This window comes from Bufo gargarizans, chromosome 1, assembly GCF_014858855.1.
Source record: "Bufo gargarizans isolate SCDJY-AF-19 chromosome 1, ASM1485885v1, whole genome shotgun sequence".
NCBI lineage: Eukaryota > Metazoa > Chordata > Amphibia > Anura > Bufonidae > Bufo > Bufo gargarizans.
In genome coordinates, this window is record NC_058080.1 from 710,126,244 (window position 1) to 710,270,422 (window position 144,179).

Consider the following 144,179-nt stretch of genomic DNA (forward strand, 5'->3'; position numbering starts at 1 on the left):
AATACACAGTAGCGGGTGTGTGTGAAGTTATTCTGAATGACCCAATGTGCACCTTGAATATTATATACCCTTTTAGGGATAGATTTCAAATAGCTCTGATATAGCAGAAACCACTAAATTATGAAATTGCTAAATTGGGAATTGTATTTCAACCCAGAACAAAAAATGTGCTTTGACGGACACTAAATAACTTTCCCAGCCACAACAGGACAGCGTTAACGAGAGATTTAGCAGGATATAAATTTGAGGCCTAGTATTTAGGCGCTGGGTGACAGGTATGGGTTTAGTGACAGAATTAGACTTAGAAATACACAGTAGCGGGTGTGTGTGAAGTTATTCTGAATGACCCAATGTGCACCTTGAATATTATATACCCTTTTAGGGATAGATTTCAAATAGCTCTGATATAGCAGAAACCACTAAATTATGAAATTGCTAAATTGGGAATTGTATTTAAACCCAGAACAAAAAATGTGCTTTGACGGACACTAAATAACTTTCCCAGCCACAACAGGACAGCGTTAACGAGAGATTTAGCAGGATATAAATTTGAGGCCTAGTATTTAGGCGCTGGGTGACAGGTATGGGTTTAGTGACAGAATTAGACTTGGAAATACACAGTAGCGGGTGTGTGTGAAGTTATTCTGAATGACCCAATGTGCACCTTGAATATTATATACCCTTTTAGGGATAGATTTCAAATAGCTCTGATATAGCAGAAACCACTAAATTATGAAATTGCTAAATTGGGAATTGTATTTCAACCCAGAACAAAAAATGTGCTTTGACGGACACTAAATAACTTTCCCAGCCACAACAGGACAGCGTTAACGAGAGATTTAGCAGGATATAAATTTGAGGCCTAGTATTTAGGCGCTGGGTGACAGGTATGGGCTTAGTGACAGAATTAGACTTGGAAATACACAGTAGCGGGTGTGTGTGAAGTTATTCTGAATGACCCAATGTGCACCTTGAATATTATATACCCTTTTAGGGATAGATTTCAAATAGCTCTGATATAGCAGAAACCACTAAATTATGAAATTGCTAAATTGGGAATTGTATTTCAACCCAGAACAAGAAATGTGCTTGAACGGACACTAAATAACTCGCCCAGCTACAGCACTAAGGACAGATTTAGCGGGATATAAATTTGAGGCCTAGTATTTAGGCGCTGGGTGACAGGTATGGGTTTAGTGACAGAATTAGACTTGGAAATGCACAGTAGCGGGTGTGTGAAGTTATTCTGAATGTCCCTATGTGCACCTTCAATATGATCTACCCTTTTAGGGATAGATTTCAAATAGCTCTGATATAGCAGAAACCACTAAATTATGAAATTGCTAAATTGGGAATTGTATTTCAACCCAGAACAAGAAATGTGCTTGAACGGACACTAAATAACTCGCCCAGCTACAGCACTAAGGACAGATTTAGCTGGATATAAATTTGAGGCCTAGTATTTAGGCGCTGGGTGACAGGTATGGGTTTAGTGACAGAATTAGACTTGGAAATACACAGTAGCGGGTGTGTGTGAAGTTATTCTGAATGACCCAATGTGCACCTTGAATATTATATACCCTTTTAGGGATAGATTTCAAATAGCTCTGATATAGCAGAAACCACTAAATTATGAAATTGCTAAATTGGGAATTGTATTTCAACCCAGAACAAGAAATGTGCTTGAATGGACACTAAATAACTCGCCCAGCTACAGCACTAAGGACAGATTTAGCTGGATATAAATTTGAGGCCTAGTATTTAGGCGCTGGGTGACAGGTATGGGTTTAGTGACAGAATTAGACTTGGAAATGCACAGTAGCGGGTGTGTGAAGTTATTCTGAATGTCCCTATGTGCACCTTCAATATGATCTACCCTTTTAGGGATAGATTTCAAATAGCTCTGATATAGCAGAAACCACTAAATTATGAAATTGCTAAATTGGGAATTGTATTTCAACCCAGAACAAGAAATGTGCTTGAACGGACACTAAATAACTCGCCCAGCTACAGCACTAACGACAGATTTAGCTGGATATGAATTTGAGGCCTAGTATTTAGGCGCTGGGTGACAGGTATGGGTTTAGTGACAGAATTAGACTTGGAAATGCACAGTAGCGGGTGTGTGAAGTTATTCTGAATGACCCTATGTGCACCTTGAATATTATATACCCTTTTAGGGATAGATTTCAAATAGCTCTGATACAGAAGAAACCACTAAATTTTTAAATTGCTAAATTGGGAATTGTATTTCAACCCAGAACAAAAAATGTGCTTTGACGGACACTAAATAACTTTCCCAGCCACAACAGGACAGCGGTAACGAGAGATTTAGCGGGATATAAATTTGAGGCCTAGTATTTAGGCGCTGGGTGACCGGTATGGATTTAGTGACAGAATTAGACTGGGATATGGCCAAAAAATAACCACACTATTGCTGGTTAAATGCACTTGGTGATGGGCGCAGCTTGCCCCTGATGTAGTATATGGCCAAAAAATGAACAGACTATTGCTGGTTAAATGCACTTGGTGTCACAGCTTGACCAACCACACTACTGAGGGTTAAATGCACTTGGTGACGGGCGCAGCTTGCCCCTGATGTAGTATATGGCCAAAAAATGAACAGACTATTGCTGGTTAAATGCACTTGGTGACGGGCGCAGCTTGCCCCTGATTTAGTATATGGCCAAAAAATGAACAGACTATTGCTGGTTAAATGCACTTGGTGTGATAGCTTGACCAACCACACTACTGAGGGTTAAATGCACTTGGTGACGGGCGCAGCTTGCCCCTGATGTAGTATATGGCCAAAAAATAAACAGACTATTGCTGGTTAAATGCACTTGGTGTGACAGCTTCACCCTGATGTAGGCTTTAGCCAAAAAACAAACGCACCATTGAGGGTTAAATGCACTTGGTGACAGGCGCAGCTTGCCCCTGATGTAGTATATGGCCAAAAAATAAACAGACTATTGCTGGTTAAATGCACTTGGTGTGACAGCTTCACCCTGATGTAGGCTTTAGCCAAAAAACAACCACACCATTGAGGGTTAAATGCACTTGGTCGCAGCTTGTGCTGGCGCACCACAAGACACAAAATGGCCGCCGATCACCCCAGAAAAATGTGACTGACAAACGGTCTGGGCAGCCTAAAAACAGTGAGCAATTGAGGATCAGCAGCTCAATGATCCACAGCTGCAGATCGATCAGTTAATCAAGTCCTTTGGAGGAGTTAATCTGCCTAATCTCGCCCTACTGTCGCAGCCGCAACCTCTCCCTACGCTAATCAGAGCAGAGTGACGGGCGGGACTATGTGACTCCAGCTTAAATAGAGGCTGGGTCACATGGTGCTCTGGCCAATCACAGCCATGCCAATAGTAGGCATGGCTGTGATGGCCTCTTGGGGCAAGTAGTATGACGCTTGTTGATTGGCTGCTTTGCAGCCTTTCAAAAAGCGCCAAGAAAGCGTCACAAAAGCGCGAAGAAAGCGACGAACACCGAACCCGAACCCGGACTTTTACGAAAATGTCCGGGTTCGGGTCCGTGTCACGGACACCCTAAAATTCGGTACGAACCCGAACTATACAGTTCGAGTTCGCTCATCCCTAACAGTGACCCAATCTGAGTGTGTACCGTTAATAACCACCCTCTGTTTTCTATCATTGAGCCAGTTACTTACCCACATACAGATGTTTTCTCCCAGTCCGAGCATTCTCATTTTATATACTAACCTTTTATGTGGTACAGTGTCAAATGCTTTGGAGAAGTCCAGATATACGACATCCATTGATTCGCCGCTGTCAAGTCTAGAACTTACCTCCTCATAGAAACTGATTAAATTAGTTTGACATGACCGATCCCTCATGAAGCCATGCTGATATGGCGTTATTTGCTTATTTCCATTGTAATGGGTGTGTGGCTTCACAGTCCTGGGCGTGGCTTGTCCATTTCGGACCGTGGCCGAGAGGTCTGGCATTCTGGGGTGAAAGCAAGAAAAAATACATATAACCATAACCACCGAAAAAGGTGTCCGGAGCCACGCACCCCTATATATAGCAGTAGCTGAAAAAGGCTATTATATTCTACATGGAACTCACTGGTAGTGGATAAAATGATCATACAGATATAGATGGAGAAATAAATAGGCAAAAGGCACAGGATACGCACCAACACCCTAAGTGGAGGGCCTTATAATGATTCCTCCGTAGAATTGCTTTGGGTAGCAGTAAAATTTGTAATTTAGGTAGCGGAACTTACTTCACCAGGGAGGAATCCAATAGGATTTCTGGTTCCTGTATGGACCGGAAGTGACAATGCGTTTCACAGTGGAACGCATTGTCACTTCCGGTCCATATAGGAACCGAAGAGATGTTTCTCTTCAAGCGTGGATTTGTTTGTTATGTCTCCCCCTATATATATAGAAAGCAATTGTAATATTGTATATACTACTGCTCCTGAGGAAGGGGTGTTTAGAAGACCCCGAAACGTGTTGAGCCCCCAATACTGCCTGTATTTTGAATAAAGGAAGTTTCAAGAAGACTCCAGTGTGGACCTGCTGCTTCATCCTGCGATTCTACGTGTGATCCAGGCGAGGGGGGTAAATCCAATGGGTGTCTTGAGTTTTATCCTATTGGATTCCTCCCTGGTGAAGTAAGTTCCGCTACCTAAATTACTAATTTTACTGCTACCCAAGCAATTCTACGGAGGAATCATTATAAGTCCCTCCACTTAGGGTGTTGGTGCGTATCCTGCGCCTTTTGCCTATTTATTTCTCCATCTATATCTGTATGGTCATTGTATCCACTACCAGTGAGTTCCATGTAGAATATAATAGCCTTTTTCAGCTACTGCTATATATAGGGGTGCGTGGCTCCGGACACCTTTTTCGGTGGTTATGGTTATATGTATTTTTTCTTGCTTTTAATCCTACCATTAATTGTGATAGTGTCTATACTTCACACCAACCAACACTGGCAGCCTGCTACATTCCTCTTTCCTAAATCCTTCCGTTTGACCTCTCTTAGTAAAAAAATATAAATTTTCTCCAATCTCAGTCCGACCTTTGGTGCCCTTCTGTGCCCTTCACTCATGATCCCCTTATAGGTGAACTTCCAGAAGGGGTAATCTGTCTGATTGACACACTCTGCTTTTTCTTTTTTCCTCTCATCTGTACTACATTCTGGGGGGAAGCCAGTGGGAGGCATCATCTACACTGTAGGGAGAGATCAGTGACCAATAGGGGAGTGTACAGCCTGGGTAATAGGAACAATCTTTTTAAACCTTGCAGCACTAATTGGGGTATCTAAAAGTGATCTATTCCTACAGATTTTAGTTTGTTTGCATTCTTTGGTACATCAGTAATTCCAGTAATCCTTGATTCTGTAATGTTTTTACACCTTATTTTTTAGATAAGTAATTCAACTAGGATGCATTTTTTGGGTTTGTTCTTATGACGGATGAGAAGAAGGGCAAAATAATCAGTGACGTCAACACAAACTTACTGCTGACACCCTCTCCACTCTGTCGGGGGGCTCTACTTGTATAAGCGTTTAATAGAACAGGTTCTGTAGACATCTATGTGGAATCAGCTGACGACGGTGTAAAAGGAGTGCGCTCTTTCACGCTATGGTAGGATCTTAAGCCTCTGCACGGTTCTTTATACCTGACGCTAACATTGACCTGTAAGGCTGAGTTCACACTTGAGTTATTTGGTCAGTTTTGGCCCCCGTGACTGCCCAAATAAGTGAAGTGTGCAGTGATTCTAAGAGCGACGCCTGGGCTAAAGTACATCTGGTAGCACAGCTTCACCTACTGTATAGCTGCTTCCTTGGCTGCTACACTTCAGAAAGTACTGCAATCCCCTAATCAGTAAATGTCTCAGGGTCGGCCATCAGTTGTTGTTTTTTATCTTATGAGTGAGTATTACTCACTCTCTCTGATCCAAAGTTGCCAACCAAAAATTTTTTTTTTTCTGGACAACATATGCCAAAATCACGGACAGCCAATATTTACTAAAGACAAATTGGAAAACCATAATTTATGATAAAGATTATAAGTAATACATGTCTATAGCTCAATATACTGTGAGCTGTAAAATGATGATAATTGCCACCCAAAAATCTAGTCAAGAACCACCAGCTGCAAAAATCTATTTTTTATTATTATGCACACATAAAAAAAAAGTTGCCTATTTTTACGGACTGTCCAGAAAGTCCGGACAGTTGCCAACTCTGCCCTGATCCCACTGCCACCGTTCCAGTCCCTGCTGCTCTTTACTTCCTGAACCCAGCTGAACACACAGGAAATGGCTGGATAGGCCAGCTCAGCCAATCACTGGCCACACCAGGCATTGATTGGTTGAGCAGGCATTTCCTGTCTGTTGAATCGGAAACAGGAAGTGGAGAGTCACAGGGACCAGAGCAGCATTATTAAGGCAGCGGAAAAGAAAAAAGTAGCAGCACTTACGAATCTATAGCAAAAAGTCTCTATGGTGGTGGTGCCCGCAGTTTTGGATACCAAATCATCCAGAATAAATTTTAAAAAAAAAACTGCAGCACTCACCGCTCTTCAATTCATGCTGGTTTATTCAACAATTTTTGGTGAATAAACCAGCATGAATTGAAGACCAGCGAGTGCTGCAGTTTTATTTTTGATTTATTCTAGAGAATAGGCAAGGAGAATAATGCTTCTTTTTTATTTTTAACCCCTTCCGTCCTTCTTTAAAACAAATGTAAAACCCCTTTAATGTGATACTATCCCTTCCCTCCCCAGTCACCTGCAGAAAGCCATTGGCGATGTCATTCCGAGCGAACCCATTGTGTGATTGCTCTCAGCCCATTCGGCTCTGCCCATTCCAGGTAAATAAGAGACATTTTATGCAAGATCGTGCATTCTAAGATGCAGTATTAACAATTTTATTAACATGAACACAGATTGCCTTCCATTAGCTTATTGCATCCTAATAAAAATGATGGCGCCTTTCAGGAGTACAATTTGATATAAACTGAAGTGATTAAACCCTGCTTAGATATCTACGCTGTGACTATTCAATTTCAACAATAAGCCTGTAATTTTATGCATTGCTGGTTTCAAATGGCATAAATTGTTATAATACTGAAAATTATCAAGGAGAACTGGCTGGTGGAAAATTAGAAATAGCTTAGAATCAAATAATTAGAATTTCTGTGCATGTGAAGGGAATGTGCTCCGTACGTTCCATTTTCTATTTCATTAAAAAAATATGCGTGGGAATTAACATTAAATGCTCTGCTCGGTAACTTATACACATCAGCGATCTGTTTATTACACGGTCAGTGGGGGTGGGGCAGTTTAAACGGGGGATTCTGAGACCAATATCACCTTCCTAACACTTTCCAATACCCTTTATGAGAGGCAAATGGACCCCCCCCCCCCAAAAAAAAAAAAAGAAGGAAATCATAGCTTATTATTTATTTACGGATGCAGCAGTGTTTGCCATCTAAGGATTAAAGGGGTTGGTTTGTCTCAGACATCGATGGACTATCGCCAGTGGCGGATTAACATAGGGGCATTCGGGCCCCGCATCGCTGGGGAGCGAGGTAAGGAAACGCATAGTTCCCTTCCCCGCCGCCAATAGCAAATTTAGGCTTCAGGCCTAGTAAGCCTGAGGCCTATGTGGTAGTATAATTCCGGCGCAGGCGTGCGTGTTGACATCATGGTGCACCTGCAACGGGACGCAGGACAATGAAGATTGTGCGACTGTGGCTTGCCTCACCATCAGGTAAGTACTAGTTTTTTGTGTGGTTTTTTTTCTGTGTGTGCCAACTTTGGGGGGCAGAGGAGATGTGGGCAGTGTGGGGGGAAATCACTCCAGGGGGGCAGTGTGGAGGCAGATTATTACATGGGGCAAATCACTTTATTGGGGGCAGATTATTACATGGGGCAAATCACTTCATGGGAGGCAGTGTGGGGGCAGATAAATTCATGGGGGGCAATGTGGGGGCAAATTAATTCATGGGGGCAATGTGGGGCAAATTAATTCATGGGGGCAGTGTGGAGTAAATTACTTCATTGGGGCAGTGTGGGGGCATATAACTTTATGGGGGGCAGTGTAGGGGCAAATTACTTCATGGGAAACAGTTTGGGGGCAAATTACTTCATTGGGCAAATTACTTTATGGGGGCAATGTGGGGTCAAATTACTTCATGGGGGAAGTGTGGGGGCAAATTACTTCATGAGGCAGTGTGGGGACGAATTACTTCATGGGGCAGTGTGGGGGGCACATTATTTCATGGGGCAGTGTGGGGGCAAATTAATCAGGGGGCAGTGTGGGGGGAATTACTATATGGGGCAGTGTGGGGTAAACTACTATATGGGGCAGTGTGGAGGAAGTTATATGGAGCAGTGTGGGGAAAATTACTATATGGGGGCAGTGTGGGGGAAATAATTATGTGGGGGCAGTGTGGGGGAAATTACTATATGGGGGCAGTTTGTGTGTTGCTATTAGGGGACATTATTTTTGGGGACACTATACAGGCATTATTACCTGAAGCACAATATAGGGTGTTATTATTACTGGGGGCACTCTAGGGGACATTATAACTGCTATAGACACTATAGGGACCTTTGGGGTAATTTATCAAACTGATGTAAAGAAGAACTGGCTTAGTAGGCCATAGCAACAGATTCCACCTTTCATTTTTGACAGCTGCTTTGAAAAATGGGCAACTAGGCCAGTTGTACTTTACACCAGTTTGATAAATTACCCCAATTATGAGAAATCTAACGTGTCTGTGTAACAAACTCTGTAGAGATGAGATGCAGCTGAAGGAATTTGTCATGACGGCCTGGGTCAAAGGGAGGAGAAAGGGAAAGAGAAGATCTACATGACAGGAGATGTCACTGGAAGAGGTATGTGGTGCTGTATTCCCCTATATATAGAGCTGGCTCATTACTGTGATCTGAGTCTCATCTTCTCCAAGTCTTTTTTTATCATAATCATATGTATTTTAAATTTGGCAACTAAAATTTCAATTTGTCACCTGCAGTCCTATGTAACAGCCCAGATAACAGTGATAACTTTCTGTGAGCAGATAATGTAGTAGATGTTCCATGCAGTCCTATGTAACACCCCACATTACACAATAGTTCACTATGTTATGTGGGGTGTTACATAGGACTGCAGGTTACATCTATAACATCTGTACTCAGAGAGTTATGAGATGGTGGGGGTCAGACTCCTGGCACCCCCGCCTATCAGCTGTTTGAGGAGACAGTGATGTTCCAGTGAGAGCTGCCTCTTTGCTCGTTACTGTCCATTTGATAGCACTGTGCTTGGTATTTCAACTTAGCCCCAATCACTCAGATGGGACTGAAATGCACCTAGACCATGTGAACGATGAATGTGATGTCATGTGGCCTAGGAAGAGACTGTGGCGCTCAAGAAGCGCCGCAGCCTCTTCATACAGAATTTTTTTTAACTAAAATGGAGGGAGTTGGGTATCATGCACTTAATCCGCCCCTGACTATTGCTAAGATATGCCATTAAAATCAGATAGGTGCGTATTCCCGAGGGACCTGCTCATATCTGCAGAATGGGTCTCCGGAACTGAAGGGAGAGCAGCCACGCATGCACAGCCACCCTCTATTCACTGCTATGGGAGTTCCAAAAATAGTGCAGTGCTAGCTATCTCCAGCAGTCTCATAGCTGTCAATGGAGCGGTGGCTGCTCAATGATCTCTCCATTCACCACTGTGGGACTTCTGAAAACAATTCCCCTAGAGATGATTGGAGAGCACGTTGCGCATTCGCTGTGTTCTTTCCTTCACTTCAGAGATAGCAGAGGGTCCCAGAAACCTGAGCCTAGCTGACATTGGTGACATATCCTAGTGATATGCCATCAATGTCTGAGATTGGTCTAGTCGGTATAACATTATTCCCACACCACTAGTCACCAAGGTGTTCTCACGGTAAGAATGTGACATGGGACACCTCCCATTTGTGGCAGCCAATGGTTGGCCATAGAAGTTGAATGCTTCTTATTTTGGTGAGTGCTGCAATCCCCATATGTGGCCTTCACACCGTATGGTATATAATGATGACACCGTCACATGGCATGGACAACAATTATATTAGGAAGCAGTAAAGGAACTGAGCTAAGTTTAAAAGGAGATCGACACTGGAAGAAACTTCAACCTCTGCCAGTCCTCTGAAAACTTATGTACTAAAGGGGAGATCAGTGGAGGTCATCAACATTAAATCCTACTCTGGAATTGAAATGTCTGATGTGTCCTCTTCAAAAAGAACCTGTCATCAGGAGGTAGGCTCCCAAACTGCCACCAGTCTGGAGGGTGGCATCTCCGCAATGATGTCCTTATATCTTCCTAGAGGTTTGGCATTAGTCAGAAAATACTATACAGTTTAATTCCACTATTGTAATCCATTTCAGGAGCCATGGGGGAGGAGCTACTCCTTTGAAGTCACAATGACCTGTCCCCCTCTTGGCCTGATTGATGTCCCACAGCCCAGGTACATTATCATAATCTACTTCGAGCAGCATCTGGCATATGTTCATGGAAGCAAAGCACAACGCCTCTGGCGTCAAATGGGCACATACTCTGTCACAAGATATCTATGTCATATAAGTCCATGTGCCGCCACCCAGTGGTTGTGATATGCATTGCAGCTTGTCAAGGGTTTATCTAGGAAGTCATGATATTGTATTGATCTGGTTTTATTTGAAATTGGAATCTTAACCAGATTGAAGCTAAGGTAAGGGTGGATATATAGATAGATGAATAGTGGTGGTGGATTGCTATGACAACCTGGCACATGCTAGTGACATCACACCTCTAGTATTTATTAACCTGGCTCTAGCAGCAGCAGACACTGCCTGATTATTAAGGAAATGTCATCAACATTCATGCCTGCTTTTTCCCTGCCCTGATACATCCAGTCCTGCTACATCATCTGAGATCTTCTACTTGGCTCTTCAACACCCTGCCAACTGCATAAAGTTCAACGGGTGATCCCATGCCGAATGTAAAAAATGAAAATCAGATATCATATAGTACATGATAACCAGCCCTGTGCCTCACATGGATCCAGAGATCTCCACATTTATTGCTCTGCTAGATTTATATCAAGGTGACAGCTCAAGGGGAGTGACTTTTCTGTTGTAGCTAAGGGGGCGTGTCCATGCTCTCCCTATCACAGCTAAGGAGGCTGTTGAAGGACGAAACTGAGCATGTGCGGCCTTCTCAGTGAGCAGGACAAAGAAATAAGAAAAACAAACAGCAGGTGGCGCCATACAGATACACTTTATTGATTAACTCAGTGGCTATGTAAAATTTTTAATTACATGAAATTATAAAAGTATTCAGATCCAGGTGCTGGTTTGAAAACTGTAGAATATTTTTCATGGGACAAACCCTTTAAGCTCCACTCAGAATTGACTGGGCCCCACAACAAATTTTTGAACGGGGCATCTCCCTGGTTCTCCTATAGCTACGCCCCTGACTCCACTACTCCAACCCTGCTATATCAGTTCATTTCCTCTATTCCAGTTCTGCTTCATCAGTTCAAGCCCACTATTCAGTGCAGTTCCACTACTCCAGCTCTGCTGCAAGAATTTGCTTTTCTACTCCAGCTGTGCTACTTTGGCTCTACTGCATCAACTCTGCTATATATCTACATTTACTCTGTTGCAACTCTAATACACCACAGCATCAACTCTACCTCATCTCTGCATCAACCCTGCTACATCACTGCATCAAATCGGCTACACCACAACCTCAACTCTGCTACTCCTACTCAGGTCTTCTGGACCAGGCCTATGTTCTGCTGCACATGTTCTCCAGCTATGCTACTTCTGCCTTCATCATTCTACACCATCTATTTAGGACAAGCGGCTTACAGCTTCCACTTTACCAGACGAGACATACAGTGACACTGTGTTCATTCACGTGCCGTGTTTGTGATTGCAGCTCATCCCTATTTGAGTAATTAGTTCTAAGCTGCAGACTTTAGTAATTAGTTCTAAGCTACCAGACAGAACCTATGAACAAGAGAGGCGTTGTTTCTGAACTCTCTAATTTCTAATCTCTAAGCTTGGACAACCTCAAATAATAACATTGTCTTTTTCCTAGATTGGGAATCCACCTACTTTGAAGTTTCTTTCTCCTCTTCCAAGTTTTCTCATATATCGGAGATAAGCGGTAAGTATTTTCATCATTATGAAGGGTTCAGGTTCAATTGCTTTAAACATTAACATCATAAAATGAGTGAACCGAAATGTCAAGTTATAATTTCCATTTGTGCAAATGGAAATTCTTATTTTATTTTCCAATACGCGGCTACATTCCAGCTAAAGACGCTTAGAGTGTGGAGTATTTGCCCAGCTCTGGACCACTCGAATATCACAGAGTTATTTAGTTAATGAAGCCTAATGGAGCCGCGCTCGCTGCACCCAGGTTTATGGCGAAAGGCAAATACAGTGAATCTTGATTTTCAGAATGACCTTTTGGGGTTTTATGATCTTCACACATGACGGTGTTACCTCCTGCATATTCTCCTATTGCTGAGAATGAATCTCTGCCGAGTGATGTTCAGTATCAATCATTCTGATTACCGGCGAGCAGAAAACATGTTTGCGGAAATGTTAACGTCATACCTGAAATATTTTAATAGTATGTGCACTGAAGCCTAAGTAAATCTCACTGACCATAAAACACCCATCACACGACACTTTGACAAAAGCTTGTGTTTATATGCAGTGCCTTACATCTGAGAAGAAGCCGGAATTTTAGCCTTTTTTAGGTCAGTGAAAAGGCAAAAGAAAAATATATAAAAAATGCATAAAAACAATAATAATCAAAGTATAATAATTACTATTTTATTAATTATGGGTGTCATTTACTAACAGATATACACCACTTTTTGGCAAATATCTGTTGCCGATTGCGGAGCAATAGATATTTGCGCTGAAATCTGCGACTTTTTCCCCTTTTCTGCTGCTCATATCAGGTCTAAAAAAGGTGGTGTCACGTGGGTGGGGAAAAGGGAGGTCCAGAAGGCCTGTCTCATTTTTCTTTTTTTACACCTAGAATAGGCATAGAAAATTGTCTAAATCTAGGAAACTGCTTGGTTCCATAGTACTAACCCTGATGCTAAAGCAAAAGGTGTCTCGATAGCGTTGAACAAAAATTTACCCTGTTCTGTTTTGGATTCTAGATCTTGCAGTACTGGACGATACGTCTTTGTCAAGCTGGTCATACAGGGGAGAGTGTACACAGTAGGTAATATATATCTCCCGAATTCGGGTCAAGGTAAGGCATTTGCCGCTATTATGTCAAAAATGGAACCTTTCTTGGATGGTATTGTACTGCTGGGAGGGGACTTTAACTTACCTCTTGATCCGTTGATGGACACCTCTCTAGGTAGATCACTAATTCCGCACTCGACCCTTACTAGGGTCCGCTCTGTTTTGCGATCCAATAGGTTGGTGGATGTCTGGAGGGTGCTAAACCCGACGAGCCGCGATTACACATACTACTCTCCAGCTCATGACTCCTATAGTAGGATTGATCTGTTCGTTATCTCCCATCACGCTTTGTCCTATCAGCCTAAGGTGGATGTTGGATCGATATTGTGGTCAGATCATGCCCCAGTTTTTCTTACCCTGGCTCTACCTGATTTAGTAGCTAAAGAGTGGACTTGGCGGCTCAACGCACATTTATTGAAGGATATGGTTTGTAGACAAGCCATAGAGAAATCCATTTCAGATTTCATGGTCACTCACACCAATGACTCCACAGCTCCTCCTCTGCAGTGGGAAGCACTTAAGTGTGTTTTGAGGAGGGTTTTCATCCAACACGGTTCGAGACTGAAAAAAGAAAGGGAGGCACGCATTAGGAGCTTATCGGACGAGTTACTTCGCCTTGAGTCCCTTCATAAGGGCTCTCGTACTCCAGATCTGTTGTCAGAATTGTCCTCAGTGAGAGATAAATTGAGGGAGGAGATCAGCAGGAGACATGCGCACGCTAGGGAAAGATATCAGGGCTTTTTGTTTGAGAACGCCGATAAATGTGGTTCGGCCCTTGCCAAACTTCTCCATCCTAAATCATTGCAATCCTATATCCCTGAGATTAAGGATTCGCGAGGTGAGACATTGCATCATCCTCTTCATATTGCTGAAGCTTTCAGAGAATACTATGCATCTTTGTATAATATCAGAGGCCAGTTTGCGGACATGAGGCCCTCTGATCTGGACGGTCGTATATCTTCCTATCTAGCTGAGACGGCCCTGCCCGCGATTACGCCTGAACAGCAAGCTGATCTAGATCTACCCTTCTCTGAGACTGAGGTAAAACTGGTGATTAAATCTCTTAAGGGTCATAAGAGCCCGGGGCCGGATGGATTTACTGGCGCTTTCTATAAAAGATTCCTTGATCTACTTAGTCCCCTAATGGCAAAAGCGTTCAATTGCATCTCTCCTGCTTGTCCCTGTCAGGAACAGACAACAGAAACTGGCGTTGTATGCGGACGATTTGCTCCTATACGTGTCATCCCCTCATATCTCAATCCCATATTTGCTCAGGGAGTTCGACAGATTTGGCCACTTGAGCAATTTTAAGGTGAATCTCTCTAAGACGGAGCTACTTAACATTTCTCTGTCTGATGTGGATGTGAGCGCCCTTAGAACTAACTTTTCTTTCAAATGGAAAGAGCAGAGTTTGGTGTATCTGGGTGTCCAGATCCCTGCGCAGCTACATTTGCTTTTTTCTCTCAACTACTTGCCTCTGCAGAAGAGAACGCTGGGGGACATGCAGAAAAACTCCCTCAAAAAGATGTCTTGGTTTGGTCGCATGTCCGCCTTCAAGATGTATATCCTACCGAGGTTTCTTTACCTCTTTCAAACTGTCCCGATATATGTACCACGGTCGTACTTCCAGGAGTTGCAGAAAGGCTTGAATAAGTTCATCTGGCAAGCTAGCAAGCCTAGGTTGGGGAGGCAAGTCCTGACTAAACAGAAATCCCTGGGCGGGTTTGGCCTTCCAGACATGCTAATCTATCATAGCGCCTCTGTGCTAGCCAGACTCAAGGACTGGCTACATAAGGATTCCCAGAAGTTGTGGATAGGTTTGGAGCAGTCTTTGTCTCCCCTCCCTCTTCAAGCGCTGCCTTGGCTTGAACTGGATAAACGTCCGCCCCCTGAGGAATGGCCATACCTGGTGAGACACGCTCTATCCATCTGGGATAAATGGATCTCCATGTCACAGGTGTCAGCTAGACCGGGCCCCATGACCCCATTGCATGGCAATCCTGCATTTTTACCGGGTCTCCGACCATCTGCCTTTCTCATTAAGACCGTAGGGGAAGGGATCCTGAGAGTTAGAGACTTAGTCACCTCGGGGCTCTTATCCTCCATGGATGGCCTTAGACAGAATGTGGCTTTTGCACATGTTTCATGGTTGGGGTACGCTCAGGTTAGGTCTTATATGGCTCAGACGTTCCAAGGTGGAGCAGTAGGTCAGTTGACTGATTTCGACAAACTTTACCTGGCCTCCATCGACGGTCGCGGTACAATATCATCCATGTATCAGGTCCTGCTTCAATCCCAAAATGGGGACAGAGCCCCCTGCTTCGCAAAATGGGAAAGGGATTTGCAGGTTACCTTCTCGGCGGAGGAGGTGGAGAAGATATGTACACTCTCCCATGGGATGTCCATGGCATCTCAAATTAAAGAGAAGAATTACAAAATTGTCTCTAGGTGGTACTACTGCCCTACTACTCTGCACCAGATGTTCCCGTCGGTTCCCGATCACTGCTGGCGGTGTGAAAGGGAGCGAGGTTCCATGCTGCATATCTGGTGGGACTGCCAGCTGATAAAACCGTTCTGGGAGAAAGTTTTGAGCATCTATACCAGCTTTTCGAACCAGTCCGTAGCTAATACACCCCAGATTACATTGCTGTCTTTACTTCCTGGCTCTATCTCGCAAGTTAAGAAAGGCGCTCTACGTCTCTTCTTGGCAGCGGCGCGCATGGTGATTCCAAGACACTGGAAAACCACTGCCCCGCCCACTTTGTCTGAATGGGCCAAGGAATTAAAGCATATTCTTAGGATGGAAGAGTTGATAGCAGACAGCCAGGAGAGAGGTGGGATTTACCAGAAAAGATACAATCCTGTGATTCTCTTTTTAGACTCTCAGAGATTTGGTGATTTGGTGTGTCCCTGAATTGTTCCCTCGTAGGGTTTTTGTCAGACGTATCCTCCTTAAGTGCCCTTCCCTCTTCCCATTCCCTTTCCTCTTCCCTTTTGTGTCTTTTATGTCTATTGTGTTGTTGGGTCCCCCGTTCAGGTTTACTTTCTTTGGGTGATCACTTGTTCTTTCCTGGGTTAGAACGTGGATGATTCATCTGCATAGTGTTAGCCCTCCCTGATTGGGGTTCTTTGTTTGGTAGGGACAACAGTGTCCCGCTATTGGCCATTACCTTTGTGATACTTCAACTGTTTTTGTGAGGGTCCTGCGTGTCCCTGTGTTGGACTGTGTCCACATTACTTGTTTCATTGCTTGTGATGTACTGAGTCATTTGCTTATGAAAAACAAAAATGAATAAAATAAGATTACACATAAATCTAGGAAACTGGCATAGATTAAGGGCTCTTTCACACTTGCGTTCTTTTCTTCCGGCATAGAGTTCCGTCGTCGGGAACTAATGATCAGTTTTATCCTAATGCATTCTGAATGGAGAGAAATCCGTTCAGGATGCATCAGAATGTCTTCAGTTCCGGACCGGAAAGTTTTTTGGCCGGAGAAAATAGCGCAGCATACTGCGCTTTTTGCTCCGGCCCAAAATCCTGAAGACTTGCCGCAAGGCCGGATCCGGAATTAATGCCCATTGAAAGGCATTGATCCGTATCCGGCCTTAAGCTAAACGTCGTTTCGGCGCATTGCCGGATCCGACGTTTAGCTAAAGTCCTGGCAGCCATGGTAAAGTGTAGTGGGGAGAGGGGGAGCAGCATACTTACCGTCCGTGCGGCTCCCGGGGCGCTCCAGAGTGACGTCAGGGCGCCCCAAGTGCATGGATCACGTGATCGCATGGCACGTCATCCATGCGCATGGGGCGCTCTGACGTCACTGTGGAGCGCCCCGGGAGCCGCACGGACTGTAAGTATACCGCTCCCCCGCTCCCCCGCTCCCCGCTCCTACTATGGCAACCAGGACTTTAATAGCGTCCTGGATGCCATAGTAACACTGAAAGCATTTTGAAGACGGATCCGTCTTCAAATGCTTTTAGTTCACTTGCGTTTTTCCGGATCCGGCGTGTAATTCCGGCAAGTGGAGTACACGCCGTATCCGGACAACGCAAGTGTGAAAGAGACCTTAGACAAGTATAAAGTCAGCCCAAATTATGTAGCAGCCAGCACCTCTACAAAACTTAGGCAAATAAACCGCCACCGGGGATGAAGGAGGGACAAAGGCATCATGTTCCCCTATGTTCTTATTTACTTTGCCCAAAAAATAGAATTTTACCAATTTGCTTTTGACAGTAACAATAATAATAATAATGAGAAGAAGAAGAAGAAAAAAATTATAATAACAATACTAATAATTGTTCATTTTGGATTTTTATTCTCTAAGGTTGTGCTCTTAGAGGGTAGGAATTACGTTACATGAGTTGCACTGATGTTGTAAGTCATATTGATATAAAAAAGGGGAGAAGAGATGAGAAAATGGGGGGGAAAAGATTGGTAATTGGGTTGTCTGGTCAATAACCAGTTCAAGACCGAACCATTTGCCCTTCTTACAGACCAGGTACATTTTCTGTTTTTCAATTACATGCATCTTCCCCACATAAGGTCTATTTTTTTTTTTTTTGCTGGTATCATTTGTAACTGGGCTGACATATTATCCCCGGTTGCAGAAGGAATACTTTAAAATGCTCACTGCAGAGCTGATCTGGGTCTTTTGTGCAGTTTGTGAAGTTACCTGGACCCTGATGAGTGGTTCAGAGCAGGAATCCGCACACAGCAATACAGAAGATGGGAACTGTAAAAAAAGACATCCCTGACTTCTCCTTGAGGAAACCTGCTGTCACTGACAGTGGGCTACCCTTTCCCGCAGCGGCACACTCTCTGCGCAGCTGCTAACTTTGCAAGAGCGTTCATGATGTACAGCACAGAGTCAACAGACAGTCCGGAAGTAGTAAACAAACAAGTCAAACGAAAAAAAGCAAAACAAACCTGAAACTGCCCATTACTACTGTTCTGACACTCCCCGCAAGTTTCTACTTCCAGGACCTTCTCAACATACAGGAAATGACTGCTCACCGCTGTGGCCAGTGATTGGCTGCATGGTCATTTTCTTTGTGTCGAGAGGGTCCAGGAAGTACTTGGGAAGTGTTGTAACATGAGCAATGAGGGATGAGTGAGGTGTTTTTTTTCACTTTTACATTCTGACCCTTTTAAAAACATGCTTTAAGGATATGATCGACTAGAGCTTTCAATTTAGACAAAAACTTTTTTTCACTTTTTTTTCAATTTGTCAATCAAAAGAACAACTTATCCTCACAAGACTTTGCTCGGTGTAGAAGATAATCATCAGCACTTATTGAGTATCTTCAGCCTCAGAGAAATTGGTACTTAAGATGCTGACTGGTGCTTCAGATGTATAGGGACCATGTAGATTCCTTCACAGTCTGAACATAGTGGAACAGATTTATTACCGGTTCACTTCACATTTTTTATTTAGTGTGGCCAAACTCCAATGTACACACTAAATGCATCTATAGGCGTCCTTTTGTCCTCTGCCTGGCTGGTAATCAACCCTAGTAGACAACACTATTCTATACAATAAAATCCAGTACCTGACAGTATATGTAATATTTTTCTAACATTGGAGCCTATAAAATCCATCATCACTCTATTTAATGCATGTTTGTGGAATTCCAGAGCTGAAATTTGCACTCTGGTATCCTATATTTGTCCTGGTTAAGTATCTCAAGAAATGTCAGCATTTCCCTTGATGTCTAGTGAGAACAAGCAGCCTATTATGGGATCACCCCTGGGGAGGGGCGATAAAATCAGCACGAGGTGGGTCACAGTAGCTGGACACTGGAAATTGACCGAATATATGGACCAGTGCCTGTCACCGCCAGACATCTGAGAAGCTCTGACAGACGTTCTTCAGAACCTCCTGCCTGAGGTTCTTTTGTTTTGCTTTTGTTTTGTCATCTCGTTTTCCTCTCTCAGCTGTCATCTAGTTGCACTGATTGCATTCCTTTAAATCCCATCCCATACTGCATCACTTTGCGGTTTATACAACTTCCTGGAGTGTGCTGATGCTAGAAGCTGTTACTGCTGCATCCACAAGATAAGTCTGTTTTCTTTATTTCTGTTTGCCTCTGGGCTTGATCTTAGGTGACCCTGACTCCCTCCGTATTAAGTGTAGGGAGCCGGTGGTCGTGTCCCCTCACTATTATAGGGTGTTCAGGTGTCATACAGTCAAGGAACAAGGGTATGCAATTTTCTACCATTGAGATTTTTGTATAGGGTGAGCAGTAAGGGAGAGAGCTAGGGCTCTTACAGGGCTTACCCTATTGTTACTTAGTTTTGGATCAAGTCTTTCAGATCTTCATTTGTGTCTTCTAGTTTTCTGGAACACCATCCGTGACATTATAAACCGCCAAAACCGTCTCAAGCATGGATCCGGTTTCACTTTTGACTGAACGCATGCAGGGTCTTTCATTGGAGGTAGCAGATCTCCGTAAAACTGTATATCAGTTTCAGGTGACCGGTTCAGCTTGCGTTCATGAAGTTTGTTCTGAGCCTAAGATCTCTCTCCCGGATACGTTCTCTGGGGGTAGTGAGAATTTTGTTCGTTTTATAGAGGCTTGCAAACTCCATTTTCGCCTACTTCCCCATTCCTCTGGTGATGAGGAGCAGAGGATGGGGATAATCATCTCGCTGCTCAGGGATAACGCTCAGTCTTGGGCCTTTTCGCTGCAGGTGGGGGCACGTCCCCTCCATTCAGTGGATGAATTTTTTTTAGCCCTGGGTCAGATATATGATGATCGTATTACTCTGGCTGAGTCTAGACTACATTTTTTATGCCAGGGTAAACAGTCCGCAGAGATATACTGTTCAGAATTTCGGAGATGGGCAGCTGATACTGGTTGGAATGATGCTGCACTCCGAAGTCAATTTTGCCATGGTCTTTCAGAGGGATTGAAAGATGCATTTGCCTTTCATAAGAGACCTATCTCTTTAGAGTCTGCCATGTCTCGGGCCGTTCGTATTGACAGGCGTCTTAGAGAGAGAGGTGAGATAACACTTTCCTGTCATACTCAGTCCAAGGACAGTGCCGCGGTCTCATTCAGTGCGCAGGGGTCTCAGTCTCTCTCAATCCCCTCTGAGCAGGAGCCTATGCAGCTGGGTTTGCTTGCCTCTGACAATAGAAGATTCAGCTCTCAGAGGAGGGTTTGTTGTGGAGGTATAAATCATTTGGCAAATGTTTGTCCCTCTAGGAGATTTAGGCAGTTTTTTGAGAGTAATAAAAAAAAAAAGAACAAAATCCTCTAAAAACGTTCCATCTGTTACTATTGGCAAGGTTGATGCAGAAATTGAAGGTTTTCCGTTTGTAGTTCCCGTTTTGTCCTACCTGCCAGGGTGGCGCTAGAGAGCAAGAACATTTTTTGTGAGATTTTTGTAGATTGTGGAGCAGCTGTCAATCTCATTGATAATCAATTTGCTATAACACGTGGTTTCCAGGTTTGCACTTTGGGAAAGGATATACCTGTTTTTGCTATTGATTCCGCTCCACTTTCTCAGAAATCGTTGAAGGGCATAGTTCACAATATCCGTTTGATTGTGAGTGATACTCATGTTGAGGATGTGTCATGTTTCGTCCTAAGCGGGTTGCCTACTCCTCTAGTGTTGGGGCTACCCTGGCTCACTAAACATAACCCCACCATTGATTGGCAAGCGAAGCAAATAAATGGTTGGAGTGACTTTTGCAGAGAGAATTGCCTCACGACATCTGTTTCAGAGGTTTCTACTAAGACTGTACCATCTTTTTTCTCAGAATTTTCGGATATGTTTAACCAGATTGTTGGGGCTAAAGTTTTTTCCAAGTTGGACTTGAGAGGGGCATACAACCTGGTCAGGGTCAGAGAAGGAGACGAATGGAAGACGGCCTTCAATACCCCTGAGGGCCATTTTGAGAATTTGGTTTGATGAATGCTCCAGCCGTCTTTCAGCATTTTGTGAACAGCATTTTTTATCATTTAATGGGCAAATTTGTACTAGTGCATCTAGATGACATTTTGATTTTTTATCCTGATTTCAAAACTCATAAGGACCACCTACGTCAGGTCTTGCTCATCCTGCGGGAGAATAAATTGTACGCTAAACTGGAAAAATGTGTGTTTGCGGTTCCAGAAATTCTATTTCTGGGGTTTCTTCTCTCCGCTTCTGGTTTTCGCATGGACCCCGAGAAGGTCCGTGCTGTGCTTGAGTGGGAGCTTCCTGAGAATCAGAAGGCGCTGATGCATTTTTTGGGTTTTGCCAATTATTACAGGAAGTTTATTTTGAATTATTCCTCTGTTGTTAAACCACTCACTGATATGACTAGAAAGGCGGTAGATTTTTCCTCCTGGTCGGTAGAGGCGCGTAAGACCTTTTTTGGTATCAAGGAGAGTTTTGCTTCCGCTCCCATCTTGGTACAACCTGATATCTCTCTGCCCTTCATAGTTGAGGTGGACGCTTCTGAGGTGGGTGTGGGTACGGTCTTGTCTCAGGGTCCCTCTCCTGCCAAATGGCGACCGTGTGCCTTTTTCTCGAAGAAACTCTCCTCCGCAGAGAGAAATTACGATGTAGGAGATAGGGAGTTGTTGTCCATCAAGTTGGCTTTTGAGGAATGGCGCCATTGGCTAGAGGGAGCCAGACACCCTATTACCGTGTTTACCGACCATAAGAATCTGGCCTACTTGGAGTCAGCCAAGCGTCTGAACCTGAGACAGGCCAGATGGTCTTTGTTCTTTTCAAGGTTTAATTTTGTTGTCACGTTCCGCCCTGGGGTTAAGAATGTGAAGGCGGATGCCCTGTCACGTTGTTTTCCGGGAGGGGGGAACTCTGAAGACCCGGGTCCCATTTTGGCTGAAGGGGTGGTTGTGTCTGCTCTTTATCCTGAATTGGAGGCAGAGGTTCAGGCAGCCCAGGCAGAGGCTCCTGATCTTTGTCCTCCTGGGAGGTTGTTTGTGCCTCTCACTTTACGACACAAGGTTTTTAAGGAGCACCACGATACTGTCCTTGCTGGGCACCTGGGGGGTAGAGCCACAGTGGATCTCATTGCTCGGAGATTCTGGTGACCGGCTCTTCATAAGTTGGTTGAGGGTTTTGTGGCAGCCTCCGAGACATGCGCTCGTGCCAAAGTCCCTCATTCACGGCCATCGTGTCCTCTCCTTCCGTTACCCATTCCTTCCCATCCTTGGACACATCTGTCAATGGATTTCATTACAGACCTGCCTCGCTCCTCGGGGAAGACGGTGATTCTGGTGGTGGTGGACCGTTTTAGCAAAATGGCGCATTTTGTTCCTTTTCCTGGCTTGCCCAATGCTAAAACGCTGGCGCAGGCATTTATTGATCACATTGTCAAACTGCATGGTATCCCTTCAGACATAGTCTCTGATAGGGGCACACAGTTTGTTTCCAGATTCTGGAAGGCCTTCTGTTCTCGCTTGGGGGTTCGGTTGTCATTCTCTTCTGCTTTCCACCCGCAGTCGAATGGCCAGACAGAGCGCGTCAATCAGAATCTGGAGACATATCTGCGCTGTTTTGTGGCGGAGAATCAGGAGGATTGGTGTTCTTTTCTCTCCCTTGCTGAGTTTGCTTTAAATACTCGTCGTCAGGAGTCCTCTGATAGGTCGCCATTTTTTGTGCATATGGGTTTCATCCGCAGTTTGGGACATTCTCTGGAGAGGGGGCTTCTGGTTTACCTGATGAGGAGATATTCTCCTCATCTTTGTCATCTATTTGGCAAAAGATTCAGGATAATCTAAAGAGCATGAGTGAGAGATATAAGCGTGTGGCGGATAAGAGACGTGTGCCTTGTCCGGACCTGGGTGTTGGTGATCTGGTATGGTTGTCTACTAAGAATATCAAATTTGAATGTTCCCGCCTGGAAGTTGGGTCCTAAGTTCATTTGGCCTTACTAAATCTTGTCCGTCATCAATCCTGTTGCCTACCGTCTGGATCTTCCTCAGACTTGGAAGATCCATAATGTTTTTCACAAGTCCCTATTAAAACCTTATGTCCAACCCATTGTACCCTCCTCTTTGCCTCCTCCTCTGATTGTGGTTGATGGTAATCTTGAATTTCAGGTCTCTAGGATTGTGGATTCCCGTATTGTCCGCGGTTCTCTCCAGTACCTCATTCATTGGGAGGGTTATGGTCCTGAGGAGAGGATGTAGGTCCCAGTGACGGACATTAGGGCACTCGTCTCATCAGGGCTTTCCATAGGTCCCATCCTGAGAAGGTGGGCTCTGAGTGTCCGGAGTCCACTCGTAGAAGGAGGGGTACTGTCACTGCCAGACATCTGAGAAGCTCTGACAGACGTTCCTCAGAACCTCCTGCCTGAGGTTCTTTTGTTTTGCTTTTGTTTTGTCATCTCATTTCCCTCTCTCAGCTTTCATCTAGTAGCACTGATTGCATCCCTTTAAATTCCCTCCCATACTGCATCACTTTGCGGTTTATACAACTTCCTGGAGTGTGCTGATGCTAGAAGCTGTTACTGCTGCATCCACAAGATAAGTCTGTTTTCTTTATTTCTGTTTGCCTGTGGGCTTGATCCTAGGTGACCCTGACTCCCTCCGTATTAAGTGTAGAGAGCCGGTGGTCGTGTCCCCTCACTATTATAGGGTGTTAAGGTGTCATACAGTCGAGGAACGAGAGTATGCAATTTTATACCATTGAGATTTTTGCATAGGCTGAGCAGTAAGGGAGAGAGCTAGGGCTCTTACAGGGCTTACCCTATTGTTCCTTAGTTTTGGATGAAGTCAGTCGGATCTTCATTTGTGTCTTCTAGTTTTCTGTAACACCATCCGTGACAGTGCCATAGGCATGGTGCCCCTGGTCTTTTGGAGCTTCCATGGGCAAGAGATAATAAGAGTCTAAAAGAATATTAGCCAACTCTCATGGAAAGTCTAGGAGGCTCGCAAAAAACGGACAGGTCTTCTAGGCTCCCAAAAGAGCTTGAAAATCTCCTAGGACCAGAATGTTTTCTCCCAGAAAGTATCCTACAATTTACAGTGCTTTCAATGTATACAGCGCCAGGATGCTGCGTCACTGGACGAAGCCCTAGCGTATAAACATGTATGGGGGGGGGGCCATAATAAAGGGATGAGATTTCATAAGAAAATACATAGGGCTCATAAAAAGATGGTGCATTTTAAAAAGGGCAAGATAATGTCCATTAAAATTTGGGTGCCATGCTTTTCAAAAGATGGCAAGTATGCCTAAAAGGTGCCTCTGTATGTATGGCCCTTGACCAGGGAAGCTGGAAATTCTTCTCTACATGCATTCTGGTATCAGTATAGAGTCCTCCTGGCATATACCTTTAACATAGGCTGCCACAGTATGTTGATATGGTTAATGGTGCTTCTCCCTACCATGCCTTTTGGTACCAGTATAGAGTCTTCCCGGCATATACTTATGACATAGACTGCCCTAGAATGTTTATATGGTGTTATGAGTCTGTGTGGTTGTGGTAGGGTCAGCCATGACAGACTCATAGATTTCGGGGTTAAAGTTCAAACAACATTATTTTCAGGCATCCAAGGTCATTAGACACTTTTAGGCATCCACATGGAGGTGTCATAAACAAAATAAATCATGAATGTCTGGGTGCTAACTATCTATCAGGTTACCTCACCTAGGTACTTCAGATCCAACACAGGGAGATCAAGCTTTGCACAGTCACCAAGCCATGCGGCCAGTGGAGTACATAGAGAAGTAAGCCATTTTACCCACTGCTCCGTTTGCTAAAAGTTGTTTCTTTTAGAGGGTAGAGTCCTGACCAAGTTTTCACCCCCAGTTGAAGAGAAGATGATCCCAACTGGGCCACCTCTTGCCCTGGGCCCCATAGCAGTCTGCCGCTATGGTAGTTACATGCGGCTTCCAGGCACTGATACTGACAGAGCATTTCAGCCCTGTATTTATCCACACAGCAGTGAGCCTAGCAGCTACACTGGAGTTTACTTTAGACTAGTGTAAAATGTTGTACTGCATTAGAGAGGGAATGGTAGGTCCCTATACCAAACCTACCAACCATTCCATAAAAATCCAGGGCCATAAAACCTTGTAAAGAAAAGTACCTCAGGAAACTACACTTTGCTAAAACCACCCAGCTTTCCTGAATTATTTTATCTCAACCATCTGAGCATTCTATGTGAGATATACAATCCCTCCAGTACATTACCAGCCACGATGTTACGATGGTCGCTGATGCTTTTTTTCAACGTGCCATCTGGTACCAGTATATAGTCCTCCCGGCACATAGTTATATGGTTTGTTTATATGGTTGCTGGCACTTCTCCCCACCATGCCTTCGGGTACCAGGATAGAGTCCTCCTGGCATATACTGTACCTCTGACATAGACTGCCCCAGTTGGATTTCATGGGTGCTGTTTAATGATGAGCTAAGTTCTCAAAAATTAGATTTTGCTACTTCGCCGAATTTCTGTCACGAGGGTGTCAAGAGCCACGTCTGACTCCGTTATACCCGGGGTCAGGAAGTCGCAGCGGGTGGCTGCGCACTCTATGTCTAAAGATCACGTTGTTTCTTAGTGATTGTTTTCTGTGTTTGCCTTGCAATCCTTTTTGTCTCACTCAGGGATCCGTAGCTTCTCCTCCTCAGCTGTTTCTTGTCTGCCACTCCCAACCTCCTTATATTCTCCTCTCACACTTCTCTAGTTGCCAGTTATAGAGCTTCCTGCCTGGACATCTATACTGACCCACTGGAGCTGTGAATCCTGGTTGTTGTTCCAGAGTGCTTCCCTCCGGATCCATGTTGGGCTTTTTTGTTGTCTCCTGTTGTCGCCCACCTGGGATTATATGTTTAGTCTGTATTGTCTGTCCTCCCCTTGGTGTTTTCCTTTAGAGCTAGTGGTGCGGACTAGTGTTCCCACCGCCCTGTTCACTATCTAGGGCTCATCTTAGGGAAAGCCAGGGTTTTAGGCACGTGATCGGCGTACGGGTGAGGAACCCGTCTAGGGACGTCAGGGCAGCCAGGTGCCAGCCGCAAGGTGAGTCAGGGGTCACCACCTTCCCTCTCACTTGGGCAGGGCCTTCCTCTTTCCCTCCCTCTGTGTCACGTATGTGATAGTCACGCCGATCGTGATATTATAACTGGCCCTTATTTTTTGAGAGAAAAAAATAAAAAATATAAAAAAAATTCTCTCTACTTACAATCCAATATGGATCCTATTGCTGCTTTGGCAAAACAGCTTCAAGGCCTGTCTTTGGAGGTGGCAGGATTGAAGGCGTCTGTCCTCCAACAACAGCAGCAAATGCTGCAGACCGCAAGCCCAGCGGTTGCTATGGGTAACCAGGTTGTTACAGAACCCAAGGTTGTTCTTCCTGACAGATTTTCTGGGGGAAGGGACAAATTTGTGACGTTCCGTGAGGCCTGCAAATGATATTTTAAGCTGCGCCCTTACTCCTCAGGTAATGAAGAACAGCGGGTGGGGATTGTTATTTCCCTGCTTCAGGGTGACCCGCAATCCTGGGCGTTCTCGTTACCCCCTGGTTCCCAGGCTCTCCGGTCAGTGGAGGGATTTTTTGGGGCTTTGGGTCTCATATATGATGACCCTGACCGAGTCGCCCTGGCTGAGTCGAAGTTACGGAGACTCCTACAGGGAGATCGGCCAGCAGAGGAATATTGCTCAGAGTTCCGTAGGTGGGCTACGGATACTCAGTGGAACGACCCGGCTCTCAGGAGTCAGTTCTGCTCTGGGTTATCTGAAAGGGTTAAGGATGCGCTGGCGCTGTATGAGACCCCCCTTTCCCTTGATGCTGTTATGTCCCTCTCTATCAGAATAGATAGACGTCTTAGGGAGAGATCGAAAATTCCTTAGCAATCGGTAACCTCTCCCAAGCAGCAGTTAGTCTGTACTGACTTAGATGAGCCTATGCAGCTAGGAGGAACTTCTCGTCAGGTCCGTCCTCCTGAGGTTCGCCGTAGGTGGGGGGCTTGTTTTTTCTGTGGGGGGAGGAGTCATTTCATTAATGTCTGTCCCTCCTTTCTCAAAAACAAAAGACCGTCGGAAAACTACTAACCCCAGGCTGTGCGGAGGATGTCAGCCGGGGGGTATACGTTTCCTCCATACGAACATCTCAATTTGTGTTGCCAGCGGTTATTGTTTTTGGTGTTAAGACGGAGTCTATTTCTTTTTTTCTAGACAGTGGAGCAGGGGTAAATTTGATAGATGCCCATTTTGCCCGCACTATGGGTTTGTCTCTCTGTACGCTGCAGAGACCTATTCCCATATTCGCTATTGATTCTGCTCCTCTGTCTCAGAGAAACCTCACTCACATTGTCCATAACTTACACCTTCGGGTAGGGGACCACCATAATGAGTATCTTTCATGTTACATTCTGGAGGGCCTTCCCTCTCCTGTGGTATTGGGTCTTCCCTGGTTGGTAGCGCACAATCCAGTGGTGGATTGGCAGGCCAGGGAGATATTGGAGTGGAGTGAGCATTGCAGAGAGAATTGCTTAAATAACAATTGCTTAATCGCCTCCATAGCTTCCCTACCTACATTTATTTCGGACTTTGAGGACGTTTTTTCTGAAAAGGGTTGTCAGAAGCTACCACCTCATCGTCCTTATGATTGCCCGGTTAACCTGATTCCCGGTGCAAAATTACCCAAGTCCAGGTTGTATAATCTTTCGGGTCCCGAGAGACAAGCCATGAAAGATTATATCTCCGAGAGTCTGGCTAAGGGACACATCAGACCCTCTTCTTCACCCGTGGCTGCAGGGTTTTTCTTTGTTAAAAAGAAAGATGGGGGCCTGCGTCCTTGCCTAGATTTCCGTGAGCTAAACCGGATAACCATCCGAGACCCATACCCTCTTCCTCTCATTCCTGACCTTTTTAATCAGATTGCAGGTGCTAGGTGGTTCTCCAAACTTGATCCTAGAGGGGCCTACAATCTGATTCGTATCAAGGAAGGGGATGAGTGGAAGACAGCTTTTAACACCCCTGAGGGGCATTATGAAAATTTTGTCATGCCTTTCAGTCTGACCAATGCCCCTGCTGTCTTCCAACATTTCGTTAATGATATTTTTAGTCATCTCATCGGCAGGTTTGTAGTCATATACCTAGATGATATCTTAATTTATTCGGCTGATCTGAAAACACATGAAGTACATGTCAGGCAAGTACTGCAGGTCCTACGGACGAATAAATTATATGCGAAAATTGAAAAATGTGTCTTCGCCGTTCAGGAAATACAGTTCCTGGGATATCTATTATCCGCTTCAGGTTTCCGTATGGATCCTAGGAAGGTCCAGGCAATTTTAGATTGGGATCTTCCTGAGAACCTTAAAGCTCTACAACGGCTTTTGGGTTTCGCAAATTTCTATAGAAAGTTCATTAATAATTATTCAGTGATCGTTAAACCCTTTACTGACATGACTAGGAAGGGGACAGATTTTTCTAAATGGTCTGACGCCGCTAAAATTGGATTTTCCTCTCTAAAAGAGAGATTTACCTCGGCACCTGTTCTAATTCAACCTGATGTCTCCCAGCCTTTTATTGTTGAAGTAGATGCGTCAGAGGTGGGAGTGGGGGCTGTATTGTCTCAGGGTCCGTCTCCTTGCAAATGGCGTCCTTGCGCTTTCTTTTCCAAAAAGTTATCTACAGCAGAAAAGAACTATGATATTGGAAATAGGGAACTGTTGGCGATTAAACTGGCTTTTGAAGAGTGGCGTCACTTCTTAGAGGGAGCAATCCACCCCGTCACAGTGATTACGGATCACAAAAACCTTCTGTACCTAGAATCGGCTAAGCGTCTCACCCCTAGACAAGCTAGGTGGTCGCTATTCTTTACCAGATTTAACTTTGTAATCACCTATCGTCCTGGGGCAAAAAATACCAAGGCAGACGCATTATCTCGTAGTTTCCCTGGAGGGGGTAATGTTAGTGATCCGGTACCTATTTTACAAAGAGGAGTGGTTGTCTCTGCTGTACACTCTGTTCTAGAGGGAAAGGTGTTAGAGGCCCAGGGGGACGCCCCGGCCTCTTGCCCCTCAGAGAAATTGTTTGTACCGTTAAACCTGCGTCTTGAACTATTAAAAGAACATCATAATTCGGCACTTGCTGGGCACCCGGGTAGTAAAGCAACCTTGGAGCTATTGTCTCGTCGTTTTTGGTGGCCAATGTTGCGTCAGGATGTAATGGATTTCGTGTCTACTTGTTCTACTTGTGCACGCGCGAAAGTCTCTCATACACGTCCAGCAGGGTCTTTATTGCCACTTTTCATCCCCAATAGGCCATGGACACATCTATCAATGGATTTCATCACTGACTTACCTTTGTCTGCGGGTAAAACAGTTATCTTGGTAGTAGTAGACAGGTTTAGCAAAATGGTACACTTTATTGCACTACCCGCACTTCCTAATGCTAAGACTCTTGCTCAGGTGTTTATCAGTGAAATCGTGAAGCTTCACGGGGTCCCTTCCGATGTGGTTTCGGATCGGGGAACCCAGTTTATTTCTAAGTTTTGGAAAGCTTTTTGTTCCCGTTTGGGGGTACACTTGTCCTTTTCCTCAGCTTTCCATCCTCAGTCGAATGGACAGACTGAGCGTACCAACCAAAACCTAGAAACATATTTAAGGTGTTTTGTGTCTGAAAACCAAGAGGTGTGGTCATCATATTTACCGTTAGCCGAGTTTGCCATAAATAATCGCTGTCAGGAATCCACTGGCAAGTCACCATTTCTTGGTGCATACGGTTTTTATCCCCAATTTTGTACTTTCAAAGAGGGGGGGTCTTCTGGGGTTCCCGAAGAGGAACGGTTTTCTTCATCTCTTTCATCGGTATGGCAGAAGGTGCAAGCTAACTTGAAAAATATGAGTGGTAAATATAAATGCATGGCCGATAAGAAGCGGTCGCCAGGTCCGGACCTAGGAGTGAATGACTATGTGTGGTTGTCTACTAGGAATATTAAGTTGAAGGTTCCCTCTTGGAAACTGGGTCCTAGGTTCATTGGTCCTTATAAAATAGTAGCCGTCATTAACCCTGTGGCTTTTCGCCTGGAGCTACCTCAGACTTTTAAGATCCATAACGTCTTCCATAAGTCGTTACTCAAGAAGTATGTTCCACCTCTAGAACCATCACCGCTGCCACCTCCTCCTGTTATTGTGGATGGTAATCTGGAGTTTCAAATATCCAGAATTGTTGATTCTCGTCGGGTCCGCCGCTCTCTTCAGTATCTGGTGCATTGGAGGGGTTACGGTCCCGAGGAAAGAATGTGGGTTCCAGCGTCAGAGGTAAACGCTAACAGGTTAATTCAGGCTTTCCATGCCTCTCATCCTGAGAGACCTGGTCCTGAGTGTCCGGAGGCCCCTCGTGAAAGGGGAGGTACTGTCACGAGGGTGTCAAGAGCCACGTCTGACTCCGTTATACCCGGGGTCAGGAAGTCGCAGCGGGTGGCTGCGCGCTCTATGTCTAAAGATCACGTTGTTTCTTAGTGATTGTTTTCTGTGTTTGCCTTGCAATCCTTTTTGTCTCACTCAGGGATCCGTAGCTTCTCCTCCTCAGCTGTTTCTTGTCTGCCACTCCCAACCTCCTTATATTCTCCTCTCACACTTCTCTAGTTGCCAGTTATAGAGCTTCCTGCCTGGACATCTATACTGACCCACTGGAGCTGTGAATCCTGGTTGTTGTTCCAGAGTGCTTCCCTCCGGATCCATGTTGGGCTTTTTTGTTGTCTCCTGTTGTCGCCCACCTGGGATTATATGTTTAGTCTGTATTGTCTGTCCTCCCCTTGGTGTTTTCCTTTAGAGCTAGTGGTGCGGACTAGTGTTCCCACCGCCCTGTTCACTATCTAGGGCTCATCTTAGGGAAAGCCAGGGTTTTAGGCACGTGATCGGCGTACGGGTGAGGAACCCGTCTAGGGACGTCAGGGCAGCCAGGTGCCAGCCGCAAGGTGAGTCAGGGGTCACCACCTTCCCTCTCACTTGGGCAGGGCCTTCCTCTTTCCCTCCCTCTGTGTCACGTATGTGATAGTCACGCCAATCGTGATAATTTCACAAAGAAATTTGCTTTGTGACGCATTACTTCATCACAATTTTTTTGGCATTTCTTTCTGAGGAGAGGGCGAAATAACGAGGAACGGCAATAGCGTCGCCCCCTGCGTCATCGAACCCCTCAGATGCCGCATTCTTCACTGATCGCTGTATCTGAGATGACCATTGAGGGCTTTCAGGGGTATTCTGTAAAAAAAAAAAAAAATTTATACTCACCTTATCTATTTGATTGTGAATGGATGAGGTGTGTAGGATTGTTTTTTTTACCACCATTTTAGGGAAAATTGATTGATTACCATGAACACAAGGAAATTCGGCTTAGAATTTGAACACTTTTGCTGTGGTCAGCAGACATTGAAATATCTGTAAATCAAGAAAGACCTGACCATTTGTCATAGGGTCAGTATGATATTCAGTGATATACAATTTACTGCCATATACTATAAAGTTACAGTGTAATCAGTTACTGCTATTTTTACATTTAGATCCTTTTTGAGCTACACAGCAGTATCATTCGTCTGCTCTGCACCTCCCTGACTCTCTGTTCTTATACAGAACTTCTTGGAAAACCTCTTCGCCTGAGTTTAATACATTTTCTGTTCTGTAAAGGTCACGGCTGGCAATGATGTATATAGAAATCATTAAGCAGACACATTTTGAAAAATTCTTTTTAAGCTGCAGCAGTATTAACAGGGTCTTTCTTGGGCTGCAGTGCAGAGCACTCTGCACAGAATTGTACATTGTGACCTCACACAGCATACGCCGCTCTTACAATAGTCATTAGTTCCAACTCCATGGCTACAGGAGAATGAGACTGCTTCAGAGTTGTGGCCAAAATGTCACGAGAGGTCGTGCAAGATACGGAAAATCCTGCAGAAAATACAAGATCTAAACCTCAGCTTTCAACCGACAGTTTTGCTTTCAACCTCAACTTTGACTTACATGTGCCCAATGGTCTGTCTCATGTCCTACTGCTGACCTGAGTAGACCTTGCTTCTTACAGTAGCTGTGAGAAGTTATATGTTTCATTGGCACCATTTTGAGACTGCCCCGATCTTGATATCCCCTGCACTGCTGGAGGATCCCCTGCTCAGACCTCATCATAAATCAGCAGCATCCTTTAGAAGTCCATGTGCCTAAACAGAAATATACAGCATCTCTGAGCTGCCGTAGATTCTGGCTTAATTTTTGCCTGAAAACTGGAGTAAGTGAAGATAACTTTGTTGCGGCTGCTGGCCGTCCCCGTTCCTGGACGGCTGTGGGTGTATTTTTTCTGGATTTTGCAAAGGCTTTTGATACTGTCCCTAATATACATTTATTGGTAAAGTAGGGTCTATAGGCTTGGAAAGTATAGTTTGTAATTGGATTAAAAACTGGCTGAAGGACCGTGTCCAGAGAGTTGTGGTCAATGATTCCTATTCAGAATGGTCCCAGGTTATAAGTGGTGTACCCCAAGGTTCAGTGCTGGTCCCTTTATTATTTAATTTATTTATTAATGATATCGAGGACAGGATTAATAGCACCATTTCTATTTTTGCAGACGACACTAAGCTGTGTAGTATCGTGTAGTCTATGGAAGATGTCCATAAACTACAACCTGACATGAACACTCTGAGTGATTGGGCATCAACTTGGCAAATGAGGTTCAATGTGCATAAATGTAAAGTTATGCATCTTGGTAGTAATAATCTCTGTGCTTCATATGTCCTAGGTAATGTAGCACTGGGGGAGTCACTTGTAGAGAAGGATTTGGGTGTCCTTGTAGATGGTAGATTAAAAAACAGCATACAATGTCAATCAGCTGCTTCTAAGGCCACCAGGATATTGTCATGCATTAAACGAGGCATGGACTCGAGGGGCAGGGATGTAATATTACCACTTTACAAAGCGTTGGTGCGGCCTCATCTGTAATACGCAGTCTATTTTCTGGGCACCAGTCCATAGAAAGGACGCTCTGCAGCTGGAAAAAAGTACAGAGGAGAATGACTAAACTGATAAGGGGCCTGGAGGGTCTTAGTTATGAAGAAATATTAAAATAATTACATTTATTTAGTCTTGAGAAGAGACGTCTAAGGGGGGACATGATTAACCTATACAAATATATAAATGGACCATACAAAAAATACGGTGAAAAGCTGTTCCATGAAAAATGCCCTCAAAAGACAAGGGGGTACTGCCTCCCACTGGAGAAGAAAAAGTTCAGTCTCCAGAAGCGTCAAAGCTTCTTTACAGTAAGAACTGTGAATCTGTGGAATAGACTTCCTCAGGACGTGGTCACAGCAGGAACAGTGGGTGGTTTTAAAAAGGGTTTAGATGAATTCTTAAAAGTAAACAACATTAATGTTTATGAAAACGTGTAGAAATCCTTCTGGGATTCGCGTCCCCACCTATCCCTTAGTTGAACTTGATGGACTTATGTCTTTTTTCAACCTTTTCAACTATGTAACTTTGTTGCGGCTGCTGGCCGTCTCCGTTCCTGCCCTTGCCCTTGTCTGAAAAGTAGCGAGGGCCGCATCGCAGTGAAGAAGTCGCAGACGCATAGTTTGCCACTTTTGTACACCACTTTTCAGGCACATGGGAGATGATACCTCTCCCCCATATAATGTATTATCTTTGAAGGGATGCTAAAAAAAATCCATAAAAAACAGGTATTTCTTTGTGGTATTTTTTCATTATTCCCATGCAGAAAGAAAGGAACATTTTAACGTTATTCTATAGTTTGGTAAAAATGCTGTGATACCAGTTTGCCATCACTCCCTATAAAAGGCTTAGAATCTAAATTCTAAAGTAAATGGTCTCCTGGTTGAAGGCTACATCCATCACTCACAGCAGGGGGCAGGGAATGTGGAGCTGCTCATGCATTAAAAGTGAAGCGGTGCAACCTGAGGGCTCGCCCCTGGTGCACATCCAATGCACTTGCGGGAGCGGCACCCTGGCCATTCACAGTTTATTTTTATAGCACTCCATGAATTAAAATCTAGGTGTAAGATCCTCACCTGTCTCGCACTCCGGTGTGACCAAAAAGGGTCCTCGTGGAGCTGCGGGACAGGTTACGCGTGTCCCCATTGATACACCAGCTCCGACCCCTTTGCGAACCGACGGGGGGATGTGTTCGCATGTGCGCCGGAGGGGAAGACCGCATTGGCTTTCGGGGACAGCTTGGCCGGGCTAGTGGCAGTACGCTGCGGCCAAACTTGCCTCCGGTGCCTATTGTTGAATCCATTCTGGCGTCCATGTCGACGCGCTCGCGCACTCTCGCAGAGCCTGTCGTGCATCCGCATTTACGTTCGAAAACAGGTTTGCAAGGGGATACGCGGTCGCGCGTACGTGCTTCTTATGCGCTTTGCCGACCAGCGAAGGGAATAGCACCTGGCCGCAAGTTAAAAGCAGATTAGGGGGCCGGCATTGGTCTAATTGACTAATGACCGACCAAAGCCTTGTTCACAGGTGTAGGGCAGGATCATGACCTATGGGGAGTGGACACTTGGCGCCCTGGGATTTGTTAGCAGGCACATAAAAGGTTTGGACTTCATGGCAGGGAAGCCTCCAGTTATTACCTCCTAGTGTAGTCCCAGCTGATCCAAGATGGTTAGAGACTCCGGTACAAAGTATTGAGGGATCAGGCATAGTTTGTGGTCAGTAACAGGCCAAGTTCACGGCAGGCTGAGTTTGTGCAAATCCGAGAAAAAGTCAGGCAGCTCTGGGTCAGTATGATGAACAGGCATGGGCCAGGTCAGGCAGCGGAGGGTCAGTACTCAGTACAGTGAACATGCACTGGTCAGGTCAGGCATCATAGGGTCAGAAACCAGAAATAAGGCAGAGGTGCTAAAGAGCCTATTACTCTATGTGAAGGGTGCCTTAAGTACTCAACCTCCACCGGGGGCACAAGACTCCAACTGCCCGCCCCGGTTGAAGGGCAGAGGTGGTGCAGTGGGGGTTGGCTGCCAGGCAGGGGCTAGGTGAGTGATGAGGCACCTATTCCTGCCTCGGAAAGCAGGACAGCAGTGGGCACAGAGCACCGCCATGACACTCACAGTACAAATTTGATACAATATTGTCACATGCTCTCAAGATCTTTAACAATCAGGAGAAGAAAGCGCTGCCGGCACTGCTACACCTGACCAGTATGCAGGATTGCTAGGAAGACACAGGTAGTGCGATTCAGTGAATGGATACGGTGGTGCTCTGCTGAAGCAGACACAGTGGTATATTTGAAGGAGAGATGAGAAGAAACAGCGGCACTCACCAATTCCAAAGTAAAACGTCCAGTTTATTAAACTTGTTAAAATCGGGTACAAGATCACACCACAACCACTGGGTGGCACCCATAGACACATAAGGTGTAAACAACTCCTGACAGATTATCGCAAAACAATGTTTTATCTTCAGAGCTGGTAATCTTGTGCCATCTCAGGATATGTCATTCCGACAGGAAAGGTAATGGAGGACACGTCTGTACTAGTCCAGTAATGCTACTACATCTTGGCCTGATGTTCCTCTGCTTTTGATTCTAACCCATATTCAACTTCTCTAAATGTTGTTGTTAGAGGTAGGTTGCTATGAACATACAAATTTGCTCCTGTGGTTGTATAATTAGGTCTGGTGAACATGTTCTACTGTACCTTTTGCATCTTATTGATAAATGTATAGAGTAAGGCTACTTTCACATCTGCGTTTTTGCTGGATCTGTCATGGATCAGCAAAAAACGCTTCCGTTAGAATAATACAACCGGCTCCATCCGTTATGAACGGATCCAGTTGTATTATCTCTAAAATAACCAAGACGGATCTGGCACTAAAACATATGTTAGAAAACAGATCTGACACCATTAACTTACATTGTCTCTCATTTCGGATCTGTCTTTCTCTGTATCCTATGATGCACTCAAAAACGTTGCTTACAGAGCTTTTGTGTGCGTCATGGGAATTCCACGAAACAGACTGGAACGCATTCTGGTGCACTCCGTTGTTTTAAGTACGGTTTTGTCCCCATTGACAATGAATAGAGACAAAACTGAAGCGTTTTTTTCCGGTATTGAGACCCTATGACGAATCTCAATACCGGAATGGAAAATGCAGATGTGAAAGTAGCCTAAGTCTTTTTCATTTTATCCTTATTTTCATTTAGATGTTCTCAATAGAGATGGTCTTGCGGTTCGACCGGCGGTCGGTTTGCCGCAAACTTTGCTCGTTTGCGATTCGCCGAATATGCGAACATATGGCAATATTCGCGCCCGCCATATTCTTCTACATTGTGAAGAACTTTGACCTATGACACATCTATCAGGTGGTATAGGACAGCCAATTGAAAAGTTTCAGCACATGGACATACCCCCTACCTTATAAATAGACCCGATCTGGCCGCCATTTTACATTCAGTCTTTTGTCAGTGTAGGGAAAGATTGCTGTGTGGAGCAGGGACAGACTGTTAGGGACAAAAACGCTATCAAATATGTCCACAAAAGTCCATTTAAGGGTCCATTCACAGATCCGCAAAACACGGACACCTACAATGTGCGATCCGCAATTTGCGGACCGCACATCACAGACACTATAATAGAAAATGCCTTTTCTGGTCCGCAATTGCGGACAAAAATAAGACAAGTTCTACTTTTTTCAGGAACGGAAATGCGGATCCCAAAAAAACGGATCCCGAAAAAACATTCCAGCCCCATTGAAATTAAATGTTTCCGCAAATTGCGGAACGAATGCCGACCCAAATTACGGACGTGTGAATGGACCCTAAGGACTGGTATAGGTGTACTATTGATAGGTGTGCAGTACAGAGGGGTGTAATACACTTATAATATACTTTCTAACATAGAAAGCATATTATAGTGGATTTGTATTGTGCAGCAGTGGTGAGCGGTTCTGCAGCGATACTGCAGCTATACAAATGCAATTAGAAAAAATAATTATAACTGGTGTCATATACCAGTCGCCCCCCCCCCCCCCCCCAAAAAAAAAAGAAACTGATAGAAGCAGGGTGTTATATACCAATAATATACTTTCTATATAGTGCATTTGGGTACAGCAGCATTTGTTTGCGGTTTTGCTGCGTTACTGCAGCTACACTCAGTGACAAACGGTAAAAATGGAAAAAATAATTATAACTGGTGTGCGCATGTGTAACATCCCGGAGTATGTTACCAAACTCTTTCTCCCCACTACAACATGTTAGGTGTATGTAAATGGTCATCTTGTGCAATTATTCTGTTATTAACATCATTTTATGTATTTCTAGGACTGGTTCATATATTATGCTGTAATTTCCCTGTACACCAGAAGGTGGCAGCAATGTGTTTAGAGACAGTTTAGTATTGCTAGACTGGAATAGTTCATTCCAGTTAGCTCCCCCCTCTTTGAGGAGGTGTGGAATGTTCCCACGTCCTGCCTCATGGGGAGGAAAGGAAGTTATAGTTAGTGTTCCAGCTACCCCCGCTTGGGGTAGACTGTGTTAGTAGGAGCTCCCAGAAACAGGGATCCCAAGACAGGATTGAGCCTCGGCTGAGGCCAAGATCACTCTTCCCAGCCTGAGCCATCAGCCTGAGCCATCAGCCTCAGCTGGTTGACAAGAAAAGCAGCCATCCTCCAGCCTCCAGGAAGAAGCATTCCCTGTGAGCCAAGCTGTGAATACATATCCAGAGTCCAGGAGAAGCTAAATTCCTCCTCAGCTAGTCAGGCCCATACCAAGCAGAAGACAGACAGAGCAGAATACTAATACCTGCCAGATTCTCCGGGCACATAGTATAGAAGCCGAGAGATATTGAACCCTGCCATACATTGCCTATACCTGCTGGGACCCAAGACTATTGCTGTAACTTGTATGGATTTAAAGCTGCCATTCAGTAAAGACAAGTTGGATTATATTTCAAGTCTGGATCTCATTTACTGCTAACAAAGTTCCTCAGTTACTCCTATTAACAACACTCATTTTATTGCAAGTGAGCCAGGATCCAGAAGTCCAGCCGTACCAAGGTAGGAGACACCGTTGACACTACCATATCTGCTATACAGAGACATTATCCCCCTCTGGCATTCCTCACCTGGTACGTGAGCTATAACATCTTAAAGGGCCCCGCTACAGTACCTGCGCAAGCTGCAATTGGCGTCACGAACAAACCATAAACTTATATACACATATCCTGACCCACTGCATCATCTGCACCATACTGCGGTTCTGCTCATTGCACATGCACGTACGCAAAAATTATATTGCCGATATTTTGCATTGAAAAAAATAATGAATGGGGATCGCAAATTCGAATAATACATCTGGTATGTCACTGTCCATGTTGTGGGACTATTTGTGCACTTCTAGTAATTATTTCTTGGCTGCAAATATGAGCTGAAGGTTTTTCAGGTTCGCGTGCCATTAAAATGAATGGGACCCGCCGCGAACTTGCGGTTCACGAACATTTGTTTGCGTTTGCGCGATCACGTTCGCAAAACCGTCCCGGCAGATGTTCATCCATCACTAGTTCTCAATTATCAATAGGACAAAGAAAAATGGTGGCGTACCTCTCTACTGATTTATTCCTACATGGGCACCATTTTCCATACATTTCGCACAGCTGCACCAATTAAGGCTACTTTCACACTAGCGTTTCTATTTTTCCAGTATTGAGATCCGTCATAGGGTCTCAATACCGGAAAAAAAACGCTTCAAGTTTTGTCCCCATTCTTTGTCAATAGTGACAAAGCGTAACTGGTAACTGAACAGAACGGAATTCTCCAAAATGCATTTGTTCCATTTGGTTGTGTTCCCATACCGGAGAGCAAACTGCAGGATGCTGGGTTTTTTATTTCCGTCATGAGATGGGGAGCAAGACCGATCCGTCATGACCCACAATGCAAGTCAATGGGGACGGATTAGTCTGACACATTAGAAAATTGATCCGTCCCCAATTGACTTTCAATAGAGTTCATGACAGATCCGTCTTGGGTATGTTAAAGATAATACAACCGGATCCGTTCATAACGCTTGCAGATGGATTGTATTATCAGTAACTGAAGCATTTTTGTTAAGCTCTGCCGGATGTAGCATTAAAATTGTTGACTGAATATATTTTTCAGTTTTACATCTCAAAATAAATGTGAAAAGCACATGTTAACAATAACAATAATATGACCATGTCCATATCTATTATTGTTTCTATGCAAATTCTCAGAGCCGGGCACTTACTTGTTATCTGCTGTTTTTATACACTTGGTAAAATAAGACATTTCTGCTTAAACATGAATCTAAAAAGTCGATTTTCAATATTAAGGAACTTTAAAATCCCATCATAAAACATTTCAGAGATATTATACAGTGCATTAACTTAAAGAATAATAAATCTCGGAGATATATGGATACAATTTAACAGCATCTTCCTTTTCCTTTGTGTGACCTTCAGGAGATAAGTGTAATTTGATGGTTTGTGAATATTATTCAGAGCTAGGTGCATTGTACAATGTATGCTAAATTAACATGCTGATTGCAATTGTCATTTTCCTTCCATCACCAGTTCCACTCCCGATGCTAAACAAAGGTTGGGAATGATTTTTTGCTAACTGCCAATTTGTCACAGGAGCTTTAAAGGTGTCTCATTAAAGGTCCCAGCCAAATAAAGTTAGGTCCATATATATTCGGACACTGACACAAATTTTGCTTTACTACCTGTTTACTAAAACATATTTAAGTTATAGTTATATAATGGACATAAAGTCCAGACTTTTAGCTTTCATTTGAGGGTATCCACATTAAAATTGTATGAAGGGTTTAGGAGTTTTAGCTCCTTTACACGAAGCACCCTGTTTTTTAAAGGGGGCCAAAAGTAATTGGACATTTGACTGAAAGGCTGTTTCATGGGCAGGTGTAGGCAATTTCTTTATTATTTGATTCTCAATTAAGCACATAAAAGGCCTGGAGTTGATTTGAGGTGTGGTGCTTGCATTTTGAACATTAGAGATGGGAAGTTCGAATCTTTTACATGAATTGGTTCATTTGAATCAGTTCATTGAAAAGAACCGATTCATGAATCGAATCTTCGTGTCACGGAAGGTGTACAGGAAACAAGACAACACAAAATGAATATACGACTCACTGGATCCAAAACTAAGGAACAAAAAGGGAGACCCCTGCATCAGACCTGGCACTCTCCCTGACTGCTCAGCCTATGCGAAAATCCCAATGGTAGATGATCGCATATCCTCGTACCTCGACTGTATAACACCTGAACACCCTATAATAGTGAGGGGACACGACCACCGACTCCCTACACTAGATACGGAGGGAGTCAGGGTCACCTGGGATCCAGCAAACAGAAAAACACAAATTAATGCACAACCCTTATCTTGTAGAAGACTGGGAAGTAGGATCAGCATGCACACACACTCCAGGAAGTAATATAAACCGCAAACTGATGCACTATGGGGAGGGATTTAAAGGTATGCAATCAGTACAACTACATGACAGCTGAGAGAGGCTAACGAGATGAGGAAATGAAAGCAAAACAAAGGAAGCTCAAGGAGGAGGTTCTGAAAGGCATCTGTCAGAGCTTCTCAGATGTCTGGTGGTGACAGTACCCCTCCTTCTACGAGTGGACTCCGGACACTCAGAGCCCACCTTCTCAGGATGGGACCTATGGAAAGCCCTGATGAGACGAGTGGCCTTAATGTCCGTCACTGGGACCCACATCCTCTCCTCAGGACCATAACCCTCCCAATGAACGAGGTACTGGAGAGAACCGCGGACAACACGAGAATCCACAATTCTAGAGACCTGAAATTCAAGATTACCATCAACCATAATCGGAGGAGGAGGCAAAAAGGAGGGTACAATGGGTTGGACATAAGGTTTTAATAAGGACTTATGAAAAACATTATGGATCTTCCAAGTCTGAGGAAGATCAAGACGGTAGGCAACAGGATTGATGACAGACAAGATTTTGTAAGGCCCAATAAACTTAGGACCGAACTTCCAGGAGGGAACCTTCAATTTGATATTCTTAGTAGACAACCACACCAGATCACCAACATTCAGGTCCGGACCAGGCACACGTCTCTTATCCGCCACACGCTTATATCTCTCACTCATGCTCTTTAGATTATCCTGAATCTTTTGCCAAATAGATGACAAAGACGAGGAGAATCTGTCCTCATCAGGTAAACCAGAAGACCCCTCTCTCGAGAATGTACCAAACTGCGGATGAAACCCATATGCACCAAAAAATGGTGACTTATCAGAGGACTCCTGACGACGGTTATTTAAAGCAAACTCAGCAAGGGACAAAAAAGAACACCAATCCTCCTGATTCTCCGCCACAAAACAGTGCAGATATGTCTCCAGATTCTGATTGACGCGCTCTGTCTGGCCATTCGACTGCGGGTGGAAAGCAGAAGAGAATGACAACCGAACCCCCAAGCGAGAACAGAAAGCCTTCCAGAATCTGGAAACAAACTGCGTGCCCCTATCAGAGACTATGTCTGAAGGAATACTATGCAATTTGACAATGTGATCAATAAATGCCTGCGCCAGCGTCTTAGCATTGGGCAAGCCAGGAAAAGGGATGAAATGCACCATTTTGCTAAAACGGTCCACCACCACCAGAATCACAGTCTTCCCCGAGGAACGAGGCAGGTCCGTAATGAAGTCCATGGACAGATGTGTCCAAGGACGGGAAGGAATGGGTAAGGGAAGGAGAGGACCTGATGGCCGTGAATGAGGGACTTTGGCACGAGCGCAGGTCTCGCAGGCTGCCACAAAACCCTCAACCGACTTACGAAGCGCCGGCCACCAGAATCTCCGAGCGATGAGATCCACTGTGGCTCTTGCCCCCGGGTGCCCAGCAAGGACCGTATCGTGGTGTTCCTTAAAAATCTTGTGTCTTAAAGCGAGAGGCACAAACAACCTCCCAGGAGGACAAAGATCAGGAGCCTCTGACTGGGCTACCTGCACCTCTGCCTCCAATTCAGGAAAAAGAGCAGAGACCACCACACCTTCAGCCAAAATGGGACCCGGGTCTTCAAAAGTGGTGACACTTCGATTCACTTGCTGAGTCGGCTGACTCGGCTGAAAAGCAAGTGAACCAAAGCTCAGGTGGTGCGCAATGCGTATGTGCGGTTGATCGAATCTTCGATTCAATTGCTGAATCGGCTCTCGGCTGACTCAGGTTGACAAGCAAGTGAACCGAAGCTCAGGAGCTGGATAGGTAATAAGTGTTACATCAGTGGTGACCTGACTGATGGCTAGAACAGGAAGGGGGAGCTGGGGGCACTGATTTAGGCATTATACTGAGTAGGGGGCACTCCTGGAGGTGTTCTATTACATGGAGGGGTGCTTAGGGACATTATACTGAGTGGAGGGCACTTCTGGAGGCGTTATATTGTATAGAGGGCACTTAAGGGCATTAAACTGCTGCAACCTGGTCATTAGACTCAGTGTACTGTTCTGGTGACACACGAATTTTTAAACTTAAAGAATTCAATGAGTCTACTAAGTAGAATCATTCAATTCTTTTAACTAGTAGACTCTCATTAGATTCTTAGACTCAGTGTAGGACTCAGTGCTTGTGCTTCACCAATCTGATTGGTTGCAGGGAGGGGAGGAGCTGGCAGAAGCCTGGCTTTCCCTCTAGGATCATATTACAGAAGACCTGCTGCTAGAGTCTCTGCTATGTACTGAGTCTGACTGAGCTGTTTTAAACAGATCAGCTCAGTCAGATGAATCTACTCCTCCACTTCAGTGAAGGAATCGATTCAAAAGAACGATTCATTCATGAACCGGACATCACTGGTAAACATGCGGTCAAAGGAGCTCTCCATGCAGGTGAAACAAGCCATCCTTCATCTGCAAGAACGTAAAAAACCCATCCAAGAAATTGCTACACTATTAGGAGTGGCAAAATTTACAGTTTGGTAGATCCGGAGAAAGAAAGAAAGCAGTGGTGACCTCAACAGTGCAAAAAGACCTGGACACCCACAGAAGACAACAGTGGTGGATGATCGCAGAATAATTATCATGGTTAAGAGAAAACCAACAGCCAACCAAGTGAACAACACTCTCCAGGATATAGACCAAGATCAACCTCTACCAGAATGATGGAAAGAAAAAAGTATGGTGAAGGCATGGTACTGCTCATGATCCAAAGCACACCACATCATCTGTAAAACACAACAGTGTGATGGCTTGGGCATGCATGGCTGCCAGAGGCATTGGGTCCCTAGTGTTTATTGATGATGTGACACAGGACAGAAGCAGGCGGATGAATTCTGGGGTTTTCAGAGACATACTGTGTGCTCAAATCCAGACAAATGCAACCAGGCTGGTAGGTTGGCATTTCATAATACAGAGGGACAATGACCCAAAACATAAAGCCAAAGCAACCCAGGAGTTTATAAAAGCAAAGGAGTGAAATATTCCTGAATGGCCAAGTCAGTCACCTGATCTGAACCCAATAGAGCATGCATTTCACTTGTTAAAGACTAAACTTAAGACAGAAAGGCCAACAAGCAAACAGCAACTGAAAACCGCTGCAGTAAAGGCCTGGCCGAGCATTCAGGCAGTCATTGCCAAAGGGTTTTCAAACAAGTATTAGAAATTAAAGTTTTATTTACAATTATTTAATTTGTCCAATTACGTTTGAGCTTCTGAAATGAAGGGATTGAGTTTAAAAAATGCTTTAGTTCCTCAAATTGTTATGCAATCATTTTGTTCAACCCACTGAATTAAAGCTGAAAGTCTTGATTTCAACTGCACCTGAATTGTTTTGTTCAAAATCCATTGTGGTAATGTACAGAAAAGTGTTGGTCGAGCATAAAAGTGCTCGGGTGCTCGAGTAGAACACCTCGGGATGCTCCGGTGCTCTAACGAGCACCCGAGCACAATGGAACTCAATAGGAGAACCTGAGCATTAACATGCACCCCCTGCTATGAAGAGAAGAGGGTGTCTGGTTCACAGTAAAAGGACAGAAATTGATGGAAACACCACTGAAATGGTTCGGGAACAGCATGGGGAGGATGTCTGGGTGCATCTTGGACTCCCAGGTCGCTGCTGAGAGTGATGTTGTCCGAGTAGTACGTCACTTTTACAGACTGATAATAATACTCACAAAACCGAAAATAAAATCGATTTTAGATGGAGGAAAAATTGTTAGGAAACATTGTTTCCTATATATTTACTTGTATATAAAGTGCAAGTGCTGCCAAAAATGACAAGGAAGAGGCACTCTGATACAACCTGTATATCACATAAAGGAGGGCCTCATTCACATTGTGGTACAATAGTTCAGGTAGTGGGACTCCTACACTTATAAAGCCTATGCACTAAGTGAAAGGGTTCCAAAAATTACAAGGAACCAGCACTCCAATACACCCTTTATTAAACATAAAGGAGGGCATCATACACACCCTTGAAAAATTATGATTGCTGGCCTGCTGGTGACCCTCAAAAACATTAGGAGCAAGGGCCTGCTGGTGACCATCTAAAACATTAGGGGCGAGGGCCTGCTGCTGATCTGACCATCTAAAACATTAGGGGTGAGGGCCTGCTGCCGAGCTGACCATCTAAAAAAAATTGTGGGCGAGAGCCTGCTGCTGAGCTGACTATCTAAAAATGTTGTGGGCAAGGGCCTGCTGCCGAGCTGACCATCTATAAAAATTTGTGGGCGAGGGCCTGCTGCCGAGCTGACCATCTAAAACATTTTGTGGGCGAGGGCCTGCTGCTGAGCTGACCATCTAAAACACTATGAGCGAGAGCCTGCTGCTGAGCTGACCATCTAAAAAAAATTGTGGGCGAGGGCCTGCTGACGAGCTGACCATCTAAAACACTATGAGTGAGGGCCTGCTGCTGAGCTGACCATCTAAAAAGAATTGTGGGTGAGAGCCTGCTGCTGAGCTGACTATCTAAAAAATGTTGTGGGCAAGGGCCTGCTGCCGAGCTGACCATCTATAAAAATTTGTGGGAGAGGGTCTGCTACCGAGCTGACCATCTAAAACACTATGAGCGAGAGCCTGCTGCTGAGCTGACCATCTAAAAAAAATTGTGGGCGAGGGCCTGCTGCCGAGCTGACCATCTAAAACACTATGAGTGAGGGCCTGCTGTCGAGCTGACCATCTAAAAAATTTTGTGGGCAAATGCCCACTGCCGAGCTGACCATCTAAAAAATGTGGGCGAGGGCTTGCTGCCGAGCTGACCATCTAAAAAAAATTGTGGGCGAGGGCCTGTTGCCAGGCTGACCATCTAAAACATTTTATGGGCGAGGGCCTGCTGCCGAGCTGACCATCTAAAAATTTAGAGGTGAGGGTCTGCTGCCGAGCTGACCCTCTAAAACATTATGGTTGAGGGCCTGCTGGTGACCCTCAAAAACATTATGGGTAAGGGCCAGCTGGTGACCCTCAAAAACATTATGGGTGAGGGCCTGCTGGTGACCCTCAAAAACATTATGTCACAACCAGACAGCTGAGAAGCTCTGACAGAGGCCTTTCAGAACTTCCTCCTTGACTTTCTTTGTTGTGGTATTCAGTTCCTCATCTCGTTAGCCTCTCTCAGCTGTCATGTGTTGGACTAATTGCTTCCCTTTAAATTCCTCCCCAGAATGCTTTTCTGGGCGGCTCATACTTCTTCCTGGAGTGTGTGTGCATGCTGGTCTTGTTCTCCTGTCTGCTACAAAGTTAAGTGTTGAACATTTATCTGTTATTTTCTGTTTGCTGGATCCCAGGCGACCCTGACTCCCTCCGTTTCTTGTGTAGGGAGCCGGTGGTCGTGTCCCCTCACTATTGTAGGGTGCTCAGGGGTTATATAGTCAAGGTACGTGGATATGCAAACTTCCACCATTCAGATCTTTGCATAGGCTGAGCAGCCAGGGATAGTCTCAGGTCTTCTGCAGGGGTCTCCCTTTTGTTCCTTAGCTTTTGGATCCAGCGAGTCATTTATGCTTGTTGCTTTGACTTGTTTCCTGTACACCGTCCGTGACATTATAAGCCGCCAAAACCGTCTCAAGCATGGATCCGGTTTCACTTTTGGCTGAACGCTTCCAGGGTCTTTCATTGGAGGTAGCTGATCTCCGTAAGACTTTTTCTCAGCTTCAAGTGACCGGTTCAGCTTGCGTTCATGGAGTTTGTTCTGAGCCTAAGATCTCGCTCCCGGATACGTTCTCTGGGGGTAGTGAGAATTTTGTGCGTTTTAGAGAGGCTTGCAAACTCCATTTTCGCCTTCTTCCCCATTCCTCTGGTGATGAGGAACGGAGGGTGGGGATCATTATATCGCTGCTCAGAGGTAACGCTCAGTCCTGGGCCTTTTCGCTGCCGGAGGGGGCACGGCCTCTCCGTTCAGTGGATGAATTCTTTTTAGCCCTGGGTCAGATATATGATGATCCGGATCGTATTGCTCTGGCTGAGTCTAGACTACGTCTATTATGCCAGGGTAAACAATCCGCAGAAATATACTGCTCAGAATTTCGGAGATGGGCAATTGATACTGGTTGGAATGATGCTGCACTCCGAAGTCAATTTTGCCATGGTCTTTCAGAGGGATTGAAAGATGCATTTGCCTTTCATGAGAGGCCTATTTCTTTGGACTCTGCTATGTCTCAGGCCATTCGTATTGACAGGCGTCTTAGAGAGAGAGGAGAGATCTCTCCTTCCTGTCATACTCAGTCCCAGGACAGTGCAGCGGTCCCATTCTGTGCGCAGAGGTCTCAGTCGCCGTCAGCCCCTTCTAAGCAGGAGCCCATGCAGCAGGGGTTGATTGCTTCTGACAATAGAAGATTCAGCTCGCATGGGAGGGTTTGTTTTTGTTGTGGAGGTATAAATCATCTGGCAAATATTTGTCCCTCTAGGAGATTCAGGCAGTTTTCTGGGAGTAATAAAGAAACAAACAGGAAAAAATCTTTTAAAAATGTTCCGTCTGTTACTATTGGCAGGGTTGAGGCGGAAATTGAAGGTTTTCCGTTTGCTTGTAGTTCCCGTTTTGTCCTGCCAGCTAGGGTGGCGCTAGAGAGCAAGAACATTTTTTGTGAGATTTTTGTGGATAGTGGAGCAGCGGTCAATCTCATGGTTTCCAGGTGCGCACTTTGGGAAAGGATATTCCTGTTTTTGCTATCGATTCCGCTCCACTTTCTCAGAAATCATTAAAGGGCATAGTTCACAATATCCGTTTAATTGTGAGCGATGCTCATGTTGAGGATGTGTCATGTTTCGTCCTTAGCGGTTTGCCTACCCCTCTGGTGTTGGGGCTGCCCTGGCTCACTAAGCATAACCCCACCATTGATTGGCAAGCGAGGCAAATAAATGGTTGGAGTGACTTTTGCTGAGAGAATTGCCTCATGACATCTGTTTCTGAGGTTGCTACTAAGACTGTACCATCTTTTCTCTCTGAATTTTCGGATGTCTTCTCTGAGAGTGGAGTTCAGGATTTTCCCCCGCACAGGGAGTACGATTGCCCTATTAATCTCATCCCAGACGCCAAGCTGCCTAAATCTCGTTTATACAATCTTTCCCAACCTGAGAGGATCGCTATGCGTGCTTATATCTCTGAGAGTCTGAGAAAAGGACACATACGACCCTCGAAGTCACCTGTTGCCGCTGGTTTTTTCTTTGTTAAGAAAAAAGATGGTTCTTTAAGACCTTGTCTGGATTTCAGGGAGCTGAACAGTATCACAATTCGTGACCCTTATCCGCTTCCTCTAATCCCGGACCTGTTTAACCAGGTTGTTGGGGCTAAAGTCTTTTCCAAATTAGATCTAAGAGGGGCATGCAACCTGGTCAGGGTCAGAGAAGGGGACGAATGGAAGACGGCCTTCAATACCCCTGAGGGCCATTTTGAAAATTTGGTTATGCCTTTTGGTTTGATGAATGCCCCAGCCGTTTTTCAGCATTTTGTGAACAGCATTTTTTATCATTTGATGGGAAAATTTGTATTGGTGTATTTGGATGACATTTTGATTTTTTCTCCCGATTTCAAAACTCATAAGGAACATTTACGTCAGGTCTTGCTCATCCTGCGGTAGAATAAATTATATGCGAAACTGGAAAAATGTGTGCTTGCGGTTCCAGAAATTCAATTTCTGGGGTTTCTTCTCTCCGCTTCTGGTTTTCGCATGGACCCCGAGAAGGTCCGCGCTGTGCTTGAGTGGGAGCTTCCTGAGAATCAGAAGGCGCTGATGCGTTTTTTGGGCTTTGCCAATTATTACAGGAAGTTCATTGTGAATTATTCTTCTATTGTTAAACCACTCACTGATATGACCAGAAAGGGGGTAGATTTTTCTTCTTGGTCAGTAGAGGCGCGTAAGGCTTTTTCTGATATCAAGGAGAGTTTTGCTTCCGCTCCCATCTTGGTGCAACCTGATGTTTCTTTACCCTTCATAGTTGAGGTTGATGCGTCTGAGGTGGGTGTGGGGGCGGTCTTGTCTTAGGGTTCCTCTCCTGCCAATTGGCGACCGTGTGCCTTTTTCTCAAGAAAACTCTCCTCCGCAGAGAGAAATTACGATGTGGGAGATAGGGAATTGTTGGCCATCAAGTTGGCTTTTGAGGAATGGCGCCATTGGCTAGAGGGAGCCAGACACCCTATTACCGTATTTACTGACCATAAAAATCTGGCCTACTTGGAGTCAGCCAAGCGTCTGAACCCGAGACAGGCCAGATGGTCTTTGTTCTTTTCTAGGTTTAATTTTGTTGTCACGTTCCGCCCTGGAGTTAAGAATGTGAAGGCAGATGCCCTGTCACGTTGTTTTCCGGGAGGCGGGAATTTTGAAGACCCGAGTCCCATTTTGGCTGAAGGTGTGGTGGTCTCTGCTCTTTTTCCTGAATTGGAGGCAGAGGTGCAGGCAGCCCAGTCAGAGGCTCCTGATCTTTGTCCTCCTGGGAGGTTGTTTGTGCCTCTCGCTTTAAGACACAAGATTTTTAAAGAACACCACGATACGGTCCTTGCTGGGCACCCGGGGGTAAGAGCCACACTGGATCTCATCGCTAGGAGATTCTGGTGGCCTGCGCTTCGTAAGTCGGTTGAGGGTTTTGTGGCAGCCTTAGAGACTTGCGCTCGTGCCAAAGTCCCTCATTCACGGCCATCAGGTCCTCTCCTCCCCTTACCCATTCCTTCCCGTCCTTGGACACATCTGTCCATGGACTTCATAACGGACCTGCCTCGTTCCTCGGGGAGGACTGTGATTCTGGTGGTGGTGGACCGTTTTAGCAAAATGGTGCATTTCATCCCTTTTCCTGGTTTGGCCAATGCTAAGACGCTGGCGCAGGCATTTATTGATCACATTGTCAAATTGCACGGTATTCCTTCAGACATAGTCTCTGATAGGGGCATGCAGTTTGTTTCCAGTTTCTGGAAGGCTTTCTGTTCTCGCTTAGGGGTTCGGTTGTCATTCTCTTCTGCTTTCCACCCGCAGTCGAATGGCCAGACAGAGCGCGTCAATCAGAATCTGGAGACATATCTGCGCTGTTTTGTGGCGGAGAATCAAGAGGATTGGTGTTCTTTTTTTGTCCCTTGCTGAGTTTGCTTTAAATAACCGTCGTCAGGAGTCCTCTGATAAGTCACCATTTTTTGGTGTATATGGGTTTCATCCGCAGTTTGGGACTTTCTCGGGAGAGGGGTCTTCTGGTTTACCTGATGAGGACAGATTCTCCTCGTCTTTGTCATCTATTTGGCAAAAGATTCAGGATAATCTAAAGAGCATGAGTGAGAAATATAAGCGTGTGGCAGATAAGAGACGTGTGCTTGGTCCCGACCTGAATGTTGGTGATCTGGTGTGGTTGTCTACCAAGAATATCAAATTGAAGGTTCCCTCCTGGAAGTTGGGTCCTAGGTTTATTGGGCCTTACAAAATCCTGTCTGTCATCAATCCTGTTGCCTACCGTCTTGATCTTCCTCAGACTTGGAAGATCCATAATGTTTTTCATAAGTCCTTATTGAAACCTTATGTTCAACCCATTGTACCCTCGCCTTTGCCTCCTCCTCCGATTATGGTTGATGGGAATCTTGAATTTCAGGTCTCTAGGATTGTGGATTCTCATCTTGTCCGCGGTTCTCTTCAGTACCTTGTTCATTGGGAGGGGTATGGTCCTGAGGAGAGGATGTGGGTCCCAGTGACGGACATTAAGGCCTCTCGTCTATCAGGGCTTTCCATAGGTCCCATCCTGAGAAGGTGGGTTCTGAGTGTCCGGAGTCCACTCGTAGAGGGAGGGGTACTTGTCACAACCAGACAGCTGAGAAGCTCTGACAGAGGCCTTTCAGAACTTCCTCCTTGACTTTCTTTGTTGTGGTATTCAGTTCCTCATCTCGTTAGCCTCTCTCAGCTGTCATGTGTTGGACTAATTGCTTCCCTTTAAATTCCTCCCCAGAATGCTTTTCTGGGCGGCTTATACTTCTTCCTGGAGTGTGTGTGCATGCTGGTCTTGTTCTCCTGTCTGCTACAAAGTTAAGTGTTGAACATTTATCTGTTATTTTCTGTTTGCTGGATCCCAGGCGACCCTGACTCCCTCCGTTTCTTGTGTAGGGAGCCGGTGGTCGTGTCCCCTCACTATTGTAGGGTGCTCAGGGGTTATATATTCAAGGTACGTGGATATGCAAACTTCCACCATTCGGATCTTTGCATAGGCTGAGCAGCCAGGGATAGTCTCAGGTCTTCTGCAGGGGTCTCCCTTTTGTTCCTTAGCTTTTGGATCCAGCGAGTCATTTATGCTTGTTGCTTTGCCTTGTTTCCTGTACACCGTCCGTGACACATTATGGGTGAGGGCCTGCTGGTGACCCTCTAAAACATTAGGAGCGAGGGCAGCCTAATAAGCATGTTGATATGATGGAGGAGGAGGACGAGAAAAGGAAGATTGAACCATATACCCGTTTTAGTGGTGGAAGTGGTGCATGGGAATACAGTGTATTCAATACAGCATAAAAGCCACATTTAGAGTGCCTTTATGTTTAGCCACATTCCTCTGGTGGAGTGGAGAAGTCACGGGCAATCCAGGCCTTGTTCATTTTTATAAGAGTCAACCTGTCAGCATTTTCAGTTGACAGGCGGATGCGCTTATCAGTTATTATCACCCCAGAAGCACTAAATACACGCACAGACAAAACGCTGGCAGCGGGGCAGGCCAGCACCTCCAAGGCGTAGAGCGCCAGTTCGTGCCACGTGTCCAGCTTGGACACCCAATAGTTGTAAGGCACACAGGGATCACTGAGGACGCTGACACGGTCTGCTACGTACTCCTTCACCATCTTCCAAATTTTCCCTCCTTGTGACAATAGGCCGCGCATAAACGTTGAGGGTGCTGGCTGGGTGTCATAAAACTGTCCCAGGCCTTGGAGAGTGTTGTCCTGCCTCTGTTGGAACTGCTGTGTATTCCCCCTCGTCTCCCCTCCTTGGTTGGCCAAGGAACTACGTACTCTGCAGCCAGCGTTGTCAGCTGGAAATTTTTGGAGCAATTTTTCCACAAGGACCTTCTGGTATTGCACCATTTTGGTCGTCCTCTCCACCACAGGAATTAGAGATGAGAAGTTCTCTTTGTAGCAGGGGTCGAGAAGGGTGAACAACCAGTAATCGGTGATGCGTAGAACGCAAGGGTCACGGGAAAGGCAGTCTATCACAAAGTCAGCCATGTGTGCCAGAGTCCCAACAGACAAGACTTCGCTGTCCTCATCAGGAGGATGACTCTCAATCTCCTCCTCCTCTACCTAGTCTTCCACCCATCCATGCTGAACAGATGGAAAAAAACTTCCATGGGTACTATTACCATCTGTAGCGGAGGCAACCGTCCCCTGCTCCTCCTCCTCCTCATCAAATTCCTGCTGAGAAGACGGACTGAGGGTGGTCTGGCTATCACCCTGTGTACTTTCTTCCCCCATTTCCACCTCTTCCACATGCAAAACGCCCGCTTTAATTGTGAGAAGCGAGCGTTGCGTTAAACCTCACAGAGGTCAGAAATTAATACCCACTTGTCGCTTGTGAAGAGCGGAAGCTGACTGGAAAGGTGACGACCATGTTGCAGCTGGTATTTCGCTACTGCCCTCTGCTGCTCACAAAACCTTGCCAACATGTGGAACATGGAGTTCGAGCACATGCTCACGTCGCACAACAGTCGGTGAGCTGGCAATTGCAAGCGCTGCTGCAGCGTTGCCAGACCGGCGGAAGCTGTCGATGACTTGTGGAAATAGGCACACATGCGTAGTAGCTCAGGCAAATTGGGGTAGCTTTTGAGAAACCGCTGAACCACTAGGTTGAACACGTCGGCTAGGCATGGTATGCGTGAGAGCTTGCTGAGCTCCAAAGCCGCCACCAAGTTACGGCCATTATCAGACACAACCATGCCTAGTTGTAGGTTGAGTGGCAAGAGCCACAGCTCAGTCTGGTCCCTTATACCCTGCCACAGCTCTAGCGGCAGTGTGCTGTTTATCACCTAAGCAGAACAGTTTAAGCACGACCTGTTGCCACTTTCCCACTGCAGTGCTACACTGCTTCCAGCTACTGACTGATATCTAACTGGTGCTGCAAGATGATAATTCAGAGGTGGAAGTGGAGGAGGAAGCAGAGGAGGAGAAGAAGGGGTTGCAGCCACTAACGTAGAAAAGCCTGATGGAAGTAGGGCCCACAATCCTTGGCGTCGGTAGCACCTGTGCCATCCCAGTGTATGACTCGCTCCCAGCCTCCACAACGTTCACCCAGTGTGCCGTCAGAGAAATGTAGCGTCCCTGGCCAAAAGCACTTGTCCATGTGTCAGTCGTTAAGTGGACTTTCCCAATAACTGCGTTGGTCAGGGCACGGGTGATGTTACGGGACACATGCTGATGTAAGGTTGGGACTGCACACCGTGAAAAATATTGGCGGCTGGGGACAGAGTACCATGGTACAGCCTCCGCCATCAGGCTGCGGAAAGCCTCAGTGTCCACAAGCCTAAATGGCAACATTTCCAGGGCCAGAAAACTGGAAAGGTGTGCATTTTGTGCTACAGTCTGTGGGTGGGTGGCTGGGTATTTGTGCTTTCGTTTAAAAGCCTGGGGTATAGACATCTGTATGCTACGCTGGGACACAGAAGTGGATCTGCTAGCTGATGGTGCTTGTGAAGGTCCAGGTGTATGGTGGGAGGCATCCAGGCCTGCGTCTTGGCCAGCACGTAACACAGGGGAAGAGGAGGCAGTGGTGTGACCTGCAGACATTGGTTGTGGACCCAGGCGTTCCTCCCACCTATTAGAGTGCTTTGATGCCATGTGGCGGATCATGCTGGTGGTGGTGAAGTTGCTAGTGTTCACGCCCCTGCTCATTTTGGTACGGCACAGGTTGCAAATGACAATTCTTTTATCGTATAAACCTAAAAATGTTGCTAGAAAAACAACCATAGAATGCCCAATAAAAATATAAATACTTTATAGTGTCATCAATTGATCAAAAAATTCGTAAGACATTTTCACAGAATTACTATGGAGAATAATCAGCAAAACAACCTGGATGCAGTAGTCCCCCCCGTCGGTGCCTCAAAATCCCGCCAAACAGATGGAATACATGTCTGTGCAATATGCAGTGAGGTAATTCACAAGTAGAAAGTATCAGGTAAATACCCGCTACAAGTGACTGTGATGTTCAACTCACTGCACAGCCCAGTGGAGAGTTAGTGTGTAATAATAAAGCCCTAAATAATAATACTCTAGAGCACATAATCACATAACATCCATCTAATATATCCAGATGAATATGCCCCTATACAACAGATCATGAATAGCAGGCTGCAAAATATCAAACTCTCACACAAAAGTACCCACTGGGAACGTGAACATACCCACAGACATGATGAAGGGCTGAGACACCGAACACAAGGCAGGCTAGAACCCCGACGCGCGTTTCGCCTCAGCTTCGTCAGGAGGTTAATTCTTTTATCGTCCGCACTTTCCCCAAGAAGGGGTAGGTGCGGAACACCTACCCCTTGGCAAGGGAGATTGCCGCAAGGGGGTGCTCCGGGGAACAGTTGCAGGCCTGTTTGGTGTGGCCCGCATTCTCCTTTTTGCCACCCCACTGCCTGTTCCAGCCTGTTGCAGTGCTGCGGATACCTCCCCCTCTGTACTGCTGTCCTCGCTCAGCTTGCAACCTTCCCAGGTTAGGTCAGTGACTTCATCGTCCAGCACCTCCTCTTCCACTTCTTCACTCTGGTCATCCTCCTGACTTGTTGACATAACAACAACCTCAGTTATTGACAACTGTGTCTCATCCTTATCATGAACCTCTTGAGACACTAATTCCGGTTGACTTATTGGCAACTGTGTCTTATCATCATCATGCACCTTGTGAAACACCTAATTGCCGTTCCCCACCGTCATCTTCTTCTGACTGTGGATGCTCCAGGGTTTGGGAATCAGGGCACAAGATCTCCTCATGTCCCTCTTAAAGCGGGCTTGGCGAGAGGCCCAAATTAAGGAATGGCGATGAAAACAGCTACTCAGAATATCCGAGTGTGGGATCACTTGTTTGCCAAGACTCTCCATGGTGGGTGGAAGGAGTATCAGGGTGAGGATTATGTTGACCAGACTCTTGGTTACTGAGACTGGACTTTGTGGAAGACAGGGTAGTGCTTATCCGACTGGAAGCATTATCTGCTACAATCCAACTGACCAGCTGGTCGCACTGGTCTGACTTTGAGAGTGGTGTCCTCTGCCGTCTTGCAAACTGGGACAAGAAGCTAGGTATTGTGGATGAGTGTGTTTCTTGTGCTCTGGCAGCAGGCACAGTTTCACCGCGCCCAGGGCCACAGCCTCTGTGTGCAACATCAGCAGCACGGCCACTTCCCCGTCCCTTACTGTTCGCCTTGCGCATATTAAATGGTATATATGCTTGCAAGTATGTCACATGTACAGAAGTGCAGGTTTTGTAAGTGTATGCGCAAATAAAGTACACAGAATGTCACAGATATTTTTAGGATACGTACACGTTAAACAGGAGGTATAGCGCAAGTAATGTCGCTGTCACATTAGGGTTTGCTTTGGCTCCACATGTCATGTGCCCCTTCCCCAGATGCAACCTGGATGACAGCACACGTATCTTCAACTATCGGCTGAGTAGAGCCCGTCAGTATATTGAGTGTGCGTTTGGAATACTTACACACAAGTGGAGAGTATTACTGTCATCCTTACAGATGGCACCGGAGAATGCCACCCTGGTTATTCAAGTATGTGTGATCCTGCATAACTTCGTCAGGATTTATGATGCTCCCTCAGAACTTGATTTATTAGAACCTGGTACATACTCTTCATCTGGAGGATTGGACCAGACTATTCATGGATAACCTGGAACTGCAGGGCTTGCAGTTCAGGACCTCTATGAAGAATATTATTCAAGCCTTGAGGCTGCATTGCCGTGGCAGATGGACGTAATTCATGGCAGACTATGAAGTGATCTGGACTCTGGTCATCATAGTTTTAGTTGTTTTCTAGTGAGTTTTTTTATTTTGGTGGGGGGGTTATATATAGATAATGTAGGGACAAAGAGGACCGTTGACGTGGGCTTGTGGGCTGGGGTTAACTGTAGGCAAAACCTAAAACATCTGTGTTAACTCATGTTTATTTTTGAAATGTGCATGAGTTTGTAATTTTTTGCCTACAAAAACCCTCTAATACCTCTTTAATTATATCTTTAGGACCTATTTAATGTTTGATCACGTGCCCACCTGTTTGGATAGGTTTTAACAACATTTTTCGTTTCTTTAGACATGCAGAACACTTCAAGACGCTGTCCAAGGTCCCTGCTTTGGAGGCTATCCCAGCACTTAGAACATTTGGAAAATCATTTGGCATATGTATGGTTGTCATAAAGTATACACACATGCCTAGTTCTAATTAATAAAATAAAGTAATCTAAACTATGTGTATTATTTTTTTAATGTTTGCATCTCAATAAAAAAATGAATGGTGTTATTGTTTGAATGTTATCACGTATTTAATAGAAGGCCAGACAAACAACATTGGCTTATCATTCAGCCACTATAAAAAAAAATAAAAAAAAACTTAGAAGTCCATAAGATCCCTGATGAAAGGTCCCAGCCCACTTGCAGGAGGGGCAGCCACATTACTTGGGTGATGGTATGGCATTCTGGGGCCTTGAAAATGCGACAAGGAGCCCTATTCATGCTCCTGGGAGTACAGGGGTTGCGAATATGAGCTGGGCCTAGCATTTTGTGACAACATGCTGGGCACAGATTGTGGTTCTGCTGACAACAATAAAGCCTGCTGCTTCATGTTATCGACAGTCCGCACCAGCTCCATAGGATCCATAAGTGAATCCATTATTGTGGCCACGGAAGCCATAATGGACACATTTTTATTTTTTCAAGCGAAAAAAATTTTTACATTTTTTTTTATTGTTATATTTTTTTCTTTCCCATTTCCCTAAAGTTGTTCTTACCTGTCCTTTGGATTCCTGGCTTCCTGGCTGCTCCAGTCAGTGCCCGTTGCTGCTTCTGCCGACTTCCGTGCTCATTGAGCGTCCCCATCGGCATGGGAACGTCTCCATACTATAATGTACTGTCGGATTTGAGAATTACGTTGAAATCGCAATTCGATTAATTAAGTTTTAATAATCGAATTGCGATTTCAACTTGGACCTGGTTTACTATGGTTAGCTTGGTAGAATTAGCGAATATGACGAATGTATTCGTCATATTCCTCAAAACGAAGATAACGAAGTATTCTCCATCTTCGTTTTAGCTACCTATTCGTCAACTTCGCTAATTCTAGCAATCAAATAGGAAAGTTGACTATAGAGACAGCTAAGTTTAATTCGCTATGCGATAATATTACTTTGCTTTTTTTTAATATAAATAGAATAATTATAATACTTGATAATTATTATAATTATTCTATTTATAAAAAAAAGCAAAGTAATATTATCGCATAGCGAATTAAACTTAGCTGTCTCTATAGTCAACTTTCCTATTTGATTGCTAGAATTAGCGAAGTTGACGAAAAGGTAGCTAAAACTAAAATGGAGAATACTTTGTTATCTTCGTTTTGAGGAATATGACGAATACATTTGTCATATTCGTCATCTTCGCTAATTCTAGATATCAAACCAATAGGAAAGTAGCCTTAAGTTACAATCGCAATACGCCATTATTTAAATCGCATATTAATCGAATATTTGATTTTGATTTCGACGAATATGAAACGAATATTCTAGCGAATATTCGCAAATTTCGTCGAAATCGAATATGGCACCTCCCGCTCATCACTACTAGGGATGTTGCTATGCTCAGACAAAGACATTGTAGCCTTCTCATTGGCCCACAAGCAAGAAGAAGGGAGGGATCATGGGTTCAGATGAAAAAAAATCTAGAATATTCGTAAATACAAATATATAGCACTATATTCTAAATCTTCGCAAATTCTCGAAGTTGTGACATTCGCGACTAATATTCGCAATTCAAATATTCACGCACAACATTATTCAGTACTGGCAGTGATGTACTGTCCTTGTCCACACTATGCTAGACACTGACCTCCGCATAGCAATGTTGATGAGCTATTGACGGGACCTGCACAGATGGATGTGCCTTATTGCTCTCCTCACCTGTTTCAGATGTCACCCATTTGTGCAGGTCATGTCAGGAGAAACAATGCTAGATGGAAGTCTTCTTCTAGCATGGTCTGGACAAGGGCAGTATATTACCGACTGCGAACAAATTGTACCAGGTATGTTCAATCCAGGCCAATGGAGAGCATTGCATCAAAAATTACTTCTATGCTGTTATCATTCATTCATACAAAATAAAAGCCAAAATCAAGCTTTTATTTGCATGTATAAAATTATAATAAACAAATAAAAAAATGGCATGGTGTTACACAGACAGGAAGTGCTTAAACCCGTATAAAGTTGTGCATGTATATACAGGGGAGCATATCCTGCACTTGTGGCCCATTGCTAATGGCGATCCCCAGAAAAAATGCATACAGTGTACAGGATGCCCGCAGCGGACCACAAGTACCACAATAAACATCCTACACAAGATAGCCATTATGTGGCTGTGATAACCAATATAGCAAAATAATAATATTAGCAAAGACAGGTGCACTCTGCGGTCTTCCTAAACCCTCAAACTGATGTTAAAAATGAGAGATTAGCTAACATGTCCTACTGTGTCTTTGCTAAAATTATTATTTTGATAAAATTATAACAACCACTAAATACATTTGGTACAAAAACTACAGGGTGCAAAAACATCAGGTCGCAAAAACTACAGATGTTTAGTATAGAGATAGGGCTTTTTTCTAAGCCCCACATCTCCACTGTGTCCCTATGACATGACCAGTTCCCACCGAAACTGGTCTCGGCATGATTGCCAGGGGGTCTTCACTCGTTGCACTGTAGAAATATAACATAACCATTCTAAATGGATATGTACACACACACACACACACACACACACACACGTATAAATGCACATGTGTACAAATGGTTAAACAAAATGAATACATGAAAAAAACATTTTTTTATGTTAATACCATATACAGTAACGTGTACTGTTCTAAAATTGTGCTATAAACCAGTTTTTTACTAATTAGTTGGGGCATATATATTCTCAATGGCCCTCTAAACAAACATTTCAGTCTATTTGATTCTAAAGGGGTTGGGTCACCTCAGCAGATAGCCTTTATAATACAATAAATTAGACCTGATGCTTTTATTGACCTGTAATACTGATGCACAGTAATTCCACAGCTAACAGAAGGGATTAGCTATGAATCTTGGTGCACTGCACAGTTATGTACACTGAGATAAATTACACCTGTAATACTGATGGTACAGTACCTGCAGAACAGATTAACTATGTATGTGGGTGTACTAGAACGTAATGAACATGGCGATACCCTCTCCCTGCACTGGCCCTGCAGTTTAAGTTCCAAGTCTTCACATTGAGATTGGGCCACCAAGTGGGATGCATATGATTAGTGGGTATACATGGGTATGCCTGATTTATTATGATTTAGGACAAATTAATTTGGAAAGAATCACATTTCTTGAAGAAATTCAGCGAAGAACTTGAAGAACTTTGCTCATTTCTAGTGATAACTAATGTGGCATTTTTATATTTTAGACTTTCTTATTGTTGTGTGTTTTTAACATGACAAAAAGGGTAAATTTTTTATATATTTTTTTTTTATATATTTTTTAAAAAGTTATTCAGATGATTTTTACTTTTATTTTAGTCCTCTTGTTAAATTGCTTGTACTTTCACTGCAATACAGTACTTCTATTTTGCTGTGAATATAAATTTAAACTGTCGCAGGAAGGGTATAATAGAAGCCATAACATGACAGGTTTGGGGTTCTTCAAAAGGTCCCAACTGCCATAACAACCAATCAGCAGCCTGCAATTGCACCTCAGGGGTGTTATCAGCGGACAGAGTGAGCATGCTCCCTCTGTCTAACAGTTATGATAGCACGGTCACTATTGACGATGGCATCTGAAAGATTAAATGGCCAGGATCATTATTATCTCCCTTAATGGCCACGGTAAATAGGTGTCAGCTGTAGAACACAGCTGACACTGGCCATGTATGAAGTAGGTTCAGCTTATGAGTCTGCTCCTTACATTCCTTTGCAACCAATGATGTATATGTATGCTTATTGGTTGCTAAGAAGTTAATATGCAGATCTTTAAGATGTTGACTGCTTTTAACCCCTAAAATATGGAGCCGTATGTGGGCTATATACATTTTTGCACTGATGTATTTCTGGGGTGTAATAATATTACAGCTTATAGTTTCTAGAGATGGGTTGTTGATCAAGGGAGTTATTCTGATTGCCTGATTGGAGTCGGGAAGACATTTTTTTCCCCTAAAGTGAGAAAAATTGGCTTTTACCTCACAGTTTTTTTTTTTTGCCTTCCTCTGGATCAACTTGCAGGATAACAGGCCAAACTGGATGGACAGATGTCTTTTTTCAGCTTTATAAATTATGTTACTATGATATATTTTTCGATTGGTCATTTGTTTTATGAATGCTAAATGTAGCAAATTTCTAAATAATCTCAATTTAAATTTCCTACAATTTTGCTCTTCCCATCCCTTTTCTCAGTGTTAGAGATAGCAGCAAGACCTTGCACATGGCAGATATGTATAGAGAGGGGGAAAGGTTCAAAGGAGGACAGTTCAAACAGGCTACAGATATGGGGGAGACCGCAGCAAGCCAGAGTAAAATGCATAGCTATCTCTGTCAGTTCCATAGACTTTGAATATAATGGCAGCTCCCTTGTGTGACCAACGTTCTGTTCAAGGACGCTGCCATTCCATTCAAAGTCTATGGAATGGCATGGAAGTGCCGTTGTGTGACCAATGTTCTGTTCAAGAGGTGGACACGATACATACCAAGTGAAACCTCTTCAACACACAAAGCAAATATGTAGTAAGAAACGGTCATCTAGAGGGGTTGGTCTCTATAAGAAGAAAGCCAATATACATAGGATGAAAGGAAATACATGATCCACAGAAAAATCACATGACAGAAAACATCTGGATAAAAGTAGAGCAGGTCATTTTAAAGAAGCTCATGGGCCTTAATGCAAGACCTGTAAGAGGGTGCCCCACCTACCATGTGCCATAAATAAGTACTGGTGACTTATGTGGCAGTGGGGCTTTGGGCTGCCTCAGGCACCAAGGCATCAGTATGACAGCTGTTAACCTGTTTATAACTAATAAACAAATATATAAAGAACATTTGCTTCAAGAAAAATATTCTACATTTTTCAAACCAGCCCCCGGATCTCAATATTTTTGTAACTGTAAGTAATTAAAAATGTAGTATAGCCGATAAGTTATTCAATAAAATGTATCTGTATAGCGCCACCTGCTGTTTGTTCTTTTCTTTATTTTTCTGTCCACCTTAGAAACATCGCTGAGGTGGATGCATATGCTCAGTTTCACCCTTCAACTGCCATCAGCTGTATCTACTGTTAGAAGCTTGAACACTTACAGGGAGAGAACTGCTTCAGAAAAGACACACACCCTTCAAAAAGTACATATCCCCTGAAAAGGACACACACCCCGAGATGCAAGCTTGAAATAAAAATCTAGCAGAGCCATTGGAGCAATGAATGGGGAGATCTCTAAATCCATTTGAGGTAGAAGGCTGGTTCAAGCTTTTTTAGAAAGATATCTGAGTTTCATATTTTCTTTACTAATGGGATAACCCCTTTAAAATTTATTACAGAATAATCTGGACTAAATCAAGAGTGGTCTTCTCAAAAGGCAGTTTAACAGAGAATTCACTGTACAGCTAGATGGATGCTTAACAAATAATTTCCCAAACTTTTGGACTAATGAATACAGATGAGCGAATTTCTTAAAAATTTGCTTCGATCCGAACATATTTACGAAGAATCGCAATAAAAAACGGCTATTTCCGGGCTGCATAGAGCCTTTATATGGGTGTAGAACACTGTGCCTTGCAGTAACATGCATAGGGAGTGTGCTGGCATAGTGAAATCATGCAGATGACAGGTGTCGCTATTAAAATCATTGCACACTTCACTTATTTGGGCAGTCACGGGGCCAAAACTGACCAAATAACTCAAGTATGAACTCAGCCTTACAGGTCAATGTTAGCGTCAAGAAGAAGCGTAGTCCTTTTACACCCTCGTCAGCTGATTCCACATAGATGTTTACAGAACCGGTTCTATTAAACGCTTATACAAGTAGAGCCCCCCCTGACATAGTGGAGAGGGTGTCAGCAGTCAGTTTTGTGTTCAAGTCACTGATTATTTTGCCCTTCCTCTGATCCGTCAGAACAATAACGCACAAAAAAACGGATCCTGTCTGGGAAGCATATGCCTTCACTCGGTCAGCATTTGCTCAGTAATCCATGCGTATTGGTAATGCCCAAAAAAACAGGAGTGGATCTAAAACAGAGATGACACGTTAAGGTAATATTTGCATGTCTTCTATGTTTTATACCCACTCCTGCTTTTGGCTACCAAATCATAAGCCAATTCTGATGGGACCATACAGGCCTTACAGCTGCTACACAGACAGGATCCATTGTGAGTCTCGTTTTTCCTTCCTTCTGACCGATCAGAAGAAAGATCAAATAAATGGTGATTTCAAGAAGACCAAACAAGGACAATAGCGACCCCGTCATAGAGTGCGGAGGGTGGTAACAGCATGAGAAGTCTACATAGTGGTCCTATGACATAGTGGTGAGGTGAAAGCAGCATGAGGAGACCACAAAGTGGCACAATGACAGGGTCTGGAGATGGCGGCAGCATCAAGAGGCCACAGAGTGGCACAATGACAAAGTGTGGAGGTGACATCAGCAGTATGATTAGGCCACAGAGTGGCACGGTGACATAGTGTGGAGATGGCTGCATCAGGAGGCCACAGAGTGGCAAGGTGACATAGTGTGCAGACGGCAGCAGCAGCATGATACCACAGAGTGGCAAGATAACATAGTGTGGACATGGCAGCATCAGGAGGCCACAAAGTGGCATGGTGACATAGTGTAGAGATGGCAGCAACAGCAGCAGCATGTTACCACAGAGTGGCAAGGTGACATAGTGTGGACATGGCAGCATCAGGAGGCCACAAAGTGGCACGGTAACATAGTGTGGAGATGGCAGCATCAGGAGGTCACAGAGTTGCATGGTGACATAGTGTGGAGATGGATGATCTAATCTGATGTTTCAGGCATTGGTGGGTGGAAATCCTGGCTGATCCACGCCTGATTCATCTTGACAAAGGTCAGTCTCTACACATTTTGGGTGGACAGGCGAGTTCTTCTTAGGGTAACTATGGCCTCCACCGCACTAAACACCCGCTCTGATGCCACACTACTGGCCGGGCAGGACAGCTTTTCCAGGGCAAACTCCCACTTTATGAATGAAGCAGGCGGAGCAGGCGCGTGACGTAGTGAGTGACGTTACGCTGCCGCCCTGCCTGCCTGCTACTGGAGTTTCGAGTGAGTACTACGTGGATTGCGATGCTGCTTCAGAGGATTTCTATAGTTTAACAAAGCTTCCATGCCTACAGGTTACATATGAATACTACAGTGAGCGGGGCCTGGTGTAATAGAATACAGTGACTGCACCAGGCCCCGCTGCCATTCTAATATCAGTTGCCAGCCACCAGACCCTCCTCCCTCCCTGCTGATACATCCCCAGCCGTGCTGTGCAGCATTGCGGCCGGCGATGTATCAGTGTTAAATGGCAGCATTCGCCCCATATGTTTGCGTCTCCCATAAGGTCATACAAGACCTCTGGGGGACATTTACTTCACTTTTTTTTTTTTTCACTGTTGATTTCTCCTGTAACTGGGGCTGACATAGTAGCCCCAGTTACAGAAGAAATGCACCCCCCAGAGAGGCTGTACAGCGCAATACAGCGCTGTACAGCCTCAGTGCAGGACTGATCGAGGTCCAGGCGATCACATGACCTGTGTATACAGCGATCTAGAAGGCAGGGACACCTGGGCACTGTCCCTGCCTTCTCTAAGGGTTGCCCTGCTGTCACTGACAGCGGGCAACACGTTCAGCAGCTGCACGATTAGCGTGCAGCTGCGATCTCTGAAAGGACGTTTTAAAACGTCCATTAGGAGATAGACAACCACCTCCCGGACGTTTATATTCAATGGGCGAACAGGAGGTGGTTAAAGGGCTGTGACATCACCGTGCTGGCTGGCTGCTGATTGGCTGCTTGCATGGCATTATGGGTCATCCCGCCTTCCCAGAGTTCCTTGCCCCATGTCCCAACACGTATAGCCGCCATTTTAGCCGCCATTGTAGCCGGATAGCCGCCATGTTAGAGAAAATTAAGATTCGTTACCACGAAGAGCAAGAAAATTTGCATTTGTTCAGAATCAAATTTTTCCTGAAATTCAGAACTAATTCGATTTCGTCAGCTTCAATTCGCTCATCTCTACTAATGAAGATTGGGTGAAATCAGTGGCGTTGCCAGGGGGGGCCAGAGGGGGCCACGGCCCCCCCTACATCATGCTGTGCCCCCCCATGTGCCCCCCCAACTATAATGCCCCCCAAGTGAGCCGCCGCAGCCGGGCACAGGGAGATGAGCGCTTCCATTGCGCTCATCTCCATAGTAATCTGCCTGTGCTGCGGCAGTGCAGGGGAGGGAGAGGCGTGACACAGGCCGGAAGAGGCCGGAAGAGGCCTGCATCGCATCGCTGACATGGAGGTAAGTAGAAGTCTTTTTTTTTTTTTTTTTTTTACAATGGTTTTACAGACACAATAAGGGGGGCTCTTGTTACTGGCACATTGGGGGGCTTATTAGTGGCACATTGGGGGGCTTATTAGTGGCACATTGGGGGGCTTATTACTGCCACATGGGGGGCTTATTACTGGCACATGGGGGGCTTATGACTGGCACATATGGGGGGGTTTATTACTGGCACATATGGGGGGCTTATTACTGGCACATATGGGGGGGCTTATTACTGGCACATATGGGGGGGTTATTACTGGCACATATGGGGGGCTTATTACTGGCACATGATGGGGGGCTTATTACTGGCACATGATGGGGGGGCTAATTACTGGCATATGATGGGGGGGCTAATTCCTGGCACATGATGGGGGGGCTTATTACTGGCACATGATGGGGGGCTTATTACTGGCACATGATGGGGGGCTTATTACTGGCACATGATGGGGGGGCTAATTACTGGCACATGATGGGGGGGCTTATTACTGGCACATGATGGGGGGCTTATTACTGGCACATGATAGGGGGCTTATTACTGGCACATGATGGGGGCCTATTACTGGCACATGATGGGGGGGCTTATTACTGGCACATATGGGGGGCTTATTACTGGCACATGATGGGGGGCTTATTACTGGCACATGATGGGGGGATTATTACTGGCACATGATGGGGGGCTTTTTACTGGCACATGATGGGGGGCTTATTACTGGCACATGATGGGGGGCTTATACTGGCACATGATGGGAGGCTTATTACTGGCACATGATGGGGGGCTTATTACTGGCACGTTATTGGGGGCTCTTGTTACTGGCACGTTATTTGGGGGCTCTTGTAACTGGCACGTTATTGGGGGCTCTTGTTACTGGCACGTTATTGGGGGCTCTTGTTACTGGCACGTTATTGGGGGCTCTTGCTACTGGCACGTTATTGGGGGCTCTTGCTACTGGCACGTTATTGGGGGCTCTTGCTACTGGCACGTTATTGGGGGCTCTTGCTACAGGCACGTTATTGGGGGCTCTTGTTACTGGCACGTTATTGGGGGCTCTTGTTACTGGCATGTTATTGGGGGCTCTTGTTACTGGCACGTTTTTGGGGCACTTATTACTGGCACGTTATTGGGGGCACTACTGAGGCCACAAAGAAGGGATATTTTATATGGGGGGCTCTGTACAGTAGCATTTTATACTGGGACACATGGTGGGTACTATGGGGAAGGGGGGAGAGGAGTACTATGGAGTCATCTACGGGGGGGCACTAAGAAGGGGTATTTTATACTTGCAAATTATGGGGGACACTGAGGGCATCTACTGGGGCACTATATATGGGGCATTTTATACTGGTACATTATGGGGGGCACTAGGAGGAAGGGGGGAGAGGAGCACTATGGGGACATTTACTGGGGGCACTATATAGGGGTATTTTATACTGGCACATTATGGGGGACATTAGCTCAACTGGGGGCATTACAAGGGGGTATTTTTTGCATTGTCACATTATAAGGAGAATTATTTCTACTGGGGGGAGGCATTATGGTGGGCTTTATTACTCCCCCATGGTATGACCCCCTAGTAGTAGCACCAGTCTCTCCCTGCTCTGCTATTCCTCTGCCCCTTCTCCAAATCCTTATTATGAAATCTTTCTCATTAGGATAAAACACATCAGCTCCGCCGAGCCCCCGGCCAAGTGTTGAAGTGGCGTCCGAGATCCCCAAGGGCCAAGCCAAGTAATTGTAAGTTTTCATGTGAAATATGTTTATGTTATACACATATAGCATACACTGTGCCACACAATGTACAGTATACCTCTACATTGTGCCACACAATGTACAGTATACCTATACACTGTGCCACACAAACTGTAATCCGTATCCTCTGATCTGCAGAAATCAGCACTCGCTCGGTAACAACTAACAGGCAGTGCCTGTAGGCTGTAGCCTTGCCCTGTTACCGAAGTTAGCCGAGTGGTGTAACGTTAAGGTACTAGTAGAGATGAGCGGCCGCTGAATCCGGATTTAAAGTTAAAGTTACTGCAGGATATGGATTACAGTTTAGAAATGTCAAATGTGCACTCCTGTGAGAGGCAGGGAGGGAGATCTGTGGATGACACTGTTATGGAGGGGGAAATGGGGATGACACATATAGCATAAGATGCTATATACGGTATGTGTCATCCACAGATCCCCCCCCCCCCATAGCAGTGTCATCCACAGATCCCCCTCCCTATAAAAGTGTCATCCACAGGCAGCTAGGACAGCTAGGACATGTTGAAAGCCGAGTGATTATTTTATTTTTTAAACCACAGACAGCAGGACTTTTCTTCCCTGTTGCGCTTTTTGGTATTGGGTAAAGTATCGCAGCATTTCTAAGCGTACTTGTGTAAATGTATCGTTGTTATAGCTGCCCACCCTACTTTTGTCCTGGCCCGCAGTGTGCACCCCCAAAATTTGAAAGCTAGAGACGCCACTGGGGGAAATCTATGAATTCTAGTATGCTGGTTTTATGGTGTTAAAATGTGGCTGGACCACGTGATTTTTTGCACAACATTTTGTGACCAAGTACATCATTTATAAAGGGGTTCTCTCATCAGAACCTCTTTAAAAGTGCCTGTGGCATCCCAGGACAAGCTCCCGTAGGACTTCAGGGCCAGACTTGAGTATTTCTTTACGGCCTGGCCCTATCAGTCAATGGTGGGGGCGCGGCATGAAGGGCAGTGATCGTAGATTCTGGGAGCAACAAGATGCAACAGCACCATCATGATTGCTCCTAGGCGCTCATTTGCATATTATAAAACATCAATTTTATCAAGAATTCTAGCTCCCAGGGATGGACTGGCCATAAACACTTTGGGGAAATTTCCTGGTGGGCCAATGCCCAGCGGGCCACATAAGCCCTCCTCTTGGCCAAAAGCCTGGTACATAAAGATCTGATGCTCTCTGCATTTATTAATTTAGGCAGTAGTTTGTGATGCACTGTGGTATCTGGTTCTACTGAGGTAGTATTTTGTACTGCACTGTGGTGCCTGGGGCCACTTTAAGTTCCCAGTCTGCCCCTGAGAGCACCTAAGAAGATGGGACCAAAACTGTAGTGTTCAACTGTCAAGCAAACTTGTCTCAGGTGAAACACTGTTATTGTGATGTGTCTGATGACAATACCCCATTGTCTCATTTATTTTCTGCAACATTCACAAATTCACACAAATACTGCAACTCCAAGCCACAGCCATACTTTAAATGACATAGGTGTAAACCCCATCACACGTGCGCCAAATACATTAGTATTGTGCGTCATTTCATAAATTAGGCGCAACGGCACAAACCACAGACAGGCTTAAAAATGACACAAAAAAACACTCCAAATGACAACTTCCCCCAATAGTGTGCTTAGTGCCTACATCTAATATGTCTGAGAATGCAAACATACAGCTATGACTTCCTGTGAAATATCCCTTAACACCCTGGTTATCGGCTTGACGGCGCTCGGAATACTTTAATAATGTGCTCTCTCACATAGTTCATAGATAATTCGCTGAGAATCTCATACTGTGTGCGGGTCAAATGTAAATGTGAACAACACGAATTGGCTGATTTTTAATTAAAACTCTGATGAGGTTACCCACGATCTCATTAAAAAGATTAACACTTGTCACTGTTTTAATTCATTTTTGATATATCTAATTTATCAGCGAATTCATAAAGATTGTAATTATTCGATTTACCTGCAGTCATTTTTTCGTGATTGTTTTCTTGTTTCAAGTTCCAGAGAAAATTGCAATTTGACAAACTTTTTTTCTTTTGCTGTAATGGATCAATCCAATATTTCTTGCGGTCAGTGCAAACTTCTAACTAATTACAATTATAATTGCTTCTTTAAGGCATCCAAACCATCTGATTTGCAAACTTTTCTACATTTGCAGCACAATTTACCTCCTATTTTCGACATAGGGAGCAGACTAATTATATTTCCTTATTTTCTCTTTAATCCCTTATTCTTCCAGCGATAAGAACTTTTTTTTTACTTTTCATTGTTTTGTTTACTTTGCTGTCTTGAGTATTAGTTGTTTAGATAATGTTTACAGCATATACTCTACATTACAAATTGCATAAAAAAGAAAAAATAAAAATACTATATCTGCATTTTTTTTATTCTGGTCACAAAAAAAAAGCCTTAACATATACATTTTTTGTGCTATTTTTGTGCAGTTTAGTGGTTTTATTTGTATTTTTAGCACTTTTAGCTTTTAGTGTACATTTTGCAGTAAAAACTCAAGCTGAAGATATTAGTTGAATTTCTATGGGAAATATAAGCACAAGACACACAAGCTTTTTTGCTACTACTATTTTTATTAACTAGATGACATTTTTGGGTTGAAAAACACAGAATGTAAAAGCTCAGTTTTTTTTTTTTTGGGTGAAAAAATGCAAAAAGAAAGTTTATTTCATACAGTTGCTTAGGAAAAAAAGGCCATAAAAACTGCCTGTGGCATACAAAAAATGTGAGCAGTTTCTATAGCTTTTTTAAGTGAGCAAAAAATGCCAGAGCTAAATCATGTGTGTTGGCCCCGCTAAAGGGGTTAACCTGGATTTTAAAAACATGTCAACTTTTTTCAGAAAACAGTGACACACATGTCCACTGGTTGTGTGTGGTGTGTGCAATGCTATAGCACAGGGATGCTCAACCTGCGGCCCTTCAGCTGTTGTAAAACTACAACTCCCCCTATGCCCTGCTGTAGGCTGATAGCTGTAGGCTGTCCAGGAATGATGGAATTTGTAGTTTTGCAACAGCTGGAGGGCCGCAGGTTGAGTATGCCTGCTATAGCATATCACACATACTATATGTGTATATTGGGTTGCGACCCTGATCCTGCACCCTGCATGGCCAGAAATGTCAACATGCAGGAAAAAACATTTTAAATTTCAATTTTTTATTTTATTAAGTACTCATAAGTAATTTTTGTTACTGTCATTGTAAGGCCCACTTCACATATAACAGTTGTGTCTGGCTAGCTATTTTAGGCTGGAAGCCAGACACAACTGATATATGTACACAGCACTTCAGTGCCCAAATCTGGTATCCACTGATAGAGCCAGACAGAAGAACTGAGAATGCAGCGTTTTTCTGTGCAGCATTATTGATGCGCGTATGTATGAGAATGATCCCTTAGAAAACTATGGGATGGGTTCTAGCTTCAGTTCCCCTCAGGCGTTTTCTTCTTCACGCCAGAGGGGTACTCAACACGATGTCTGGACGCATGTGAAGAGAGCATTTTTTATAAAATATAAATATAAAATACTATATTTATATTCTATAAAAATATAGATACTGCCACTATATTTATATTCTATAAAAATATAGATACTGCCATGGAAAATTTAAAATAACTGCCAATTGTACAATCATAACTGTGTAGGAAAGGGTCTTTTTGGGCTACACTAATGCATTTTCAGCATAATTATCCCTCATATTCAGCTGCACAGCTAGATGCATTTCTCTCACAAGCAGGGGGCATCCCACTTCTGTGGAATATGCCAGCATTGTAATTCACTGACATCCTTTCCGTTACTTCCCACTATGTTTGTTTTCAGCTCCGGAGCTCACAGAACAGATAAGGAGGGGGAATATCTCACTTACAGAAAGGCAAGAAGTCCCTGTAATTTTCAGAAGTAATTTTATTTTATTTTATTTATTTTTAAGGCTCAGGCTCTCAGCTAGTTCTGACACACACCCCCGCCCCCACTTCTTCTCTGCTATCTTCTGTGTCTCTGTTTCCAGGGACAGATCTTGTCTGACAATAGGCATTGGACTGCAAATTAGGAGGAAATAAGACCCCTAGTGGCCATCACTTAACAGCTTTTTCTGGTGGATACAGGGATATTTTTTAATTGAAAAAATTTAGAAATTTGCTATTTATACCATTCTCTATTAAACAAAGTTAAATTATCTGAAAGTACAGCGACTTTTTAACATAAAATCGTGATTTGAACAATAGGTCATTTTCTGGAGACATGTTCTCTTTAAATCAGTCTCCCAGACTCCGACCTGTGGCCAACTTCTGCTCACGCCCCTCTGACTATTTGCTAAAATAGGTAGGTAGTTGGATAAGGTTAATATTTGTGTTTTTTTTAAATATAAATTTGCATGTTAATTCAAGAGAATACAGCAGTTATACTCTATTGCACATAATCCATTATCTTTTAAATATATATATATATATATATATATATATATATTTCAATATTAACATAACATTTCTATGAATATAGACTTTGATAAAAAAATTAAAAAATTGTAGAACAAACCAAAAAAAACATTGAAATCCACACAATACGAAACTTTATTATTATTATTATTATTATTATTATTATTATTAATCAGTAAAAGAAAATGAGAAGAAAGAAAAATACTTTATCGTTTTCATTTGTATCTTCACAACATTTTCACCTCCAAATGATGAAACAAGACAGATCGTCTCCGGCTTTGAATTACCAAATGAAAGATTGACAAACTAATAATCTCTTATTAGAGGTATGAAAATGACACGGCGATGAATAAACCTGAAACAGAGGAAAATGATGCAAGAAAAGGCTTCGCTGCTGATTGTTCTGTGTATATGGAAGAGATTTAAATATAATTCTTTGTTCAATAGGTAATCAGGGAAGATTAATGAGCAATTCACAGACTGGGGAGAACCAGAGTTTATTTAAAACGAGACTTGCTGGAGGATTAATGATCAATTGAGCAAAGGGAAGATATTTTTAGGCAAAGCGAGAAAGGGAGGATGTCAATGCTTTAATCAATTTTATAAGGGCCCGGGGAGGGAATCAGAAACCTTTGGCGCGTCATTGCTCAATTAATGTGCAACTGATGATGATACAGTCCAACACCAACAATAATTATAATATTAAAAACATTCACAACGAGAGTGGAATGGAGCTAATTATGGAGATTACAGAAAGAATAGGCTACAAAATGTAAGGTTTGAGTGTAATCAGAATGGAGATACAGCTTCAGCTGTTGTCCAAAGGACCACATTATGGGTGTTGTCAGATGTAATGGCCGCCTGTATTACAGCTGAGCTATGGCAGCAATGTGGCAAGGAGGCACAGGTCCACCTAGCTTACTGATGAAATAAGTACTTAGTCTTTACTCTTTCATAATGGCCATTCAGTTTGCCTAAAAAACATGCTACCATCAAAGAGGTTGTCCAGAACTTTAATATTGATGGTCTATCTTCAGGATAGGCCATCAAAATCTGATTAGCAGGGATCTGACAGCCCACACCCACGCCAATCAGCAGTTCTTCAGTAGCTGCAGTAGCTCCAGTGCTGAAAGTCAGCATCGGAACTACACAGCTTCATCTGTTTCTGTAATGGAATGAGCTGGTAAATGCAGCACTGCTCCCATGAATGGGAACAGTGCTGCAGTTAACAGCTTAGTCCACTACAGAAATAGACAGAGCTGTTTACTTCCAGTTTCCGACTTCTGCCTCCAAAGCTACTGCAGCTACTGAAGAACTGCTGATCAGTGGGGTGTCTGATATTGCAGATATTGATGGTCTATACTGAGGATAAACCATCAATATTAAAACAACGGAAAACACTTTAATAAAGAGCAAGTAGTAAACACTTGCTACTGCATACCGCCTTGCATGCAACTTAGTGTACTACTGTGTACTGCAGCTGTCACGTAATAGTTGACATCAATCTTGGGCCACCAGACATATAATACACCTATTAAAGAAATAGGAAATTTGGAGTGAGAGAATGCGCCCTCCATAGGGGGCATCTCTCCTCAGGTTTTTCTTCTTGCCTTTTTCCCTTATTTTCTTTTCCTTTTTTTCTTTCTCTCTTTCTTTTTATCTTTTTCTTATTTACCAACATTACTCCCTGGGTTGAGATATAGATATTTCTCCCCAATTATTATTTTTTGATTCATAGATGTTTGGTAAAGACGATGACTATGACTCTAAAATGAAGTCTTTCATTATGGAAACTGTGATATGATATATGTCTTTATTTCCTTTTGTGAGATGTAAACATGAATAAAATATACAGAATAAAAAAATGGAGGGTACTACTACTAACAGGGGCACTCTCGCGGAGCATTACCTCTGTAAGTGGACTCTTACTAATAAGGGCACTCTGGGAGACAGTTATTACTATTGGTGGGACTTTTGACATCACTTTGAGAACTATCTGTATTGCACTGTTATTTCGTAATATTTCGTATAGCATTTGGGGGCACTGGGCAACACAGCAGGCACAGTACAGGTAGCAGCAGGATAGAACTATTGAGGCACCAAGAGGAGGAGGAAGATGATAGAAAAATAAGGAACCTAAGATGTCTGTGTGGAAAATTCTGCAGAGACAAGACATGGCTGACAGAAGTCATCATGGTTGTGTGGGTCGAATGAAGAAGATGAGGGAAGAGCATGTCTACCTCAGAGGTATGCAGTTCTGTATTCTCCTGTTTACCTGATAGTGAGGAATGTCCATTCAAATATGCAATTAGTACTGGGGCTGGGTGCTTGGATTGAGAATTTGATGCATATGCATTGGGGCTTGGGCCCTGAATCTTTTGAGACCCTAGTAACAACCGTTTGTAGTTACCGAACAAACATCTTATAGTTACATGTAGTTATGCTGTTTTTAATTCTGCTTCATGGTTGGTGTAATATAACATTCTTAATACAATTTCCCTGCCTTATACACTACAACATTCAAAACTGTTTTGTTAGTTTATCTAGGCTACTTCAAAATCACAATTTTAACAAACAGGAAGGATAAATATCATTGTACTTTCTCACACATGTCACTTGTTCACAATTTGCAAAATGCAAATGTTTAAGCCTAAAGTAGTTAAGCCCAAAAATTACATATGTTCATACACCTGCACTCAAATCAGATTTCCTAATAATCTATATTATAATTTGGGTCAAAATAGGGCTGGACTGGGACTAAACAGCAGCCCTGGCACACAAACCCCACCAGCCTGCATGAAATAACATGAAAAAATAGTAATGTGCAATGCACGCTTCTACAAATGTTGCTCTACTTGGTCACTTACTGCTCACTTAACCCATTCACAACATGCCGGTTCTTTAAAGATAGAGCCCACTCAGCAGCTGGTGGCAGAGTCTATAATTGGCGATAATGCCAATCATGGAATTTTAACCCATCAGATGTCGTGGTCAGTTGCACCACTTCACCTGAGCAGTTATTTTCCAGGGGTACTGCACCTCTGGTTACCAAATTGCTCTCCATGCCGTGATCAAGGGATCCGTTAGGTTGATATGGCAGCCTTGGGCCATCTGAAGGCTCCAAGTTCTGCCACAGCAAACATACTGATTCTAACATAGACTGCAATGGTAAGGCACTGCAGTCTATGGCATAAGAGATCAGACAACTTCATGTTAAAGTCCCCTAGGGGAACTTAAAGTAAGTGTAAAGAAAAGTGAAAAAAATGTAAACAAATTTAATTAATTAATTAATAAAATTATATATATATATATATATATATATATATATATATTCAAATAATTTCCATTTCCCCATTTTTTTATTTAATATCTTTATTAAGGTAAAACAATTACAATTCAGGTTTTAATACAATATCAGAATTCAATATTATTATATTTTTCTTTCCCCCTAAACTACCACCTCCCAACCTCCCCCCCCCAGCCCTGTGATGTGTCTCACATCTCACTATCTCACTATCACTATCACTCAAAGAAACAGAAAAGAAGCAAAAGGCCTCCCATATCTTGATCAACTTCTCTTGAGCATTTCTTTGCTTATATAGGATATTATATCATAATTTGTTACCTTGTTGACCAAATTTATCCAGTTTTTCACATCTGGGGTATATCGTGAAAACCATATCTGAGTAGCCAAGAGTCTGGCCAAGAATAGTATTCTACCTAGAAAAATCTTTTGATATTTATGACTACTTAACTTAGAGAGATCACTCAATATAAAATATTCTACCTTAAAACGAATCTGTACTTTCAGTTTATGGATAAGAAAGTTATTAATACCATTCCAATATTCTTTTATTTCTGGACAGGACCAAAACATGTATAGATGATCCGCACCTGGATAATCACACCGCGGGCACCTAGAGCTGTTCCTTAGCCCACATTTACTAAGCCATAGGGGCTTGACATATAATCTATGAAAAATATTAAATTGTACCAAAATGGGATTAAAATTATGAGATAATAAACCTAAATTCAAAAATATATTCCCCCATCCCTCTGATTGAATACTTGTACAATCCACCTCCCAGCCCTTTGTCCTGGTGATTGTGTTTTAGTAAATCAGGCCTTAAGAAACAATTTATAAATATTTGCAATCTTCAGTCTCTGTTCTAAATTCCCTATCAACCCATTTAAGAACGTGCCGATCACAGCTGAAAGTACCTAAACCATTTTGCCATTTTAAAAATAAAAATTAAACAATATAAATATAGTAAAGACCATTATTATTGCCGCATATTAAAAAGTCTGTACTATTAAAATATAAAAATTATTTATCCCATATAGTGAAAGCCATAACGGAAAAAAAAAAATTAAAATGGCAGATTCACAGTTTTTTTATCGCTTCCCCTCCTGAAAAGAAATGGAATAAAACAGGATCAAAAAGTCATACATATCCCAAAATGATAACAGTAAAAACTACAGATAGCTTCACAAATAGCCCCACAAAAACTGAGCACTCACACAGCTCCTCAGATGTAACTATAAATAAGTTATGGAGGTCAGAATATAGCGATGCAAATTAATTTGTTGAAAACTTTTTTTTTAAGTATTAAAAAACAAGGAAAATTATATAAATGCAGTATCGCTGTAATCGTACTGACCCAGGGAATAACATTAACAGGTCAATTTTACTGTATAAAGAAAGCCGTAAAAACTAAACTCATAAAACTATGCCAGAATTGCATTTTTTTTTTAATTCCCCTCCACGTCGATTTTTTTTTCCACTTCCTACTACTTTGTATGCAATACAAAATGGTGTAGTTGGAAAGTACAACTTGTCCTGCAAAAAACAAGCCATTATACGTCTATGTGAACGGAAAATATGGCTTTGTTAACCCGCACCAGCAACATAGGAAAGAATATAAAAGTGAGACACCTAGTCACACAGAGACACCTAATCACAGGGTTAAAGACAGGGGTACACTCTCTTCAAAACCTTTTACTATCCTACTAAATACATAGGTTTACTATAGTGCCAGTAGTGGTGAAACCAAGCTTACTGCATAGATATGCTACCAGAACCACATATACTGCATATATACAGCACAAGAACCAAGCTTACTGTATAGATCCAGTACCAGAACAACATTTACTGCATGGATTCATAACTAGAACCAAGCTTACTGCATAGATACAGTACTAAAACCAAGCTTACTGCTTAGATCCAGAACCACATTTACTGCATACAGTGAGGAACAGAAGTATTTAAACACCCTACGATTTTTCAAGTTCTTCCACTTAGAAATCATGGAGGGGTCTGAAATTCACATTGTAGGTGCATTCCCACTCTGAGAGACAGAATAAAAAATAAAAAAAATCTGGAAATCCCATTGTATGATTTTTAAAGAATGTATTTGACTTGCACTGCTGAACATAAGCATTTGAACACCTGAGAAAATCAGTGTTAATATTTGGTACAGAAGCCTTTGTTTGCAATTACAGAGGTCAAACGTTTCCTGTAGTTCTTGACCAGGTTTGCACACACTGCAACAGGGATTTTGGCCCACTCCTCCACACAGATCTCCTCTAGATCTGTCAGGTTTCGGGGCTGTTGCTGAGCAACATGGAGTTTTAGCTCCCTCCAAATATGTTCTCTTGGATTTAGGTCTGGAGACTGGCTAGGCCACTCCAGAACCTTGATATGCTTCTTATGGAGCCACTCCTTTGTTATCCTGGCTGTGTGCTTCGGGTCATTGTCATTTTTGAAGACCCATCCTCTCCTTAATACAGTGCAGTCATCCTGTCCCCTTCACAGAAAAGCACCCCCAAAGCAGGATGTTACCACCCCCATGCTTCACAGTAGGGATGGTGTTCTTGGGATGCAACTCATCCTTCTTTTTCCTCCAAAAAACGACAACTGAAGTTTAGACCAAAAAGTTCTACTTTGGTCTCATCTGACCACATGATTTTCTCCCATGCCTCCTCTCGATCATCCAGATGGTCATTGGCAAACTTCAGAGGGGCCTGAACATGTGATGACTTGAGCAGGGGAACCTTTCGTGCAATGCATGATTTCAAACCATAACGGCGTAGTGTTCTACCGACAGTGAACTTTGAAACTGTGGTCCCAGCTCTCTTCATGTCATTGACCAGCTCCTCCCTTGTAGTTCTGGGCTGATTCCTCACCTTTCTTATCATCAGTGATACCCCACGAGGTGAGATCTTGCATGGAGCCCCAGTCCAAGGGAGACTGACAGTCATCTTTAGCCTCTTCCATTTTCTAACAATTGCTCCAACAGTTGATCTATTTTCACCAAGCTGCTTGGCAATTGCCCCGTAGCCCTTTCCAGACTTTTGGAGGTCCACAATTTTGTCTCTGGTGTCTTTTGACAGCTCTTTGGTCTTGCCCATGGTAGTAGTTGGCATCTGACTGACTGTGGGGTGGACAGGTGCTACTAAGTTAGATTAATGAGTGGAGTAGAGGTGGACCTTTTAAAGACACAGTAACAGGTCTTTGAGAGCCAGAATTCTTGCTGTTTCTCAGGTGTTCAAATACTTATGTTCAGCAGACAAATAAATTATTTAAAAAACATACAATGTGATTTCCTGATTTATTTATTTTTTATTCTGTCTCTCAGAGCGGGAATGCACCTACAATGTGAATTTCAGACCCCTCCATGATTTCTAAGTGGGAGAACTTGCAAAATCGCAGTGTGTTTAAATACTTATTTTCCTCACTGTATGTAGCTACAGTACCAAAATCTCATTCACTGCAAAGATATAGTAACAGAACCTAGCTTACTGTATAGATACAGCACCAGAACCAACTCGAGCACCACAACAATGGTCCCTGCTGGGATGGTGGTGCTTATGTCGCATTCATTGTTCACACCAATCACTGGTCATGTCTGCATGAACAACACATGATCATTGAGGCGAGGTACTGGCTGCAGCATTACATGGGTCATGCACAGCATGTGACCACGGCAGGATCAGCGGGAGCCACAGGACATTTTAAAGGTGAGTAAAGTTGTTATTTTTTTATTATTTTTATTTTTACATGGCCCCTTACTCCGTGACAAATTTTAAGAAATCTTGGATAATTCCTTCAATGCTGCAACTTGAGATGACCATCAAGAAAGATATTTCCACTGCATAAGCATGGTTTCTCTTAATAGCAAAGTCCAGTTACTGGTCTCATATGTCTCTGCATATGTAACATGCAGTACAGCAGGGGGGGTAGCATTACATGACGTAATGTCACCCAGCTTTCCTTATGTCTTACCTGCCACATGTGCAGAGGCATAAGAACAATCTGAGAAAGCTGAGCAACACCCATCTATGTTCTCATGCCTCTGCGGTTGTGCCATGCAGGACATCAGGCTGGTTGGCAATACGTCATGTAATGTCATCCGGCTTTCCTGCTGTACTGCCTGTCACATGTGTAGAGGCATGAGAACAGTCTGGGAATAGTCTACTTCCCATGTTCTCAGGCCTCTGCACTTTTCTCAGCCATTGGCACTCAATACTTGTCACTTACATGACAAACTAGGCGGAGCGGGTCCACCTGCTTGAAGGAACAAATCAGTTGAGGTCCAGCACACATGCTGTCCCGTGTCCACTACAAAATTAAGCTTGAAAAACCGCCCATGGGGGATCAGGATGGAGTAAGTGTGGGTAAGAAGAACCAGGGACAGGGCTATATTTGCTCCATCCACGCAGAACATCAAGACTGAAGGGAGAGGAGGAGGAGGAGGAAGGTCACTGATGTCAGCTCTGAGACTGACAGAGTGATATTATGTGTGACCTGAGCTGCGGTGGTGAATTACAGTTATTTTAGATTACAGGGGGTAGGGTGGCAATGTGGAGCATCTGCTAGACTTGTTTGGAATATTTGAGCAAGAGTAGGAAGCAGATGCTCATACCGGGCCTGGGTCAAAACACAAAAATCATACCTTGTAGCTAAATGTTTCATACCAGCAGGGTAAAACAATTACAAAACCCACTAAATATAAAAGAACAGCGTGTGCTTACGCATTTTGTATTTTAATCCAAAAGTTTCCTGCAAGTAAAAGTAGATTATATACTTTGTTTATAAATTATAAAATGCATATAAAAAATGTAATAGATAAAAATGCATAAATTATAAAACATAAATGTGTGTTCTGCACAGCCGAGTTTGAGAATCATTACAGATCACGTCTGCCTCAGTTTTGGTATTTCTGTAGTGATTAGTGTGGTTATAGCACCATCTAGCGGTGTTAAGTTGTATTACACTTTGTTTTTCCTGTTACAAAGACTGCTGCATTGTGGGTGGTGCAAAGCATTGTGGGAGTGCAAAGCATCCTGGGAAACAGAAGTCTCCAGTCACCAGGACACATCAGCAGAGCTGTGTCATGGGTGAAGTTGCAGATAGCTGGAACTTATAAATAAACGACTGACTGGCTTGATCCCAAACTAAGGAGCATATAAGTGAGCCCTTTAAAACCCTAAGAGTTCTCCCTGACTGCTATGCACATGCAAGGGTCTCAATGGTAGACGATTGCATGCCCACGTACTTAAGACTGTGTAACACCTGAAAACCCTATAATAGTGAGGGGACACGACCACCGGCTCCCTGCACTTAATACGGACGGAGTCAGGGTCACCTATAATCAAGCCAGCAAGGAAACACAATAAAGGAAAAGACTTATCTGAGCAAACAGCAGCAGCAGCCTCCAGTAGTGAACACTTCATCCAGGAACTAGTAAAAACCGCAAAGTGAGGCAGTATGGGAGGGAATATAAAGGAAGACGATTAGTCTAAATAAGTGACACCTGGCAGAAGGAAAGGAGATGACAAAGTTAAACTAAAACAAAGAACGTCATACAAGAGGTAGAGAAGAACGTCTGTCAGACCTTCTCACAGAACTGGCAATGACAAGCTGTCCTTCTGCATATATCCTTCTCAAACTCCACAATCCTTGTAAAAGCATATCTGGTGAGAGATCTACCTTTGTTTTAGGGATATTATGTTATGTAGAACTGTTCAGTCCGTTGTAATTGTTACCCTGAGAGTTGTTACTACTGTTAGTTAGACATGTAGTCCTATGTTAAGCAGCCATTTTATCATCTGCTTCAGTGTTATGCAACTGTAACACTACATCGCACAGAGAGTACAACCTGTTGACCAATAAACAAGTTAGACTACAAAGAACAGTCCTCTTATTTGGAAGACAGGAATGGTTTATGCTGAATGTCAGACTGCACACTGTGTGAATGTGTGAGGCTACTTTCACACTCACGTTTTGGGCGGATCCGTCATGGATCTGCAAAAACAGATACGTTACAATAATACAACTGCATGCATCCGTCATTAACTCCATTGAAAGTCAATGGGAGACGGATCTGTTTTCTATTGCGCCAGATTGTGTCAGAGAAAACGGATCCGTCCCCATTGACTTACATTGTGTGCCAGCACATATCCGTTTGGCTCAGTTTCGTCAAGCGGACAGCAAAATGCTGCAGGCAAACTGATGTATTCTGAGCGGATCCTTTTCCATTCAGAATGCATTAGGGCAAAACTGATCTGTTTTGGACCTCTTGTGGTCCAAAACATCCATAGCGGATCTCACAAACTGAAAGCCAAAACGCGAGTGTGAAAGTAGCCTTAGAAGACAGAACAACGCGTATCAACCAATCATGCCACAAACCTATAACTTTAGGACAATAAAATGTTTGTGACTTTGTTGTGAGAAAAGTGATATCTAGTGGAGAACTGAAGGAAGGTTAGTGGTGAACACAGTCAAGAATAAAGCGTTTTTCTGAAAATTTAAAGGGGTTGTCTCACTTCAGAAAATGGCATTTATCATGTAGAGAAAGTAACTACAAGGCACTTACTAATGTATTGTGATCGTTCATATTGCCTCCTTTGCTGGCTGGATTCATTTTTCCATCACATTATACACTGCTTGTTTCCAGGAGTGGCCCTGTAATCCATCAGCGGTGGTCGTGCTTGCACACTATAAGAAAAGGCGCCAAACTATGCGTGCTTCTGAGATCCCAGCCACCAGAGAGGCTGGTGCTTTTTCCTATAATGTTCAAGCATGGCCACCGATGCTGTACCTTTAAGAAGAATGGAATGAGGAGGACATCCAGAGGACTATAGTGTCAGCTATTTTTGGGACAAACATTTGCAATTAACATCTTGCAGCATCTCATACTTATAATAATTGCACGCTGCGTTGGAGTTGTCTTTTATCCTTCTCCATAAGCTGCATGAGGGCCCTATTCCTCACAGTGACGAGATCTAATAAATTCATGATGACTGGGGTCACCACCCTTAGATCGTCTCCTGATGTCTCAGCCTCGGATATGTCAGTAGGCAATTTCTGTGCATCATAAGTGCGCGTTGAAGAGTTAATCTGTGCAACTTTTGTATTTTTCTTTTAGGTTAAACAACTCATTTCAATCCGCTAAGTATATATGCAAGTGTCTCCTGATATCAGTCAGGGATAGGATTGGGGTCAGACATCTACTTCAAAGTAAACAGCTCAAAATGTATAAGTTGTACAGATACTGAATAGATGTTCCAATTCAGGAGTACAATACTGTAATTACGGGAATGGCAGGTGACAAGTGTCTGCGCAAAATACACTCAGGCTTTTAGAAAATCACAGATCCTTTGTGTAATATTACAATATGGAGACTTTAGGTAGCAATAAAGTGCAGGGAGGCACATTCTGCATGCTGTGCTTTTGAATGGTGTGGAGGAGACCCTCTGGATATTGTTGGGACCACTTTAAAAGGGAATGTGTTGTTCCCTGTTACACCAGAAATAATGCATTGTAGGGCTAGTTCAGCTTAACATATTAAAAAATATTGAAAACTGTGTTTTCCCCAGAAATTTAAAAGGCATCTGTCAGCAGTTTTGTACCTATAAAACTGGCTGCATGTGTGATTGGCAGCTGAAGGCATCTGTGTTGGTCCCGTGTTCTGTGCCTGCATTGCTGAGAAAAATGATGTTCTAGACAGCCTGTCTAAGGTTACAAGTTAAAAGCCTTCCACAATTTTGCAAAAAATCAGAAAAAACAATGCAGTTCACACGAACGCTGCCACCTCTTCAAACAGCTGACTGGCCAGGATGCTGAGAGTCGGACCCTTGCGATCTGATATTGATGACCTTTCCTGAGGATAGCTCATCAATATCTTTGTAATTAAACAAGCTCTTTAACCACCTCAGCCCCCCTAGCTTAAACCCCCTTAATGACCAGACCACTTTTTACAATTCTGCACTACACTACTTTCACGGTTTATTGCTCGGTCATACAACTTACCACCCAAATTTATTTTGCCTCCCTTTCTTCTCACTAATAGAGCTTTCATTTGGTGGTATTTCAATGCTGCTGCCATTTTTACTTTTTTTGATATTAATCAAAATTGACCGAAATTTTCGCAAAAAAACGACATTTATCACTTTCAGTTGTAAAATTTTTCAATGAAAACTACATTTCTATATACATTTTTCTCTAAATGTATTAAGCAGAGCTGTAGCTACATTTTCTTTCACCTGGGACTTAAGTTGTTGCCATATCAGTGTATCCAGGGGTGGGATTTAAATTTTTAACAACAGGTTCCCTACTCAATGGCAGACATGTGGTGTTTCAACACATGTTTACATATACCGTATTTTTCGCTTTATAAGACGCACCTGATGATAAGACGCACCTAGGTTTTTGAGGAGGAAAATAAGAAAAAAATATTTTGAACCAAAAGGTGTGCTTTTGGTAGGTTTTGAACTAATGGTGGTCTGTGGATGACGCACTGTTATGGGGATCTGTGGATGACGCACTGTTATGGGGGGATCTGTGGATGACGCACTGTTATAGGGAGATCTGTGGATGACGCACTGTTATGGGGGGATCTGTGGATGACGCACTGTTATGGGGGGATCTGTGGATGATGCACTGTTATGGGGGGATCTGTGAATGACACTGAGGGGGGATCTGTGGATGACACTTATGGGGCTCTGTGGATGACACTAAGGGGGGCTCTGTGGATGACACTGAGGGGGGCTCTGTGGATGACACTGAGGGGGGCTCTGTGGATGACACTGTGGGGGGCTCTGGGGATGACACTGTGGGGGGCTCTGTGGATGACACTGTGGGGGGCTTTGTGGATGACACTGTGGGGGGCTCTGTGGATGACACTGTGGGGGGCTCTGTGGATGACACTGTGGGGGGCTCTGTGGATGACACTGTGGGGGGCTCTGTGGATGACACTGTGGGGGGCTCTGGGGATGACACTGTGGGGGGCTCTGTGGATGACACTGTGGGGGGCTCTGTGGATGACACTGTGGGGGGCTCTGTGGATGACACTGATGGGGGATCTGTGCATTACACTGATGGGGGCTCTGTGGATGACACTGATGGGGGATCTGTGCATTACACTGATGGGGGATCTGTGGATGACACTTATGGGGCTCTGTGGATGACACTTATGTCATCCACAGATCCCCATAAGTGTCATCTACAGATCCCCCATCAGATGGTTTAGTGTGGAGGGAGGAGGCGGGGACACTCATGGCGGGGCCCGGTGCAGTGACTCTACTCTAATACACCGGGCCCCGCAACTGTTAAACATTCAATTTGATCTCTATATCTAATTGTATACGCGCTGTATGGTACTTACTGTAGTACCAGATGTATAACATTAAGACGGCGCAGACCGGCATCTCCCTCGGTCATGCGCCGCCTGTCGCAGCTCCTTCCTGATGCACCGCCTGCCCCAGCTACCTCGGTCATGCGCCGCCTGCCTGCTTATCTCACTTTATGAATGAACAGGCAGGCGGCACATGACAGAGTGAGCTGGGGCAGGCGCCGCATGACAGAGGGAGCTGGGGCAGGAGGCGCATGAGGAGGGAGCTGCAGCAGGCGCTGTGCCGTCTTAATGTTATACCTCTGGTACTACAGTAAGTACCGTACAGCGCGTCTACAATTAGATATAGAGATCAAATTGAATGTTTAACAGTTGCGGGGCCCGGTGTATTAGAGTAGAGTCACTGCACCGGGCCCCGCCATAAGTGTCCCCGCCTCCTCCCTTCACACTGATACTTCGCTGGCCGCGCTGTGCAGCATAGCGGCCAGCGAAGTATTCGCTTTATAAGACGCACGGCCATTTTCCCCCCACTTTTGGGGGAAAATAAGTGCGTCTTATAAAGCGAAAAATACGGTACATATACCAGATATAAGCAATACACATACACATAAATACACCATATACTTGGTACACATACAGTATATTTATTGGTTTGGGTAAAAGTTATAGCGTTTACAAACTATGGTGCAAAAATGTGAATTTACGCACTTTGACTGTCACCGCCAGACATCTGAGAAGCTCTGACAGACGTTCTTCAGGACCTCCTGCTTGAGGTTCTTTTGTTTTGCTTTCGTTTTGTCATCTCGTTTCCCTCTCTCAGCTGTCATCTAGTTGCACTGATTGCATCCCTTTAAATCCCCTCCCATACTGCATCACTTTGCGGTTTATACAACTTCCTGGAGTGTGTACATGCTGGATGCTACAACTGAGGCTTCTACAGATAAGTCTGTTCATTGATTTGTGTTTTCCTGTTTGCTTGATCCTAGGTGACCCTGACTCCCTCCGTATTTAGTGTAGGGAGCCGGTGGTCGTGCCCCCTCACTATTATAGGGTGTTCAGGTGTCATACAGTCGAGGCACAAGGGCATGCAATTTTCTATCATAGAGATCTTTGCATGGGCTGAGAAGACAGGGAGAGTTTCAGGGCTTAAATACGGGTCACCCTTTTGTTCCTTAGTTTCGGATCAAGCCAGTCGGATCCTTATTTGTAACTTCTTGTTTTCTGTTACACCATCCGCGACATTGACTTTCTGAGCACCTGTCATGTTTCCTGAGGTTCTACAATGCCCAGACAGTAGAAACACCCCACAAATGACCCCATTTCGGAAAGTAGACACCCTAAGGCAGGCATGTCCAAACTGCGGCCCAGCTGTTGCAAAACTACAACTCCCAGCATGCCCTAATAGCTGTAAGCTATCCAGGCATGCTGGGAGTTGTAGTTTTGCAACAGCTAGAGGGCCGCATTTTGGACATGCCTGCCCTAAGGTATTCGCTGATGGGCATAGTGAGTTCAAATTTTTATTTTTTGTCACAAGTTAGCGGAAAATTATATATTTATTAATTTTTTTCTTACAAAGTCTCATATTCCACTAACTTGCGACAAAAAATAAAATTTTACATGAACTCACCATACCCCTCACGAAATACTTTGGGGTGTCTTCTTTCCAAAATGGGGTAACTTGTGGGGTATTTATACTGCCCTGGCATTTTAGGGGCCCTAATGCGTGAGAAGTAGTTTTGAATCCAAATGCGTAAAAATTCCCTGTGAAATCCTAAAGGTGCTCTTTAGAATTTGGGCCCCTTTGCGCACCTAGGCTGCAAAAAAGTGTCACACATGTGGTATCGTCGTACTCAGGAGAAGTTGGGCAATGTGTGTTGGGGTGTATTTTTACATATACCCATGCTGGGTGAGATAAATCTCTCTGTAAAAGACAACTTTTCCCATTTTTTTTATACAAAGTTGTCATTTTACAGAGATATTTATCTCACCCAGCATGGGTATATGTAAAAATACACCCCAAAACACATTGCCCTACTTCTCCTGAGTATGGTGAAGGGGCCCAAATTCCAATGAGTATCTTTTAGGAGGGCATTTGGATTCTCACGCTTTAGGGCCCCTAAAATGGCAGGGCAGTATAAATACCCCACATGTGACCCCATTTTGGAAAGAAGACACCCCAAGGTATTCCGTGAGGGGCATGGCGAGTTCCTAGAATATATATTTTTTGGCACAAGTTAGCGGAAAAAGATTTTGTGAAAAAAAAACATTTTCCGCTAACTTGTGCCCAAAAAAAATATTCTAGGAACTCGCCATGCCCCTCACGGAATACCTTGGGGTGTCTTCTTTCCAAAATGGGGTCACTTATGGGGTATTTATACTGCCCTGACATTTTAGGGGCCCTAAAGCGTGAGAAGAAGTTTGGAATATTAATGTCTAAAAATTTTACGCATTTGGATTCCGTGAGGGGTATGGTGAGTTCATGAGAGATTTTATTTTTTGTCACAAGTTAGTGGAATATGAGACTTTGTAAGAATAAAAAAAAAAATAAAAAATTTCCGCTAACTTGTGCCAAAAAAAAAATCTTCTATGAACTCGCCATGCCCCTCAAAAGTGATCTTTATAGCGCTGCAGCAATTTTGCGGTGTTTTTGCAGTGATCAGAAAAAAAAATTCTGTCACTGCGGTGGGACGGACTGAACGCAAGTGTGCGCACAAGATCAGGCTTGATCGGGCGAGCACTGCGTTTTTTGTAGACAATTGCAGACAAGAAAAGGCATTTTCTATATAGTTCTGGCAATGTGCGGATCCACAAAATGCGGAAAGCACATTGCCGGTGTCCGTGTTTTTCAAATCCGCGGTGTCCGTGTTTTGCAGATTCGTTGATCCACGGATCCGCAAAACACATACGGACGTCTGAATGGAGCCTTTCAGGGGGGTGATCAATGACAGGAGGGTGATCAGGGGTTAATAAGGGGTTAATAAGTGACGGGGGGTGAAGTGTAGTGTAGTGTGGTGCTTGGTGCTACTTATTACAGAGCTGCCTGTGTCCTCTGGTGGTCGATCCAAGCAAAAGGGACCACCAGAGGACCAGGTAGCAGGTATATCAGACGCTGTTAACAAAACAAAGTCTGATATACCTTTCAAGGGTTAAAAAAAATCGCATCTACAGCCTGCCAGCGAATGATCGCCGCTGGCAGGCTGTAGATTCACTGGTTTACCGTCCGATCCTGTGAACGTGCGCTCCTGTGTGAGCGCGTTCGCAGGAAATCTCGCCTCTCGCGAGATGACACGCAGGCGCGTCCAGGAGGAATAACAGGCCCGCCTCCAGGACGCAATCCTGCGTGCGGCAGTCCTGAGAAGGTTAAACGGGTAGTGTTGAGCGCGAATATTCGAAAAGCAAATTTTTTGCGCGAATATCGGCACTTTGAGAATTCGCAAATATTTAGAATATAGTGCTATATATTCGTAATGACGAATATTCGTATTTTTATTTTTTTTAACACAGTACAGGTGATCATCCCTCCCTTCTTTTAGCTTGAGGGCCAATGAGAAGGCTTTGCCACAGCTTAGCAACATCCCTAGCAACCAATAGAAAGGTTGCCTACCCCACGCCGGTATTTTGCGCGCATTACGCAAATAATACATTGCTGATTTTCGCAATCAAGAATCTAATCTTGAATTTACAAAATATTCACGGAATATCGCAAATTCGAATATTGCCGCTGCCGCTCATCACTATAAGCGGGTTATCTGGGTTCCGCGCTGAACCCGGACATCCCCATTGTCACCTCTCCACCCCCCTGATATGAGCACCGGAGCATTTCATGCTCCAATGCTCTTCCTTGCGTATAGCGCAGGGCAAGGGCTTTTCTGTTTACAATGGCACAATGCTAGGCAGAGGCTTCCACCCTGCAGTATTTCTGGTGACATCACCGGATGAGGCCGTTTTACAGGCTAGGGCAGCGCTAAAACCTGTCCATTAGTGCCAGTGATGTTATCAGGCTCACTGCTGGGCAGAAGCCTCCGCCTAGCAGCCCCTATGGAGAACCCAGTACATCACCAGATTTCCAAAAAATGCCTTTGCCCTGGGGGGAGGAGAGGGAGGGGGTGGAGGGCGTAGGGGTGAGGATAGAGATATGTCCAGGTTCAGCTCTGAACCCGTACAAACCCTTTAATTCTTCTTAGAAATGTTTTTTATTTTTTAGTTTTGTTTCAGGAAAGTAAAATAAATTGTTAAAATTGGTTTCCTATTTTTTGTTGGTCATTTTGATATACAGTACAGAGCAAAAGTTTGGACACACCTTCTCATTCAAAGAATTTTCTTTATTTTCATGACTATGAAAATTGTAGATTCACGCTGAAGGCATCAAAACTATGAATTAACACATGTGGAATTATATACATAACAAAAAAGTGTGAAACAACTGAAAATATGTCATATTCTAGGTTCTTCAAAGTAGCCACCTTTTGCTTTGATAACTGCTTTGCACACTCTTGGCATTCTCTTGATGAGCTTCAAGAGGTAGTCACCTGAAATGGTTTTCACTTCACAGGTGTGCCCTGTCAGGTTTAATAAGTGGGATTTCTTGCCTTATAAATGGGGTTGGGACTATCAGTTGCATTGAGGAGAAGTCAGGTGGATACACAGCTGATAGTCCGACTGAATAGACTGTTAGAATTGGTATTATGGCAAGAAAGAAGCAGCTAAGTAAAGAAAAACGAGTGGCCATCATTGCTTTAAGAAATTAAGGTCAGTCAGTCCGAAAAATTGGGAAAACTTTGAAAGTAAAGGCTATTTGACCATGAAGGAGAGTGATGGGGTGCTGCGCCAGATGACCTGGCCTCCACAGTCACCGGACCTGAACCCAATCGAGATGGTTTGGGTTGAGCTGGACCGCAAAGTGAAGGCAAAAGGGACAACAAGTGCTAAGCATCTCTGGGAACTCCTTCAAGACCGTTGGAAGACCATTTCAGGTGACTACCTCTTGAAGCTCATCAAGAGAATGCCAAGAGTGTGCAAAGCAGTAATCAAAGCAAAAGGTGGCTACTTTGAAGAACCTAGAAGATGACATATTTTCAGTTGTTTCACACTTTTTTTGTTATGTATATAATTCCACATGTGTTAATTCATAGTTTTGATGCCTTCATAGTCATGAAAATAAAGAAAACTCTTTGAATGAGAAGGTGTGTCCAAACTTTTGGTCTGTACTGTATAATATGTATAATATGTCACAGAAGCCATGCGGTTACAAAGGTTTTAGTTTTAGTTTAGTTTTTATTTATTTGCTTTTTTATACATATATTTTGGCACATAATATGCATCATCCAACAAGTGATCATAAAAGACCTCTATGGGACAATTTATTTGTATTTTATTTTGCACTTTCTACTGTAACTGGAATATCTACAGGAGCCCCAGTTGCAGAGGAAAATAGACTCTTGTCTTCTACCCAGAATGGCTTAGCAGTAGAAAGGGGTGGCTTAAAATGCATGTTGCATGTAAATCTTGCCCAATGTTTTATTATTATTCTTAGCTCCTGATTAGGGATGAGCGAACTCGAACTGTATAGTTCGGGTTCGTACCGAATTTTGGGGTGTCCGTGACACGGACCCGAACCCGGACATTTTCGTAAAAGTCCGGGTTCGGGTTCGGTGTTCGTCGCTTTCTTCGCGCTTTTGTGACGCTTTCTTGGCGCTTTTTGAAAGGCTGCAAAGCAGCCAATCAACAAGCGTCATACTACTTGCCCCAAGAGGCCATCACAGCCATGCCTACTATTGGCATGGCTGTGATTGGCCAGAGCACCATGTGACCCAGCCTCTATTTAAGCTGGAGTCACATAGCGCCGCCCGTCACTCTGCTCTGATTAGCGTAGGGAGAGGTTGCGGCTGCGACAGTAGGGCGAGATTAGGCAGATTAACTCCTCCAAAGGACTTGATTAACTGATCGATCTGCAGCTGTGGATCATTGAGCTGCTGATCCTCAATTGCTCACTGTTTTTAGGCTGCACAGACCGTTTGTCAGTCTCATTTTTCTGGGGTGATCGGCGGCCATTTTGTGTCTTGTGGTGCGCCAGCACAAGCTGCGACCAAGTGCATTTAACCCTCAATGGTGTGGTTGTTTTTTGGCTAAAGCCTACATCAGGGTGAAGCTGTCACACCAAGTGCATTTATCCAGCAATAGTCTGTTCATTTTTTGGCCATATACAAAATCAGGGGCAAGCTGCGCCTGTCACCAAGTGCATTTAACCCTCAATGGTGTGGTTGTTTTTTGGCTAAAGCCTACATCAGGGTGAAGCTGTGACACCAAGTGCATTTAACCAGCAATAGTCTGTTCATTTTTTGGCCATATACAAAATCAGGGGCAAGCTGCGCCTGTCACCAAGTGCATTTAACCCTCAATGGTGTGGTTGTTTTTTGGCTAAAGCCTACATCAGGGTGAAGCTGTCACACCAAGTGCATTTAACCAGCAATAGTCTGTTCATTTTTTGGCCATATACAAAATCAGGGGCAAGCTGCGCCTGTCACCAAGTGCATTTAACCCTCAATGGTGTGGTTGTTTTTTGGCTAAAGCCTACATCAGGGTGAAGCTGTCACACCAAGTGCATTTAACCAGCAATAGTCTGTTTATTTTTTGGCCATATCCCAGTCTAATTCTGTCACTAAATCCATACCGGTCACCCAGCGCCTAAATACTAGGCCTCAAATTTATATCCAGCTAAATCTGTCCCTAGTGCTGTAGCTGGGCGAGTTATTTAGTGTCCGTTCAAGCACATTTCTTGTTCTGGGTTGAAATACAATTCCCAATTTAGCAATTTCATAATTTAGTGGTTCCTGCTATATCAGAGCTATTTGAAATCTATCCCAAAAAGGGTATATAATATTGAAGGTGCACATTGGGTCATTCAGAATAACTTCACACACACCCGCTACTGTGTATTTCCAAGTCTAATTCTGTCACTAAACCCATACCTGTCACCCAGCGCCTAAATACTAGGCCTCAAATTTAAATCCCTCTAAATCTCTCGTTACCCACCGCTGTACTGTTGTTGCTGGGCAAGATATTTAGTGTCCGTCAAAGCACATTTTTTGTTCTGGGTTGAAGTACAATTCCCAATTTAGCAATTTCATAATTTAGTGGTTTCTGCTATATCAGAGCTATTTGAAATCTATCCCTAAAAGGGTATATAATATTGAAGGTGCACATAGGGTCATTCAGAATAACTTCACACACACGCTTCTGTGCATTTCCAAGTCTAATTCTGTCACTAAATCCATACCGGTCACCCAGCGCCTAAATACTAGGCCTCAAATTTAAATCCCTCTAAATCTCTCGTTACCCACCGCTGTACTGTTGTTGCTGGGCAAGATATTTAGTGTCCGTCAAAGCACATTTTTTGTTCTGGGTTGAAGTACAATTCCCAATTTAGCAATTTCATAATTTAGTGGTTTCTGCTATATCAGAGCTATTTGAAATCTATCCCTAAAAGGGTATATAATATTGAAGGTGCACATAGGGTCATTCAGAATAACTTCACACACACGCTTCTGTGCATTTCCAAGTCTAATTCTGTCACTAAATCCATACCGGTGACCCAGCGCCTAAATACTAGGCCTCAAATTTAAATCCCTCTAAATCTCTCGTTACCCACCGCTGTACTGTTGTTGCTGGGCAAGATATTTAGTGTCCGTCAAAGCACATTTTTTGTTCTGGGTTGAAGTACAATTCCCAATTTAGCAATTTCATAATTTAGTGGTTTCTGCTATATCAGAGCTATTTGAAATCTATCCCTAAAAGGGTATATAATATTGAAGGTGCACATAGGGTCATTCAGAATAACTTCACACACACGCTTCTGTGCATTTCCAAGTCTAATTCTGTCACTAAATCCATACCGGTGACCCAGCGCCTAAATACTAGGCCTCAAATTTAAATCCCTCTAAATCTCTCGTTACCCACCGCTGTACTGTTGTTGCTGGGCAAGATATTTAGTGTCCGTCAAAGCACATTTTTTGTTCTGGGTTGAAGTACAATTCCCAATTTAGCAATTTCATAATTTAGTGGTTTCTGCTATATCAGAGCTATTTGAAATCTATCCCTAAAAGGGTATATAATATTGAAGGTGCACATAGGGTCATTCAGAATAACTTCACACACACGCTTCTGTGCATTTCCAAGTCTAATTCTGTCACTAAATCCATACCGGTGACCCAGCGCCTAAATACTAGGCCTCAAATTTAAATCCCTCTAAATCTCTCGTTACCCACCGCTGTACTGTTGTTGCTGGGCAAGATATTTAGTGTCCGTCAAAGCACATTTTTTGTTCTGGGTTGAAGTACAATTCCCAATTTAGCAATTTCATAATTTAGTGGTTTCTGCTATATCAGAGCTATTTGAAATCTATCCCTAAAAGGGTATATAATATTGAAGGTGCACATAGGGTCATTCAGAATAACTTCACACACACCGCTTACTGTGTATTTCCAAGTCTAATTCTGTCACTAAATCCATACCGGTGACCCAGCGCCTAAATACTAGGCCTCAAATTTAAATCCCTCTAAATCTCTCGTTACCCACCGCTGTACTGTTGTTGCTGGGCAAGATATTTAGTGTCCGTCAAAGCACATTTTTTGTTCTGGGTTGAAGTACAATTCCCAATTTAGCAATTTCATAATTTAGTGGTTTCTGCTATATCAGAGCTATTTGAAATCTATCCCTAAAAGGGTATATAATATTGAAGGTGCACATAGGGTCATTCAGAATAACTTCACACACACGCTTCTGTGCATTTCCAAGTCTAATTCTGTCACTAAATCCATACCGGTCACCCAGCGCCTAAATACTAGGCCTCAAATTTATATCCCGCTGAATTTGAATACAATACATTGGGCCAAATAATATATTTGTTGTTGTGGTGAACCATAACAATGAGAAAAACATCTAGTAAGGGACGCGGACGTGGACATGGTCGTGGTGGTGTTAGTGGACCCTCTGGTGCTGGGAGAGGACGTGGCCGTTCTGCCACATCCACACGTCCTAGTGTACCAACTACCTCAGGTCCCAGTAGCCGCCAGAATTTACAGCGATATATGGTGGGGCCCAATGCCGTTCTAAGGATGGTAAGGCCTGAGCAGGTACAGGCATTAGTCAATTGGGTGGCCGACAGTGGATCCAGCACGTTCACATTATCTCCCACCCAGTCTTCTGCAGAAAGCGCACAGATGGCGCCTGAAAACCAACCCCATCAGTCTGTCACATCACCCCCATGCATACCAGGGAAACTGTCTCAGCCTCAAGTTATGCAGCAGTCTCTTATGCTGTTTGAAGACTCCGCTGGCAGGGTTTCCCAAGGGCATCCACCTAGCCCTTCCCCAGCGGTGAAAGACATAGAATGCACTGACGCACAACCACTTATGTTTCCTGATGATGAGGACATGGGAATACCACCTCAGCATGTCTCTGATGATGACGAAACACAGGTGCCAACTGCTGCGTCTTTCTGCAGTGTGCAGACTGAACAGGAGGTCAGGGATCAAGACTGGGTGGAAGACGATGCAGGGGACGATGAGGTCCTAGACCCCACATGGAATGAAGGTCGTGCCACTGACTTTCACAGTTCGGAGGAAGAGGCAGTGGTGAGACCGAGCCAACAGCGTAGCAAAAGAGGGAGCAGTGGGCAAAAGCAGAACACCCGCCGCCAAGAGACTCCGCCTGCTACTGACCGCCGCCATCTGGGACCGAGCACCCCAAAGGCAGCTTCAAGGAGTTCCCTGGCATGGCACTTCTTCAAACAATGTGCTGACGACAAGACCCGAGTGGTTTGCACGCTGTGCCATCAGAGCCTGAAGCGAGGCATTAACGTTCTGAACCTGAGCACAACCTGCATGACCAGGCACCTGCATGCAAAGCATGAACTGCAGTGGAGTAAACACCTTAAAACCAAGGAAGTCACTCAGGCTCCCCCTGCTACCTCTTCTGCTGCTGCCGCCTCGGCCTATTCTGCTGCTGCCGCCTCGGCCTCTTCCTCCGCCTCTGGAGGAACGTTGGCACCTGCCGCCCAGCAAACAGGGGATGTACCACCAACACCACCACCACCACCTCCGTCACCAAGCGTCTCAACCATGTCACACGCCAGCGTTCAGCTCTCCATCTCACAAACATTTGATAGAAAGCGTAAATTCCCACCTAGCCACCCTCGATCCCTGGCCCTGAATGCCAGCATTTCTAAACTACTGGCCTATGAAATGCTGTCATTTAGGCTGGTGGACACAGACAGCTTCAAACAGCTCATGTCGCTTGCTGTCCCACAGTATGTTGTTCCCAGCCGGCACTACTTCTCCAAGAGAGCCGTGCCTTCCCTGCACAACCAAGTATCCGATAAAATCAAGTGTGCACTGCGCAACGCCATCTGTGGCAAGGTCCACCTAACCACAGATACGTGGACCAGTAAGCACGGCCAGGGACGCTATATCTCCCTAACTGCACACTGGGTAAATGTAGTGGCAGCTGGGCCCCAGGCGGAGAGCTGTTTGGCGCACGTCCTTCCGCCGCCAAGGATCGCAGGGCAACATTCTTTGCCTCCTGTTGCCACCTCCTCCTTCTCGGCTTCCTCCTCCTCTTCTTCCACCTGCTCATCCAGTCAGCCACACACCTTCACCACCAACTTCAGCACAGCCCGGGGTAAACGTCAGCAGGCCATTCTGAAACTCATATGTTTGGGGGACAGGCCCCACACCGCACAGGAGTTGTGGCGGGGTATAGAACAACAGACCGACGAGTGGTTGCTGCCGGTGAGCCTCAAGCCCGGCCTGGTGGTGTGTGATAATGGGCGAAATCTCGTTGCAGCTCTGGGACTAGCCAATTTGACGCACATCCCTTGCTTGGCGCATGTGCTGAATTTGGTGGTGCAGAAGTTCATTCACAACTACCCCGACATGTCAGAGCTGCTGCATAAAGTGCGGGCCGTCTGTTCGCGCTTCCGGCGTTCACATCCTGCCGCTGCTCGCCTGTCTGCGCTACAGCGTAACTTCGGCCTTCCCGCTCACCGCCTCATATGCGACGTGCCCACCAGGTGGAACTCCACCTTGCACATGCTGGACAGACTGTGCGAGCAGCAGCAGGCCATAGTGGAGTTTCAGCTGCAGCACGCACGGGTCAGTCGCACTACAGAACAGCACCACTTCACCACCAATGACTGGGCCTCCATGCGAGACCTGTGTGCCCTGTTGCGCTGTTTCGAGTACTCCACCAACATGGCCAGTGGCGATGACACCGTTATCAGCGTTACAATACCACTTCTATGTCTCCTTGAGAAAACACTTAGGGCGATGATGGAACAGGAGGTGGCCCAGGAGGAGGAGGAGGAGGATGAGGAAGAGGGGTCATTTTTAGCACTTTCAGGCCAGTCTCTTCGAAGTGACTCAGAGGGAGGTTTTTTGCAACAGCAGAGGCCAGGTACAAATGTGGCCAGCCAGGGCCCACTACTGGAGGACGAGGAGGACGAGGATGAGGAGGAGGTGGAGGAGGATGAGGATGAAGCATGGTCACAGCGGGGTGGCACCCAACGCAGCTCGGGTCCATCACTGGTGCGTGGCTGGGGGGAAAGGCAGGACGATGACGATACGCCTCCCACAGAGGACAGCTTGTCCTTACCCCTGGGCAGCCTGGCACACATGAGCGACTACATGCTGCAGTGCCTGCGCAACGACAGCAGAGTTGCCCACATTTTAACCTGTGCGGACTACTGGGTTGCCACCCTGCTGGATCCACGCTACAAAGACAATGTGCCCACCTTACTTCCTGCACTGGAGCGTGATAGGAAGATGCGCGAGTACAAGCGCACGTTGGTAGACGCGCTACTGAGAGCATTCCCAAATGTCACAGGGGAACAAGTGGAAGCCCAAGGCCAAGGCAGAGGAGGAGCAAGAGGTCGCCAAGGCAGCTGTGTCACGGCCAGCTCCTCTGAGGGCAGGGTTAGCATGGCAGAGATGTGGAAAACTTTTGTCAACACGCCACAGCTAACTGCACCACCACCTGATACGCAACGTGTTAGCAGGAGGCAACATTTCACTAACATGGTGGAACAGTACGTGTGCACACCCCTCCACGTACTGACTGATGGTTCGGCCCCATTCAACTTCTGGGTCTCTAAATTGTCCACGTGGCCAGAGCTAGCCTTTTATGCCTTGGAGGTGCTGGCCTGCCCGGCAGCCAGCGTTTTGTCTGAACGTGTATTCAGCACGGCAGGGGGCGTCATTACAGACAAACGCAGCCGCCTGTCTACAGCCAATGTGGACAAGCTGACGTTCATAAAAATGAACCAGGCATGGATCCCACAGGACCTGTCCGTCCCTTGTCCAGATTAGACATTAACTACCTCCCCATAACCATATATTATTGGACTCCAGGGCACTTCCTCATTCAATCCTATTTTTATTTTCATTTTACCATTATATTGCGATGCTACCCAAAGTTGAATGAACCTCTCCTCTGCCTGTGTGCTAGGCCTAAATATATGCCAATGGACTGTTGCAGTGGTGGCTGACATGAAGCCTGATTCTCTGCTATGACATGCAGACTAATTCTCTGCTGACATGAAGCCAGATTGTCTGTTACGGGACCTCTCTCCTCTGCCTGGGTGCTGGGCCTAAATTTATGACAATGGACTGTTGCAGTGGTGGCTGACGTGAAGCCTGATTCTCTGCTATGACATGCAGACTGATTCTCTGCTGACATGAAGCCAGATCCTCTGTTACGGGACCTCTCTCCTCTGCCTGGGTGCTGGGCCTAAATTTATGACAATGGACTGTTGCAGTGGTGGCTGACGTGAAGCCTGATTCTCTGCTATGACATGCAGACTGATTCTCTGCTGACATGAAGCCAGATCCTCTGTTACGGGACCTCTCTCCTCTGCCTGGGTGCTGGGCCTGAATATATGCCAATGGACTGTTGCAGTGGTGGGTGACGTGAAGCCTCATTCTCTGCTATGACATGCAGACTAATTCTCTGCTGACATGAAGCCAGATTGTCTGTTACGGGACCTTTCTCCTCTGCCTGGGTTCTGGGCCTAAATTTATGAAAATTGACTCTTACAGTGGTGGGTGACGTGAAGCCTGATTCTCTGCTATGATATGAAGACTGATTCTCTGCTGACATGAAGCCAGATTGTCTGTTACGGGACCTTTCTCCTCTGCCTGGGTTCTGGGCCTAAATTTATGAAAATTGACTCTTACAGTGGTGGGTGACGTGAAGCCTGATTCTCTGCTATGATATGAAGACTGATTCTCTGCTGACATGAAGCCAGATTGTCTGTTACGGGACCTTTCTCCTCTGCCTGGGTTCTGGGCCTAAATTTATGAAAATTGACTCTTACAGTGGTGGGTGACGTGAAGCCTGATTCTCTGCTATGATATGAAGACTGATTCTCTGCTGACATGAAGCCAGATTGTCTGTTACGGGACCTTTCTCCTCTGCCTGGGTTCTGGGCCTAAATTTATGAAAATTGACTCTTACAGTGGTGGGTGACGTGAAGCCTGATTCTCTGCTATGATATGAAGACTGATTCTCTGCTGACATGAAGCCAGATTGTCTGTTACGGGACCTTTCTCCTCTGCCTGGGTTCTGGGCCTAAATTTATGAAAATTGACTCTTACAGTGGTGGGTGACGTGAAGCCTGATTCTCTGCTATGATATGAAGACTGATTCTCTGCTGACATGAAGACAGATTCTCTGTTACGGGACCTCTCTCCTCTGCCTGTGTGTGTGCTGGGCCTAAATATATGCCAATGGACTGTTGCAGTGGTGGCTGACGTGAAGCCTCATTCTCTGCTATGACATGCAGACTAATTCTCTGCTGACATGAAGACAGATTCTCTGTTACGGGACCTCTCTCCTCTGCCTGTGTGTGTGCTGGGCCTAAATATATGCCAATGGACTGTTGCAGTGGTGGCTGACGTGAAGCCTCATTCTCTGCTATGACATGCAGACTAATTCTCTGCTGACATGAAGCCAGATTGTCTGTTACGGGACCTCTCTCCTCTGCCTGTGTGTGTGCTGGGCCTAAATATATGCCAATGGACTGTTGCAGTGGTGGCTGACGTGAAGCCTCATTCTCTGCTATGACATGCAGACTAATTCTCTGCTGACATGAAGACAGATTCTCTGTTACGCGACCTCCCTCCTCTGCCTGGGTGCTGGGCCTAAATATATGCCAATGGACTGTTGCAGTGGTGGCTGACGTGAAGCCTCATTCTCTGCTATGACATGCAGACTAATTCTCTGCTGACATGAAGACAGATTCTCTGTTACGGGACCTCTCTCCTCTGCCTGGGTGCCGGGGCCTAAATATCTGAGAATGGACTGTTCCAGTGGTGGGTGACGGGAAGCCAGATTCTCTGCTATGGAACCTCTCTCCAATTGATTTTGGTTAATTTTTATTTATTTAATTTTTATTTTAATTCATTTCCCTATCCACATTTGTTTGCAGGGGATTTACCTACATGTTGCTGCCTTTTGCAGCCCTCTAGCTCTTTCCTGGGCTGTTTTACAGCCTTTTTAGTGCCGAAAAGTTCGGGTCCCCATTGACTTCAATGGGGTTCGGGTTCGGGACGAAGTTCGGATCGGGTTCGGATCCCGAACCCGAACATTTCCGGGATGTTCGGCCGAACTTCTCGAACCCGAACATCCAGGTGTTCGCTCAACTCTACTCCTGATACATTTACAGAAATATCTCCCCAAAAGACCATGTACCTTTGCACAGGCCTAACCATCTCTCAGTCTCCAGTAACCCCTCAATAGGAAACACACCCCTTGACTAGGCTCTGACTTGAGAAGATTCTACTGCCAAATCCTAGTACCACACACTAAATTTATAAGTCTGCTCAGTGTTGATACACTGTGCGTTTAAAAAGTTAGGCCCTCCTTCCATGTCTCTAGGAGACCAATAGTCAACATCTTGAGATGGCAATTGCAGCCAAGGCCGGCTCTATCATAAGGCAGCCCAAGCGGCTGCTTGAGGGCACAGCGGAAAACAATTAACTTACATTTATCTCGCTGAGCCTGTTTGCTAAGCAGCCCGGTCGAACCCCGCCCTCACTCACTCTCTGTCACAGAGCCGCACGCAGCTGACAGAAGCACACACACACTACGAGACCCTGGTGTATTTAAATCTCTTTCAGAAAAGTTTCTCCTGGGATTCAAACTCACAACCTTTCACATCAGAGGGAAGGCATTTAACCACACAGCTATGACAGCTGTATATGCAATTACTTTAAAAAAAATAATAATATAAGACTCTACTATAGATAACTTTGATACCTAGTGTACATACACATGACAGCTGCCCCAGCACGCTGTGTATGGATGTAGCAGAGCTGGGTGTGTTGGGGCAACTGTCATGTGTATGGTTGTACCCTAGGTATCAAAGTTCTCTACAGTAGAAGTCTTATTATTTTTTTAAGTAACTGGCTATATAGCTTTCATAGCTGTGTGGGTAAATGCCTTGCCTCTGATACAGAAGGTCATGGGTTCGAATCCCATCGCAAACTTTTATAAAAAACAGGCTAAATAAGAACACGAGCACCAAATCTTCAACACTAGAGGCTGGTGGGAACCAAATACCGGACCGTTACTGCCATGGGGTAGGGGGGGGGCTATTGGCGCCATGATACTGGCACATGGAGGGGGGAGGAGAGAGGCACTTGATACTGGCATATTAGGGGGCAGGAGGAGAGGATGGCACTATGATATTGGCACAGGGGGGGATATGAATCATGAGGGTAGAAATGTGAAATGATGGGGGGGGCAAGAAATGGACATGAATCATGAGGGGCAGAAATGTGAAATGATGGGTGGGCAAGAAATGGACATGAATCATGAGGGGCAGAAATGTGAAATGATGGGGGGGCAAGAAATGGATATGAATCATGAGGGGCAGAAATGTGAAATGATGGGGGCAAGAAATGGATATGAATCATGAGGGGCAAGAAATGGATATGAATCATGAGGGGCAGAAATGTGAAATGATGGGGGGGGGCAACAAATGGACATGAATCATGAGGGGCAGAAATGTGAAATAATGGGGGGGCAAGAAATGGATATGAATCATGAGGGGCAGAAATGTGAAATGATGGGGGGGCAAGAAATGGACATGAATCATGAGGGGCAGAAATGTGAAATTATGGGGGGCAAGAAATGGATATGAATCATGAGGGGCAGAAATGTGAAATGATGGGGGGCAAGAAATGGATATGAATCATGAGGGGCAAGAAATGGATATGAATCATGAGGAGCAGAAATGTGAAATGATGGGGGGGCAAGAAATGAACATGAATCACGAAGGGCAGAAATGTGAAATGATGGTGGGGCAAGAAATGGACATGAATCATGAGGGGCAGAAATGTAAAATGATGGGGGGCAAGAAATGGATATGAATCATGAGGGGCAGAAATTATGAGGGGGGGGCCAAGAAATAGACATGAATCATGAGGGGCAGAAATGTGAAATGATGGGGGGGGGCAATAAATGCCTTGCCTCTGGTACAGAAAGTCATGGGGTCGAATCCCATCACAAACTCTTATCAAAGACAGGCTAAATAAGAACACGAGCACCAAATCTTCAACACTAGAGGCTGGTGGGAATACAGGAAGAGGAAGAGGCTGCATCGCATCGCTGACATGGAGGTAATTATAAAAGTTTTTTTTTTTTTTTTTTTCAAATACCGGACTGTTACTGCCATGGGGTAGGGGGGGCTATTGGCGCCATGATACTGGCACATGGAGGGGGGAGGAGAGAGGCACTTGATACTGGCACATTAGGGGGCAGGAGGAGAGGATGGCACTATGATATTGGCACAGGGGGGGGATATGAATCATGAGGGGCAGAAATGTGAAATGATGGGGGGGGCAAGAAATGGACATGAATCATGAGGGGCAGAAATGTGAAATGATGGTGGGGCAAGAAATGGACATGAATCATGAGGGGCAGAAATGTGAAATGATGGTGGGGCAAGAAATGGACATGAATCATGAGAGGCAGAAATGTGAAATGATGGGGGGGGGGCAAGAAATCGATATGAATCATGAGGGGCAGAAATGTGAAATGATGGGGGGGCAAGAAATGGATATGAATCATGTGAAATGAGGGGCAGAATCATGAGGGGCGGCAGAAATGTGAAATGATGGGGGGGGCAAGAAATGGACATTAATCATGAGGGGCAGAAATGTGAAATGATGGGGGGGCAAGAAATCGATATGAATCATGAGGGGCAGAAATGTGAAATGATGGGGGGGCAAGAAATAGACATGAATCATGAGGGGCAGAAATGTGAAATGATGGGGGGGGGGTGGCGCCAAATTGTAGATTCGCTTGTGTTGACAAAAATCCTTTCACCGGCCCTGATTGCAGCATCCCAAAGTAGGCCCACCTACAATCTTCCCTGGTTTTAAACGATGACAGCAGAAGTCCCTACCACAACTAATCCTACCAAGGATGACTTTGTTTGCAATCTATCTCCTCCTAGGTTCTACTCTGATGATGATGATAATGATGCTCTCCTTTAGAACCCTGTCTTAGTCCACCAGGCAGTCCTTTTGTACAGCCATCCATGGACTAGGTTCACTATCCTTTCCAACTACCTCAGCAGAAATTAGGTCTTAATCAGGCTCCACCACACAGCTCCTCACAAAGTGGAATCATGCCAGTTGCTCCAATAGGTTCTGCTTGATCTCCACACACTGTCTCCTTGTTTGTTGTCAAACCTCCCCTTTACCAGTTCCCCATTTCTCCACCCTATGACATAGCACACTAGTCACCACATACAGGACACCTTCCTCCTCTGTAGTACTAGGTTCTTCTTGTGCCTATTTGGACCTGCAGATTGTCTTGACAGCACCACCGGGCATTGTGTTCTCTACATAGTATCCCTAAGCCTGCATAATGGGTACTATACTGAGACATCTACATATGGTTTAAGAAAAACACATTTACATTCATTATTTTCACTTAGCACCAGTTATCTCAACAATCAACTTTGTAATTGTAATTTTGTAGTGTATTTTTTTTCCCTGTATTGCTCCTATCTCCTGTTTCGGGCTGTGGTCACATGACCAAGTTCATGCAGCTCTTTTTTATTTCCTGTGATGTTATCTCCATGGGTGAGGCAGTGATAGGAGAGTAACTATGTAACTAGCTGGTGGGAGGAGCTATAAACTAGCTGTGAGATGTTTGGGGCAGTGCTGGAGGTGTGGCAGAGGAAGCAAAAGTGCATCATGGGTTTGGTTGGATACAGCAACAGGAAGTGCTACATACAGGATGGAAACAAAACAGAATATTTGGCTTACATGGTGAAAATGGGTTAAGAGAGTCCAAATTGGAAACAAGAAAGCATGGGGAAGATGTACATAAGAAGAACCATAGTGATCCCAGAAAACTCTTTAAATAATCAGAATGTGGGCAAGTAAGCTGCACCAATAATGGCTCCTACCCCATGCATTAACCCCTTAGGGATGAAAATTAGCTTTAGTTACAGTCCATTACATATCAAGCCATGGCAAAATGATATAGATGGCAGCAGGTGCCAAGTGACAATTCCGTGTCAGAGACATCTGTAGCGCTATCATTTCTTCAACCTCATTGGGGCAGATTTATAAATAAATTAACAATTAAGAATACAATGACAATTATACCATTCAGACCAAAAGCTGTATTGGTGAATCCTGTACTCCACTTTTTTTTTTTTTTACAAATGGGGCTTCAGAGCTGCACTTCCAACACCCAACCTGTCATTGTTTTAATCCCACTGGATTTTCTTCATCAGAGCCTGCTCCCTGTTGAAGAATATAGCATACACTCCCCTCGGGGACTGACTGGCACATCACCCTAACGGTACCCCAATATTAATACATCACTCCCAGATAAAGGTTACACCTTGTTACAATTCCTATTCTCCATGTGACAGATAATTAAATGAGCGACAGACGTGATGTAGCTGGCAGCAGGTGCCAGGTGACAGCATGGCGCTGGCTACATCGGTAGGGTAATTAACCCTTTACAGGATGTTTTATAAGGAGTCAATCCATTTTTCATATATCTGCATTCACCACAAGACTTCGGTCAGTTATCCGAATGTTAGAGATTTCGAATCAACTTTTAGAGAAGTTAAAAACAGTTGCCGTTTTCCTCCGAGGCAGATTTCTACTGCATATATCAAGGAGTTTTTTATCTTACAAAACAAGGATGCAAGTCAGCAGCAGGGGAATGTTAGATTCTGTAGGAAATGGTATGCTTCACTTAACACAATGTTTCAGTCTAGCTAGATATTTTAGCTTAGCTGGTCATCTCTCATAAGAAAGCACTGTGAAGATAAAATTGTACACTTTCCAGTTAGTTACAGTAGATCTGTGTGCCAGTAGCAAATGCATTTTCTTGCATCTTGTCTTAGACGCTGAGGATTGCCTGCCATCTAGTGGCAGTAAGGAGAAGCGTTACAAAATTAGAAAATTCTATACTATAATATGCCCAAAAAATGTATGGAATAGTATTGTTTACTCCACTGTTCCATCGGCCTGGCTTATGCCAAAAGCACAGTCTTTTCACATACGTCAGATCGATGGGGATCTATAGATACAGTCAGCATTTATACCAGGAGCTTTCCTAAGACAGATCCCAAACATATACAAGATGTGAACAGGCTCTTATAGCCTAATTTTTAAAGTGTACACAGATGTAACAGTGCAGAATTTGTCAAGTAGCTGCTATTTCAAACTCACTGATTTAGGGTACATCTACAATGCTAATTTTGCCTACAACAGCTGTCGTGCAACCAAAATGTAGCAGGTCTGCCATAGGAATGAATGGGTTCATAGTGAGACTTGCATGTTTGCTGCAACAGCAATACATAAAGCTCCAAAAATTCAGCACTGCTGGATTTGTTCGTGATTTGCACATCGTGGTCGTGGTCGCACTGTAACTCCATTCATTCCTATAGCAGCCCTGCTACACTGCAATCTTTGGTTGTCCAGCAGTTGAGGAGAACCAAATCTCTGTGTAGACACATCCTTAAGCATCAGATACAAGGCGACTTGTGCAGAAAAGTCACTGACATGCCTGCATAGTTTTGCGACTGTCATGTCACAGTTGCTGCATGTCACATTAAGGAAGAAAGGGATGCAAATCAGCTCTTAACAAGCTCTGCCTCTAATGCCACCAGATGTAAGGCAGCTATCCTATAAGTCAATGTTTAACCCTTTAAATAAGCCTTGAGACATGACTTGGATATTAAATAAGCCAGCACCTCATCTGCAGATGGCTGTTTTAGGGAGATCACCCCTCATCAGTGCAGCGCAGAAAGTGCTGGCTTAACTGGGCGAGAGGCCTAAGTCAGGATTTGGAGGGTACTACCTCCTCTTGGGGAGAGAGTACCTTAGTCAGCGTGAGGAGACTTATAGGCCATACCTGCTCCTCTAGAATTCTGGGAAGAAATAGATGCAAATGAGCTCCTAACAAGCTCTGCTTCTAAGGCTACTTTCACACTCGTGTTTGGTGCAGATCCGTTTGTATTTTCTTTAAAATATTACTGATTGATGCACTAAGTATTGTTGTGAACTTGTGACATTACAGCACTATGTCTGTAGCATGTATGTATGGACAGCAGAACCTAACTGTCACGGTGGGGAGTGGGGGAAACCCCCCACCTTGCGGTGTCAAAGGGTAAAAGGAGATCAGCTTGGCCAAAAGGAGTAATAAGGGAGCAGGTCACCTCATACAGCATCCCTAATCCTCTCCCTGACTCCTCACCGTATGAGCGGACCCCGATGGTAGGACAGCTCATACTCTGGATTCCTAGAGACCCTGAGTCATCCTGGTAATCACCAAGGAGCCGAGAAGAGACGACCTGCTCATCCTAGTCATAGAGGAACAGGAGTCTCTATCTGAGGCCAGGCTGCAAGGAGAGGGAAACACATACAGCATATGGAGTTGGCAGGTAAGCGAAACCCATAAAATACTTACCTGCCACAGACACACTGACTTGAACCCATGCACAAGTGTTGCTGTCCACACCAACATTAAAGGACACAGCACAAACCACAACCACACAGGAACCCAATTTGAGGTCCCAATTTCCATCATTTATGGCAGTGGTCGGAGTTGCAGGTGCTTGATATTCATAGGGTATGAGATGCTGCCCAGCCACAGAAAGTGAAGGGACCAGAGCTGCAGAAGGGTGAGTAAAGAATATAAAAAGAGGGAAAATTACACTGCAAAGCAGTATTTTTTGCACTGATACAGATCTCTTGAGCTATGCATACACTTGATAGATGCTCCAAGTACCTTTCCGCTGCATACGCCGATCATTCTCTGCAAGTGTAGTGTGAACATAACCTAATAGTCTTTTCAATAGGATTATCACACATCACCTGCCTAGCGGTCAATCTAAAATTACTTACATTTTTAAATGGATTTTCTGGGAATTTACTATTGATGACGGTAGAGGAGGGCAAGAAGTTTTTTTGCTGTTTTTGTCTTTCATTTCATTTTCATACTTTTGTAAAATACATAATAGTAGAGAACTTTTTTAAATTCCCACTGCTTCTGTATGCCCTGACTATATATTCTGTGCAGTAAAATTTATATGAGTTATGAAGTAATACATTATCTAATGCTAAGGAGAAAAATCTAACTTCATAGTTTTTTTTATTTTTTTTATTCAGAAAATCACATCATAATTATAGAGCAGGGATTGATCGTGTACTGATTGTAATTACAACCCTAGCCTTTTGAAAATTCAATTATAAATTATGGTTTGAAACTGCGGCTCACTCGTTCTGTATATACCAGGAAAAAAAACACCCGATCCTTCCTACTGCAGCTTTGCCAAATGTCAACTGGTTTTCAAATCTTTTAAATGTTGCGTTTATGCCCTCGGTTCTGTTGCTGCATTAGGATTCAGTAGACGTAGGGCACTGCATATATGGCTCAAGCTGACATGATATTTGCTTTCGGCAGTGGGGTATATATGGGCAAGACAATTCTTCTTCAACATGAGAAAAAGAAGTGAGGAAAACATTTTTGAGGTTAAAATACAACTTTTTTTAATTTTTACTGTGAATTAAGATTATGTTGATGTGTTGAAATCAGCACCACAAAAAAATCATATTACAGAAAAGGCCAAGCAAAAAAGATGATGCATAATCTGTGGGTCTAATAAATTCAATCTTTGATACTTACATGCTTACAAACCTCAGTTGATCTAGCAGGGGGGAAAAAAGCATCACCGACTGACCTTTCAATTTGCTACAAATTGGGGGAAACAAATTTCATCAGCATTATGCATTAAAGGGAACCTGTCATATAGAAGATGGTGTCTGAGCTGCAGAAAGCATGTTATAGAGCATGAGGAGCTGTACTGTATAAAACTATAGTTTTATGGGAAAATATTCAGTATAACTTGTATTTCATTCATTTAAATTCCTGCTTATTCTAGGCTTAGAAGTCCAGGAGGTGGTCCTCAGTGATTGACATCCTTCCCTCTATGACTGTGTATACAGAGATAGCTGTCAATCACTGATAGGACCACCTCCTGGACTTTAAAGCCAAGAATGAGCAGTAATTTAAATGAATGAAATAAAATTTATCCTGAAGGTATAACAGGGTTTTATGATCCGTAATCACCGTGACGGGATGAGCTGCCCACTCCAAAAAGTGACGCCATTCCTCAAACGTTAATTTAATAGCTAAAATTTCCCTGTTGCCTATATCATAATTCTTCTCAGCTGCTGACAATTTTTTTTAGAAAAGAAAGCACAAGGATGCCATTTATTGGAGACGGACCCTGGGACAGTACAGCCCCCACCCCCACCTCCCATGCATCAACCTCCACAATAAAAGGTTGAGAAACATCATGCTGGATCAGTATGGGTGCCGAGGTGAAACTCTCCTTTAGAGAGGAAAAAGCCAATTTAGCAGCTTCAGACCATTTAGAAAAATCAGTCCCCTTCTTTGTCATGTCCATAAGGGGTTTGACAATCACCGAATAGTTCTGAATTAATTTTCCATAGAAATTAGCAAAACCCCCAAAACGCTGTAGAAATTTTAGGTTCTCAGGAAGATCCCATTCTAGGATCGCTCGGACCTTCTCTGGATCCATATGGAACCCCGAAGCTGATACCAGATACCCCAGGAATTGTACCTCCTGTACGGCTAATACATATTTCTTCAATTTAGCATATAACTTATTTGTCCGTAAAATCTGCAACACCTGCCTGACATGTACCTTGTGTGTCTCCAGATTGGGTAATTAGATCAAAATATCGTCAAGATATATCACCACAAATCTGCCGAAAAGATAACAAAAGATATCATTGACGAAGTGTTGAAAGATAGCAGGAGCATTAGTCAGGCCAAATGGCATAACCAGGTTTTCATAATGCCCCTCGGGAGTGTTAAACTTATCCACTTATCCCCCTCTTTGATGTGAATCAGATTGTAGGCTCCTCCTAAATCCATTTTGGAGAACCATTTTGCACTAGCAATCTTATTAAAGAGGTCGGGAATGAAAGGAAGAGGATAGGGGTCTCGGATAGTTATCCGATTTAGTTCACGGAAATCTAGGCAAGGACGCAAGCCCCCATCTTTGTTCTTCATAAAGAAGAACCCTGCAGCCACGAAGAAGAGGGTTTGATATGTCCTTTAGCCAGACTGTCTGAAATATAGTCCTTAATGGCTTGTCTTTCGGGGCCAGAAAGATTATATAACCTGGTTTTAGGTAACTTTGCTCCAGGGAGCAGGTTAACCAGCCAATCATATGGACAATGGTGTGGTAACTCCTGACACCCCTTCTCAGAGAAAACATCTTCAAAATCGGACACAAATGCTGGTAAGGTTGTGTCACGGATGAAGTTAGCAGATAGCTGGAACATATAAATAAACGAGCGACTGGCTTGATCCCAAACTAAGGAGCTTATAGGTGAGTCCTATAAAACCCTAAGCGCTCTCCCTGACTGCTATGCACATGCAAGGGTCTGTATGGTAGGCGATTGCATGCCCGTGTACCTAATACTGTGTGACACCTGAAAACCCTATAATAGTGAGGGGACACGACCACCGGCTCCCTGCACTTAATACGGACGGAGTCAGGGTCACCTAGAATCAAGCCAGCAAGGAAACACAATAAAGTAAATGACTTATCTGAACAAACAGCAGAAGCAGCCTCCAGTAGTGAATACCTCATCCAGGAAGTAGTATAAACCGCAAAGTGAGGCAGTATGGGAGGGATTATAAAGGAAGATGATTAGTCAAAATAAGCGACACATGGCAGAAGGGAAGGAGATGAGAAAGGGAAACTAAAACAAAGAACATCATACAAGAGATAGAGACGAACGTCTGACAGATCTTCTCACAGAACTCGTGGTGACAGTACCCCTCCCTCTACGGGTGGACTCCAGACACTCAGAGCCCACCTTCTCAGGATGAGACCTATGGAAAGCCCTGATGAGACGAGTGGCCTTAATGTCCACCACTGGGACCCACATCCTCTCCTCAGGACCATAACCCTCCCAATGACCGAGGTACTGAAGAGAACCGCGGATAATGCGAGAATCCACAATCCTAGAGACCTGAAATTCAAGATTACCATCAACAATAATCGGAGGAGGAGGCAAAGAGGAGGGTACAGTGGGTTGGACATAAGGTTTTAATAGGGACTTGTGAAAAACATTATGGATCTTCCTAAGTCTGAGGAAGATCAAGACGGAAGGCAACAGGGATTGATGAGGGACAAGATCTTGTAAGGCCCAATAAACTTAGGACCCAACTTCCAGGAGGGAACCTTCAGTTTGATATTCTTTGTAGACAACCACACCAGATCACCAACATTCAGGTCCGGACCAGGCACACGTCTCTTATCCGCCACACGCTTATATCCTCTTCAGATTACCCTGAATCTTTTGCCAAATAAATGACAAAGATGAGGAAAATCTCTCCTCATCAGGTAAACCAGAAGACCCCTCTCCAGAGAATGTCACAAACTGCGGATGAAACCCATATGCACCAAAAAATGGTGACTTATTAGAGGACTCCTGGCGACGGTTATTTAAAGCAAACTCAGCAAGGGACAAAAAAAGAATACCAATCCTCCTGATTCTCCGCCACAAAACAGCGCAGATATGTCTCCAGATTCTGATTGACGCGTTCGGTCTGACCTTTTGACTGCGGGGGAAAAGCAGAAGAGAACGACAACCGAACACCCAAGCGAGAACAGAAGGCCTTCCAGAATCTGGAAACAAATTGCGTGCCCCTATCAGAAACGATGTCTAAAGGAATGCCATGCAATTTAACAATATGATCAACAAACGCTTGCGCCAGCGTCTTAGCATTGGGTAACCCAGGAAAGGGAATGAAATGTGCCATTTTGCTAAAACGGTCCACTACCACCAGAATCACAGTCTTTCCCGAGGAATGAGGCAGGTCCGTAATGAAGTCCATGGACAGATGCGTCCAAGGACGGGAAGGAATGGGTAACGGGAGGAGAGAACACGATGGCCGTGAATGAGGGACCTTGGCACGAGCGTAGGTCTCGCAGGCTGCCACAAAACCCTCAACCGCCTTACGAAGAGTCAGCCACCAGAATCTCAGAGCAATGAGATCCACTGTGGCTCTACTCCCCGGGTGCCCAGCAAGGACAGTATCGTGGTGCTCCTTAAAAACCTTGCATCATAAAGCGAGAGGCACAAACAACCTCCCAGGAGGACAAAGATCAGGAGCCTCTGCCTGGGCTGTCTGAACCTCTGCCTCCAAATCAGGATAAAGAGCAGAGACGACCACCCATTCAGCCAAAATGGGACCCGGGTATTTAAAGTTCTCCCCTCCCAGAAAATAACATGACAGGGAGTCGGCCTTCACATTTTTAACCCCAGGGCGAAACGTAACAACAAAATTAAACCTAGAAAAGAACAAAGACCATCTGGCCTGTCTTGCGTTCAGACGCTTGGCCGATTCCAAGTAGGCCAGATTCTTATGGTCGGTAAACACGGTAATAGGGTGTCTGGTGCCCTCTAACCAATGGCGCCATTCCTCAAAAGCTAATTTGATGGCCAACAGCTCCCTATCTCCCACATTGTAATTTCTCTCTGCAGAGGAGAGTTTCCTTGAGAAAAAGGCACACGGTTGCCATTTGGCAGGAGAGGGACCCTGAGATAAGACCGCACCCACACCCACCTCAGAAGCATCCACCTCAACAATAAAAGGTAGAGAGACATCAGGTTGTACCAAAATGGGAGCGGAAGCAAAACTCTCTTTAATACTAGAAAAGGCTTTAAGCGCATCTACCGACCACAAGGAAAAATCAACCCCCTTTTTAGTCATATGAGTGAGTGGCTTAACAACAGAGGAATAAATCAAAATTAACTTTCTGTAATAATTTGCAAAACCCCAAAAACGCATCAGCGCCTTCTGATTCTCAGGAAGCTCCCAATTAAGCACAGCGCGGACCTCAGGGTCCATCCGAAAACCAGAAGCGGAAAGAAGAAAACCAAGAAATTGAATCTCCGAAACCGCAAACACATATTTTTCCAGTTTAGCATATAATTTATTCTCCCGCAGAATCAGCAAGACCTGACATAGGTGGTCCCGATGAGTCTTGAAATCAGGAGAAAAAATCTAAATGTCATCTAGACACCAGTACAAATTTCCCCATTAAATGATAAAAAATTCTGTTCATAAAATGTTGGAAGACGGCCGGAGCATTCATCAAACTAAATGGCATAACAAAATTCTCGAAATGACCCTCAGGGGTATTGAAGGCCTTCTTCCATTCGTTCCCTTCCCTGACCCTGACTAGGTTGTATTCCCCTCTTAAATCCAACTTAGAAAAAACTTTAGCCCCAACAATCTGGTTAAACAGGTTCGGGATCAGAGGAAGCGGATATGGGTCACGAATCGTGATATGGTTCAGCTCCCTGAAATCCAGACAAGGTCTTAAAGAAGCATCTTTTTTCTTAACAAAAAAAAATCAGTGGCAACAGGTGACTTCGAGGGTCAGATGTGTCCCTTTCTCAGGCTCTCAGAGATATAAGTACGCATAGCGACTCTTTCAGGTTGGGAGAGATTGTATAGTCGTGATTTTGGCAGCTCGGCGCCTGGGATGAGATTAGTAAGGCAGTCGTACTCCAGGTGAGGGGGCAACTCCTGGTTACCACTCTTGGAAAACACATCCGAAAATTCAGAGAGAAAAGATCGCACAGTCTTGGTAGAAACCTCTGAAAGACGCCGAGAGGCAATTCTCTCTGCAAAACTCACTCCAACCATTTATTTGCCTTGCTTGCCAATCAATGGTGGGGTTATCTTTAGTGAGCCAGGGTAGCCCCAACACTAGAGGAGTAGGTAATCCGCTTAAGACGAAACATGACATATCCTCAACATGAGCGTCACCCACTGTCAAATGGATATTGTGAACTATGCCCTTTAACGATCTTTGAGAAAGTGGAGCGGAATCGATAGCAAAAACAGGTATATCCTTTTCCAAAGTGCACACCTGGAAACCATGAGTTGTTGCAAATTGATTATCAATGAGGTTGACAGCTGCTCCACTATCTACAAAAATCTCACAAACAATGTTCTTGCTGTCTAGCGCCAGCCTGGCAGGTAGGAGAAAACGGGAACTACAAGCAAACGGCAAACCTTTAATTTCCGCATTAACCTTGCCAATAGTAGCAAATGGAAAGTTTTTAGAGGTTTCCTCTGAGAGCTGAATCCTCTACTATCAGAGGCAAGCAAACCCAGCTGCATGGCCTTCTCCTCAGAGGGGATTGAGACAGACTGAGACCCCTGCGCACTGAATGAGACAGCCCCACTGTCCTTGGGCTGAATATGACAGGAAAGAGCAGTCTCCTCTCTCTCTCTAAGACGCCTGTCAATATGAACAGCTAGAGACATGGCTGACTCTAACGATGCTGGTCTCTCATGAAAAGCGAATGCATCTTTAAATCTTTCCGAAAGACCATTGCAAAATTGACTTCGGAGTGCAGCATAATTCCAACCAGTATCAGCTGCCCATCTCCGAAATTCAGAACAATATATCTCTGCGGACTGTTTACCCTGGCATAAAAGACGCAGTTTAGATTCAGCCAGAGCAATACGATCCGGGTCATAATATATCTGCCCCAGGGCTACAAAAAAATCATCCACCGATTGAAGGGGCCGTGCCCCCACCGGCAGGAGAAAGGCCCAAGACTGAGTGTTATCCCTGAGCAGCGAGATGATGATCCCCACCCTCTGCTCCTCATCACCAGAGGAATGGGGATGTAGGCGAAAAATTGAGTTTGCAAGCCTCTCTAAAGCGAACAAAATTCTCACTACCCCCATAGAACGTATCCGGGAGCGAGATCTTAGGCTCGGAACAAACTCCATGAACGCCAGCAGAACCGTTCACCTGAAACTGAGACACAGTTTTACGGAGATCTGCTACCTCCAGCGAAAGACCTTGCATGCGGTCAATCAAGGCTGAAACCGGATCCATGCTTAAGACGGTTATGGCAGTTTATAATGTCACGGATGAAGTTAGCAGATAGCTGGAACATATAAATAAACAAGCAACTGGCTTGATCCCAAACTAAGGAGCTTATAGGTGAACCCTATAAAACCCTAAGAGCTCTCCCTGACGGCTATCCACATGCAAGGGTCTGTATGGTAGACGATTGCATGCCCGCGTACCTAATACTGTGTGACACCTGAAAACCCTACAATAGTGAGAGGACACGACCACCGGCTCCCTGCACTTAATACGGACAGAGTCAGGGTCACCTAGAATCAAGCCAGCAAGGAAACACAATAAAGTAAATGACTTATCTGAACAAACAGCAGAAGCAGCCTCCAGCAGTGAACACCTCATCCAGGAAGTAGTATAAACCGCAAAGTGAGGCAGTATGGGAGGGATTATAAAGGAAGACGTTTATTCAAAATAAGTGACACCTGGCAGAAGGAAAGGAGATGAGAAAGTGAAACCAAAACAAAGAACATCATACAAGAGGTAGAGAAGAACGTCTGCCAGATCTTCTCACAGAACTGGCGGTGACAGGTTGTAATGGAGGTGGCTGAGCAACTGCTACTTAAGCAATTGTCCCATGCAATGATCACTCTACTCCAATATCTCTCTGGCCTGCCAATCAACAACAGGATTGTGTGCTACCAACCAGGGAAGACCCAATACCATATGAGTAGGAGGACCTTCAAGGACATAGCAATAAATAAACTCATTATGGAGGGCCCCCACCGAAGATGTATGTTGTGTACAATGTGTGTCATATTCTCCTGAGTAAGAGGAGCAGAGTCAATAGCGAATATGGGGATAGATCTCAGTAAAGGACTAAAAGAAAAACCCAGAGATCGAGCGAATCGGGCATCCACCAAATAAACCACGGCCCCACTGCCAAAGAGACCAGAAATCGCCTGAGTTTTAGTGCCCAAAACTACCATAGCTGGAAAAATAAACTGAGATGTTTGTATGGAGGAAATGTATACACCCAGGTTTCCATCCTCCACACATCCTGGGGTCAATAGTTCCAGCGGTTGTTTCTTTTTGGGTAAGGATGGACAAGCTCCAATGAAATGACCCCTCTAACAACAGAAAAAACAAGCCCTTGTCTTAAGGCGGACACCTGGATGACCAACCTGATAAGTGGCTTCCTCTAGTTGCATAGGGTAGTCTGAGTCAGAACAAACAGACTCCTGCCTGAGAAAAGTCTCTGGAGGACAAGAACTCCTGAGCCTATCCCTAAGACTTCTATCAATTGTTATAGATAGCGACATAGCGGCCTCAAGGGATATAGAAGTCTCATACAGTGCAAGCACATCTTTTACTTTCTCTGACAACCCCTGGAAAAACTGGCTCCTGAGATTCGGGTCATTCCACTGAGTATCTGTGGCCTACCTTCGAAACATGGAACAATAAACCTCTGCTAACCGATCTCGCTGCTGAAGCTGCCGTAATCTAGACTCAGCTAGGGAGACTCAGTCAGCGTCATCCCCAGGGCCTCAAAAACTCATCTACTGACCGTAGGGCCCGGATACCAGCTGGCAATAAAAATGCAATGAAAAAGCCCAAGATTGGAGATCCCCTTTGAGAAGGTAGATAACAATCCCCACCCGCTGTTCCTCATTACCAGCCTGAAATCTAATTTACAGGCTTCTCGGAACACTACAAATTTGTCTCTCCCTCCAGAAAATCTGTCTGGGAGAGCAACTTTAGGTTCCGGATTGACCTGGTTACCCATAGCAATCACTGAGCTCGAGGTCTGCTGCAGCTGCTGCTGCTGAAGGACCGACGCCCACAATTGTGTCACTTCAAGAGACAGACCTTGCAACTGCTTTGCCTAAGCAGCAATAGGATTCATAGTGGACCTTAAAAATGTTTTTTGTTTTTTTAAAATAAGGGCCAGATATACAGGTCCTTCTGAAAAAATTAGCATATTGTGATAAAGTTCATTATTTTCTGTAATGTACTGATCAACATTAGACCTTCATATATTTTAGATTCATTACACACCAACTGAAGTAGTTCAAGCCTTTTATTGTTTTAATATTGATGATTTTGGCAGACAGCTCATGAAAACCCAAAATTCCTATCTAAAAAAATTAGCATATCATGAAAAGGTTCTCTAAACGAGCTATTAACCTAATCATCTGAATCAACTAATTAACTCTAAACACCTGCAAAAGATTCCTGAGGCTTTTAAAAAGTCCCAGCCTGGTTCATTACTCAAAACCGCAATCATGGGTAAGACTGCCGACCTGACTCCTGTCCAGAAGGCCATCATTGACACCCTCAAGCAAGAGGGTAAGACACAGAAAGAAGTTTCTGAATGAATAGGCTGTTCCCAGAGTGCTGTATCAAGGCACCTCAGTGGGAAGTCTGTGGGAAGGAAAAAGTGTGGCAGAAAACGCTGCACAACGAGAAGAGGTGACCGGACCCTGAGGAAGATTGTGGAGAAGGACCGATTCCAGACCTTGGGGGACCTGCGGAAGCAGTGGACTGAGTCTGGAGTAGAAACATCCAGAGCCACCTTGTACAGACGTGTGCAGGAAATGGGCTACAGGTGCCGCATTTCCCAGGTCAAGCCACTTTTGAACCAGAAACAGCGGCAGAAGCGCCTGACCTAGGCTACAGAAAAGCAGCACTGGACTGTTGCTCAGTGGTCCAAAGTACTTTTTACGGATGAAAGCAAATTTTGCAGAGTCGGATGAAATCAAGGTGCCAGAGTCTGGAGGAAGACTGGGGAGAGGGAAATGCCAAAATGCCTGAAATCCAGTGTCAAGTATCCACAGTCAGTGATGGTCTGGGGTGCCATGTCAGCTGCTGGTGTTGGTCCACTGTGTTTTATCAAGGGCAGGGTCAATGCAGCTAGCTATCGGGAGATTTTGGAGCACTTCATGCTTCTATCTGCTGAAAAGCTTTATGGAGATGAAGATTTCATTTTTCAGGACCTGGCACCTGCTCACAGTGCCAAAACCACTGGTAAATGGTTTACTGCCCATGGTATTACTGTGCTCAATTGGCCTGCCAACTCTCCTGACCTGAACCCCATAGAGAATCTGTGGGATATTGGGAAGAGAAAGTTGAGAGACGCAAGACCCAACACTCTGGATGAGCTTAAGGCCACTATCAAAGCATCCTGGGCCTCCATAACACCTCAGCAGTGCCACAGGCTGATTGCCTCCATGCCACGCCGCATTGAAGCAGTCATTTCTGCAAAAGGATTCCCGACCAAGTATTGAGTGCATAACTGAACATAATTATTTGAAGGTTGACTTTTTTTGTATTAAAAACACTTTTCTTTTATTGGTCGGATGAAATATGCTAATTTTTTTAGATAGGAAATTTGGGTTTTCATGAGCTGTATACCAAAATCATCAATATTAAAACAATAAAAGGCTTGAACTACTTCAGTTGGTGTGTAATGAATCTAAAATATATGAAAGTCTAATGTTTATCTGTACATTACAGAAAATAATGAACTTTATCACAATATGCTAATTTTTTAAGGACCTGTAATATCACGTCTGATCTGGCAGGTAACAGACGTGTGGCGCAGAGGGGAGGAGTGAGAGAACCCTTTCACTAAGGAGAGGGAGGAGTGGTGACCCCTAACTCACGTAGCACTGACACCTGGCTGCCATGACATTCCTAGACGGGCTGCTAACCCGTACGCTTATCACGTGCCTTGTCCCTGGCTTACCCTAAAATAAGCCCTAGGTAGTAATTAGGGCGGTGGGAGCACTAGTCCTCACCACTGACACCTAGGGTAACAACAGGGAAAGGACAAACAACACAAACAATCCCCAAAGGGAGACAACAAACAGGAGACGACAACAGGAGTAAACCGGAGATCCAAAAGCTCCAGTTCCAACACCTCCACAGCAACTCCAACTCCACCAGAGGTCAGAATAGAAGATCTGGAAAGAAGGTCTAAATCTGGCAACAAGGGAAGCAGAAAGGGAGAATATATAATAGATGGAAGTGGGTGACAAAGAACAGCTGAAAGGAAAAGCTACAGATTCCTAAATGGATCACAACCAAAAGGAGTGCGAAAAAACACCATATATAGATAATAAAATATAAAGTTTATTAATATCAATATAAAAAATATAATTCACAATACATACTTGTGAACAAACGGGGACAAAACACAGTAGCACACCACCTTGCTAGTAACCCCAGAACTGTAATAGTTAGCAGCAATAAAAAAAATTACCTCAACAGATGCAATTGACAAATCCTGAGGAAGCGATCACACGCGAAACGAACGTCGAGGAGCGACACCACCTAGTTTTTATCCCCTGTTTTATTGGTATGTTGTCATTTATGCTACATGAATAATATAGCAAGTATACTTGTTAGTTTTTTGTTTGTTTTTTGCTATGTTCGTTACGCACTGGACACTTTCTGGCATACCTATCATTGCATTTGCACTTTATATCTATATGACCATCTTTACCCTGCCTGGGATTTGTCATTTACATCTGTTGAGGTCATTTTTTGTATTGCTGCTAACTATTACAGTTCTGGGGTTACTAGCAAGGTGGTGTGCTACTGTGTTTTGTCCCCGCTTGTTCACAAGTATGTATTGTGAATTATATTTTTAATATTGATATTAATAAACGTTATATTTTATTATCTATATATGGTGTTTTTTGGCACTCCTTTTTGTTGTGATTCATCTTAATTTTGGGAGTGTACCGTTTAATTGAGACCGTTGGTGATTTAGATTCCTAAATGGGACAAAAAGGATTCAAATCTAAGCAGGAAAACCTGGACCGGAATCCATTCCCACCACTAGGTCATGGAGCGATCTTTTGAAATTGAGTGAATAGCCACCCGCTTTGACTTTCTGACCCCAGGCACAACAGGGTCTGCGATAGGTTGTGACACCCTCGTGACACCTTCTACAAGATCATTAATAAATATATTAAAGAGAATAAGGCCCAATACTGACCCCTGTGGTACCCCACTAGTGACAGTGACACAATCTGAGTGTGTACCATTAATAACCACCCTCTGTTTTCTATCACCGAGCCAGTTACTTACCCACATACAGACATTTTCCCCCAGTCCAAGCATTCTCATTTTATATACTAACCTTTTACGTGGTACAGTATCAAATGCTTTGTAGAAGTCCAGATACACAACATCTATTGATTTGCCACGGTCAAGTCTAGAACTTACCTCCTCGTAGAAACTGATTAAATTAGTTTGATATGACCGATCCCTCATGAAGCCATGCTGATATGGCGTTATTTGCTTATTTTCATTGAGGTACTCCAAGATAACATCTCTTAGAAAACCCTCAAACTGTTTACCCACGACAGATGTTAAACTTACCGGTCTATAGTTTCCGGGCTCTGTTTTTGGACCCTTTTTGAAAATTGGCACCACATTTTCTATGCACCAATCCTCTGGAACACTTCCTGTTAGTATAGAGTCCTTAAATATCAGAAATAAGGGTGTATGCCATCTGGTCCTGGTGATTTGTCTATTTTCATATTTTTAAGACACCGCTGTACTTTTTCCTGGGTCAGACAGGGCACTTTTAACGGGGAATTTACTTACTTACATTCTGCATTTTATCTGACAGTTTGTTTTCCTCAGTGAATACATTGGAGAAAAAAATATTTAATAGCTTTGCTTTCTCCTCAACGCTCACTGCAACTCCCCCCTCATTACTCTGTAAAAGGCAGACACCTTCAGATTTATACTTTTTACCATTTATATAATTGAAGAACATTTTAGGGTTAGTTTTACTAATCTCTCTGTCTCTAGTTTGGCAGCTTTTATTGGTCTTTTACCTATTCTAGTTTTTTCCTTGTGTTTTTTTAATGCTTCCTTGCTCCCCTCCTATTTTAGCGATTTAAATGCTTTCTTTTTGTCATTTATTGCTTTCTTTACAGTTCTATTTATTGTGCGTACTGATCCAGCGGAACAGAGGGATAAAACTTAACGTTTAATGTCAGTGAAATCTAAAATAAATGGGTAGACACCAGAGGATGAGCCTCTACAACAAACAATAAATAAGGACAGCCCTATGGGCATAAACATGTACAAATACATACAAAGTGTGGCCAAGGTGGTATAGGTAAAAAGTTAGGAACGTTCTCACCCGATTAACGACCAGAGTTCCTCGCAGAGATGGCTAGTAGTGGAGAGGGTCCTGGAATACTTGATGGCCACACTTGAGACGAGTAGGTATAGGTACCCCTTTGACGTAGGTGGGTAACAGGGCGATCGGCCCTAGACGACCCTGAATAGGGGGCAGGGGCTAGTACGCCCTACCTACCTATACGGGGAACTTGCCCCGCAAGGAGCGTCCCCGTCCGGATACCTGGCCCTGGGGGGACAGATTCCCTAGTAATCCCTAAAAAGATTTTGCTCCCTTACGTGTCACGTTTCAATTCGTGAAGAATATCGTCAGGGGAGATCAAATGGTGGTCACAGGGCTATGGATGGGGCCTGTGCAACCATTGAGAGGGGGGAAAAAAGTACAAAAAGGGGGGAAGGTAAGGTCAAGTGTCTGTTGGTGTGTGTAGCCAGTCAGGCTAAATCACACAGGACACGACCGCATCAAGGTTCTCTATCCAAAAAGATACAGCTGCATCAGTGGGTGCCAGCTATAGAGGATAAGAGGGGCCACAGGATGGTCAATCCAGGGGCAGGCTGTCAGCAGAGTGTACTCACCACTCTGTGTCTTTTTAAGTGCGCTCCCCATCCGCCGGTTTCCACTGTAAGTTCCTACTTCCGGACACGTGACTCTGTTGACAGGAAGTCACATGTCCGGTGGAACGCAGGAAGGGAGCGTGCGTTCCAGCCGGACGCAGCCCGTGGAGCGCGGCGCCTGAGAATGACGCCGCGCATCACGTGATAGTAATCTCATGACCGAAGGCCAAGGGGCGCGCCGGGCCGGAAAGACCACGCCCACCACCCGAGAACCAGTGTGGAACCATCTGTTATGTATATACAGGGGGCGGTATGGTGCACAAGGCGAAAAAATTGAACACAATGGTGAATGCAGTTCAATTAATCGCCAAGGGGACCCATGGTAAATAGGATCCATGGTAACAATATAAATAAATAAACTTAGCCAGGCTATTAGAGGCGGGTTTAAAAACGCACCGGCCACAGGAGAGGTATAACTGGCCCAGTGAGGGAAGAGAGATATACAGAGGATAAGGCAATTAAATGTAGCAGCTAAAATTAAGCTGCTCATTTAGGCCCAGAGGGGTCATTGTTTTTAGGTAGTAGATCCAGCGTAATTCTCGCTGTAGTATAGCGCGGTCCCAATCGCCTCCACGTTCGGGGGGTAGGACGCGGTCTATACCCATTACGGAGATGCGGGCTTTACCATTATGTTGGCTATGAACATGGTTGGCGACAGGAGTGTCCTTTGCTTTAGCTATGTCGCCAATATGTTCGCCAATGCGTCTTCGTAACTCGCGGATGGTTTTTCCTACATAGCCTTTCCCGCATTCACACGATAGGAGGTAAATGACGCCGCGAGTCCTACAGTTGATGAAGTGGTGTATGCGATATTTCTTTCCTGTAACCATACTGCTGAAGTCTTTACCGGATTTCAAATAGGGACAGGCAATGCACCCACTACATCTATAACACCCCTTAATGTCGGATTTGAGCCAAGTGGAGCCTGATATAATGGGTGGGGGTGTAAATTCACTCGACACGAGTGTGTCACGGAGGCTGCGTCCTCGTCGGTACGTGACGTGAGGGTAGTCCCCCACCACTTCTCTCAGGTCTGGGTCTAATTGGAGAATGCCCCAATTTTTTTGGAGGATATGTCTAATGTCACCTGCCGCCCTATCGAAGGTCATGATGGGGCGAATAATGTTTACAGGTGGCGTTGTACAGGATTTGGGAATGAGGAGGGATATTCTATCTGCGTGTAAGGCAAACTGAAACGCTCTCCTTAAGACTTTATCGGGATAGCCGCGCTGTCTAAACCTTGTGCGCAGGTCAGCAGCTTGTCTGATGAATTCCCGTTTTGAGGAGCAGTTTCTCCTAATCCTGAGGTACTGCCCTTTGGGAATACCCCGCCTAAGTGGGAGAGGATGACTGCTCTCCCACCTAAGCAGGGTATTGGTAGACGTCGGTTTGCGATAAATCGACGTCTCCAAGTCACCAGAAGATGTTTGAGATATGAGGACATCAAGGAAAGGTAACCTGCTGCCCCCAACCTCACAGGTGAAGTGCATGCCGATCTGGTTGTTATTGAACATCTCCACCAATGAACGGAACAAGGAATCGTTCCCGTTCCAGATGATGAAGATGTCATCTATGTACCGCGCCCACATGCCTACACAGTCCATAAGTGTGGAATGTTCATCCCTGAAGACCATGGTCTCCTCCCACCAGCCCAGGAACAAATTAGCATACGACGGGGCACAGGAACACCCCATCGCGGTGCCCCTGAGCTGGTGGTAGAGTCTCCCATTGAAGGAAAAAACGTTGGTGGTCAGGGTAAACTCCAGGAGGGAAAGGACGAAGAGGCTGTGGGCGCGGTACTGACATCCACGGGTACTTAGGAAGTGCTCAACCGCTTTTATTCCAAGGGTGTGAGGAATGTTGGAATAGAGGGCCTCCACGTCGATACTCGCCAGGAGGCTCGTATTATCGACGTGGATTCCCTCCAATTGTTTGAGCAGATGTGTGGTGTCCCGAGTGTATGAAGGTAGGGAAGTAACGAAAGGGGCCAGAACGCGGTCCACATAGATCCCTACATTTTGAGATAAATTGCCTACCCCTGACACAATGGGGCGTCCTTTCAGGGGACGTGTTCCCTTGTGCAGCTTGGGTAGACAATAGAATGTCGCCAGACGTGGGTGCGTGGGCAGCATAAATTTATATTCATCATCAGAGATAATAGACGCGGTTCAAGCGTCATCTAAGATGTTTTTAAGCTGTAGTTTGAGTTTGTTCAGCGGGTTCACGGATAGAACCTCGTACGTGGATGAATCCCTCAGCAGGGCCTCGCACATATCTGTATATTGACCATGGTCCATAACCACCGTGTTGCCTCCCTTATCGGAGGGCTTGATCACTATAGAGCGATCAGTCTCCAGGCTGGATATAGCGCTGGCATGGACCTGGTCAATATTGGAGAAATGCGAGGGACGTAAATTCTCGATCTCCTGCGAGACCGTGCTGAAGAAGACATCCACACACGACAGCTCGCCCAGATTAGGTGGCATCTTATTGCTTTTCAGCTTCAGGTTGGTAAATGGTCCCTGTCCTTCTTGTTTGTCTAGTTCTCCGTCTAATCCGTATAGAAGGCGGACGTCCGCCAGAATGTCAAGAGGTATACCTAGCTCACGGCACTGTCTTTTATCCTGTAGTTTGTGGAACTTGTGCCAACGGAGTTTCCGGACAAAAAGATTTAAATCCTTAAAGGTATCAAAGTAATTGAAGGAAGGGGTCGGGACAAAGGAGAGACCTAGTTGCAGGACCTCTATCTCGGTAGAATTAAGACTGCGGGATGAGAGGTTAACTACTTGTGGACCTAAGGGTTTGGAGGTGGTTGCATACGGTTCCGCAGTGGGTATTTCTGCTGCGGGGTTGGTGGGCCTTGGTGTTGACCCGTCCCTCCTAAAAAACGGGGGTTAGGAGTACCTTGGTATTGGCCCCGCCCTCGTGAGTTCCCTCTTTGTCGCCCACGTCGGTTTCCTCCCCGGGATGACGATCTGGAGCCCTTTGATGTATTATCCGAGTCGGAGCAGTCAGTTTCAGTGGATGACTGTTCGGTTTGGGCTCCCGTGGGTTCCCTCCTGTTGGCAATAGAAGAGTAAACTCTATTATCCTTGAAATCAGCCAGATCTCTTACAAACTGCCGATGTTTGCGCTCCTTGAGATGATATTGGTATTTCTCAAGGAGGTTCTGAAGTTGTTTCTCTTTATTCGCAAACTCGGCTTCTTGCGAAAAGATCTGGGCTGATTCAATACTTGTACTTAGCTTTTTATTCAAGCTCTCCAAGTTATTTTTTTCTTCTATAAGAAGGAGGCGCATTAGTCTCAGGGAACTTTCAGTGGCTTCGTTTTCCCACTTACTAAGGAAGCCTGGATTGCGGAATCTGACTCCTGGTAGGAGTGCAATCCTGAGACCTCTAGGCACAATACCGTGCTCAAGGTAACTTTCCAAGCTTTGCACCTCCCACCAGGAGAGAATTTGGTCCTTATATGTATCGGTCAGCTCCTTGAATGCTGCGTTGAACGATGGGGTATACTTTTTCTGTGAGAATTATTTTTCTGAAAAAATCTCTCTAGCCTCAGTGAGCCAATTTTCTGCACTGAAGCCAGTGGCCAGAAAACCTGCCATGCCTGGTGAAAAATATAGATGAGAAAACCAGAGAGGCCGGATTTGGCGACCGGGCCTGCTTAATCCCAAATTAAATAGCGTGCGTACTGATCCAGCGGAACAGAGGGATAAAACTTAACGTTTAATGTCAGTGAAATCTAAAATAAATGGGTAGACACCAGAGGATGAGCCTCTACAACAAACAATAAATAAGGACAGCCCTATGGGCATAAACATGTACAAATACATACAAAGTGTGGCCAAGGTGGTATAGGTAAAAAGTTAGGAACGTTCTCACCCGATTAACGACCAGAGTTCCTCGCAGAGATGGCTAGTAGTGGAGAGGGTCCTGGAATACTTGATGGCCACACTTGAGACGAGTAGGTATAGGTACCCCTTTGACGTAGGTGGGTAACAGGGCGATCGGCCCTAGACGACCCTGAATAGGGGGCAGGGGCTAGTACGCCCTACCTACCTATACGGGGAACTTGCCCCGCAAGGAGCGTCCCCGTCCGGATACCTGGCCCTGGGGGGACAGATTCCCTAGTAATCCCTAAAAAGATTTTGCTCACATAGTTTTTTTTTTGTCCCTTAACCTTTTATTCCCTTAAGGTATGCACCTCTCACAATTAGATTTTAGAATGCTTTTAAAATTATCCCATTTTATGGCTGTATTTAAATTTTTGAGGACTTTGTTCCAGTTACACCTATGGCCTCTCTAGGCTAAATTTAGCTTTTTTGAAGTTTGGTATTTTTGTTCCTCCCTGAAGAAACACTCTTTTGAATGAAAATTGGAAGGTTATTATTTTATGGTCACTATTTCCTAAGTGTCCCCCAACCTGCACATCTGTTGTTTTGTCAGGTCTATTGGTAAATAATAAGTCCAGTGTGGCCGTCCCTCTAGTTGCGTCCTGAAACAGTTAGGAAAGGTAATTGTCTTTGGTTATTGTCAAGAACCTGTTTTCTTTATAAGATGTACAGGTTTCAGTTTCCCAGTCTATATCTGTCCATAATAACGACCTCATCATGATTTGCTGCCTCGTCTATTTAGTTTAGAAGTAGATTTTCTGTGGACTCTGGTATATTAGGTGGTTTATAATAAACTCCTATCAGTATTTTATTATTGTTTTTGCATCCATGTATTTCTACCCACAGTGACTTCACATGTTGATGTCCCTCGCTTATATCTTCCCGGAGTGTGGGCTTTAGACAGGACTTTGCATAAAGGCAAATCCCTTCTCTTCTATGGTTTTGACGATCCTTTCTAAACAGACTGTAACCCTGTACATTAACCGCCCAGTCATAGCTATCATCCAGCCATGTCTCAGTTATTCCCACTATGTCATAGTCCTCCTCACACATCCCTAATTCCAGTTCACCAGTTTTATTAGTCAGGCTTCTGGCATTAGTATACATACAATTAAGAGGTTTATGTATATTTTTTACCCTACACCTTTCCTTCTGAACTGTTCTAGTCCCTCTTTCCATTTCTCCCCCAGTTCCATTTCCTTTCCCCAGGTTTCTATCTTCCCCTCCTATAATGTAATTACCCTTCCCCCAATCCCTAGTTTAAACACTCCTCAAACCTTCTAGCCACTTTCTCCCCGAAAACAGCTGCACCTTCCCCATTGAGGTGCAGACCATCCGTACTATAGAGCCTGTAGCCGACAGAGAAGTTGGCCCAGTTCTCCAGGAACTCAAACCCCTCCTTCCTACACCAGTTCTTGAGCCACTTGTTAACCTCCCTAATCTCCCGCTGCCTTTCTTGTGTGGCTCGTGGTACAGGTAGTATTTCGGAAAACACTACCTTTGAGGTCTTTGCCCTAAGCTTGTGACCTAAATACCTAGGCTCCACATACTTCTAACTTTGTCATTGGTTCTGATAAGGACTATGACTGCTGGATCTTCTCCAACCTCTCGCAGTAATCTCAGTACCTAATACAAAAGACAATCCCTGATTATACGGGTACAAATGGCAAGTATTGGGTGGCACATGCAGTACCTTCTGTAGTTCAAGAGTCAGCTCTCCAGGTATCGCCACACTCCTCAGCTTTACACTGAGCTTTAAATTAGGCCCCAACGACCTATGTGACCCGTAGCTGTGGGCTATGGAAGCCCAGGATCGAAGCCCAGGAGGATTGAGAGTCCCCCTGCCAACCTCACTCACTCCAGTATAAGCAGGTCCCAGTACGTATTTTACAATCTGTCTATGTTAGCTATGGCTAACATAGACAAAACAGACTATCAACCCTGCTTATCCTGTGTCCGAGTTAACATCTCAGTTCCCAGAGACACACCCAAGGCTTACCACACACAGTTTAACTGTTTCAACTGCAGATATTGCTTCTCCCAAACCATAAATCAATGTTCTGTACACACAACCAATTCAACAATGGTCACTGCTAAGATAGCTGAGGGTAAGCCAAATTCAGAAAACACTACACTATTTAAATCCCACGGGTACCTTATAATTAATACATAACTTTTATTATGAGTTGACTAAAATTGCCCTATTAATAGGTGTCTACAGGGTGGGCCATTTATATGGATACACCTTATCAAAATGGGAATGGTTGGTGATATTAACTTCCTGTTTGTGGCACATTAGTATATGTGAGGGGAAAAACTTTTCAAGATGGGTGGTGACCATGGCGGCCATTTTGAATTTGGCCATTTTGAATCCAACTTTTGTTTTTTCAATAGGAAGAGGGTCATGTGACACATCAAACTTATTGGGAATTTCACAAGAAAAACAATGGTGTGCTTGGTTTTAACCTAACTTTATTCTTTCATGAGTTATTTACAAGTTTCTGACCACTTATAAAATGTGTTCAATGTGCTGCCCATTGTGTTGGATTGTCAATGCAACCCTCTTCTCCCACTCTTCACACACTGATAGCAACACCGCAGGAGAAATGCTAGCACAGGCTTCCAGTATCCGTAGTTTCAGGTGCTGCACATCTCATATCTTCACAGCATATGCCCATTTTATAAAGGTGTATCCATATAAATGGCCCACCCTGTATATTAAAATTGTGCAAAACCACATTATTCTGCAGCGCCACTAAAGACTAGGGATGGGGGTCTATGATACTGGGTCACTTACATCTATTTTGCCCTGCCAAACCTAATGTCTTATGCTAGCTAACTGTCCCTCCTTGTCCCTGTGCTGCGCGAGTGACTGCCCAGCTTCGTCAATTGCTAAGGGAAGGACCTTAATGCTAATCAATAGTAAATGTACATAATTAGTCCCTAGTACATAAATAAGTAAAGGACACAAATGAGAATACAAATAATTGTCCGCAAATTGTCCCAACTACATAGATACGTAGGGGACACAAAGGTCAATACAAGAAATTGTCCACAAATCGTCGCAACGCGTTTCGTTGGTTACAAGCCAACTCATCAGGGGACTCATCAATTCATAAGTGTATCATTGTAAAGACACAAAGTATCACATTTGATTGTTCCACCCAGGTTGGCGATGGTCAGTCGCCCCAATCCTGGATTTATATTGTATTCAGTACATAGTCATACAAACCCAAACGAGGCTAGAATACATTAGCATTAGCTCAATGATAATTCAAAGATCAAAAAAGCTGCGAGATACTTAGCTCTTCTCCTCATATATGGGTAAACATAGAGTGGAATCAGCCTCCTGCGTGTGGCAGCGGTACAGGCCGCATCCACAATGGCAATTTTTGAAACAGCCGCCCGGGACACCGAACGTGAACGGTCAGGTGCTTTGGCTGGATGACGTGCAAGTCACATGACCGGAGTGAGACGCGCAAGTGATCTGTATGCGCATCTCCACTGGTCACAGTGTGATGGGGTGGTAAAAAGGCAGGGAGTGGGAGGATGTTTAGGGCAAAACATCTTCCTTCACCTCCACTCCCATTGAACTTTGAGATAGTAAAGTGCTCCCTGTCCGTATGGTGGCGATCCACAGAGCACTAGGGCTTAGATTGGCAAGGGTAAGAAAGTCTAACTGATGGGACACACATCTCCTATTATCTTTTATCCTAATCAGTCCGATAAAATAGGACATTTCAGATTATTCTCTATACCTATTCACAGTATCACTGTCAGTATGGGATCTGCGTCTCCACGGCAGGGTGGCAGATCGCTGTCTAAACATTGCAGCACTATGGGTCCCAGTACTGGCTTACCTTGTAGGAGACGCAGGCGCCCGCCAGCATACCGCCGCATCCGTCCTCTTTGCCAGGTGTCATCTGATGAGCTATAGCACGCGCGCGCGCACCTCTCCCTTTCTTATAGGAGTAGGCAGCTGGTTCCTGATTACCATCCCCACCCGGAGGCGGGACTATTTTGTATTTAAGGCAGCTTCACTCATCATGAAGTGCCCAAGCGTGGTTGTTGTACCTCTTGACTCCCGCTGAAGCATTCCACTGTGTCTGTTTATTGGATTTCCTGGATTCTGACCTCAGCTTCATTTGACTACGCATCTGCCTGCTGTCTGTTTATTGGACCACCTGGATTATAGACCTCTGCACTGCCTGACAGTGAGACCGCTTATATCTACACTGCCTGATTACGCATCTGTCCATCTCCTCCTGTAAGTCTGCCTGGATCCAGACCCTGCGCTGCCTATGAGACTGCTTATATCTGCATGCTATATTGCTCTGAACTTTGTGTTGCCTGTATCTGTCAAGTGACTTTTGAATACTGTCTGCCAGTAAAGACCATCTGTTCCTTTATTCTGCCTTTGTTGGACTCTGTTCACACTACTGCAGGTAGCTGCATTCAAGGTAACAGGTGCAGACACCAGGGTCCTGTCTCTGAGAGTCAGCAGTCAGCAATATTGGACTAATTACAGTCCTCTATCAGCTGACACAGAGGATCCACATCCTCTGGTCGTAACAATCACATTGTTAAATTATTCATGTTTTATTCTCAAAGGTCAGCTCGTTAACATTATTTCATATTTCTTTACCCTAACTACATATATAGATGGATGGATATGGCAGCCCAAAAAAAAAAAGAAAAAGAAACAATGATAAAACAATACAATCTATTGGGGCGTATCATATGAATGTACACAGCCCAATTACCATATCATATTTGTTCACACTATTCTTCACACTGAGACCCCTCAGTAATCATAAGTATATGTATAGTTAGATATAGCAGCCATATAGCAGTTGCTCATTAACCGCCTCCAGACCGCCTAACGCAGGATCGCGGTCCGGAGGCTGTCTCAGGCAGAGTCACGCATTGGCGCGTCATCTCGCGAGAAGCGAGACTTCCTGTGAACGCGCGCACACAGGCGCGCGCGTTCACAGGAACTGCAGGTAAGCGAGTGGATCTCCAGCCTGCCAGCGGCGATCGTTCGCTGGCAGGCTGTAGATGTGATTTTTTTAACCCCTAACAGGTATAATAGATGCCGTTTTTATAACAGCATCTAATATACCTGCTACCTGGTCCTCTGGTGGTCCCTTTTGCTTGGATCGACCACCAGAGGACACAGGCAGCTCTGTAATAAGTAGCACCAAACACCACTACACTACAGCCCCCCTGTCACTTATTAACCCCTTATTAACCCCTGATCACCCCATATAGACTCCCTGATCACCCCCCTGTCATTGATCACCCCCCTGTAAGGCTCCATTCAGACGTCCGTATGTGTTTTACGGATCCATGGATCGGATCCGCAAAACACATACGGACGTCTGAATGGAGCCTTACAGGGGGGTGATCAATGACAGGGGGGTGATCACCCCATATAGACTCCCTGATCACCCCCTGTCATTGATCACCCCCCTGTCATTGATCACTCCCCTGTAAGGCTCCATTCAGATGTCTGTATGTGTTTTGCGGATCCGCGGATCCACGGATCGGATTCCAAAACACATACGGACTTCTGAATGGAGCCTTACAGGGGGGTGATCAGGTAGTCTATATGGGATGATCACCCCCCTGTAAGGCTCCATTCAGACGTCCGTATGTGTTTTACGGTTCCATGGATCGGATCCGCAAAACACATACGGACGTCTGAATGGAGCCTTACAGGGGGGTGATCACCCCATATAGACTCCCTGATCACCCCCTGTCATTGATTACCCCCCTGTCATTGATCACCCCCCTGTAAGGCTCCATTCAGACGTCCGTATGTGTTTTACGGATCCACGGATCCATGAATCGGATCCGCAAAACACATATGGATGTCTGAATGGAGCCTTACAGGGGGGTGATTCAATGACAGGGGGTGATCAGGGAGTGTACACTCCCTGATCACCCCCCTGTCATTGATCACCCCCCTGTAAGGCTCCATTCAGACGTCCATATGTGTTTTGCGGATCCGATCCATGGATCCGCAAAACACATACAGACCTCTGAATGGAGCCTTACAGGGGGGTTATCAATGACAGAGGGGTGATCAGGGAGTCTATATGGGGTGATCACCCCCCTGTCATTGATCACCCCCCTGTAAGGCTCCATTAAGACGTCCATATGTGTTTTGCGGATCCGTGGATCCGCAAAACACGGACACCGCGGATCCGCAAATCACATACGGACATCTGAATGGAGCCTTACAGGGGGGTGATCAATGACAGGGTGGTGATCACCCCATATAGACTCCCTGATCACCCCCACTGTCATTGATCACCCCCCTGTAAGTCTCCATTTAGACATTTTTTTTGGCACAAGTTAGCGGAAATTGATTATTATTTTTTTTATTACAAAGTCTCATATTCCACTAACTTGTGTCAAATAATAAAATCTCACATGAACTCACCATACCCCTCACGGAATCCAAATGCGTAAAATTTTTTTGACATTTATATTCCAGACTTCTTCTCATACTTTAGGGCCCCTAAAATTCCAGGGCAGTATAAATACCCCACATGTGACCCCATTTCGGAAAGAAGACACCCCAAGGTATTCGCTGAGGGGAATTTTGAGTCCATGAAAGATTGAACTTTTTGTCCAAAGTTATCACAAAGGGAGACTTTGTGAGAAAAAAAAAGTCAATTTCCGCTAACTTGTGTCCCCAAAAAAAATCTTCTATGAACTTGCCATGCCCCTCATTGAATACCTTGCGTGTCTTCTTTCTAAAATGGGGTCACATGTGGGGTATTTATACTGCCCTGGCATTTTAGGGGCCCTAAAGCGTGAGAAGAAATCTGGGATTCAAATGTCTAAAAATGCCCTCCTAAAAGGAATTTAGGCCCCTTTGCGCATCTAGGCTGCAAAAAAGTGTCACACATGTGGTATCGCCGTACTCAGGAGGAGTTGGGTAATGTGTTTTGGGGTGTCATTTTACATATACCCATGCTGGGTGAGAGAAATATCTCGGCAAAAGACAACTTTTCCCATTTTGGCAGTTGACCGAGATATTTATCTCACCCAGCATGGGTATATGTAAAATGACACCCCATAACACATTGCCCAACTTCTCCTGAGTACGGTGATACCACATGTGTGAAACTTTTTTGCAGCCTAGGTGGGCAAAGGGGCCCACATTCCAAAGAGCACCTTTAGGATTTCACAGGGCATTTTTTACACATTTTGATTTCAAACTACTTCTCACACATTAGGGCCCCTAAAATGCCAGGGCAGTATAACTACCCCACAAGTGACCCCATTTTGGAAAGAAAACACCCCAAGGTATTTCGTGATGGGCATAGTGAGTTCATGGAAGTTTTTATTTTTTGTCACAAGTTAGTGGAATATGAGACTTTGTAAGGAAAAAAAAATCATCATTTTCCGCTAACTTGTGGCAAAAAATAAAAAGTTCTATGAACTCACTATGCCCATCAGTGAATACCTTTGGGTGTCTACTTTCCGAAATGGGATCATTTGTGGGGTTTTTCTACTGTCTGGGCATTGTAGAACCTCAGAAATCATGATAGGTGCTCAGAAAGTCATAGCTGCTTCAAAAAGCGGAAATTCACATTTTTGTACCATAGTCTGTAAACACTATGGGCCAGATTTATCATTAGCTCAGGTCAGAATAATGGAGTGAAAAAGTCCCCAAAAAAAGTTCCAAACGCTAAAACTGCGCACAAATTTCTGCTCTGCACTATGCTCGCCAGTTTTCTGAAAGTGGGTGTGTTTTCTTATGTAAATGAATCTCTAGACAGATTTACTATTGGGACTATTTAAAAAGTCGCCAAAAAATCGCAAAAAAAGTCGCAATTTCACTCCAGTGAGGACCATGCTTATCTTATGAGACTTTTTAATAGAACATGCGACTTTTTCATAAAAACGTGTGACTTTTTCATAAAAACGTGCGACTTTTGTAAAGCTGCTTACTGACGGATAAACTGCTACCGTCAAACCACATTTATTACAGTCTTAAAGGGCCGATCATAAATCTGACTTGGCTAACACTGACTTTAGCCATACAGGTCCTTATGAAAAAATTAGCATATTGTGATAAAGTTCATTATTTTCTGTAATGTACTGAAAAACATTAGACTTTCATATATTTTAGATTCATTACACACAACTGAAGTAGTTCCAGCCTTTTATTGTTTTAATATTGATGATTTTGGCATACAGCTCATGAAAACCCCAAATTCCTATCTAAAAAAATTAGCATATTTCATCCGACCATTAAAAGAAAAGTGTTTTTAATACAAAAAAGCCAACCTTCAAATAATTATGTTCAGTTATGCACTCAATACTTGGTCGGGAATCCTTTTGCAGAAATGACTGCTTTAATGCGGCGTGGCATGGAGGCAATCAGCCTGTGGCACTGCTGAGGTGTTATGGAGGCCCAGGATGCTTCGATAGCGGCCTTAAGCTCATCCAGAGTGTTGGGTCTTGCGTCTCTCAACTTTCTCTTCCCAATATCCCACAGATTCTCTATGGGGTTCAGGTCAGGAGAGTTGGCAGGCCAATTGAGCACAGTAATACCATGGTCAGTAAACCATTTACCAGTGGTTTTGGCACTGTGAGCAGGTTCCAGGTCGTGCTGAAAAATGAAATCTTCATCTCCATAAAGCTTTTCAGCAGATGGAAGCATGAAGTGCTCCAAAATCTCCTGATAGCTAGCTGCATTGACCCTGCCCTTGATAAAACACAGTGGACCAACACCAGCAGCTGACATGGCACCCCAGACCAATACTGACTGTGGGTACTTGACACTGGACTTCAGGCATTTTGGCATTTCCCTCTCCCCAGTCTTCCTCCAGACTTTGGCACCTTGATTTCCGAATGACATGCAAAATTTGCTTTCATCCGAAAAAAGTACTTTGGACCACTGAGCAACAGTCCAGTGCTGCTTCTCTGTAGCCCAGGTCAGGCGCTTCTGCCGCTGTTTCTGGTTCAAAAGTGGCTTGACCTGGGGAATGCGGCACCTGTAGCCCATTTCCTGCACACGCCTGTACACGGTGGCTCTGGATGTTTCAACTCCAGACTCAGTCCACTGCTTCCACAGGTCCCCCAAAGTCTGGAATCGGTCCTTCTCCACAATCTTCCTCAGGGTCCGGTCACCTCTTCTCGTTGTGCAGCGTTTTCTGCCACACTTTTTCCTTCCCACAGACTTCCCACTGAGGTGCCTTGATACAGCACTCTGGGAACAGCCTATTCGTTCAGAAATTTCTTTGTGTCTTACCCTCTTGCTTGAGGGTGTCAATGATGGCCTTCTGGACAGCAGTCAGGTCGGCAGTCTTACCCATGATTGCGGTTTTGAGTAATGAACCAGGCTGGGAGTTTTCAAAAGCCTCAGGAATCTTTTGCAGGTGTTTAGAGTTAATTAGTTGATTCAGATGATTAGGTTAATAGCTCGTTTAGAGAACCTTTTCATGATATGATAATTTGTTTAGATAGGAATTTTGGGTTTTCATGAGCTGTATGCCAAAATAATCAATATCAAAGACTTGTAGAACAATATATTTAGAGAAAAATGTATATATAGATGTCATTTTTTTTTGAAAAATTTTACAACTGAAAGTGAAAAATGTAATAAAAAAAAAAACAGTAAATTTCGATTAATAACAATGTCAACAGCAATGAAATACCACCAAATGAAAGCTCTATTAGTGAGAAGAAAAGGAGGTAAAATTCATTTGGGTGGTAAGTTGCATGACAGAGCAATAAACGGTGAAAGTAGTGTACTGCAGAATTGTAAAAAGTGGTCTGGTCATTAAGGGGGTTTAAGCTAGGGGGGCTGAGGTGGTTAAGACCCGTCGGCTGCATTGTACGTAATTCAAAAATCCACCAGGTCTCTCTTTGTAGGATTTTTGTGTCCAAATCACCCCCTCTCATTGGGGGGGGGGGGGGGACACACAATTTCAATACCCATGAATTTGATTCCTGAATAAATTCCCCCATGATGGTTTTTAATATGTTTGGCCAATGGGGTGTCTCTACTGTGTCACATATCACCCAGGTGTTCACCAATACGACTCCTTAGCTCCTGAGTGGTCTTACCCACATATTCCAGGCCACATCCACATGTTGCTTTGTAGATGACTCCCCTAGACCGACAGTTGATAAATTGTCTTATCACATATCTCTATTATTCAACTCACAATAAAAGTTATGTATTAATTATAAGGTACCCGTGGGATTTCAATAGTGTAGTGTTTTCTCCCAAATCATACCCTTTTTACAGCCCTTAGAAGTAACTTCAAGCCAAATTTGTTCAGTGACACAGTGGATCCATATCCGCTTTGTGACAAACATGTTTACTGCCTACTCAATTTAACATATCAGCTTGTGCTTGTTCACGGCAGCCAATCTGAAGATGCAGAGCTACAGTGCAAAGTGTGAGCAGACACAGCAGCAACCTGAGATACGTTTCAGACTCACATCAGACAATATTCACTGATCAAAACTGATTCCTACAGATAACAAGCCAAGAGCGAAGCAACCAAGCAGCAGGGGAACATGGTCCATCCTTAGTGATATACGGTACATAGTATTTTAAGGGGGATGTGACACCTATTGTTTGTTTCTGCCAGATAAACACTGATGATAACACATCTCCTCTTATTCTAAACTGTTTTTATTTTCTGATTGCAGGTGTCTTTATTCTAATTTCTGAACATGATTATGGGGGCGGCCATCTTGTTTGAGGTGTTCTTAACAGCATTTAGAGATATACTTTAGAGCAGCCACTATGGGCCATAGACACAATGGTGGAGGGGACCTCTTTGATTTCTATTGGAAAGTTTTCTAGGCATGTTCTGTACGTTGTGCAGAGATCAGGAAGAAGTAGATAATCTGTAATATCAGTATTAGGAATGGTGGCTCCTGTGGTATCTATATGTAGGTGATAACTGTCATTGTACTCCTGCCTGTGATGATAATCAGATGACTGCTGAAAAGTGATCTCTGCAGACTAGCCAACTACTATCTATCTTCTATCTATCCATCTCATATCTATCTATCCAGGGGCGTAGCTAGAAATGACTGGGCCCCATAGCAAAAAAAATAAAATAATTATGGGCCCCCCTCTCCCAGATCTCCCACCCCCACATACCTCTCGGACCTCGCCGCCACATCTGCAGCTCCTCATGCACTTGTGACGGTTACACGTAGGACTAAGCACAGACGGTTGGTCACTGGCAACGCATTTGTGCCAGTGTAGGAAATGTATGAATCTAAATGTCTGTGTATTAAAGAAGATTGTTAAATGGTACAGGGGTCTGTAACACAAGAAGGTGAAAGTACATATCGTGGGGTGTGTATGTGTATTAGACAGAAGGTAGGATATGTATCTTGTGTAGTTTCGGTATTAGGGAGAGTAAGGGGTAGATATCTAGTGCTGATACACGTGTAGGTGAAGAGCTGCTCTTTAGAAATAAACAGCTCAGGTAAATAAGGTTACAAGCTGCTGGGGACTACACCCATGAGGAGCTAGCGGGAGACGCCGCCGGCCACGCTGAGGGGAAATGGGAGCAGCCAGTGACCGTGACTGTCGAGATGTGGAACTGAGCGGAACGGCGACCCATCATCTATTCATTCCCAGGACTGTGACGAGGGGACATCCTCTGCGTCTGGAGGAAAGAAGGTTTGCACACAAACATAGAAGAGGATTCTTTACGGTAAGAGCAGTGAGACTATGAAGCTCTCTACCTGAGGAGGTGGCGATGGCGAGTACAATAAAAGAGTTCAAGAGGGGCCTGGATGTATTTCTGGAGCGTAATAATATTACAGGATATAGCTACTAGAGAGGGGTCGTTGATCCAGGGATTTATTCTGATTGCCTGATTGGAGTCGGGAAGGAATTTTTATTCCCCTAAAGTGAGGAAAATTGGCTTCTACCTCACAGGGGTTTTTTGCCTTCCTCTGGATCAACTTGCAGGATGACAGGCCGAACTGGATGGACAAATGTCTTTTTTCGGCCTTATGTACTATGTTACTATGTTACTGTATATCTATCAACTATCTATTATCTATCTATCTATTCATCTCACATCAAAACAAATAAGCTTTATTGGCAGGACTAAATACATTTTAGCATTGCCTAAAGCAAGTGGTAAATAATTGTGTAGGGTTGGGGGGTGGGGACACGTCCAGGGTGGGGGTATAGGAGTCCATGGTATATCAGGCTCCTCTCAGTCTATGGTAGGCAGTAATATATTGTGCTGCTATGGCCACTGTGCTCTCCACTTCCCCCAGAGTCTCTCTTCCTCCTCCATGGAGGTGAAGTCTGGGCAGAGATCAGACAGTCTCCTGAAGTGAGTCTCCCTCACTGCTGAGTATCTGGGGCACCGCAGCAGGAAATGAGCCTCACCCTCCACGGCCTCCTGGTCGCACTGCTGGCACAGTCTGCTCTTTCTGGGCATGTACCTCTGTCGGTGATGCCCGGATTCAATGAGCAGGCTGTGGGTGCTCAGACTGTAGCGGCTCTGGATCTGTCCATCTCTTGGATTGGGGAGTTTCTCCAGATATGAGTCCAGTTTGTACTCCCTTTGCAGGCTCTGGTATACTGTCAGCTTCTGGGATGTTCTTATGTCATTACTCCAGAAGCTAATATACTCTTCTTTGCTCTTGTGTATCGTCCTCTGGATTTCCCTCTTCGCTAGGCTGTATTGGTTGGTGGCTTGGGCAGACTGGGTTTGGGTGACTTGTTGCAGGGTGCTTTGTTTTTCTGGGGCTTCTTGGTGTGACAAGGCTTTGTGATGGTAGGAGCTGGGACTGCTGCTATGCAGATGGGCTCTGAATGATAGCGCCCTCTTCTGGACAGCAAAGTATAATATCTATCTATTATCTATTTATCTATCTCATATCTATCATATATCGTTCTATCTTATATCAATCTATCTCATATCTATCTATCTTTCTTATCTCATATCTAGCTGTCTATCTATGTCATATCTAATTATCTATCTACCTATCTTCTATCTATCTATCTATCTATCTATCTACATACACAAATTCATCCTCACAGGGACAATGGCTTCTCTGCACCAATAAATTCTATCAGATTATCTATATTCCTTTAATAAAACAATGTAAGTGCATAATTTAACTTCCGCAGGGAAACTGATGGCAGAGAAATCATTTATGGATTTTAAACGCCGCTCCATGTAATCTGCGATATAGACGAAATTAAAGAGACTTCCATCAGTTGGAAACATTCCATAATGAGAACCCAAAGAAGGAGGGCAATAAATGTCACCACTGTCAATAGATGTCTTCAACCTGCACGGAGTCAACACGCAGAAATTATCTCAGTCTCCTGCGGTTTAAGCACCTTGCAAGGTAGTTGTGTGTGATCAATTACTGTGGATTTAAATGAGAAGATAAGAAAAGCTTATGGTAATGCAGAGTGAAGAGGAGAAAAAAATGCGAAATAACAACCCAGGAGCGGAAAGTGGTCAAATTAGACAGATTTTATCTGCCGACAGCAAAGTTTATGTGCAGGATGTTTTTACTCAGTTTAGTCTGTGGAATTTTATGGAATTTATTTCTGCATGTAACAGATTGTATGATATTATGGTCATTAGAAAACCTAATAAATTCACATTATTATTATATTTATTAGTAGTGGTATTAGAGCTGTTATTTGTATTGTATTTTTTTTATATTACATTTTCCTATTTGTTTAATGTATTAATATTATTTTTACAATTCAAAGGGTTCTCCAGGATTTACATACTGATCCTCAAAGTAGGTCATCAATATGAGATTGGTGGGGGTCCCAATCCCATGACGCCCGCAAATCAGCTGTATGAAAAGGCAGCAGTGCTCGGTGAGCGCTAGGGCATCTTTCTAGGCCATCATGTTCATTGGTTCCATGGCCTAGACTAGGTTGAGTGAATAGAAGTATCCGAAGTGGACTTCAATACGAATTTCAGGAAAAATTTGATTCGCCGCAAAGCTAAATTTCCTCGTGCTTTGTGATAACGAATCAATTTTCCCCGAAATGGCGTTTAAAAAAAAACATTATTACCTCATCATTTTGCGCGTGAAGAGGCAGCTGCGGCCATCTTGATTGAAGATCCCACACAAAATATCGTGCGCTGTGACATATGAAGTCACCATGCCAGCCAGAGTGATGATGTCGCCACTCACCGCACGAGATCCTGCGAGGGATCTTCAATCTAGATGGCTGCTGCGGCCTCTTCGCGCTCGAATGGATAACGTGAGTATTTTGTTTTTAACAGACTAACCACTGAAAGCCCTCATTATTATTCTCATCTGCGGGGTCTGAGGGGTTCAATAACGGGGGTTGGCACAATCGCCATTCCCCGTCATTGAGCCCACTGCTTACAAAGAAATGTACTTTGTGACAAAATAATTTTTCACAAACCGAATTTCGTTGGGAAATTCGGTGAAGCAGCCGAATAGAATTTATCAAAAATTTGCTCAACACTAGCGTAGACACAATAGAACTCTATGATGAACGGATGCCACTGTATTTCTTCAGTCTGAGGTGTTTTGCGGACAAGAATAGGCATGTCTACAATAGGCATGTCTACAATCTATCTCATATCTATCTATCATCTATCTATCTTTTTTATCTCATATCTAGCTGTCTATCTATGTCATATCTAATTATCTATCTACCTATCTTCTACAAATTGCGGAAGGCACACGGGCGGCAAAAAACGTCACGGTCGTGTGCACGTAGCTATTATCTCTGTTATTATTATTATTATTATCATATTTTAAGTTATTTTTTACTTCTGAAAGATCACTCACCTATTTTAGCAAGGAATGGAGAAAGCTGCGCTTGCTAGAGCCCCATCTTGAGATTGGATTGGGTCCCAGATAGGACATTTAGGGCATACAGTATCCCACCAATGTGTCATAAATGTCTAGATGGGAATACCCTTTGAGGGTACATTCACACGAACATGAGCTGTCCATGCCCATGCTGTGGATGGCAATTTGCCATCCACAATGCACAGGCATCGGCCATGTGAATCCCGTATTGCAGTCCATTGACTTGCGATCCGCAATACACGTCCTATCTTTTGCGGTGCGGAAGCACAGACCAAAAAGCCCAAGGAAGTCCTTCTGTGAGCTTCCGATCCATGCCTTCAGTCCACACTGTGCCCTATCTTGAGGATTGCGTACCTATACAGTATTCACAAGGTCTGTGCCCGTATATTCCAGAACTGCCTTTTGCGGTACACAAAAAGAACACGACGGGCCTACGGTAATGTGAATGGAAACTTAATAGGATTCTTCGATACTTGTGGCTCAGCACCATCTGTCATATATGAAAGTGGCTCACGAGCTTGGGGTTATTTCAGGAGTAAAGGTGCCTGTACAGCTGGTGCTGGGTGCCACGCAGTCACTGGGCGGCCTCTGACAATACATTCATTAATGCAATGATTGAAAGGTTGATTGATTGAATGGAGATATATACTGTATGGTAATAACAAGCAGCTCATGAAGCAACATGACACCGCTTCTTTCTAACCTACGGCGGTGTAAATAATTAAACCTGCTGTTTTGTGAGATTGACACACAGGCAGTCGGCATTAACATAAAATAACTTATTATGGAAATATACAGAAAAATAATCTGAGCGGCGTGAAATAATGAGAATAACAATGCACATTGTCAAAACATAAAAGGAAAACCTGCATTTTCTCCTTAACAACTTCCAAAATCCTAAATGGCAGTGATATTATTATTATTATTTTTAATTATTATATTATTAGTAGCAGGAGGACCCGGCTTTGCACAGGTATATTTTGACTATTTCATTTAATGTTTGCGTGTGAGGTGAGGTTAAAATATATAAACAGTGTTCACCATAACAGTGACCTCTACAGCACCCCTCCCCCTTAATAGTGACCTCCACAGCAGCCTGCCCCTTTAACAGTGACATCCACAGTTCCCCACCCCTTTAACTGTGACCTTCACAGCCCCCGCCCCCATAAATGACCTCCACAGCAGCCCATCCCCTTAACACTGACCCTCCACAGCACTTTGAGGCCCCTTGCAGACGAGCGTGTCCGGATTAGGTCCGAATGCGTCCCGGTGCATTGCGGCAAACCCGCGCGAGTAGGAACGCAATTGCAGTCAGTTTTGACTGCGATTGCGTTCCGATGTTCAGTTTTTATCGCGCAGGTGCAATGTGTTTTGCACGCTCGTGATAAAAAACTGACTGTGGTACCCAGACCCAAACTTCTTCACTGAAGTTCAGGTTTGGATTCAAGGTTGTGTAGATTGTATTATTCTCCCTTATAACATGGTTATAAGGGAAAATAATAGCATTCTCAATACAGAATGCACAGTACATTAGGGCTAGAGGGGTAAAATTTATTTATTTTTTTACTCTTTTTTTACTCTGCATAGTACAATAGGGCTGGAGGGGTTAAAAAAAATAATAATAATATTTTACTCACCTTAATCCACGGCGCAGCCGGCATATCTTCTGTCTCATTTTGTGAGGAATAGGACCTTTGATGACGTCACTATGCTCATCACATGGTCCGTCACATGATCCATCACTATGGTGATGGATCATGTGACGGACCATCTGATGAACGTAGTGACGTCATCAAAGATCCTATTCTTCACAAAATGAGACAGAAGATATGCCGGCTGCGCCGTGGATTAAGGTGAGTAAAATATTATTATTATTTTTTTTAACCCCTCCAGCCCTATTGTACTATGCATTCTGTATTCAGAATGCTATTATTTTCCCTTATAACCATGTTATAAGGGAAAATAATAATGATCGGGTCCCCATCCCGATCATCACCTAGCAACCGTGCGTGAAAATCGCACTGCATCCGCACTTGCTTGCGGATGCTTGCGATTTTCACGCAACCCCAGTCATTTCTATGGGGCCTGCGTTACGTGAAAAACGCACAAAGAGGAGAATGCTGCGATTTTCACGCAATGCACAAGTGATGCGTGAAAATCACTGCTCATGTGCACAGCCCCATAGAAATGAATGGGTCTGGATTCAGTGCGGGTGCAATGCGTTCACCTCACACATTGCACCCGCACGGAAATCTCGCTCGTATGAAAGGGGCCTAACTTTGACCTCCACAGCAGCCCACCCCAGTCGTTTGGTCGTGCATAAAGAACAGACAGACAGACAGAAATTCATATATATATATGATTAATAACTAGTGTTGAGTGAATCGAAGTTAAACAAATTGGCTTTGATCCGAATTTCAAGAAAAATTCTATTTGCCACAAATCCGAATTTCTTCTCACTTCGTGGTAACGAATCGTTTTTTTCCAAAAATGGAGGCTACACATGAAAGTAGAAGCCCGGGAACGTGATATGACCCATAATTAGGGATGAGTGAATCGACTTCGGATGAAACATCCAAAGTCGGTTCGCATTAAACTTTGTTTCAATCCGTACAGTATTAGAATGTATTGGCTCCGATAAATCAAAGTTATTACTTCGCAAAGTCTCGCAGAGACTTCGCATAATAACTTCATACATTTATTTCTACTGTAAAAAAAAAAACTTTCCCGAACTTGGTTCCAAGTGGTTCGATTCGCTCATCCCTACCCATAATGCCGTGCAGCCAGCTAATCAGCAGAAAGCCATCTTCTGTGATATCACAGACCTATAAAAGCCTCATCTCGACAAGTCTCTGTCATTTTACTGAGCTGAACATAGGGACAGATGTGCCAATCGCTAGGGACAGTGCTTAAAAAAGCTTTGAATGATAGAATATGATAGGCACAGTGCCGGGACAGTGTAAGGAGATCATAGGTATAATTTTTATACCACTGCTGTTCTATTAGGTGGTGTTCATTCCTATTATTTAAATTGTTCTCCTATGATGAATGGTTTTATGATTATTGTAATTTATTTTGTGCCATGAAATTGTTTGCAATTACTGAAAAAAAACAACAACTCTACAACAACAACACAACAAACAATGTACTGGCATATAGAGAAATATCTGTGCATTTTGCATGTAACGAATACTATTGAAGTTTTTAGTCAGAGAAAAACTTCTGTACCTCCCCTATAGAAGGTCCTGGGTTCAAAACCTGGCTGTGACAATCTAAAACAGAAGGCGGGCAGCCGCGACGAGGGCTTGGATGGTTCCCTGGATATCGGTCCACCGGGAAATTTCTATGTAGGGTCTATGGCCAGTCCAACCCTGATGGAATTGTCACAGAAATATACTGTAGACCATAAGTATACAGTAATGTGAACAGAACCTAACTCTGTGCGGCACCGTGTCTCTGTTATACAATGTAAAAACTAATACATCATAAAAATCATTTTTACATTGTATTACTCCTGAAGAAGGGGGCGTTTTTAAGACCCCCGAAACACGTTGAGTGCCGTGTTGTCTACCTAATAAAAAGAACATTGATCAGACGCTGGACATCTGGCTGCCATCATTTCCAACATCTTTAAGCAGACCCGGCAGGGGGGGGGGGGGGCTCTGTCTGAAGGTGTCTTGAGCTTTATCCGACAGACATGCTCCCCAGTGAAGTGAGTTCTACATCTTTCTTTTAACCGACTTTTTAACTTTGAATATCTTAACCTTCTTATGTTTTTATATCCAGCTCGCATTTACTTATTATATTTTATTACGTATATTTTATACTATATCTCTCCCATCAGAGACATAAGTAGTCTTATTCACTTTATCATTTAATTTTTCCTACTAAGGAGTGGCGCTACAAAGTGAGTTATTTACTTTAGGCCACATGAATTCCTGTTGTGCCCTCTGAGCCCTCAGATCCCAAGGTGGCAGATCTGTCTTTCCTACCACATCGTGTGAGCTGTGCGTCACGTAACCACTCAGCTGCCTTCCGAATTCCTACTCCTCAAATATCGGCTTTGATCTTCCACCCTCTTGGCGCCTGTCATTCTGATATCCCACATATTACGGGTTACAGCCACTAATATCTATTGGATGTTTTAACCTCTTTTTATATCATTTTTTTTTCCTTTTTTTCCCATCACGCTGGGGCATGAGGCCAGTTGCAGAGTTTTATGTTTACCAGCACCAGTAGTTGTTAGTAGCCATTTACCTGCAGAGTGCCATACTTTCACTCTGTAGTGCAATGACAATGAAGTAGGAACTCTTCAAGATTCTTGCAGTGCTTGGGGATAGCCTGTATTATACACTCACCTAAAGAATTATTAGGAACACCTGTTCTATTTCTCATTAATGGGATTATCTAGTCAACTAATCAAATGGCAGTTGCTTCAAAGCATGTAGGGTTGTGGTCCTGGTCAAGACAATCTCCTGAACTCCAAACTGAATGTCAGAATGGGAAAGAAAGGTGGGCTACAACAGCAGAAGACCCCACCGGGTACCACTCATCTCCACTACAAATAGGAAAAAGAGGCTACAATTTGCACGAGCTCACCAAAATTGGACTGTTGAAGACTGGAAAAATGTTGCCTGGTCTGATAAGTCTCGATTTCTGTTGAGACATTCAAATGGTAGAGTCTGAATTTGGCGTAAACAGAATGAGAACATGTATCCATCATTTCTTGTTACCACTGTGCAGGCTGGTGGTGGTGGTGTAATGGTGTGGGGGATGTTTTCTGGGCACACTTTAGGCCCCTTAGTGCCAATTGGCCATCGTTTAAATGCCACGAGCTACCTGAGCATTGTTTCTGACCATGTCCATCCCTTCATGACCACCATGTATCTATCCTCTGATGGCTACTTCCAGCAGGATAATGCACAATGTCACAAAGCTCAAATCATTTCAAATTGGTTTCTTGAACATGACAATGAGTTCACTGTACTAAAATGGCCCCCACAGTCACCAGATCTCAACCCAATAGAGCATCTTTGGAATGTGGTGGGACGGGAGCTTCGTGCCCTGGATGTGCATCCCTCAAATCTCCATCAACTGCAAGATGCTATCCTATCAATATGGGCCAACATTTCTAAAGAATGCTATCAGCACCTTGTTGAATCAATGCCACGTAGAATTAAGGCAGTTCTGAAGGCAAAAGGGGGTCCAACACCGTATTAGTATGGTGTTCCTAATAATTCTTTAGATGAGTGTATATCTGTTGCTCTGCCTTCTGTTTTAGATTGTCACAGCCAGGTTTTGAACCCAGGACCTTCTATAGGGGAGGTACAGAAGTTTTTCTCTGACTAAAAACTTCAATAGTAAGTATTCGTTACATGCAAAATGCACAGATATTTCTCTATATGCCAGTACATTGTTTGTTGTGTTGTTGTTGTTGTAGAGTTGTTGTTTTTTTTTCCAGTAATTGCAAACAATTGCAAACAATTTCATGGCACAAAATAAATTACAATAATCATAAAACCATTCATCATAGGAGAACAATTTAAATAATGGAATGAACACCACCTAATAGAACGCACTGAGTATAATGGGATCAGGTTTACATTAGAAAACCCGGCCTTTTACCTAACAAGAAAACATAGCATGTTCCTAACGGAGCCTCCAAGACAGATGTGAATGAAACCTTACATGGACTTCTGTGCATGTAATCAATCCCCCCATTCTCCATCATACTTGTTCTTTTATTGTCACACATATTGTCAGATTTTTTTTGTTGTTGCAGAAAATAAGTGTCCACCTGTGCCAAATTATGCTGTTTTATTGACGACCCAGACATTTGCCAGCTTTCAGATGACAGTGCCAGATTAGTAAAGTAAAGCGTACAGCTTACACTGTTCCCCTGTCCATAATAGATCTTTAATGTACAACCTGGGGAGTGCTTCTCTATCGATAACCGTTGCAGTAATGGCGATAACGATTATCACTGGAGAGGAAGATCTGATAGATGTCTGAAAGACAGAGGTCTCCATCAGACCAGACATTTTCTTTCACTGACTGTCACCATAAACCATTGTCTTCAAATAGTTTTGAATTGGGCCTATGTTACAGCCATGTGGATTGTCAACCTAGATCGGACAACAACACGCAAAAATTTACAGTATGACATCCCTTTTTCCCATTGACTGACACTTTTCATTTAAATCCTCATTGTGTTGGCTGCCTACATTACCCAGACCCCCTCGTGCTGACTTTGTCTGCGGTAGGTAGACCACTGCCTTCACCAAACTTCGAGAAAGCATTAAATACAGCATGAATCAAAAATGCTTTGTTTTCCGATATAAGAGTAGGAAATGATAAGAGATAAAGCCGGATTGCTATACATGAGATGCTGCGGCCTTTCCATTTTATGTAGCTTAAGCTTAATTAAAGTGAGAAGCACTTAATCCTATATGTGAGCTGCCTGAGAAGGCTTAGTCAGTAGGAAGCATTTTCTTAAAAAAAAAAAGGGGGGAGGGGGGGTTTACACACAATAACATAAAAAAAAAAAAATCTTTCAAAGACGACTGATATCCAGCGCTCAGCTACTTAGTCTGTAGCCAAGATCCAATTTACATTCTGTCTCATATTTCTGCTACCAAACAAAATATGTTTCTTTTGCTCCATTCTGCTGAGGTAACAAGGCAAAAAAAAAATGAGAAAGCGGCCAGATTAAGCATTGGTACTTAATCTTAAGGGCTGCCTTAGTGAATATATTTTGTAAAATAATTCCTTTTTAAGCGATATGCAAAATGATGAAAAGAAAAATGCGCTTGGATTTTGAAACTTTTTTTTCCCTTCATTTTATAATATAATATTTCTATCGGGAGATAATTGTGTTTCTTTCTTCCCATTAGATATTC